The sequence below is a fragment of the Anolis carolinensis genome, chromosome 5, assembly GCF_035594765.1.
Source record: "Anolis carolinensis isolate JA03-04 chromosome 5, rAnoCar3.1.pri, whole genome shotgun sequence".
Lineage (NCBI taxonomy): Eukaryota > Metazoa > Chordata > Lepidosauria > Squamata > Dactyloidae > Anolis > Anolis carolinensis.
Genome location: NC_085845.1, coordinates 861,799 through 995,253, shown reverse-complemented (window position 1 = coordinate 995,253; position 133,455 = coordinate 861,799). Strand labels below are relative to the sequence as shown.

The window sequence follows — 133,455 nt, the reverse complement described above, 5'->3', positions numbered from 1 at the left end:
TTCACACAGGCCTCCAATATTTATTTATTTATTTATTTATTTATTTCCAATATTTCTACCCCGCCCTTCTCCCCGAGGGGACTCAGGGCGGCTTACACAACTGGTAGGATCACTACCAGTACATCATAATACAATAAAATAAGAATAAAACAGTTAAAATAATTAAACAACATAGTAAAATACAATATATAAAAATTTAAGACAATGCAACACCAAATATATATATAATAGACAAGAGTTCTTCCCTCCAGCCAGGAACTTCTACAGATATATAAACCTTCCTGATTTAATGTGTTGTCTTTCATGGCCAGGATCACAGGGTTGTTGTATGTTTTCCGGGCTGTATGGCCATGTTCCAGAAGTATTCTCTCCTGACTTTTCCTCTGAGGATGCCTCTGAGGATGCCTGCCATAGATGTAGCTAAAACATCAGGAGAGAATACTTCTGGAAAATGGCCATACAGCCTGGAAAACATACAACAACCCTTCCTGGTTTAGTTTCTCTATATACCTCACAACCTCTGAGGATGCCTGCCATAGATGTGGGTGAAACATCAGGAGAGAATCCTTCTGGAACATGGCCATACAGCCCAGAAAACATACAACAACCCTATTATTATTATTATTATTATTATTATTATTATTATTATTATTATTATTATTATTATTATTCCTCACAACCTCTGAGGATGCCTGCCATAGATGTGGGCGAAACGTCAGGAGAGAATGCTTCTGGAACGTGGAGATATATTCCTCACACCCTCTGAGGAGGCCTGCCATAGATGTGGGTGAAACGTCAGGAGAGAATCCTTCTGGAACATGGCCACACAGCCCAGAAAACATACAACAACCCTGTGATCCCGGCCATGAAAGCCTTCGACAACACACCTCACAACCTCTGAGGATGCCTGCCATAGATGTGGGTGAAACATCAGGAGAGAATCCTTCTGGAACATGGCCACACAGCCCAGAAAACATACAACAACCCTGTGATCCCGGCCATGAAAGCCTTCGACAACACACTTGTGCCATTGTTTAACCAAGGCGTCAAAAACCATTTTGGAAAAAATCAGGATCTTGCTTTCGTGTCACATGGCTTTCAAGCTGGTTTAATGTCATTCAAGTCATTGAATCTGAAACTACATAGGTTGCCTTTCAGAGGTCTAAACAGGTAAAAGTCAGAAGGGCCCAAATCATAAACATTCTTCAAGCGATGATGGGCTTCCTTAGGTGCAGAACTGTGTTTTGCCAGAAACTCAATGAGGACTCTTTTTTTTCAGCTTCAGGTTCATGGCTCTAGTCCAGGGGTCCCCAAACTTTTTAAGCCAAGGGCCGGTCCACAATCCTTCAGACTGTTGAGGGGCCGGATTATCCTTTGAAAAAACAAACAAACAAACAAATTCCGATGCACACTACACATGTCTTATTTGTAGTGCAAAAACAACAACAACAACAATGAAAGAACAATGCAATATTTAAAAATAAAAACAATTTTAACCAACATACATTTATCAGGATTTCAATGGGAAGTGTGCTCCTGCTTCTGGCCAATGAGATAGTCAAGTTAATTAGGGTTGTTGTTGTTGTTGTTGTTGTTGTTGTGTGCCTTCAAGTCATTTCAGATTTTGGGCGAGCCTAAGTCTAAAATTTATTTATTTATTATTTATTTATTTACTGCATGTATTTACTACATTTGTATCACACCCTTCTCACCCCAACGGGGACTCAGAGTGGCTTACAAATTATATGTACACACAATATATATTATTAGCATAGCACAATATTAGCATTATATATTACTATATTGAACTATACCACTATACTGTAATATTATTAGTAATATTATATGTAATATAGAATATATAAGTAATATTATTATTATATGGTATTATTATTAGTGTTATATTGTACTACATTATAATATTATTATCAATATTATATGTACATACAATATATTATATTATTAGCATAGCACAATATTAGCATTATATATTACTGTATTGAACTATACCACTATACTGTAATATTATTAGTAATATTATATGTAATATAGAATATATAATTAATATTATTATTATATGGTATTATTATTAGTGTTATATTGTACTACATTATAATATTATTATCAATATTATATGTACATACAATATATTATATTATTAGCATAGCACAATATTAGCATTATATATTACTGTATTGAACTATACCACTATACTGTAGTAATATTATTAGTAATATTATATGTAATATAGAATATATAATTAATATTATTATATGGTATTATTATTAGTGTTATATTGTATTACATTATAATATTATTATCAATATTATATGTATATACAATATATTATATTATAAAACTGAGGGCGGGGGCCAGGTAAATGACCTCGGAGGGCCGCATCCGGCCCCCGGGCCTTAGTTTGGGGACCCCTGATCTAGTCAGTCAGTCTGAAAAAGAAAAGACCAGGTCAGTAGAGCAAGGTTTCTTCTGTATATTGTGCATAGATAGTCCAGTAGCTGGGAAAGAAAAACAAGTTAAAAGAGATGGAGGCAGTACTTTTTGACCCACCCTCCTCTGTGTGTGTGTGAGTGTGTGTGTGTATACACGTATGTATATATGGTATAGGAGAGAGAGAGGTGACCCACGCCCTCCCTTTGGATTCCTTTGTAGGAATGTGTGAGATGCAGGAATGTGTCTTATCATTGGGATGTATTTTAACTATGCTTTTATGTATGTATTAATTTTAACCTAATTTTATCTCAAGTTTTTGTGTTTATGTTCGAGGCACTATATGGTAAGTGCTGTTTGTAAGCCGCCTTGAGTCCCCCTCAGGGTAGAGAAAGGAGGGATATAAATAAATAAGATAGATAAATAAATAAATAAATAAATAAATGCTCCCAGCAGACACAACAGGCATAAAGAAGGAAAGAAGGAGGGAGAGAAGGAGGCAGGCAGAAAGATTGACCCTATTTCCTTGAGTCTCATGCGCCATCGAATCTAAGGCACACCTCGATTTGCCAAACCTGGAAATCCAAAAAAAATATTGGCTGCCAAATATCACGCCCCAAAAAATACTGCAAAAAGAAGTGCCCTCTTTGTCGTTTGGCCCCAAAAGGTGCGCATTACAGTGGTGGCCTGCTTAGAATCATAGAATCATAGAATCATAGAATCATAGAATAGTAGAGTTGGAAGAGACCACATGGGCCATCTAGTCCAACCCCCTGCTAAGAAGCAGGAAATCGCATTCAAAGCACCCCCGACAGATGGCCATCCAGCCTCTGCTTAAAAGCCTCCAAAGAAGGAGCCTCCACCACAATCCAAGGCAGAGAGTTCCACTGGTGAACAGCCCTTCTCACAGTGAGGAAGTTCTTCCTGATGTTCAGGTGGAATCTCCTTTCCTGTAGTTTGAAGCCCTTGTTCCCTTGTGTCCTAGTCTGCAGGGCAGCAGAAAACAAGCTCCCTCCCTCCTCCCTATGACTTCCCTTCACGTATTTGTACATGGCTCTCATGTCTCCTCTCAGCCTTCTCTTCTGCAGGCTAAACATGCCCAGCTCTTTAAGCCGCTCCTCATAGGGCTTGTTCTCCAGACCTTTGATCATTTTAGTCGCCCTCCTCTGGACGCTTTCCAGCTTGTCAACATCTCCCTTCAACTGCGGTGCCCAGAATTGGACGCAGTATTCCAGGTGTGGTCTGACCAAGGCAGAATAGAAAGGGGGGGAGCAGAACTTCCCTGGATCTAGACGCTCTTCCCCTCTTGATGCAGGACAGAATCCCATTGGCTTTTTTAGCTGCTGCATCACATTCCTGGCTCATGTTCACCTTCCTCTCCACGAGGACTCCAAGGTCTTTTTCGCACACACTGCTGTCAAGCCAGGCATCGTCCCCCATTCTGTATCTTTGATTTCCATTTTTTCTGCCGAAGTGAAGTATCTTGCATTTGTCCCTGTTGAACTTCATTTTGTTAGTTTTGGCCAATCATCTCTCTAGTCTGTCAAGATCGTTTTGAATTCTGCTCCTGTCTAGAATTCCTAAAGCTTAGAATTCCTAAAGCTTCCATCCAATGGAAAAGAAAACCTTGGAGTCACGGGGATGTAGTTTTGCAAGGCCTTGAGCCTTCTCTGCAACAGGATGCAGATGCATCTCCAAACCACAAATCCCAGCACTGAGCCGTGGCCATTCAATGAGAAATGCTGCCCCTCAAAGAGGAGCTCCAGGTGCCGCTCCTGAACCAGCTTCCCCTTTGGCTTTGCATTACGGGAAAATCATTTTAGTGAGGCCATTTAGCCGAAAAAAGGATGAGCATTACATCTGAGTAAAAAGGGACTGCCTTTCCACTTGTTGATATGGTAGATATGAGCAGAAGGGGAAGCTAAGGTTCTGTGATCTCTAAAGGCGCATCTACATGGTCAAATGAATGCAGAGCGGCTCAGTGTCACAACTCAATGCTATGCAGCCATGGGAGTTGTCATTTGCACTCTTTCAAAGAAGGCCAAAGACCTTGTAGAACTACAACTCAAGGACTGCTTAGTGTTCAGCCATAACAATTAAAGTGGCGTCAAACTGCAGTCATTCTCGGGTGGAGATGCATCTTTGGCCTTAATTCAGGGCTCCTCCCAAGTTATGTGACCTTAAATGAATCTCTTGCACTTTATCTATTTCTGAATTTGCAACTCATTATGTGCACTTTGCTTATCCACTATTGCAACCTCATTGTTTTTAATTCGATGTTTTAATACTGCGTTTCTGTTTTTTCGGTTATTGTGTATATATTATTATTTGTTTTTGTTATTGTTCTTTGATGTTTCATATTTTTATCATTGTTTTATATCTGATTTTGCTGTAAGCCGCCCCGAGTCCCCTTTGGGGGAGATGGAGGCGGGATATAAATAAACAACTTCTTCTTCTTCTTCTTCTTCTTCTTCTTCTTCTTATTATTATTATTATTATTATTATTATTGGAAGGGGAGCACAGCCTGTCCTCCTCCAGGCAGGGAGGTTGAGGCATTTGTTGCTCCCTTCCTCCATTCTGCAAAATATCCAAAGTATTTCTTTTCTCAAGGTTACATGCTGACAATACCTCTCTGTAACATTTTATCTGAATTCTCAAGGGAGTTTGTTTTTGAAACCTGAGATGTCTTGGAACTAAAATGTATCCTTGTCTTTCCTCTCTCTTAGCGTTACAGGGAAATGGCAGTTTTGCACGACAGCATGCTGTTGATGAGCCTGCGGTGGCGCAGCACGTTAAAGCCCTAAGCTGCGGAACTTGTGGACTGAAAGGTTGGCGGTTCAAATCCGGGGAGTGGAGTGAGCTCCCGCTGTCAGCTCCAGCTTCTGCCAACCTAGCAGTTCGAAAACATGCAAATGTGAGTAGATCAATAGGTACTGCTCAGGCAGGACGGTAACACTGGCATTCTATGCAGTCATGCCTATGGCCACATGACCTTGGAGGTATCTACAGACAACGCCGGCTCTTCGGCTTAGAAATGGAGATGAGCACCGACCCCCAGAGTCTGGCATGACTGGACTTAACGTCAGGGGAAAACCTTAAGCTTTACTGATATTTCAAGGAGCCCCCAGTGGTGCAGCATGTTAAAATGCTGAGCTGCTGAACATGCGGATTGAAAGGTTGCAGGTTCAAATCCGGGAAGCAGAATGAGCGCCCGCTGTCAGCTCCAGCTTCTGCCAACCTAGCAGTTTGAAAACATGCAAATGTGAGTAGATCAATAGGTACTTCTCTGGCGAGAATGTAACAGCGCTCAATGCAGTCATGCCAGCCATGTGACCTTAGAGATGTCTACAGACAACACCGGCTCTTCGGCTTAGAAATGGAGATGAGCACCAATCCCCAGAGTTGGACATGACTGGACTTCATGTCAGGGGAAAACCTTCACCTTGACCTTTATGCTGTTGATGCTTTCTACCTTCAGCTTGACATTCAGATTACAGCATCATGGTGGCATCTACATGGCAGAATGCATGCAGTTAGACACCACTTTGCCTGCCATGGCTCAATGCTATGGAATCCTTGGAATTGATACTTTTGCTTTTAGCTTCTTCTGCCAAAGATTATTGGTGTCTTGCCAAACCACAACTCTCAGGAGTCCATCGCACATGAGCCAAGGCAGTTAAAGCAGTGCCAAACCGCATTCGTTCTGCTGTGTAGAAGGAATGCCTCGTTTGGTGAGACACCAGCCCTTGTAGAACTACAACTCCCAGGAGAGATAAAGTGGGGTCCAAGTGCATTTGATTATCTCATCTGGGATGTGAAAGAAAGAGAAAAAGTCACCTTTGGAAAGTCTTGATTCCTGGTGACGCATTCCCAAGTGTCCCCAAAGGAAGGGCTGCGACGGCCAAGCCATGGATTCAGGCTGAAAGACGAGAGACTCCACCTGAGCCCGAGAAGAACTTCCTGAGGGTCAGAGCTGTTCAACTGTAGGAGACACTGCTGCTCAAGAGTCCGGTGGAGTCTCCTTCCTTCCTGTTAAGCAAAGGCTGGATATGGCCATCTGTCGGGAGGGATTCGATTGTGTCATTTTTCCTGGAAGAAGGGGGTTGAATGGGATGACCTTTGGGGGTCCCTTCCAATTCTTGTGTAATATAGGTAGCCCTGGAGTCCAGTGGTGTCTCCTTCCTTCTCTGGAGGTTTTGAAGGCTGGATGGCCATCTGTCGGGAGGGCTTGGATGGTGTCCTCCTGCCTGGCAGAATGGGGATGGACTACGTAGCCCTGGGGGGGGGGGGGGAGGTCATTTTCAACTCTAGTGTAATATTGGTAGCCTTGGGGTCCAGTGGAATATCCCTTCTTCTCTGGAGGTTTGTAAGGCTGGATGGCCATCTGTTGGGAGGACTTGGATGGTGTCCTCCTGCCTGGCAGAATGGGGATGGACTACGTAGCCCTTTGGGGTGGGGGGTCACTTTCAACTTTAGTGTAATATTGGTAGCCTTTTATTTATTTATTTATTTATTTATTTATTTATTTATTACAACATTTATATCCTGCCCTTCTCACCCAACAGGGGACTCAGGGCGGCTTACAATAAAACACATATGTAAACATTGTACAATACACTATAAATCAGATTAAAAATTATTAGCTTACATCAACATTCATAAACACATTCTAAAATACAGATGGGCATGTTCAAGTTCAAAAGATTGGGTCTGTCGATTGAGTTCCGGCGTACATAATAATAATTAGCGCTGCTAATTGTTATTCGAAAGCCTGGCCCCACAACCAAGTTTTAACCTTGGGGTCCAGTGGAATATCCCTTCTTCTCTGGAGGTTTGTAAGGCTGCATGGCCATCTGTTGGGAGGACTTGGATGGTGCCATTTTTCCTGGAAAAAGGGGCTTGAGTGGATGACCTTTGTGGATCCCTTCCAATTCTTATGTACATAATATAGGCAGCCTTGGTGTCCAGTGGAGTCTCCTTCCTTCTCAGGAGGTTTTTAAGGCTGGATGGCCATCTGTCGGGAGGGCTTGGATGGTGTCATTCTGCCTGGCAGGATGGGGATGGACTAGATGAAGCATGAGGATCTCGGATGAAAGGAATTAATTATATATACGTTTTTAAGGTTTTTATAATGTGTTTTAACAATGTTATTAATAGATCTGTTTATATTGTTTTGTTTTTATGATTGCATTTTGGGCATTACATTTTGCCAATTTCTGCAAGCCGCCCTGAGTCCCCTCGGGTGAGAAAGGCGGGGTATAAATGTTGTAAATAAATAAATAAATAATGGATGGCCTTGTAGGGGTCACTTCCAACTCGAGTGCAATACAGATGGCCTTGGAGTCCAGTGGAGCCTCCTTCTTTCTCTGGAGGCCTTTAAGCAGAAGGGGTGGACTGGATGGCCTTTGGGGTTCCCTTCCACCTCTCGGATCCTATGACCCCTTTGGGAAACCATTGTGTCACGGCTTCCTGGAAACGGGCGTTGCATCCTGCAGGCAGGCCTCAAAGTGCCAGAGCGAAGCCTTGCTCCGGTGCCAGTGCCCAGGCGAGTGGATGGGCCGCCAAGACCGCCCTCCTTCTGGCGCCGTGGGGTGCCTGCCTTGGTCCAGATCTGCTCCCAAGGAGTGCGGTTCCTTTGCAAAGAGAGCTGTGCCCCCTTGCACCACCCCCCCCCCCCAGCTTTGGGCAGGGCCCCTCCGCTTCCTGCTTCACAATGGAGCCAATGTTTACCAACCGGACAGGGAGGGGCCCTTTCGCCCGGCGGGAGAATAAATAACCCGAGAGTCGGACAGACATTGTTTGGGTCAATGGCGGGTCAAAGGCGTGGCCCTTTTCTTGGCCCTCAGGTGGTGGCTTCCTGCGGATGGCCGGCCGTGGGTCAGGAGGGGACGGCAAAGGAGACGGGGAGGGCTGCCGCCTTCTGCCCCTGCTCCCTCCCAGGGAGAGACAAAAGGGCTGCTAGGCTTTGGGGCTGCAGACGGTTGCGAAGCTCTTTCCGTGAGTCATCTACACGAAGCCATGCTCGCCAATGCGCCCACAACCCTCCTTAAGGTCCAGCCAGCTGCAAATTGGTGGCATGCGGCATCAAATCATGAGGCATCCATGTGTTGTCGAAGGCTTTCATGGCCAGGATCACAGGGTTGTTGTATGTCTTTCGGGCTGTGTGGCCATGTTCCAGAAGCATTCTCTCCTGACGTTTCTGTTGAAGGAAAGGAAGAAACCATGAAAATGAACAAAATCTGGCTACCAGTATTAAAAAACTCCAAAATCAGAACAGTAAATAAAAAGCAATACTCTGAAAACAGAGGATTTCCAGACATGAATCAACCTAGGGCAGTTAACGACTCTAAACAAAGGATGCCCCAGAGGCAGGAAGAAGACAGCAGATAAGCTTTTCAATGCTAATTAAAGTGATTAACTACACAACATTCACACTGACCTCTCTCACCCTAGACTTTCCACAGATATATATTAACCTCTTTGCTTAGTTTTCTCCATACCTCACAACCTCTGAGGATGCCTGCCATAGATGTGGGCGAAACGTCAGGAGAGAATGCTTCTGGAACATGGCCACACAGCCCGAAAGACATACAACAACCCCATGAGGCATCAAATCTAATGCGCACTCAATTTTCAAAGCCCTGAAACCAAAGGAAAGAATTTCCTGCCGAATGTAATGCCCAGTGGGTTCAGGAACAAGGTTTCCCCCAAAGGGAAGGAATGGGGATCTTAGGAGCATAAAACATTAGGTGAACACAACATATAGGCCAAATAGGAACACATAGGAAAAAACACGGAGCGTTTAGGGCAATTTATATACATGAGAGACATAGCTTTCCAAAGTACCTCTAACAAGCCAGGCTTCCCAGAGGAAAAGGGGAAGGAAGGCAGGCAGAGTGGAAGAAAAGGAGGAAGGAAGAGAAAGGGAAGGAAAAGAGGGAGGAAAGGAGAAAGAAAGGAAGGGAAGGAGGAAGAAAGGAAGGAAAGGAGGGGGAAGGAGGAAGGACAAAACAGAAAAAAGGAGACTTCAGTGAGTGGGGACCTGGCCCAGGTAAACTAGACATCCCAAGGATCCGGGGCTGGTTTTCTCTTGCAACAATCAGAAGAGATGCCTTTTGGGATCCCTTCCAATTGGATGATCTTTGTGGCCACCAATGTTTCCAATGTGCCAAAAAGTAGACTGGACGTGCCCCGATTTCCCTTGGCTTGAGTGTCAACTCCTGCAAGGAAATCAGAGTTCTGCATTGTTAACGAAGGGCTCGGTTTCCTCCTCAAGTGCCTCCTGCCTGTCTCCTCCTTGTCTCCCTTGTTGTACCTCCGTCTCCTCAGCTATCATCCCTGCAATTACCGAGGCCGACAAGACGCGGAAAGGCTTTTAGCCGTGCGCTGCGTCTCAGTCCGCGGCCTTAATGGGGCCTTCATGTCGGACTGAAGGCCCAAGTCCCGCTCGCTCTTCAAGAACATCTTGCCCATCAGATTGAGCAGAAGAGCCCTGTCACTTCCCTCCCTCCCTTCTGCTTTCTGACTCCGCTCTCAAGGCTTCCCAACAAATGGAGAGCAGGAAAAGCAAAAAAACGAGGCCAAATGTGGGTCCCATCCTTGGAAGGAAGTTCCTTCACTCCTCCCAACTGGGCCTCATGAAAAGTTTCTCCATTCCAATGTGGAACAAGGGGTTAAAATGTGCGTTGTGTTATTATAAAGATGTTTTTTCTTTATTATATATATATATATATATATATATATATTTAAAAAGAGCTATATAACCAGTGATTTAATGAGTTAAGGATTGGAGTTTGAAGAGTCAGGGTGTGGAGTTTTGTAGAGGAAGGAAGGAAGGAAGAGTTTGGGAACTGTTAGTGAACAACCTCTTTGAGGGAAAAGTTAAATTAGCCTTTGAGGAGAAGTGCTAAGAATTGTAGTGAGCCTCTAAGGGTTAGCGTGCTTGTGTTAAGAGCCTCTGAAAGAGAGGACTCTAAGGTTTGAAATGCCTGTTTATATTCCTTTGTGAGGGAACATATTTTTAAGAACTCAAGTTAAAGAATCATCCTCTGTTAAAGCAAAGCCTGTTATTTTATTGAAACCAATACACAACCTTTCTGTTCAAGTACAAATAAACATCATATTTCTGTTTTTACTTCAAAAAAAGTGTGTTATGTTACAACTTGGAAGAGAACACTTATAAAACAATGTCTCAATGGGGTATGTCTCCTGAAAAGCTCTCTAAGATGTCTAAAGAGGCCTCCAACACTTGCTGGAAATGTCAACAGCAAGCGAGGTCCTTCTGCCATTTGTGGCGGGAATGTTAAGAAATCCTGGATTCAATGAGAACATCATGGAAGTCGCTCCTGGTGTGAGAGAATTGGCTGTCTACAAAGACGTTGCCCAGGGGACATTGCCTGGATGTGTTACCATCCTGCTGGGAGGGAGGCTTCTCTCATGTCCCCGCAAGATAGAGCTGACAGATGGGAGCTCACCTGACTTGAGAACATACTGCAAGTGGCTTCTGATGTAAGAGAATTGGCTGTCTAGAGAGACGTTGCCTAGGGGACATTGCCCAGATGTGTTGTCATCCTGGTGGGAGGGAGACTTCTCTCATGTCCCTGCAAGATAGAGCTGACAGATGGGAACTCACCCAATTTGAGAACATACTGCAAGTGGATTCTAGTGTGAGAGAATTGGCTGTCTACAGAGATGCTGCCCAGGGGACATTGCCTGGAGGTATTACCATCCTGCTGGGAGGGAGGCTTCTCTCATGTCCCCGCAAGCTAGAGCTGACACACAGGAGCTCACCCTGTCTCATGGATTTGAACCACCAACCTTCAGGTCAGTAGTTCACCCGGCACAAGGTCTAACCCATTGCGCCACTGCGGCTCCTGATTCAAATACTTAAGGTGATCCAGAAGGTTTTGGGGGGGAAATACCCATTTAAATCCTGTGACTTTTCTACTTGGCCTGACTGATACAAATGAGTATGATCAACTGTTGAAATATACGATCCCAGCAGCCATACTGGCCTATGCACAGAAATGGAAGAACTCAGCAGCACCAACCACGGAGGACTGGATGATAAAAAAGATGGACTTGGCTGAGATTAGTCTGTGATTCTATGACGTGGACACAGTCACCTGTTTACTAAAAGAAGGAGCATTGGGATTTTTGTCTTGAAAGAATGGAAACCCTTTGTTCACTTTTTCCACGAGGACGAGAAGGACGTGCCAATATGGGTTTGTTGTTTTCTCTTGTCCAGAGGAGGATAAGTCAGATGTCATCTACTTTTTCTTGTATTCTTTCTTTTTGTCTTTTTGCCGGGCTTAGCACAGCAGGCTAAACTGCAGGGCTGCAGAAAAATCCTGTTGATTGAAAGGTTGGCAGTTCGAGCCTGGGTTGGGGTGAGCACCCGCCCTTAGCCCAAGCTGACCTGCCCACCTCGTAGGTCGAAAGCAAAAATGTGAGTAGGTAAATAGGTACCGCTTTTAGCGGGGAGGTAATAAAGGCGACCTTAAGGATATCAATAGGAGGAAAGCTCTTTGGTATAGGAGGTGGAGTGACAGCCCCCCCCCCCTCAGTGGCTGGAGTCAATCATAGCCTCCAAGATGTTGGAAATGAGATGGGGAAAACTGCCTTTACCTCTGTCTGTGTTGTCTGTCCTTGTTAATTGTATAATCAGCATTGAATGTTTGCCGTATGTGTGGTGTGTGAGAAGGGTGGGGTATAAATACTTTCTTTTCTCTTAGCATTTTTGGTCTTTCTACTCTAATATATTTCTTTCCTTGATTCACCTTTTTGACTTTTAATGTAACTTTTAAAACTTTAATTTTTCTATATATATATATATATCTGCCTTCCTCTGTCTGCGTTTGGCAATGCTTCTCTTTGGCTTTCTAGATGTCGTCCTTTGAATTCTTCTTTATGTGCTCTGCTGGTTTTATCTCTGCTTTTTTGTATGCTGTCTCTGCTCATTGTTTATGGTTTGAACTTTATAGATTTCCTAAAAGGAAAGGACCACCAGGAGCCTTAAGAGGTAAACATCTGTCAAGCTTGAGCTGCTATAACATATTGTATGGTTTGAGGGTCTTCTGGGTTCAAGCATCTCCTTTGCAGAATGAATGCAGTCTGATCCCGCTTTAACCGCCATGGCTCAATGTTATGGAGTCCTGGGAGATGCAGTTGTGCAAGGCCTTTCCCCATCCCTGACAAAGAGGGCTGGTGTAGAGGGTAACTAGGAGCGCAGATAAAGGGATCCATGCCCGGCGAGTGCATACTAAACTGAAAGAGCCAGGACAAAAAAAGACAACTCACCAGGTTGAAGACAAGCCACAGAGATTGAACACAATTTGGCTCAAAGGGATGCAAGTAGAAGCAAGATGCTTCACAAGTATAAGCATAAACATACAGAGAAGGCAAGACATCGTATACATTTTGACAGCTATTCAAACCTCCCGCTCTCTCTTCTGATTGACTGAAAAAGAGACCAATCAGGATCCGTGTCCTGATTGGCTGCAGCTCTGCTGATGTTGCCACCTCCAGGTAGGGATTCCCTTCATGGGGAAAATGATGGTTGTGGATTGGTCAGCTGAGGGACCAATTAGCTGGTGTGATTCTCACCCCCCCCCCCTAAGAGGCGTATGCTGTAGCTCAACAAGCAGCTGAGGATTTTTCTCATTTCTCTGACATGTCAGAAGATGAGGGGTTTGATGGGTTTCAAAGTGAAGAATCTGTCAGTGTTAGGAAACAATTGCAGCAAGATGAGGCCAATGTTTTTGATTCCACAGGGGAAGGTGGAAGTTCCACGTCCTCTGGGAAACGTCCTTTGACTGATGGGGAGTTTTCACGAGAAGCTAGATTAGGCTTGAGAACGGAGGGAGTGAAAAATAGACTAGATGATCTGAGAGACTCCGTGAGAAGACCTTGAAGCCCAGGTGTGTTTGACATGATCTCATGGCTTCTTGGTTGGGCTTCGGGAAACAAAGGTGCAAGACTCCTGGAACAAAGGTGAGGATCCTGGGCCATCAGGGGCTGGGTTGTTTAACAAATGCACATGCTCTCAATCTCTGTTTATGCGGGCAGCAACCTCTCAGCCTTGGGTGAACCATTAAAAAGGTAAAGGTTTTCCCTGACGTTAAGTCCAGTCGTGTCCGACTCTGGGGGTTGGTGCTCATCTCCATTTCTAAGCCAAAGAGCCGGCGTTGTCCGTAGACACCTCCAAGGCCATGTGGCCACTGGCATGACTGCATGGAGCGCCCTTACCTTCCCGCCGGAGCGGTACCTATTGATCTACTCACATTTGCATGTTTTTGAACTGCTAGGTTGGCAGGAGCTGGGGCTAACAGCGGGCGCTCATTCCGCTCCTGGGATTTGAACCTGGGATCTTTTGGTCTGCAGGTTCAGCAGCTCAGCGCTTTAACACACTGTGCCACCAGTATGGGTGAACCATACAGGGTTACAAATAGTCTTGGGTTTATCTGGGCTGGCATGGGAAATCTTTGCATTCACATAACAATGGACCTGCTAAATTCCTGGCTTGGGAAACAGCCAGAGGGGTTTGTCCAGCTTTCTTGTTCCCAGGGGATTCTCTCTGCGGTGTCATGGAGGGTTGACTGTCTCTGGGCTACACATTTAATACATTTTATAAAGCAACTTCTATACATTTTATCTAAGAGATAGATACAGTCTGTTGTTGTTGTTGTTGTTGTTGTTGTTGTTGTTGTTATTATTTATACCCTGCTTTATCTTTCCCGAAGGAGACTCAAAGAGGATACACAAAAATGATGAAGGGTAAGATATGATAGCATTTTTTGGGGGAGGTGAAACTGCCGCTGGTCTACTCTCGGTCTCCTCATGCCTCAAAGTTGTGAAAGTTCAGAAAAGGTTTTTTAAATGGGGGGAAGTCATATATTTATTTCTCCACCTTGATGAACTATAAATCTTCGGGGGGGGGGGCAGTATCGTGGCTCAATAATACTGGGGCCTCACAAAACTACACACAGCATTCCTTCTACATCGTAGATGCTCCCTTCATTGTCCAGCTATCGCAAACAAACACAGAAATAGGAAATATGACAGGACCCTGGACGCGCTGGACTGGTATTTGCAGTTTCATTGTTCCGTGTCTCTAGCTACCGGTAGGCATTTCCTAGGTCCTCCAGCATAACTCTATGGCATTCTTAGGCCAGAAGCTCTTTGTTTCAATAGGGTGCGAAGTCTCAGAAAGTATCTCCACAGATGCTGTATCGACTGAAATGTTCTAAGAAACAAAGATAAACAAGATAAGAAAGCCCTCTAGTGGCAAAGGCCTGGGTTTCCCGGCGACGCTTGGCTCCAAAGGTCCCTAAACCCAAAGACTCTGTTCCCTTACAAAACGGAGCAAAGTTGGGAATGGCCACGTCTCCCAAAAACACAGGAGAGTAAAAGGATGCCGGGCCGTTCAAGGGCTTCCATTTGGGGTGGGGAAGGTGTGGCCCTTCAGTGGGGTTGGCGGCTGCCACGTCCATCATCCTTCGCCATCCCATATTGATAGGAGATGCTCCCCATCTGTTCCCGACACAAAGCATGAGGAGAGAAACATGCGGGTGAGATCCTGGGAGTTGTAGCTTTACAAGGCCTTCGGACTCCTCTGTGAAAGGGTGCTGCGATGTTGCACCAAACTACAATTCACAGGACCCCAAAGCAGTTCAAGTGGTGTTAAGGTAAAGATTTCCCCTGACGTTAAGTCCAGTCATGTCCCACTCTGGGGGTTGGTGCTCATCTCCATTTCTAGGCCGAAGAGCCGGCGTTGTCCATAGACACCTACAAAGTCATGTGGCCACTGGCATGACTGCATGGAGCACCGTTACCTTCCTGCAAAAGCGGTACTTATCAATCTACTCACGTTTGCATGTTTTCAAACTGCAAGGTTGTCAGAAGCTGGGGCTAACAGCAGGAACTCACCCCGTTCCCTGGATTCGAACCGCCAACCTTTCAGTCAGCAAGTTCAGCTGCTGTTCAAGTGGTGTTAAACTGCATTAAATATACCATGTGGAATGATGCACTTTTCAGGAGACACAGTGCGCTTGGTTTTACTGATATGGCAAGACTTAGGGAGACAACCTTCCGGCATTGCGAGATTGTCTGGAAAAGATATTTAAGATGAATCAATTTGTAATGATTTAGAGCTTATTATTTAGGAGGTCCATTTTATTGCATGCTATGTTTTATTTGCTTATTTTATTTTATTGTTGTATTATTGCTTTTTAACTCTAGATTTTCATTGTTACTGTTATATTTTTTTTCTGTTTTGGGCATCGCCCCATGTTCGCCACCCCAAGTCCCTTCGGGGAGATGGTGGCAGGATAGAAAAATAAAGTATGATGATGATGATGATGATGATTATTCTACAATGTAGATGCGTCTGTCTAGGAATTTGTCAGTCTGCTGGAAGTTGACCATCAAATTGCACTGGAGGACCTGGAAATTCTTGGAAAGTCTTACTGGAAAATCTGGAAATTCCTAGCATTGCAAATCTAATTTGGGAATGAGCAAATCCACCAAAGCAAAACCCACACACGTGGAAGGCTGACTCTACTGCACCCACAAACCTACAAGCCTAAAATTCAATGCTGATTTACCCTTTGCATCTTCTAACGTGCATGAGTCGGAGTGGTCTTGATGACCCAACAACAACAGTGCATTGCATGGTGTGGTTTTGTCTGTACGCATTATAAGCAGGCTGTTGTTTTCAGTCTTTTACAAATAGTTGCCAGTTTTGTCCAATTATATGGCATTTGGACTACAGCACTGCGGCCTGGACGGGGACAAGGCACCTCTCCCGGATCAAGGCTTGAGTGACCACGAGGAAGTGACAGTTGCGGCCTGAGTCCAAGCCACTGAGCTCTGCTTCAAAGTTTCTTGCAAAGTTTGTCCCTTTGCATCCCACGGCTGGTTGTTGCGCCTGATGGTTCTTTGCAAATGGAAACGAAACTACACGACACGCGAGGAAGGAGCAGCGAAGGCAGGCGAGAGATCCGTGAGGAGAGCCTTGATGGAACAAGACGTGCCCTAATAGCCAGACACCGGATCCATTTACCGACGCACCGTCTCACCGGCCCTTCAAGGCGTCGGCGCTTAAGCCTTTGTGACAGAGACAGGAGGTGCAATCCCCATCGTCCTCGGGAGCCTCGCCGCCGTCTCCATGTCGAGCGAGGGAAGGAAAGGGAGGAGATGTCCACGTTTAATGCAAACACGCTGTTTAAGTGGGAGGTCGGAGCAGCCCTGTCAGGAGGAATCTCTTGCAATTATCTAGCGAGGAAGAGGAGGAGGAGGAGGAGGAGGAGGAGGAGGAGGACTTCCTTTGGATGGAGGCCTCCTCAGACCCAAATATGGACCTGATCCACAGGAAAGGTCAAAGAACCTCTGATACAACCCCCTCATAGTGGCTTTCAGGGAGGGTGGTGAGTCCGCTTTGGCCTTTAGTCTGAACTTGAGCATTGCAAAGCTGCATCTACCTGGTTGAATTGATGCAGAACTTGTTGGAGACTAGCCTGGAGGGGAAGTAAAGGAGAGAATTCCAAGAGAGCTGATGATAAGGCAAAACAGCCATAGGCACCCACTCTAATGGGTCCGTACCATGCAAATGGCCGTCGCAACATGTGCCTAGCAAACAAAGATTATATACCTTTGGCTTATCTAAAATTGACCAATGGCTAAGAGTCTTCCTCACCTTCCACACCTACTTGGCATAAATGATATCAATGACCTCACTTGTTTACTCTGAGCTTTCTTCTCTCTTTGGAACTTCCTGGAGAAAGGCACCAGCTCAGAGGAAGGGAGGGGCATGTGCAGAGGCAAGGCCACATAGGCAAAAGTTTACTATTTTCTGGCTTATGGTCCCTTCAGACCCATCTACGTTTGGAGCTCTATTCTTTAGAACAATGACTCCCAACCTTTTTTTTATAACCAGGGACCACTTTGACCAGGGACCACTCTCCAACATTAGTACCAAAAGGGTTACAAATTGATTTTTGGTCAACTATAGATTTGGTTCAGTTATTTGGGGTGCTGATTCAGAAATTTGCGGGTGGGTTAGTCTTCTCTTGCTTCCTGGCATGTGCCCCTGTGTGAGTCTTCTCTGCCCTGGCCTGTCACGCCCTGGCCGCTGAGCACTAAGAACCAACACACGGAGGCCAATAACAATCTAATATCTTTATTAAGGAAATATTATAGTAGGTTAAAAACAAGTAGAGAGTGTAGATCAGTAACAGACCTTTCAGGGAAGGTCAAATATAGTCCAGAAATATATTGTCCAGTATATAATATTAGAGTCCAAAGTTGTAATCCCAAAAACCGAAACACACTCAACTTCCAAGCAGTTGAGTGGGGAAAAAGTCCAAGATTCTTCTAGAGTTCGAAGTAAGTCCAAAACAGGAAGATGGAGACAAAACTGATTACTTGGCACAAGGTACAAGGCTGGAAAACACGGTAAGTTAGATCATGAAACACGGCAAAGCAAGGCACAAGGAAACTGGAGTTTGCAGACTCAAACGTAGTCCACACTTGACTGGAACCGAAGTTATTCCCTAAGCTGATCTGTTGACTCCGCAATGAATCCACCAGTGTGGGGAACTTTTAAAGAACTTCAATCTTCCTGCAGAGCAGGTGTCCGGAGCTTCTTTTCCCAAGGGAAAAAGAAGCGAAACACAACTTCATCCAGATGCGTTCCTCCCTGAAAGCTCCCAGGGGAAAAACTAGCTAATTAGTGCCCTGTCTGGCAGCTAATCTCTCGCTCCTCCTTGTTTGTGCCCTCTGGAACCGGCTCGCCTGATAGAACTCCTTTCTCGCGAAGGGGGGAGAAGCGCTGGGAAGAACTTGTTCAAGGTCCGTTTTAATTAGCTCTTGGCAAGAATTATCAACAAGGGCATCTGGAATGGCTCCGGCTCCGTCTCTTGCTGAGACGGCAAAAATCCCATGTTTTCCTCATCATGATCCATGATGGCGCTGGGGTCAAAGCTCCGAGGCCCATGGGGCATCACATGGCCTGGGATGACTCCCAAGACTAAGAAAGCGCTGGCGAGGGTGAGGGCAACCTGTTGGCATCTCCTTCCTTCCTTCCTTCCTTCCTTCCTTCCTTCCTTCCTTCCTTCCTTCCTTCCTTCCTTCTCTCCCTCTCCTTCTCCCTCTCCTTCTCTCTCTCCCTCTCCTCCAATGGTGACATGCACCTCTGGGCGCCAATTTTCCCCGTATGTCTCGTGGCTCTTATTTTAGGTCTCATGGCCCACCAGTGGGCCGCGGCCCAAGGGTTGGGAACCACTGCTTTAGAATGAATGCAGCTTGACCCATTTTACTGCCTTGGCCCAAATGCAAATGGAAGCCTGACAGCTGTAGTTTGGGGAGGCACCAGCTGTTTTGACTCAGCTGGAACCTCAGATGGACTCTGATGAGGATGATGGGATTCAGGTTCAGAATCAGGTTCAAAATGTCCCTGTTGTGGAAGACGAGGAACAAAGAGTGCAAGTTCATTTTCCCACAGCAAGGAATGATGTTGCTGATACTGAAACTAGTCAGGTGCACACTGACTTGGAAAAGGAGGACAGTTCTCAGTCTGATAATGAGGCTCAGCACACTAACGAGCAGGCTGACCTTGATGAAACAGAATCTTTAGATCGAGCTGACTGTTTGGAATTCAGGGTTTGGAGGAGTGTGAGAACTGCTAACAAGAGGGAGGTTAGAGGCCAGAGAAATGCTTTCATGCTTTGCAAAGGGTATTAAAGCAATGTGTTTGGAGACAAACCTTTGTCAAAGCAACTTTTGTTCTACCAAGAAGCAAGCTCTCGTTTTTCCTGGATTATCTTGCAGCCTATGTGTTCAGGTTCTTGGGACTTTGTTTATTTCTTGTGATTTCTGGAACTATTCTCTAAGACTGTATTTTACAATGTTCTTTTGGAACTTTACTTTTGCTTTTAAAGAACTTTTTTTATCTTCTGTTTTCTAATAAACTAAAAAGACTTCAACCTGTGTGCGGTTTGGTGTATATGGCAAGGTGGAGCTAATCTGAGGTGCGACACCAGCCCTGTTTGGCAGGGAAATGCTAAAGGCCTTGCAAAATAATAATATAACAACAATAAATGCTTTGTTTGTATTCTACCCTATCTCCCTGAGGGGATTCAGGGTGGATTCCATCAACAAAAAGACAAGGGTCCAATGCCTGAAACAACTATAAATACAAACACAAAATAAAAATACAGCACTAAACCACCCAAAACCCAAAATAAAGCAACATATAACTGACATATACCAAATTAAACCCACATGTTAAACCAAATTATAGCATATAACCTAAAATTAATTTTTAATTGTGTTTAGCATTAAAACATGAACCTTAATTTGTATATTAAAAAAACAAGGCTCACTTGCAATTACGTTAAAATGAATTGTGTTGCAGTACTGGAACAGAGCCTACGTCTCCCAGGATGCTAATAGCACGGAGCCATTCCAGCCGTGTCCAATTACACTGAAGCTAAAATGTCAAAGTGAAATCAAGCTAGAATTTGGAGGTCCCTTCCCAATAGGAGAGAGAGACCTGAGACCCCCAAAAGGGTTCGTTACGTCTGGCGAGAAGGAGAGAGCCGTTTCCCAGAATTTCCCAGTTTCTAAATAAATCTCACCATAGGCTGAAGAAAGAACCACCGAGATGTTTAATGCGATCCAGCTGGAAAGGATGTCAACCACAATCATTCATAAAGAAGACATAAAATACAACAGAATACAACATACTTTATAGCCAAGAAATGCGGCGGTAAGGTTTGAATATATCAAGTAGGAATTTAGATACCGCTTATGCGGGGAGGCTAATATAACTAATTTATGGCACCATAAAAATGTCCAACAGCGTGCATTCAGAAGAATGAGGAAGTACTCCATCAAGGACTCGGTGTGACAGTGGATGATGAAGCAGCAGCTCCCCCTGTGGGCGGAATCAAGCATACCCTCATGAAAACGGAAGCTGGAATGTTAAATTGCCTCTATATCTGTCTATATGTGGTTGTTTATATATGTTGTTTGTCTAATGGCATTGAATGCTTGCCATGTGTATGTGCATTGTGATCCGCCTGAGTCCCCTTCGGGGTGAGAAAGAAGTGCGGAATATAATACTATAAATATAGCGTGACCCCTGAAGTACCCAATACTGGAATTAGAATTGCAAGACGTAGTATTAGAATTTGTATGAGCATTTGAATGTATGTCCACAATGAGATCTAGTCAAGATGGGAACCAAGCCTAAAAGTGCTTTTTGTTTCATATACACTTCATTATATACATACATAGGCAGAAGGTAGTTTTAGCCAATATTCTTTAATAATTTTGTGCATGGACCAAGTTAGTGCACAACGGAGCCTCCGAAGGCAAAGGAGGGGACCATTCTGGAGCATTTTGGTTCCGGATGAAGGATGCTCAACCTGTTTGGAGGCTTCTGTCTTTGGGGCTTTCCTTCCTTTATGCCAGTTCTCTGTCCATCCATCCGGAAAGAGGGAGTGTGTTTACTTGCCTGCGGAGAGAAGCGAAAAGTCCATTTGTGGGGCTGTTCTTCCTACAAGCGGCACTTCTTGCCCAGGGCAGCAGGACAAAGAGAGGCCTTAAAGCGATTCGGAAAGAATAAAGATGTATGTTTATGTTTACCCTAAGATAGCCCTGGCGCTTTTAAAGCTCTTGCTCCACTCACAATAACATTAGGTGAAGAGAATGAAAACAGCCCCAGAGGAACAGAGACGGGGCCAGTGCACGCTGCATTTCACTGCCCGACTATCGAGGCTCAAATGTAAACCCAAGGTATGTGGAATTGATGCAGTTTGGCACCGCTTTATTTACTATGATTCAATGCTATGGAATGCTGGGAGTTGTAGTTTTACCAGCTTTTTAGCCTCCCTGCCAAGAAGTCTTGGTAAAAGACTTCTGCTCTTGCCTTCGCTCCTATTTGTGTCTCATTCGACCTTCTGGCTTTGTGACATGCCAGTCACCCGGACCCACGGCTTAGCAGGACAGTAGTAGAGTCTTGATTGTCCAACATAAACTGGCAGGCAGAATGTTGGATAAGCGAGACTGTTGGATAATAGGGGGGGGGGTGGCAGAAGAAGGAGCCTCTTCCCCTGTTGCTGGGGAAGGGGCTCCTCCTCCTCCTCTTCCTTGGCAGGCTGGCCATCGTGGAAGAAGAGGAGGAAGCTTCTGTCGCTGCTGCTCCTTTGCTGCCCACACGCCCTCCCTCTGCCCTGTTTGGTCTTCCAAGAACAGCCTTAAAACAATGTGGTAAGTAAAGGAAAATTGCTTTACTTCAGCAAAACATAAAGAACAGCACACTCAGTGGCATAATGCAAAAGGAAGAAAGGAAGTCTTAGGGCAAGCACAGTTCTTAGTCTCTGATAAATTCCCAAATCAAGTAGCAATCTTACTTCAGACAAAGAAACAGCACTAAATCCTTAAGTGCAGTTTCCCAGAGGCAGGGTTGAAGCAGGCACAAGGGGAGCGAAGGCTTGGGCATTAGAGTCAGTTTGTAACCAGCAAGAGCTGGCTGCACCTGCTTCTGCTTTATAGCCCTGAATTCCCCCACAGCTGCTAGGGCGGTTCCTAATTACTCAGCTGCATTTCTGGCAGCTATTCTAGCTGAACGACGTCTCTGCTCTGTTTCCTTTCGCCTCTCCTGAAATGTGGGTACTTGCAAAGTCTTCTCCTCAGATTCATGAACACTTTCCTGTCTCTGTGTCTCTGTCTCTGTTTGTATGTCATATGGCATTGAATGTTTGCCATGTATATGTGTATTGTAATCCGGACTATAAATAGTGTAAATAAATAAATATGATTACATGAATGGTATTAGTCTTTAGTGTTAGGAGAAATCAATTGAAGAAACTACCATAAGTAAACATAGCAATAAACCAAGCAATAAACTGCCCACCACCTTCTTTAGATATGCAAAAGGGAATCAATTGAATATCAAGCCAGGAAGAAGGCTCACACAAGGCGACAGAAGGAAAATTTCGTAAACAATCAAAACACACCAAATGGAAGCGTAAGACATGAAAGGGAAGGAAGAAAGTTCAAACAGAACTCAAAGTCCAAACGCTGTTTGATGGATCGAATTACTGTAATCGGGAAATTGTGGAGAAATTTTCTTTCCTGAACTGTTTTGATAAGCATCTGATCAAAGTGCTACCCTGTTTCCCTGAAAATAAGACATCCCCAAAAAATAAGACCTAGTAGAGATTTTGCTGAATTGCTAAATATAAGGCCTCCCCTGAAAGTAAGACCTAGCAAAGTTTTTGTTTGGAATTATGCCCGCCAAACAGAACACCAGAGCATGCAGGATTGGTAAATACCATAGATTGCTGTACATGAAAATAATGGTAACAAGAAATTCTTGATAAGATTCACAGTTTGGTTATGCTGGTATGTGATGATATCTACTGTACAGTATATAATAAATGTTCATTTCTTTTGTTCAACAATAAAAGTGAATTCTTCTTCATGGAAAATTAAGACCTCCCCTGAAAATAAGACCTAGCACATCTTTGGGAGCAAAAATTAATATAAGACACTGTCTTATTTTTGGGGAAACACGGTATGAGAGGATGAAAGGGAATAGAGACAAGGTGAAAGGGCTAAAGGTGTGAATTGCCCTGTAAGAGGTTTGCATCTATACCAGGCATGGGCAAACTCGGGCCCTCCAGGTAAGCTGTTAGGAATGGTGGGAGTTGAAGTCCAAAACACCTGGAGGGCCTGAGTTTGCCCATGCCTGATCTACACTGTCAAATTAATGTAGTTTGGAATCACTTAAATTGCCGCTGTTGAGTCTCAGGTGCAATACTCCTTTTTAAAGAAGGCAAACCTTGCAGAACCACCTAGTGCCGGTTTTCCAATGAAAGAACTCGGAGGCAGAGGAGATAGAAATACTCAGATTTATTTGCAAATATTTCTGCGGGTGACCATCATGAAAAGGAGTGGCACACCGACTGAGGTTTCACATGGGGTATTTATAATATTCTTGTGGGTACGATTCACTTCACAAACATCCTTGTTCTCACGCTCCTTCCTTCTTTCATCTTGTTTCATCTTGGATGTGGCACCATTTGGGTGGAATCTCCCCCAGAGAGGGTTAAATTGAGTCTAACCGCTCAGAGATTGCCACAACAAATATTTCTGCGGGTGACCATCATGAAAAGGAGTGGCACACCGACTGAGGTTTCACATGGGGTATTTATAATATTCTTGTGGGTACGATTCACTTCACAAACATCCTTGTTCTCACGCTCCTTCCTTCTTTCATCTTGTTTCATCTTGGATGTGGCACCATTTGGGTGGAATCTCCCCCAGAGAGGGTTAAATTGAGTCTAACCGCTCAGAGATTGCCACAACAAATATTTCTGCGGGTGACCATCATGAAAAGGAGTGGCACACTGACTGAGGTTTCACATGGGATATTTATAATATTCTTCCAGGTGCAATTCATTTCACAAACATCCTTGTTCTCACGCCCCTCCTTCTTTCATCTTGTCTCATCCTGACATTTATCAAAACAACAAACAACAAATGTCCATCTATGGCGCAGGCTGGTAGCAGTCAGCTGCAGCCAGCTGCAACAAATCACTCTGACCAAGAGGTCATGAGTTCGAGGCCAGCTCGGAGCCTGTGTTTGTCTTTGTCTCTGTTCTATGTTAAGGCATTGAATGTTTGCCTTATATGTGTAATGTGATCCGCCCTGAGTCCCCTTCGGGGTGAGAAAGAAGGGCGGAATATAAATACTGTAAATAAATAAATAAATAAATAAACTGAAACAAAACACCATCTCTGATTCTCACATCTCGGACTGTTCCTAAGGTTTTATTGCCCTGCCTGCATGTGTGAGTTCCTGGCCAATGGATTTCCTTTGCATCCCCAGGAAGGCCATGGGCTTGTTTGGTTGCTGGCCATTTGGTGGTGTTTGTGGCAAATATTTCTTACGGACATCTTCTACCTATTAAGAAGACTATTTATTTAATCAAACCATTCTGAACACCATTGCTATTCATGAATCAGATTGAATCAAATTAAATCAGGCCCCTTGTGTCCCTTCACCACGGTTCAATGCTGTGGAATCCTGGGAGTTGCCGTTAGAAATATCTTGCACCTTTTTTGGCAAAGAATGCCAAACTACATCTCCTGGGATCCCGTAGCATCAAGATTTGGCAGTTTAAATCGTGTTGAACTGCATTGTTGTAAAACATGATGTTTTGGTGCTTAATTTGTAAAATCTTAATGTAATTTGACGTTTAATAGGCTTTTCCTTAATCCCTCCTTATTATCCAACATTTTTGCTTATCCAATGCTTTTATTTTTCAGTGATTGGTTTGGGCGGGGGGGGGGGCGCCAAAATTCTGTTTGCCTACACTTGAAAAATGCCTAGGGCTAGCTCTGATCAGAGTGGTCTCATCTGCAGACCTAAGGTTGTTAATGCTTCTTCCAGCAATTTTAGCTCCGGCCTTGCATGTCGCATGATGTGTTCTGCGTACAACTTGAATAGGGAGGGTGAGAGGATGCAGCCCTGGTGTCCGCACTCCTTTCCCAATCTTGAACCCGTCTCCTGTACTTGGTCTTTATACAGATTCCTCAGGAGACAGACAAGGGGACTTGGTCTCCTCAGACCACCAAGAACATGCCACAGTTTATTATGATCCACACAGTTGAAGGCTTGAGAATAGTCAATAAAGCAGAAGTAGATGTTTTTCTGGAACTCCCTGGCTTCCTCATAGAATCATAGAATCATAGAATCATAGAATAGTAGAGTTGGAAGAGACCACATGGGCCATCTAGTCGAACCCCCTGCTAAGAAGCAGGAAATCGCATTCAAAGCACCCCCGACAGATGGCCATCCAGCCTCTGCTTAAAAGCCTCCAAGGAAGGAGCCTCCACCACGGCCCCGGGGAGAGAGTTCCACTGTCGAACAGCTCTCACAGTGAGGAAGTTCTTCCTGATGTTCAGGTGGAATCTCCATTCCTGTAGCTTGAAGCCATTGTTCCGTGTCCTAGTCTGCAGGGCAGCAGAAAACAAGCTTGCTCCCTCTTCCCTATGACTTCCCTTCACATATTTGTACATGGCTATCATGTCTCCTCTCAGCCTTCTCTTCTGCAGGCTAAACATGCCCAGCTCTTTAAGCCGCTCCTCATAGGGCTTGTTCTCCAGACCCTTAATCATTTTAGTCGCCCTCCTCTGGACGCTTTCCAGCTTGTCAACATCTCCCTTCAACTGTGGTGCCCAAAATTGGACGCAGTGTGGTTCCAGGTGTGGTCTGACCAAGGCAGAATAGAATAAGGGGGAGCATGACTTCCCTGGATCTAGACGCTATTCCCCTCTTGATGCAGGCCAGAATCCCATTGGCTTTTTTAGCAGCTGCATCACATTGTTGGCTCATGTTTAACTTGTTGTCCACAAGGACTCCAAGGTCTTTTTCGCACACACTGTTTTCAAGCCAGGCATCGTCCCCCATTCTGTATCTTTGAGGGACGCCTGGCTTGAAAGCAGTGTGTCCTCCATTATCCAGCATTCGGATATTGGCCATTGGGTCTCTGGTTCCTCTGCCTTTTCTAAACCCAGCCTGGACATCTGGCAACTTTCGCTCCATGTATCATCAAGCATCAAGATTTGGCAGTTTAAACCGTGTTGAACTGCATTAACTGCATCACCATAAATCAGAATGGACTTGGGAGAATAAAACAACACAGGCACACGGATCAGGAGCCAGGCCATTTTGCTGCGGCCCTTCTGGAAGGAATTAAAGTACATGCTCAACACCAGAGAGAGGGGGGGGGAGGGCTCCTAACTCTGCATGTTCTTAGCCCCCCCCCCCTTTCCCTTTGCGCCCCATCCCCTCCACCCCTTTAATGCCTTTCTTATGTCTCCTTCCTTGCTGCAACAAGGCCCAGACGCGAAGAAGGAGAAGGTTTTCTTTCAGTCTGGAAGAGAGGAAGGAAATCTCTGCTTCAGCCCCCTTTTAGCATCTCTGGCCTCCGCTGGGACCCCCATCAGGTTTCCACATGTTTGAGCTGCGAAGGAGAGAGAGGCGCGTCCTCCCAGGAGCCCAGACTAGGCCGAGACACAGAAAAGCCATTTCAGGAACCTGCTCTGGGAGGAAGGCGGAGGGGAAATAGAAGCCACGCAAAAGAGAAACATAGAATCCAAGTCGGAAGGGAACCCCCAAGCACATCCAGTCCACACCCATCCAGCCAGGCAGGGGGGCACACAGTCCAAGCCATCCTCCTCCTCCTCCTCCTTCGATTCCTCGTAGGTCAAGGATGTCTTGAGGATGGGTTCTTAGGTGGCTGAAGAGACCGATTCTTGACCCGCATGTTCTCCCTTCCGCAGTGAGGACATCGGTTTCCAGGCAGAAGGCGGTCCCGGTCGGGGTTGGCTTGATGCTCCTTCCTCTTGGCACGTTTCTCCCTCAAGCCCTCCGTTCGTGCCTCTTCGAACTCCGCAGCACTGCTGGTCACAGCTGACCTCCAATTAGAGCGCTCAAGGGCCAGGGCTTCCCAGTTCTCAGTGTCTATGCCACAGTTTTTAAGGTTGGCTTTAAGCCCATCTTTAGATCTCTTTTCCTGCCCACCAACATTACCTTTCCCGTTCTTGAGTTCGGAGTAGAGCAACTGCTTTGGGAGACGGTGATCTTTGGGCATTCGGACAACGTGGCCTTCAGTCCAGCGGAGTTGATGGCGTAGGAGCATTGCTTCAATGGTGGTGGTCTTTGCTTCCTCAAGCATGCTGACATTTATCCACCTGACTTCCCAAGAGATTGGCAGGATTTTCCTGAGGCAACGCTGATGGAAACGCTCCAGGAGTTGGGTGTGACGTCTGTAGACGGTCCACATTTCGCAGGCGTAGAGCAGGGTTGGGAAGGGAATGGCTTTGTAAACAAGGACCTCGGTCTCTCTACGGATGTCCCGGTCATCAAACACTCTCTGCTTCATACAGAAAAATGCTGCACTCGCAGAGCTCAGGTGGTGTTGTAGTTCAGTGTCGATGTTGACTTTTGTGGAGAGGCGGCTGCCAAGGGAGCGGAAGATGTCCATCCAGCCTCTGTTGGAAACACCTCCAGGGAAGGAAGGAGATGCCACGGGACCCCCAGGAAGAAGGAAGGTCTTCCTGATGTGGAATCTCTCCCTGCCATTTGAATACATTTCTCCACTGTGTCCCTGTCTCTGGAGCAGCAAGCTGGCCCCCTTCTCTTCAACGCGACCCCCTTCCAAATGGGCCCCCAGGTCTCCTTCTCTCAGCCTCAACACCACCAACTCCTGAAGTTGTTCCTCGGAGGGAGTCATGCTTTCTAGGCCTTGGACCCTCTCAGTCGCCCTTCTCTGGACTCTTCCATCTTGTCCACCTCCTTCCTGAAGCGCTTTGCCCAGAATTGGATACAAGGGTATCGTTCCAGATCGGGTCTGACCAATGCAGAATCGAGGGGGACTAGGACTTCCCTAGATCTTGACCAACGCTTTTAAAACCCAAATGGGGTTGTGAAAGTGAGCGGTGGGGGTGGCGAAAAATTTGGCCAAAGAGTGTATGAAAGAAGAAGGAGAAGGAGAAGTTAGAAAAATTGAAGAATATCTGGACATTAGACCCCTTAGAATTGCATGTTTTGGCTTATTTATTTATTGTGTTAGAAGTGAATCAAGGATACAGTTATGACGTATTTAAAAATGCAAATAAAGTTAGAAACTTGGCATTAGACTAGATTTCCTTTGACTAGAAGCTGGCCACTTGGAGTGAGTGCCTCTGGGGTCGCTGTGAGGAAGTCCTCCCTTGTGCATGTGGCCAGGCTCAGACCACATTGAGGTCAGTGGTCTGTGGTTTGCTCTTCTCCCCACTCGCATGTCGTGGACTCCACTTTGTGGCCCCATTTCTGAAGGTTGGCTCTGTTGGGAATCACCCTGGACTACTCAAGTCTAGGTGTAGTTAGACAGATGATAGAGTTAGATTGAGGGAATCCTTTCCCTGTTTCCAAAGCATGCCTAGACAGGCTTTACTGTGTTTCACTCTATCCTGTTTACGTCACATCCTTTACTTTGAAATTAGTAGAAATGTGAATCTTTAGGGACACTAACTTCTCATTGGTCAGAATAATAAGTTTTTAATAAGTTTATGTCTTTTATGGCCCCAATAAACTGGACCATGAGGTTGGAACCATTTTGGTTCTCTCTTCTCCTTTTGTTCTTCTAGCTAACAAGACGCATCTTGCTGTCTCTCCTGGCAAGATGTAACTATTTAGATGTTTGTTATTTTTCCTTTCTTATTTTTCCTTAGAAACCAGTCTAGAGTAGAGTAGACTAGACAGCTCCCAAGCCTTTCTACCTACAATGGAGTTCTTTTTACCTGAATAAATACTTTTTGAACTTTTAACTGTTGCATTTGAAAGCTTTTGCTTTTGCTACTCTACTGCATTTTGGTGGAATCTCCCCCAGAGAGGGTTCAATTGAGTCTAACCGCTCAGAGATGACCACAACAGGCTCTGCATCTTGTGGACCCAGAGTGCAGCCTGTTCAGCGCCTTCCAAGTCGCCCAGTCTTCTGTGTGCCCAGGAGTCTCTCATCTAATAACAGCCATGGATTGAGGTTCTGGGTTTTAGCCTGCCACTTTTGGATTCTTGCTTGTTGAGGTATTCCTGCGAGTATCTCTGTAGATCTTAGGAAGCTATTTCTTGATTTAAGCCGTTGTTGTACTAGCTGATATTCAAACAGGAGATGGGCCTGAGATGTCAATGCCTTGGTCCTTTCATTATTGGCTGCTACTTCCTGACAGATGTCCGGTGGTGCAATGCCAGCTAAACAGTATAATTCCTCCAGCAGTGTAGGGCATAGACATCCTGTGATAATGCGACTGGTCTCATTAAGAGCCACATCCACTGTTTGAACATGGTGAGATGTATTCCAGGCCGGGCATGCGCACTCAGCAGCAGAGTGGCCAAGTGCAAGGGCGGATGTCTTCACTGTGCCTGGTTGTGATCCCCAGGTTGTGCCCGTCAGCAACGAGAGAAGCCTCCTCGCAGGATCGTGACACATCCGGGCGTCCCCTGGGCAACGTCTTTGAAGACGGCTGATTCTCTCACATCAGAAGCGACTTGCAGTCTGTTTTAGCTGCTGCTGCTGCTTCCTATTCCTGGCTCATGTCCAGCTCCTGGTCGACAAAGCCTGCTAGATCCCTTTCATATGGACTGTTCTCAAGAGAAGCCATGGCCGGCTCTCTTCTTCTGCATTGGCCAGACCTCCTCACCTGGGAGAATAGCCCTGTGTCCAGCTCTGGGCAAGGCAATGTCAGAAGGAGAAGGACAGGAGGGAAGAGGAGGGCTGAAAATTTGGAAAATTTGGAAAACTGCAAATCCCTCTGAGGAGCAGCTGAGGGAGATGGGTAGCTTGAGCTTGAAGGAGAGAAAGCTGGGAGAAGGGGACAGGAGAGGAGCCAGGCTCAAAGCTCTGAGAGGAGGTCCCATTGGGGAGGAAGGGGCTCGTTGCTGCTGCTTTGGAAACAAGGACACAATGGAAGCATGGGTTCACCTGGGAGGAAAGGAGATCCCACCTAAACATTAGGAAGGACTTCCCGATGGTCAGAGCTCTTTGGCAGTGGAAGATGCTCCTGCTGCTGCTGCTGCCTGGAAGTTCTATGGAGGCTTTCTCTGGCGGTTTGGACATCTATTAGGACGGCCTTGATTGTGTTTTCCTGCCTGGCAGAAGTGGGCTGTATTGGATGGCCCTTGGGGTCTGTTTCCCCCTTTATGGTTCCAAGGGCCAGGATGTGGCGCAGCTGGTTAGTGCCAGCTGCAATAAATCACTACTGACCCAGAGGTCATGAGTTTGAAGCCCGGGTCAGGTTAAGCTCCCGACCATTAAATAGCCCTGCTTACTGTTTACCTAAGCAGCCGAAAGACAGTTGCACCTGTCAACTAGGAAATTTAGGTATGCTTTATGCGGGACGCTAATTTAACTAATTTACAACACCATAAAACTGCCAGTAGCACAGGGAAAGGAATGAGAAAGTACAGCACTCGGTGTCACTCGTGGATGATGGAGCAACAGCTCCCCCTGTGGCCGGAATCGAGCATACCCTCATGAAGCTGGAAATGTTCAATTGCCTCTGTGCGTGTCTATACTGTATGTTGTTTGTCTGATGGCATTGCCATATATCTATCTATATATATAAAAGAGTGATGGCATCACGGCAATTCACAAAACAACAAAAGTACAGGCCCCCCAACCTCAAAATTTGACAACACAACCCATCATCCACGCCTCAAGGTTGATACAACAAAAAGAAAAGAAAAATAAAGTCCTAATTAGAGGGAGAGGAATAATTTTTTTTATCCAATTGCTGCCAGTTTAGAGGGCTAATCTCTGCCCACCTGGTTGCCTAGCAACCAAGGGACAGCCAGGTTTCAGTTAGGGGACAGGCAGATTTAGGCCTCACTTAGGCTTCTTCCACAGATTATCTAATTTGCACTGGATTATATGGCAGTGTAGACTCAAGGCCCTTCCACACAGCTATAGAACCCATTTATAATCTTATATTATCTGCTTTGCACTGGATTATCCTGACTCCCCACTACCATATAATCCACTTCAGTGTGCATTTTATACAGCTGTGAAGAAGGGGCCTCAGATAATCCAGTTCTGAGCAGATAATATAAGATTAGAAATATACAGTAGAGTCTCACTTATCCAACATAAACAGGCTGGCAGGATAAGTGAATATGTTGGATAATAAAAAGGGATTCAGGAAAAGCCAATTAAACATCAAATTAGGTAATCGTTATACAAATTAAGCACCAAAACATCATATTATACAACAAATTTGACAGAAAAAGTAGTTCCATGCGCAGTAATGCTATGTAGTATTTACAGTAGAGTCTCACTTATCCAACACTCGCTTATCCAACGTTCTGGATTATCCAACGCATTTTTGTAGTCAATGTTTTCAATATATTGTGATATTTTGGTGCTAAATTCATAAATACAGTAATTACTATATAGCATTACTGTGTATTGAACTACTTTTTCTGCCAAATTTGTTGTCTAAGATGATATTTTGGTGCTTAATTTGTAAAATCATAACCTAATTTGATGTTTAATAGGCTTATCCTTAATGCCTCCTTATTATCCAACATATTCGCTTATCCAATATTCTGCCAGCCTGTTTATGTTGGATAAGTGAGACTCTACTGTACTGTATTTACAAATTTACCACTACAATATCACAATGAATTTAAAACACTGACTACAAAAACATTGATTATGAAAAGGCAGACTGCGTTGGATAATCCAGAACATTGTATAAGCGAATGTTGGATAAGTGAGATTCTTCTTTAATATGAAATAATTACTGGGATAGAATAATGCAGAACAATATAATCTCTAAAACCAGGACAGTAAATAAACAGGGGAATTCCACACAGGAAACAATCAGGGCCAGCTAACACCTCCCAACAAAGTATTCCCATCATCAAAGTCTGGCAAATCCTGTTTTCTCAGGGCCACAGACAGTAGAAGCACATAAAATATCGCAAACAACATCACTCTGAAAACAAGGGTATTCCAGACAGGAAACAATCAGGGCCAGCTAACACCTCCCAACAAAGTATTCCCATCATCAAAGTCTGGAAAATCCTCTGTTTTCTCAGGGCCACAGACAGTAGAAGCACATAAAATATCGCAAACACCACTCTGAAAACAAGGGAATTCCAGACAGGAAACAATCAGGGCCAGCTAACACCTCCCAACAAAGTATTCCCATCATCAAAGTCTGGAAAATCCTCTGTTTTCTCAGGGCCACAGACAGTAGAAGCACATAAAATATTGCAAACAACACCACTCTGAAAACAAGGGAATTCCAGACAGGAAACAATCAGGGCCAGCTAACACCTCCCAACAAAGTATTCCCATCATCAAAGTCTGGAAAATCCTCTGTTTTCTCAGGGCCACAGACAGTAGAAGCACATAAAATATCGCAAACAACACCACTCTGAAAACAAGGGAATTCCAGACAGGAAACAATCAGGGCCAGCTAACACCTCCCAACAAAAAATTCACTCAGGGAGGAAACAGCCAGGCTTTAAAGCTGCAAGGCCATTACATCCTAATCATTTTTCCTAATTGCAGCATTCATACTTGCCTCCAACAACAACAAAAAAAACCCAATCAGAAATATTGTATATTCACAACCTTTAGGAAATAATATCCCCTGATGGCGCAGCGTGTTAAAGCGCTGAACTGCTGAACTTCTGGACCAAAAGGCCACAGGTTTGAATTGGGGGAGCGGAGAGAGCCCCCACTGTTAGCTCCAGCTTCTGCCAACCCAGAAGTTCGAAAACATGCAAATGTGAGTGCATCAATAGGTACTGCTCCGGCGGGAAGGTAACGCCGCTCCATGTAGTCATCCCACATGACCTTGGAGGAGTCTACGGACAACGCCGGCTCTTCGGCTTAGAAATGGAGATGAGCACCAACCCCCAGAGTAAGACACGACTGGACTTAATGTCTGGGGAAAACCTTTACCCTTGACCTTAACTACCACCATGTCAAAGACAGAACGCCACCAAATAGAGTACAACACAGTTTACTGAAGTACCGGAGCCAGAAGGCTCAACCATAACACACCAATTCCTCAATACTTTATTTCCCATACCACCAGACTTCGCCACAGCAACGCGTGGCCGGGCACAGCTAGTATATATAAAAGAGTGATGGCATCACGGCGACCCACAAAACAACAAAACTACAGGCCCCCCAACCTCGAAATTTGACAACACAACCCATCATCCATGCCTCTAGGTTGATACAACAAAAAGAAAAAAAAATAAAGTCCTAATTTGAGAGAGAGGAATAATTGCTTTTTTAATTGCTGCCAGTTAGAAGGCTAATGTCACAGACAGAACGCCAGCGAGTAAAACAAAACTCAGTTTATTGAGGTTACAGAACTAAAAACGCCCGTAGGAAACAAAGAACAGGGCAAACACTTGACTTCAGTGTGATAAGTAACAAAAAACAGCTCAGTTTGAGCTTAAACGGTTCAAAGGGATAAACCGGGTTAAACAGAAGTATAATCCGGATTAAATCAAAGTGCTTACTTCAGCCTGGCAAACAATGCAAACAAAGAGGATCAACAGGAGTCAGAATGTAAACAACAGACTGGTAGCAGATTCCTCTCTGCTACTCAAAAACAGCAGGAGAATAAACCAGGCTTGTTTATTCCTTCCTGCAGCGAACGAAAAGCGTGGTCGTAGTCAGGATTCAGTTTAAGGTTCAGCGGCCAACGATATCCAGGTCCAGGCACAGCAATCAGGGTAACGGCAGTCAGCAGGGTCCCAATCCGGTCCAGAGGTCAATAGCCAAGCGTAGTCGTCTAGAAATCCAAAGGTCTCACCGATAGCCAGCAGAAGGGATAATCCGGAATCGAAGTCAGTCAGTCCAGCGTCAATCCAGTGCGAGTAGATATTGCCCGTCAAAAAGACGACGGAGGTCCAAGCTATCGAGATTAAACACAAGTTGCACAGAGAAAAACCCCACACAGTTCCTCCCGCCGTCGATGCCCAGTGTCCTTGGTAAACTTACGTATCCAGTAACGAATCACACCCGTCTTCAGGAAGTTCCCCAACAAAAGCCCAAGCGTCCGTCCAGATTACCTTGCCCAACGCAATTAGACATTGGTCCCAAACCCCAATTTATCCCAGTTCAAGCTCATCATCGCTGTCAGCTGCCATCCCAATTCCAGACGCCCCAACATCATCATCCTCATCAGAGCTAAAGCACCTTTGACTACGCCCCACAGCATCCCCAGCTGTGGATCCCGCTCCATCCCTCCAGCCAGTCCATGGGTCTGATCCTGCAACCCGCCACTCACCTCCCATGCTTTCATTGCCTGTTTCCCCAACACCCAAATCCTCCCTCACACGAGTCCATTCCATGTTGTCCTCCTCCGAGCTGGCCATCTCTTCCTCCAAACCCTCAGAAAAACCTTCAAATGAGTCCTCATCTGTCGGGTCTGTAAACAAATCCCGGAGCCGTTTTCTTTCACTCTCCTCGAAAGAGTCTGACTCTCGAGGAGTCTTATGACCCCTTCTTCTATTACCGGAGCCCGAAGGCTCAACCATAACAGCTAAGCTCCTCCAACTTGGTCTCCTAGCAACCCAATAAAAAATAATAAAAAACACTAAAAATTAATACAATAAAATACTATAATAACAGAAAATAACTAAAAATAATACAAGAAAATAATAAAATATAATAAATAAAAATATAACTTACAATAAAATTAATTAAAAAATGCAAATAACGTCAAAAATTATACAACAATTTTTAACTAATACCACCACCACTTTGCCACAGCAACGCGTGGCCGGGCACAGCTAGTATGTGTGTGTGTGTATATATATATATATATATATATATATATATATATATACACAGTAGAATCTCACTTATCCAACATTTGCTTATCCAACGTTCTGGATTATCCAATGCATTTTTGTAGTCAATGTTTTCAATACATCATGATATTTTGGTGCTAAATTCGTTAATACAGTAATTACTACATGGCGTTATTGAGTACTGAACTACTTTTTCTGTCAAATTTGTTGTCTAACATGATGTTTTGGTGCTTAATTTGTAAAACCATAACCTAATTTGATGTTTAATAGGCTTTTCCTTAATCCCTCCTTATTATCCAACATATTCGCTTATCCAACATTCTGCCGGGCCGTTTATGTTGGATAAGTGAGACTCTACTGTATATATATATATATTTATATATATGCATTGTAATCCGTCCTGAGACAACTTCGGGGTGAGAAGGGCAGAATATAAATACTACAAATAAATAAATAAATAAGATTCGATAAAGAAGAGGAAAAGAAACATGAGAAATGTATGTATGTATTTATGGGAGGAGAAGCAGCAGCAAAAGGAGAAGAGGAGAAGCCCCCCCCCCCCCCAGCCTCTGTTTCCCTTCATGTCAACTGCTTTGTTTCAGCTTGTCAGCATGTCCAGCGTGCTTTAAGTCTCCTTAACTGCGTTTCCGCTCCTTGGTATTGCTCAATCCGGTTGAAGAAGGGCCTTCCCTGACTCGCTGCCCTGGGATCGGAAAGTGGAGGATGGGATGTCAATCACACTCAGGCCTGTGTGTCAAGGGGGAGGCCTGTCCGTGTGAAGGCAAACCAACCATCAAGGAAGTGAAAGCGGCTCATGGAGGAGAGGAAGCGCATGATGATGCGGAGGAGCCAAGAATCCCCGGTCAGCAGGAATTGGCTTGAGGAAGAAAAGATGGGGAAGAAAACTGCCTGGTTTGACAGCCGCATGTTTTGCTTTGGCATTCCTTTGGAAAGAGTTTCCTCCCTCACATTCCTCCCTGCTTTCTCTTGGCAGCATCCCCTTTGCAAGCCCTGGAAGGCCTTGGCTTTGTTACTGGGATTCCTTTCTGCATCCCTCCATCCCTCTGTGATCGAGGTGACCCCCCCCCCCCCCCAGGACTTTGTAAAAGATAGTTCAAAAATCAAGACTTTATGTTCTATATTCCATATATTTATAGTAGAAGGTGATTGAGACTTTTTACTGGAGTTTACTGTGGATTATCCCTGCACTCTGAGGCAAGAGATAACAACTTCATGAATTGTAAAATCATGCTGCTAAAACTCCACTTTTATGAATTTCCATATTGGGTTCCCCAGATGTTGTGAACTTCGTTCTTATCAAATATTTTCAATTGTTTATATCATTCATGATTCCCCCTTATGCAATGTAACTCACTTTTATGGATTCTCCCTTATTTCCATGAAATCTATCTATCTGCCTATATGTATTTGTACTCTTTGGGATCCCCGGAAAATATGTATTTTTCCCAGCATGGTTTATATTCCAACTTTATTTTATTTTTCATTTTATTTCATATAATTGTCAAATCATGAAATCAAATAGGAAATATTTTGACCCCAACATGAACCCCAGATCCTATGACCCAGGCTTCCCTTCCCAAAAACAAAAGGATAATCTGCCACCGCTTAACCCAATCAAATTCAGATTGCATGGACAATATAGGGCTTGAGTCGCCGAATTCGGAGTATTGACCTAAAGGTGAATCGCCCCAAGGCAAACATTGTCATATCTCATCCAAAGGAAATTCCAGGACACCTCAGGAAGGCGCCCTGCAGAGCCTGTCAATATGGCTCATCACCACCCATCACTACTTCCACCCCTGACACCCCAAAGCATATCTAAAATCTGTATACGTGACAGAAACCCGGACACCCTTGATTGCTGCCATTAATCCCTTTAGAAATCGGCCTAGCAGGAATTAATCCGATCTTTTCCTGCTCTGTCACTTCATTGTTTCAATAACTCCCGCCTTCTCCTCCCTGATTGGCTCGAGTAGAGACAAAAAGCAGCTCCCTATTGGGCCAACAGAGCAAGGCGGGAAACGAAAGCCCGCCTCGTTCAACCTTCTAGCCTACCAGCGATCAGATGGGTGGGGGAGTGGGGCGGGAAATTCAAAGGGCTGTCAGACTGAAATTTTGTATAAATATGGCTTTATTTTGATTATATGGTACCCTAGTAGACTGAATGATCACTATTAGAGTCCTTTTCAGCTGAATCGCTCAATAAAGACTCCTTGGCGGAATTTTCCTTCAACTTTGGCGGACCTTCTTCATTTCGGCTTCAGGTTGTATTGCAGCTCATATTTTCCTATTGGCTCCGCCAAGGTCCGTTCTCTCAGGACCGGATCGGCTCTCTCCTTAAGGGCCCGATCCCCTAAAACGCGGTCGACAACACCTCCATCCTTCTAGTTTGCTCCCTTCTTCTGCAAGGCATCTGGTCTGCATGGCATTTCTCCCTGCATCAGAGCAAATACATAAAAGTGCCACAACAGCTGGATTTCTATTCCAAATTTCCCAAACGATCCTCTTCTCCCCCTTTCCCTTTGCAACCCGACCTTTCCCCCCCATTATTTCTCAATGCCAAGACGTCACTCTGGAGCTGAGAGTTTCATCAAAAGGATGGCGGAGCAGAGTCCGGTTTCGGGGCTAAAGGGACCCCTGGGATCGCTCTCTGATTGTCTTCTGCTTAATGCACAGGCTTTGCACAAAGGCAGCCCTAGATTCAGACACAACTCGGATGGAAAAGTCGGTTTTGGGGGCTGGAGACTCTGCAGAGTTCTGGACCACAGAGGCTTCTCCTTCCTTCTCTGGAGCCATTTGGAGAGCTCTAATAATAATAATAATACAAATAATAATAATAATACTTTATTTTAATATCCCACCACCATCTCCAACTGATTACCATGGTCTATATAAGATGCTAGTTCTGACCTTTAAAACTCATTACGGCCAGGGCCCATCGTACCTTAGGGACCGTCTCTCCTTCTCCCATCATCGGAGGTCACAACGACCATCCCAACGAGACTTACTTTACGTACCGGGTCCTAGAGAAGTGCACTTGGAAAGGACCAGGCGCAGAGCTTTCTCTATTTCTGCCCCTGCCTTATGGGATGCCTTGCCGCCCTATATGAGAGCCATGCGTGAGTTGGGGCCTTTCACCCTCGCACTCAAGACATGGCTCTTTACTAGAGCTTTTAATCTATGTTAATTTCATCAATATTTGTATGTATGTATTTTTATCCTTTACAATTTTATCTTGTAAATCGCCTGGAGCATCGTGGATGGAGGGCGATTAATAAGTAATTAAATGATGATGATGATGATGATGATGATGATCGTGATCATGATGATGATCTCCCCGGAGGGCCTCGGGGCGGCTAACATAAGGGCACAGCCCAAAACAGAGACAAAGCATAAACAGTTTAAAACATATGGCAAAAATTAAGAACAAAGATACAACATGGACAGTGTCAGAGAGTCGGCTGGGATAGTGTGGGATAGGATAAATAGGAAGGGAAATAAAATGCTAAGAAGCAATGTGTCAGGGATAAGGGTCTATCATGTTGGTGGCTATTCACACTCACACTGAAAGAGCCATGTCTTCAGCTGCTGGATGAAGGCAGACAGGGTTGGGGCCAATCTAATCTCCCTGGGGAGGGAATCCCAAAGCCGGGGCCTCCAATGAGAAGGCCGAGCCTGCGATAGAGAAGGGAGCGAGAGGAGGGTTTGAGCAGGCTCATAGAGGGAAAGGCGGTTGCAAAGGTAGACGGGTCCCAAGCCCTTCAGGGCTTTGGAGGTGAGTACCTGCACCTTGAATCGGGACCGGAAAGTGACCGGCAGCCAATGGAGCTCCTTGAACAGGGGGGGCTGACCGCTCCCTGTAAGTTGCCCCGGTTAGCAGTCTGTCTGCCGATCGTTGGACTAATTGAAGTTTCCGGGCCATCTTCAAGGGCAGCCCCACGTCTAGAGGTGACTAAGGCATGGACCATCATGGCCAAGTCAGACTTCACAAGGTACAGTCGCAGCTGGCGCACAAGTTTTAGTTGTGCAAAGGCCCTCCCGGCCACGGCCGACACCTGAGCATCAAGCGTCAGCGCTGAGTCCAGGAGGACCCCCAAGCTGCAATGGACCTGCGCCTTCAGGGGGAGTGCGACCCCGTCAAGCACAGGTGGCCACCCTATGCTCTGATCGGCCTTATGACTGACCTGGAGGACCTCTGTCTTGTCAGGATTAAGCCTCAGCTTGTTCACCCTCATCCAGCCCATCACAGCTGCCAAGCACTGGTTCAGTATCTGGGGGGCTTCCTTGGAGTTTGGTGGAAAAGAGTAGTAGAGTTGGGTGTCATCTGCATAGAGATGGCACCGAACTCCAAAACTCCGGGTGACCTCTTCCAGAGGTTTCATGTAGATATTGAAAAGCATGGGGACAGAATGGAACCTTGTGGGACCCCACAGGTCAATGGCCAGGGGTCCGAGCAGGTGTCCCCCAGCTTCACCAACTGGGAACGGCCCTCCAGGAAGGAGCGGAGCCACTGCAGAGCAGAACCCCCAAGGCCCATCCCGGAGAGCCGTCCCAGAAGGAGACCATGGTCGATGGTATCGAAAGCCGCTGAGATGTCCAAGAGAACCAGCAGGGTCACCCTCCCCCGGTCCAGCTCCCTGCGGAGGTCATCCACCAAGGCCACCCAAGCCGTCTCGGTACTGTGCCCAGGTCTAAAGCCGGACTGCGATGGATCCAGAAAATCAGTGTCATCCAGGAAACCCCGAAGCTGCGAGGCAACCACCTACTCCAAGACCTTGCCCCAAAAAGGGAGGTTAGAGATTGGTCTGTAGTTACCCAAGACCAAAGAGTCAAGGGAGGTCTTTTTCAATATCGGTCTCACAATAACCTGTTTAAGGCTTATTGGGAATTTCCCTTGGACCAAAGAGGTGTTTATGATAGCCACAAACCAATCAACCAACCCGGCACTGGCCAGTTTAACTAGCCAGGAGAGGCAAGGGTCCAGAGCACAAGGGGTCGCCCTCACAGCCCCAAGGATCCCGTCCACGTCTTCAGGACAAACAAGCTGAAGCGAATCCCACAAAATCTGACAGACAGGTGCCTCAGTTACCTCACCTGGCATTGCATTTAAACTGGTCAAAGTGTGTCAACTCTTGAGGGTTTGGTTCCCAGAAAAGGAACCTTTTCACACTCCAGGAGGAACCTTGGACTGTCTGAATGCAAAGTATATGCCGAACACAGGAGTAAAACAGAAGAAAAAGTAACTTCTCAGAGCTTGGAGATGCCATCGCAGGGGAGAGTTGAGTTATTAGAGAAGGATAGAGTGTTGCTCCTCCTCTTTTCTGCCCTGGTCAGACCACTTTACCTGGAATCACCCTGTGTCCCATTCTGGGCACCACCGTTGAAGGGAGACTTTGGCTCTAAGCTGGAGTGTGTCCAGAGGAGGGAGACTCACAGGATCAAGGGTCTGGAGAACAAGAATCCCTATGAGGAGCGGCTGAAAGAGCTGCTGGGCATGTTTAGCCTGCAGAAGAGAAGGCCGAGAAAGAGGAGACATGGGGAGGGACATGGATCAAGAGGGGAGGGGAAGGAAGTCAGAGGAAGGAGGGTTTCAAACTCCAGGAAAGAAAGGAGATTCCACCTGAACATGAGGAAGAACTTCCTAATTGTGAGAGCTATTCAGCAGTGGAACTCTCTGCTGCGGAGTCCGGTGGAAGCTCCTTTCTTGGAAGCTGTTAAGCAGAGGCTGGGTGGCCATCTGTCGGTGGTGCTTTGAATGCAATTTTACTGCTTCTTGGCAGAATGGGGATGGTCCATTCGGTCTCTTCGAACTCTAGGATTCTATTATTGAAAAAGACTCAAGACTCAGGAAAAGGCCTCCCTCCTTGAGGGATTTGGGAAAGATCTGGTCCAGAAAATGAACTTCTTCATGCTTGGAGAGGCCTCTTTTGGAGAGGTCCAAAAAGTAACTTTCCGGGTTATGGAGAAACATCTCTTTCCTTTTCAGAAGGTAGTCTTCCAAAATATGTGCACACCCAAAGCCTGAAACCCTTCATGTCCTCAGAATTTCAGATAAGGGAGACTCAACCTTCTTCTGCAATGATTGTAAATGAAGACCATCCAAACAGTGTGGAATGGTTGTTGTGGAACCTGGCAGCCAGGAATGCAGGCAACCGTCCTTTATCACTGAGCTAAATGTTTTATTTTTAAATAAGAAAGGTGGCAAAGGTCACCAATTCCTCCTTGCTGCTGAGAGCAAGCCAGTGCTTCCCATTGGGCCCGAAGCCTCTCTCGTCCGCTTGGCAAGAGCAAGGAGTGAGTAAGCAAGCCAAGGAAAGGAGCCTCCGAGGAATCCCTGGGCCTGGCCTGGCATTGTGGGCTTGGGCTGGGTCTGCAAACCAAATGCCTCTGATAAGAAGGAGCCAAAGAGAGAAACTATGAGCAGAGAGAAGGTCTGTGCCAAGCACGGAAATGGCAGAGAGGTGCGCAAGAATCCATGGGCTGCTTCCATCCTCAAGGAGAGTTTTGCAAATTCCAGAGATGCTTCTGCAGAAGAAGGCGCTCCTCCTTTCATCAGAGAGGAATGCGCCCCGTGCTCCGACCGGGGAGGGTTGTGCATCCCTAGGTGCGCTGCGCACACATACATGCTTGCACACTGCCCTTTGGAGAGAGAGCCCGTTCCCAGCCTGGCCGCCAGAAAAGACAGCACTCGTGCCATTTCATCAACATCAGCAAATGTATTTCTGTGCTGGGACTCAAGGCAGTTTATGGTTTCAAACAATAAGCCTACATCAGCATCAAAGCAGAAACCAGCCACTCGGAATATTAACATAATTTAAAAACATACTGCTAAAAATAATTTGGTTTGGTCTGCAATAGATGGAGCCATCCATGAGTGCATGAGTGTATCTTATAGACGGAGGCATGTTTTACTGTGTAGCTTTTACAGAGGTACGGTTTAATACAATTCAGTTGTTGAGGCTAGGCTCCCTTATTTGAGCCTCAGAAACCTGTTTCCCCAATAAAGGATTCTGAGGAGAGGAGAGGAGCACCAACAGACGTTTATTTTGCAAAACCAAGGTACTGCCGGGCAACATAGAGAGAGAATGCCACACGGGATGCAACCTCCATTAGGTTTTTATACATTTTCCAGAGAAATTTCACACCTCTGTGTTTTGCTGTTCTCAGCCCTGTGTCCTTTCATCTGGTCTTTTCTCATGCATGGTGCTTTTGATGAAATGTTTACCAAAACAGTTCAAGACAAATGTCCGGTTATAACTGATATTATCAATATACCATCTGGGCCCTTTGAAACCTCAATGTGGCCCAATCGATCAAAATCAAACTATATCAAAATGACATTTCCAACCCTTACATCTAAGGCAATTGTTGGCTGGGGCTTTATTGCTCCTTGATATTCCCAGATATTCCCTCCAATGGATTCCTTTTGCACCTCTAAGGAAGTGATGGTCTGTTTATTGCTGTCATTTGGTGTTTGCGGCAAACCCTTCTTTCAACTGCCATTTGTGATACATATTTTCAAAGACACTAAAGCTATCTCCAGTTGATTTCTAAGGCTAAAGCTGTTTTCCTGATCAATCTATTGCTGTGTTGTCAAAGGCTTTCATGGCGGGATCACAGGATTGTTGTATGTTTTCCGGGCTGTATGGCCATGTTCCAGAAGTATTCTCTCCTGACGTTTTGCCCACATCTATGGCAGGCATCCTCAGAGGTTGTGAGGCATGGAGAAACTCAAAAATCAGAACAATAGATGGGAAGCAACACCCTGAGGGCAGAGGAGCTCCAGGGACGGCTAACAAAGGATGCCCTCCAGGCAAGAGACAAACCTTTCCAATGCTAACTAAGGTGATTGACTGACTTTCAACTGACAAAGAACTCTTCTCACACCCTTTGACTTTACAAAAACTGTTCAGACCCTCCTGGAAAACCGCAGCTTCTATGTGGAGTTTCAGGGCCGGAAAAGCAGATGGAGGAGGCAAAAGAATGGTTTACCCCAAGGCAGCGTTCTTGCACCGACCTTGCTTAACATCTTCACGAACGATCAGCCACAACCACCACTCACAAAGAGCTTTATGTATGCTGATGATCTTGGCCTTACAACACAAGCGAAAGATTTTGAAACAGTTGAAAAGCAACTCACCAATGCCTTAAAAGACCTCTCCAGCTACTACAAAGAGAACCACCTGAAGCCTAACCCTTCCAAGACACAAGTGTGTGCTTTCCACCTACGTAACCGCGAAGCCAACAGGAAACTGAGAGTTACTTGGGAAGCCAAGAGCTCGAACACTGTTTCCATCCTAAATACCTTGGTGTCACCTTAGACCGAACACTAACATATAGGAAACACGGCATGAACACCAAGCACAAAGTAGCTGCACGCAACAACATCCTGCGGAAACTGACTGGCAGCGCATGGGGTGCAGACCCACAAGTAGTAAGAACCTCAGCCCTGGCCTTGTCTTTCTCAACTGCAGAGTCTGCCTGTCCTGTTTGGCACAAGTCTGCCCATGCAAAGCAGGTGGACATAGCACTGAACGAAACATGCAGAATCATCACGGGATGCCTTAAACCTACACCTGATGATAAACTCTACAAGTTAGCTGGCATTGCCCCTCCTGGAATCACACTGTGTCCAGTTCTGGGCACCGCAGTTGAAGGGAGATGTTGACAAGCTGGAAAGCGTCCAGAGGAGGGCGACTAAAATGATCAAAGGTCTAGAGAACAAGCCCTATGAGGAGCGGCTTAAAGAGCTGGGCATGTTTCCCCTGCAGAAGAGAAGGCGGAGAGAGAGGAGACAGGATGAGGGCCAGGGATCAAGAGGTGAGGGGAAGGAAGTGACAGGCAGGAGGGTGCCAGCTTGTTTTCTGCTGCCCTGGAGACTAGGACGCAATGGAACAATGGCTTCAAACTATAGGAAAGAAAAGAGATTTCACCTGAACAGTGGGAAGAACTTCCTCACTGTGAGAGAGAGCTGTTCAGCAGTGGAACTCTCTGCCTCGGAAGGAGTGCGGTGGAGGCTCCTTCTTTGGAGGCTTTGAAGCAGAGGCTGGATGGCCATCTGTCAGGGATACTTTGAATGCGATTTTCCCGCTTCTTGGCAGAATGGGGATGGACTGGATGACCCATGAGGTCTCTTCCAACTCTAGGATTCTAGGATTTTAATATAAGTCTTTGTAGTATTTTTGCAGTGTTTACTATATGTGTTTGAATTGTTCTGTAACCTGCCTTGAGCCCTGAGGAGAGGTGGATAAGAAATAAAATTATTATTTTTATCATCATCATCATCATCATAATCTACACTGTAGAATGTATGCAGTTTGATCCCACCTTTAACTGCCATGGCGCAATACTATGGAACCCTGGGAGCTGTAGTTTGGCACTCTTGGGCAGGGAGGGCAGAAAGGCCTTGTGGGTGGGAAGACCACCAAGGCACCCTTTTTGAAACTGTTGTCGACCGCGTTTCTAGGGGATCGGGCCCCTTAAGGAGAGAGCCGATCCGGTCCTGAGAGAACGGACCTTGGCGGAGCCAATAGGAGAATATGAGCCGCAATACAACCTGAAGCCGAAATGAAGAAGGTCCGCCAAAGTTGAAGGAAAATCCGCCAAGGAGTCTTTATTGAGCGATTCAGCTGAAAAGGACACTAGTAGCGATCATTCAGTCTACTAGCGTATCATATGTTTCAAATAAAGCCATATTTATACAATGTTTCGGTCTGACAGCCCTTTGAATTTCCCGCCCCACTCCCCCGCCTATCTGATCGCGGATAGGCTAGAAGGTTGAACGAGGCGGGCTTTCGTTTCCCGCCTTGCTCTGTTGGCCCAATAGGGAGCTGCTTTTTGTCCCCACTCGAGCCAATCAGGAAGGAGAAGGCGGGAGTTATTGAAACAATGAAGTGACAGGGCAGGAAATATCAGATTAGTCCTTGCCCGGCCGATTTCTAAAGGGATTAATGACAGTCATCAGGGGTCCCTGTCATGTACACTGATTTCAGATATGCCTTAAGGTGTCAGGGGGAAGTAAGGATGGGTGGCAATGGGCGCAGCAGGGCGTCTTCCTGAGACGTCCTGGTTTTCCCTTTGGAGGAGATATGACAATGTTTGCCTTGGGGGCGAATCACCTTTTGTTTTGGGGAAGGTAAACCTGGGTCATAGGAGCTGGGGTTCATGTTGGGGTCAAAATATTTCCCATTTGATTTCATGATTTGACAATTATATGAAATAAAATGAAAAATAAAATAAAGTTGGAACATAAACCCAGCTGGGAAAAACACATATTTTCTGGGGATCCCAAAGAGTACAAATACATATAGGCAGATAGATAGATTTCAAGGAAATAAGGGAGAATCCATAAAGGTGGGTTACATTGCATAAAGGGGAATCATGAATGATATAAACAATTGAAAACATTTGATAAGAACGAAGTTCACAACATCTGGGGAACCCAAATATGGAAATTCATAAAAGTGGAGTTTTAGCAGCATGATTTCACAATTCATGGAGTTGTTATCTCTTGCCTCAGAGTGCAGGGATAATCCACAGTAAACTCCAGTAAAAAGTCTCAATCACCTTCTACTATAAATATATGGAATATAGAACATAAAGTCTTGGTTTTTGAACTATCTTTTACAAAGTCCTGGGGGGGGGGGTGGTCACCTCGATCACATTTTCCCTCCTTCGGGGCTTGGAAATGGCTATGAACATTTCCCAAAGCCCCGACATTTCACTGCATGCAGGGCCTCTGCCTTGGTAGATCAGATTGTGCCTTTTTGTTGGAGGGCAGGAGCTTGAAGAGGTGAAAGCTGAGGTTCAGTCAGTGGTGGGTGATCCCATGGTGTTGAAACAGATGTCCCTTGGTCTGGAGTCATGGGAACTGGAGCATGAAGGTGGAGGTGGTGAGGGCTGGGGATGATGGAGGCTGTGATGCAGTACTCCCATTTGGCTGCCTTTTCTTGGCTGCAGCTTGGGCCCCCCTTTGTAGTTGGCAGCTGGGGGCAACTGGGCACAGCTTCTGCGCCTCACAGCACGGCGCCTCCTGGTGACTGCAGGCAGGTCCAGCACTCCAACAGAGGAGACGGAAAGGAGAGAGTGCCTAGGGAAACTAAGGACAGATTATAAGCCCCCCTCCCTCCCCTGGTGGGGTTAGTCAGGGAAGTCACTCATACCTTGTGAGGGCTCCAGCAGTCCTGGGGTCCTTCTTTGGCACAGCTCTGGTGAAAGTGGAACATCCTTCCCTCATGGTGGTCACTGGTAGAATCCTGTTCATTTCTTCTGGGACATCTTCTGCCATGGCGGCCAATTCTGTCCCCTGGTGATGTCATGAGGGCCTCCTTGGCAGCGTCAAAGGCAGACCTGCACTCAGTAGCCCTTTGCCAGGGCAGAACCAGGCCAGCTGGAGGGCACCATACGGTGGTCTGGCCATAAAAGCCTGCCATGTGCAAGAATCCGTTCAGCAGTGTCTTAGTCTCTAGCCCCTGAGCCAGGCAGATGGGGCTGCTTCCCCCGTAGGGGTCTCAGATCAGCCACAGGTGGGGCTGTCTCTTCTGGGTGACTGGGGGTCCGGGCTTACCCTCACAGGACCATCTCCAATGGCCTCTGGGTTCTAGCTGCTGCATGAAATCCACAGCGCACTCCGAGAGCCCCTACCCAGGTCTTAGAACTGTTCATGGTGGCAGGTATGGATTATGGGTCTTGCAGTCTGGTCTGATGTCCTCAGTCAGGTGGTTGGGTCCGGTCCTCTGGATCTCTTCAGCTGTGCCTGGAAGGTCCCCTGGACTCTGTACTGCCCCCCTCATATTTAAAGGCAGTTAGAGGGATTTTTAAAACATTCACACGCATGCACTCAGGGAAAGGGAGGGAGAAGGACCCGAAAGGAAGAAAGGAGATTGTTGGGGAACTGTGGAGAGTGAAAGAGTGCCTTTACTATAAAAGTAAACCAGGATTTTGACTGTATGTTTATAAGGAGAAATGGGGATGCTGGGAGTTCCCTTCACAGGGGAAGGAAGGGGGGAGAGAAAGCTTTGAAAAAGGAGAATGTTGAAGCGCATTTTGGCCTAGGAAAACATGAAGTGGAAGGGAGAGAGAGAGAGAAAAAAACTCACATATAGAAAAATACATGCATTCTTCCACCCCCCTTTGTCCCTAAGATAAGGGAGGTTTGAGAAGAGAGAGACAAGAAAAAGTTAAAACCACAGAAGCAGCAGGATTTCTCTGGGGGGGGGTCACAAAATATTAGGGCTTGAACCTTTGAAAATAGGGAGGTGAGATGGCACAGAAGAAAAGGGAGAGAGAGAGAGAGCATAGCACTAAGCTAGTCCATTCCAGCCCTCCTTCCCAGAAAACTATATATCACTGGTGGCTTTTAAGGCAAAGGGATGAGTAGAGAAGAGTTTACAGCCCACACATTACATAAACACACAAAATTTAACCAACACTTTTCTGGGAGTCCCCCTCCCCCACCCAAATCCTTTGCCATGCTTCCCAGATGGGAGAGAAAGAAAAGGGGAAATTAAGAAACAGAAGCGGCTAAAGGAATGGCCCCCCTCCCCCCTTTTGTAAGGACCAAAGGAAATATAAGACAACACTGAGGTAAAATCTTAGGGATAGTGTCTAGAAAATGGGAACAAAGGGAAATAAGGGATTTTAAAAGGTGAGAAGAGAGGAAGGAGAGGAGAAACGGATTTGAGATTTGAGAGAGAGAGAGAGATTTTCACTCAGGCCGGGGAAGAGAGAGAGAGAGAAAAGAAAAAAAAGGGTGCAATTTGAGGGTAGGCAAGGCAGAATATCAAGTTGGAGAAGATTTGATTTGAAAGAAGGAAGCGATCCTTGGAGAACTATAGATCTTGGTGGCAGGCTTCAGGACTGAATCTTCTCCCCCCTTTGCCCCTCCAAAAACAGGAAGAGAAAAAAAGTGTCCTCTTTGCACAATCTCCCCGCGGCCCCTCCTTCTCCTCTCTCTCCAAGAGAGGAATGAGCGCAGAGAGAGAGAGAGAGAGAGAGAGAGAGAGCCTGGTGGGGGCAAGAGAAGGAGGGGGGATGGTGGGGTGATTCTTCCCATCTGAGGAAAACTCAGAATGTGGCAGGAGTTGAGTGGCAGGGGCAGATACAATTGGGGGGGGGCATCAGGCTTCAAAGGAACGGCTGGGATGGGGGCTGAGAGAGTGTGACTTGAGAAGAGGAGCAGTGTTTTGGATCAGGTGTGTTTTGGGGTGAGAGGGGAGGGGGCTGGGAGCCCTCCTCCACGTTAGACTGGGCTGAACTCTCTGGAGGGGAATTTCTTGGGGGGGGGGATCCCTGAAGCAAGGGTTCCCTTGGAAGGCCAATTTGGGAGTCCTAGATCAGTGTAGGACTCAGGGTGAGGAGAAAAAGTAGGGATAGGGATGGGGCAGAGGGCCTGGGCTGATGGGGTGGGGGGAGAAGGCAAGCAAATGTGTCCAGAAAATCCTCTGGAGGAGGGGATAAGGGGAAAGGGTCTAGAGAGGAATCTTTGGGGGGGTTGTTTTTGGAGCCCAAATCTCTGCATGGGAAGACGTGGACCCCCTCCCCCCTCCAATTCTCTCCCTGGCTTTAGGGCCATGAACATCGCGGCATAAGCAAGCTGGAACCACCTGCCCTCCCCATGGTGAGTCACCTTAGGTCAACACTCCGAATTCGGCGACTCAAGCGGGGGGGGGCAAGCTGTTCCCCCTTCAAGGGCCACGAGGGGCCACTTATGCGCGCTGAGTTAGCCCAACCTGGCCTGCACCATGCTTTTCGATGCAAGCCCACCCCAATTGGCCAGGATCTTGCCCAATGGAGAATCCCTGGGGATGTCTGCTGGGGTGGGACACCCTAGACGTGCTGAACAAACACCCATCCTTGGCTCAGCCCCTGCCTACACTGACAGTTAATGGTGTAACGACTCACCCAACCGGCCAGATGCAGCTCGTCCTTCCAAGAGTTCCTTCCACCAAGGCTGAATGGCTGGCGTTCGTGGAATCCGCAGGTGCCCCGGGAACACAACCGTTCCCCTACCCCACGATCCTTGAACCTGTAATCTGCAAGCCAGACTGTTCTCACACGCCTCCAGGTGCCAGATGTTCCCGCGTTTCACCAGGAATTTGTTACCGAGCCCTGATCCGAAGTGCAATACCTCCAGAGCTCCGCCCACCTGGGTCTCAACAACGGAGCCGGTTCCCTTTTTTTCAGGGCATCCCCTGTTTCACGTTGGCGCCTTTCCTTCGAGGAGCTAAAAATCTGCTTCCTCCTATCTGGATCCTTTGTTCAGTACCCTGAATCAGATCTAGAGAGAGAAAGGGACTGCCAGAGAAATTTGGATGTGAAATGAGGTCAAATTGTTGGTCGGAGGGCCCTCCTTGCAGCCGTTTCTCTCCCCAACCTGTTCCAGAATATCTGGACCAAGGTCGCCGCTTGGAATTTTAGCCTAGAAATTGATTTTTGGAACTTCCAAGCAAGTCCCTTCGTGGTAAAGCCAAATTATGTTGTCGACCGCGTTTCTAGGGGATCGGGCCCCTTAAGGAGAGAGCCGATCCGGTCCTGAGAGAATGGACCTTGGCGGAGCCAATAGGAGAATATGAGCCGCAATACAACCTGAAGCCGAAATGAAGAAGGTCCGCCAAAGTTGAAGGAAAATCCGCCAAGGAGTCTTTATTGAGCGATTCAGCTGAAAAGGACACTAGTAGCGATCATTCAATCTACTAGCGTATCATATGTTTCAAATAAAGCCATATTTATACAATGTTTCGGTCTGACAGCCCTTTGAATTTCCCGCCCCGCTCCCCCGCCTATCTGATCGCGGATAGGCTAGAAGGTTGAACGAGGCGGGCTTTCGTTTCCCGCCTTGCTCTGTTGGCCCAATAGGGAGCTGCTTTTTGTCCCCACTCGAGCCAATCAGGAAGGAGAAGGCGGGAGTTATTGAAACAATGAAGTGACAGGGCAGGAAATATCAGATTAGTCCTTGCCCGGCCGATTTCTAAAGGGATTAATGACAGTCATCAGGGGTCCCTGTCATGTACACTGATTTCAGATATGCCTTAAGGTGTCAGGGGGAAGTAAGGATGGGTGGCAATGGGCGCAGCAGGGCGTCTTCCTGAGACGTCCTGGTTTTCCCTTTGGAGGAGATATGACAATGTTTGCCTTGGGGGCGAATCACCTTTTGTTTTGGGGAAGGTAAACCTGGGTCATAGGAGCTGGGGTTCATGTTGGGGTCAAAATATTTCCCATTTGATTTCATGATTTGACAATTATATGAAATAAAATGAAAAATAAAATAAAGTTGGAACATAAACCCAGCTGGGAAAAACACATATTTTCCGGGGATCCCAAAGAGTACAAATACATATAGGCAGATAGATAGATTTCAAGGAAATAAGGGAGAATCCATAAAGGTGGGTTACATTGCATAAAGGGGAATCATGAATGATATAAACAATTGAAAACATTTGATAAGAACGAAGTTCACAACATCTGGGGAACCCAAATATGGAAATTCATAAAAGTGGAGTTTTAGCAGCATGATTTCACAATTCATGGAGTTGTTATCTCTTGCCTCAGAGTGCAGGGATAATCCACAGTAAACTCCAGTAAAAAGTCTCAATCACCTTCTACTATAAATATATGGAATATAGAACATAAAGTCTTGATTTTTGAACTATCTTTTACAAAGTCCTGGGGGGGGGGGGGTGGTCACCTCGATCACAAAACCTCATCGGGAAGGACTTTAGGTTTCGTTTCTTTATCCGTTTTTAAATACATTTTTGGGAAACCGAAACTGCCCATTGCCACTCGTGTTTGCTGAGTGAGTACATCCTGCATACAAGGTCAAAATATGTGCACAAAGGAGAAGTTAGAACTTCTGTTGCAGAAGATCCAGTGGCCGTTGGAGTGTGACTCTGAGGTTCAAAGCTGACTTGTGCGTCTTGTATTGAGCTTTGGGTGACGACGAACCACAGGATCTGGGCCCGGTTCTGTTCAACATCTTTATTAACGACTTAGACGAAGGGTTAGAAGGCACGATCATCAAGTTTGCAGACGACACAAAACTGGGAGGGAGAGCTAACACTCCAGAAGACAGGAGCAGAATTCAAAACGATCTTGACAGACTAGAGAGATGGGCCGAAACTAACACAATGAAGTTCAACAGGGACAAATGCAAGATACTTCACTTCGGCAGAAAAAATGGAAATCAAAGATACAGAATGGGGGACGATGCCTGGCTTGACAGCAGTGTGTGCGAAAACGACCTTGGAGTCCTCGTGGGGAGGAAGGTGAACATGAGCCAGGAATGTGATGCGGCTGCTAAAAAAGCCAACGGGATTCTGTCCTGCATCAATAGGGGAATAGCGTCTAGATCCAGGGAAGTCCTGCTCCCCCTTATTCTATTCTGCCTTGGTCAGACCACACCTGGAATCACACTGTGTCCAATTCTGGGCACTGCAGTTGAAGGGAGATGTTGACAAGCTGGAAAGCGTCCAGAGGAGAGCGACTAAAATGATGAAGGGTCTGGAGAACAAGCCCTATGAGGAGCGGCTTAAAGAGCTGGGCATGTTTAGCCTGCAGAAGAGAAGGCTGAGAGGAGACATGATGAGGGCCATGTACAAATACGTGAAGGGAAGTCATAGGGAGGAGGGAGGGATCTTGTTTTCTGCTGCCCTGCAGACTAGGACACAAGGGAACAATGGCTTCAAACTACAGGAAAGGAGATTCCACCTGAACATCAGGAAGAACTTCCTCACTGTGAGGGCTGTTCACCAGTGGAACTCTCTCCCCCGGGCCGTGGTGGAGGCTCCTTCTTTGGAGGCTTTTAAGCAGAGGCTGGATGGCCATCTGTCGGGGGTGCTTTGAATGCGATTTCCTGCTTCTTGGCAGGGGGTTGGACTAGATGGCCCATGTGGTCTCTTCCAACTCTCCTGTTCTATGATTCTATGATTCTGGGGTGGATCTATGCTGCAGAATGAATGCAAACTGGGAGCGTAAAGTGATACAATGCTTGTGAAATGGATAAGCAAGGACTGTGGGTAAAAGGATCCGTGCCTGGCGAGTATAAGCCAAACCGAATGGGCCAGGATAGAGAAAAGTTCACCAGGCTGAAGACAAGACGCAGAATCACAGAATCCTAGAGTTGGAAGAGACCCCATGGGCCATCCAGTCCAACCCCATTCTGCCAAGAAGCAGGAAAAACAAGGATTGGAGATGAAGCCTCAGTGGAGACCTCCTTCCCGCATGACCATAACTTCCCTCCTGAGAGACAGATTTCTCTCCCTTCCTGTGGCCTCGGCCCCATCCTTCATTAGTAGCCTTTTCTAAGCTGGATGTTTGAAGCCTCAAGGCTGTGGCATGCTGGGAGCTGTAGTTTCTGCCAAAGAGGACCGGTGTCTCACCAAAATACAGCACCCATGGCTCCACTTCATTAAGCCATGGCAGTTAAAGAGGTGTCAAACTGCATTAACTCTATAGTGTAGACACAGCCTGGGTCATGTAAGTAACTTCTCGCGACAGTGCTCTGTTCCGCTGAGCATCCAGCACTTGCACCAAGGGAAGGAGCTTCCAGGGGAAGCTCACCATAGAACTGCCTGGAAATCCTAATAAATTCCTAGCATTTTCCTAGGGCACTGCTACTGTGGGTCCCATGGTTGTGGGGATCTTTCTGTACAGTCATGCCTTCACAGGAGCCCCCGGTGGTGCAGTGGGTTAAACCCTTGTGCTGTCAGGACTGCTGACTTGAAGGTTGGGTTGCTGACCTGAAGGTTGCCGGTTCGAATCCAAGCCGGGGAGAGTGCAGGTGAGCTCCCTCTGTCAGCTGCAGCTTCCCATGCGGGGACATGAGAGACACCTCCCGCAAAGATGGTAAGAACAATCAAAACACCTGGGCAATGTCCCTTGGGCAACAACCTTGCAGACAGCCAATTCTCTCACACCAGGAGCAAATTGCAGTTTCTCTAGTTGTTCCTGACACACACACACACACACACACACACACAAAAGGCTCACCAAGGTCTCTTCTTGTCTTCACAACAACCTGAGGAAGTAGGCTAGAGTAAGCATGGGCCAACTTCGGCCCTCCCTCCAGGTGTTTTGGACTTCAACTCTCACAATTCCTAACAGCCTATCGGCTGTTAGGAATTGTGAGAGTTGAAGTCCAAAACACCTGGAGGGAGGGCCGAAGTTGGCCCATGCCTTGGCTAAAGTATATATAGAGAAGGACTTGAATGCCTTGGCTATGGCGACCCATCGGAGAATAGCACAACTTTCCTCTATCTATGGCCTCCCTGAGCCTTTCACCTTTGAGACAGAAAAGTGGGATAGAAATAAATACGAGAACAATAATAATAACCGGGCAGCGTTCCCTGGGAAACATCCTTGCAGGCAGCCAATTCTCTCACACCAAAAGCAACTTGCAGTTTGTCAAGTCGCTTCTCATACGGGAAAAAATCCCCCAAAAACAAAACTCCTCCACATTTGTAGGTCTGGCTTTTGTGGATTTGCCTAGAGATCCTTGCAAATCCCTAGACCAGGGGTCCCCAAACTAAGGCCCGGGGGCCGAATGCGGCCCATCGAAGCCATTTATCCGGCCCCCATGGCACAAGGGCAGAAGGGGGTTGGGCTAAATGACCCAATGGCATCATCATCATCATCATTATTATTATTATTATTATTATTATTAGAAACACAACAAGATGAGTCCACAGCAGACACTCTGCTGGCTGTTGTACTGGATCATATTCCGGACACTTCCCAAGTGTCTAGGACTGTGTGATGTATCAGCGAATAATACATGCAGGTCCCAGTAAGGTGGCCTTCTGCAGCTGGCAGGTGGGGATTTTGTCAGCGCCGATTGTGTTTAAGTGCAGGCCAAGGTCTTTAGGCACTGCACCCAGTGTGCCGATCACCACTGGGACCACCTTGACTGGCTTGTGCCAGAGTCTTTGTAATTCGATCTTTAAATCCTCATATCGTGTCAGCTTTTCCAGTTGTTTCTCCTCAATCTTGCTGTCACCTGGTATTGCAACATTAGCAATCATTACTTTGTTTTTTAACACGATTGTGAGGTCAGGAGTATTGTGTTCCAAAACCCTGTATTATTATTATCATTATTATTATTATTATTATTATTATTATTATTATTATTATTATTAACATTGAGTCTGGTTGGCCATCTGTCAGGGGTGCTTTGCTTGTGCTTTCAATGCACAAAGGCAGAAGGGCATTGGACTCAATGGCCCAAAGGGTCTCTTCCAACCCTCTTTTTTATTATTGTTGTTGTTGTTGTTGTTATTATTAATATTAATTATTATTATTATTATTGCTTGGTGGCCAACTATAGTCCGGCCCTCCAACGGTCCGAAGGATCGTGAACCGGCCCCCTGTTTAAAAAGTTTGGGGACCCCTGCCCTAGACAGACCATATTCCCCAGGTGTCGGTAAATGGGTTCTGCCGCCACAGGTGCCTTGCTGTGTTATTGATGCTCATTGTATTTATTTCTCCTCCTGCAGCCCATCCTTACCGGCCTCTTGAATCAGAAAGATCTTTGTCTGTTTATGTAAGAAAGGGGACTTCTCTAGGGAGGTGGCCACCGGGAAGACCTTGTTGCCCTCAGACGCACCTCCAAATGGGATACTCCTGCTGATTACACTATGTAACATTATTTTTAAAAAATGTTCTATGTGTTGTCGAAGGCTTTCATGGCCAGAATCACTGGGTTGTTGTGCATTTTCTGGGCTGTGTGGCCATGTTCCAGAAGCATTCTCTCCTGACGTTTCGCCCACATCTATGGCAGGCATCCTCAGAGGTTGTTGAGGTCTGTTGGAAACAAGGCATGTGGTGTTTATATATCTGTGGAATGTCCAGGTGGGAGAAAGAACTCTTGTCTGTTGGAGACCAGTGTGAATGTTGCAATTAGAATCATAGAATCATAGAATCATGGAATAGTAGAGTTGGAAGAGACCTCACGGGCCATCCAGTCCAACCCCATTCTGCCAAGAAGCAGGAAATCGCATTCAAAGCACCCCCGACAGATGGCCATCCAGCCTCTGCTTAAAAGCCTCCAAGGAAGGAGCCTCCACCACACTCCACATGGGGCAGAGAGTTCCACTGGTGAACAGCCCTTCTCACAGTGAGGAAGTCCTTCCTGATGTTCAGGTGGAATCTCCTTCCTTTCCTGTAGTTTGAAGCCATTGTTCCCTTGTGTCCTAGTCTGCAGGGCCGCAGAAAACAAGCTCCCTCCCTCCTCCCTATCACTTCCCTTCACGTATTTGTACATGTCCCTCCTCATGTCTCCTCTCAGCCTTCTCTTCTGCAGGCTAAACATGCCCAGCTCTTTAAGCCGCTCCTCATAGGGATTCTTGTTCTCCAGACCCTTAATCATTTTAGTCGCCCTCCTCTGGACGCTTTCCAGCTTGTCAACATCTCCCTTCAACTGTGGTGCCCAGAATTGGACCCAGTGTGATTCCAGGTGTGGTCTGACCAAGGCAGAATAGAATAGAGGGGAGCATAACTTCCCTGGATCTAGACGCTATTCCCCTCTTGATGCAGGACAGAATCCCATTGGCTTTTTTAGCAGCCGCATCACATTGTTGGCTCATGTTTAACTTGTTGTCCACGACAACTCCAAGGTCTTTTTCGCACACACTGCTGTCAAGCCAGGCATTGTCCCCCATTCTGTACCTTTGATTTCCATTTTTTCTGCCGAAATGAAGTATCTTGCATTTGTCCCTGTTGAACTTCATTTTGTGAGTTTTGGCCCATCTCTCTAGTCTGTCAAGATCGTTTTGAATTCTGCTCCTGTCTTCTGGAGTGTTAGCTATCCCTCCGAGTTTGGTCCCGTCTGCAAACTTGATGATCGTGCCTTCTAACCCTTCGTCTAAGTCGTTAATAAAGATGTTGAACAGAACCGGGCCCAGGACGGAGCCCTGCGGCACTCCACTTGTCACTTCTTTCCATGATGAAGACGACGCATTGGTGAGAATCACCCTTTGGGTTCGTTCGCTTAGCCAATTACAGATCCACCTAACCGTAGTTTTGTCTAGCCCACATTTTACTAGTTTGTTTGCCAGAAGGTCGTGGGGGACTTTGTCGAAGGCCTTACTGACCACCTTGATTAGCATTAATGGCCTTGCCAGCTTCAAGGCCTGGCTTCTTCCTGCCGGAGGGGGGGGATCCTCTGTTCCAAGGTGTTAGCTGCCCCTGATGGATTCTTGTCTGTAATTCCTCTGTTCAGAGTGGGAGTCCTTTCTCACACTCTGAACCTTTCACAGATATGTAAACCTCCCTTGCTTAGTTTTCCAACAGACCTCACAACCTCTGAGGATGCCTGCCATAGATGTGGGCAAAACATCAGGAGAGAATGCTTCTGGAACATGGCCAGGCAGCCCGGAAAATGCACAACAACTCAATTCTGTTCCTAGCTTGAAAGCATTATTTCCTGTTTGATTGTGCAGTGCTTACTCTAAAAGTAGTTGTTACATTCCAGAAACTTTGTTTTTGTGGTAGAAACTATGTTAAATCAGTGAGACTCTGTGAGATGTTCATTAGAAAGCTAGAGCAAAATGTGCTACGAGATTATGTATCTTCTGCAAAAACGAAGTTTTGGCAGTTTAATAAGCTTTTTCCACGTGTTTATGATAGAACCAGTTAGGAAATGTCATTGATAACCCAGGAACAAAAATCGTAGTGTTACAGACAGTGTCACAGTCAGGTTCTCCTTGGAAGAGCCCTGCCTTGGCGACTGTGAACTGTGTGCGCCTGAACATGAATCCACGGCCAGAGAAGCTCAACAGCATCCGGAAGGGCACTGAACGGAAGGGCAGCGAAGGCGTGCATGGAACACTAACAAACGGCCGTTGCTGTGATTTATGGTCTTGGCCCCACTGGGGATTTGGGGAGGGGTGGGTGGCATTGCTTCCCTTGACAGGAGGGACTCCGGGGACGGCTTCTGTTTGGGAAACAGGATGCTGGGCCGGACCATCCCTCGGCCCCATCCAGCGCCTCTCCTTATCTTATCAGTCCTCCTCATGTTGCCAGAAACAGACCCACGTTGAAGCCCAAATAAAGCCTCTTTCTCTGGACATTTCCATACAGAGGCTGGATGGCCATCGGCTGGGAAGGCTTGGGTTTTCCCTGCCAGGGCCTGGCCACTGGTCATTTCTACTGAGGGCGCAATGGGGAGCCCACAGGACCTTCTGGGGTTGACCTCAGGAAACGTGCCCATGATGGCTGAGATGGTGTCGCCTGCGGTGCTGACAGATTGAGCCGAAACAGACCCAGGCCTACTGTCCAGATGTAGATGCGCCGGCCTGACCTTTCCTGCACCTCCCTCTTTGCTGGAAGAGAGCCAAGGGCTGGGAAGCTACTCCAGATACTGACCAAAGTCGCTTTCCAAACATTTCATGTTGGTGACGCCCTTTGGAGACAGGCATCATTTTGTGGCACGGTCATTCAGTTTTGCTAACAAAGCAGAGGTTAATCCAGGGATGGGCAAACTTTGGCCCTCCCTCCCCACAATTCCTAACAGCCGGTAGAGGGTTGGAGTCCAAAACACCCAGAGAGAGGGCCGAAGTTGGCCCATGCCTGGGTTAAACCAAATCCTTATTTATTTATTTATCTGCAGTATTTATATTCCGCCCTTCTCACCCCGAAGATAAACTGCTTACTTCACATAGCCATTAGTTTGGGTGGCGCACCTATGCATTGCAGCCAACCCACAAACATGTCATAACACAGAGTTTGGAAAGTTTTACATAAAGCACTAGATCCACAATGAGGACAGGTTATGAATAGATATTGCAACACCTGATATCCGTCTGGAAGTGGCAGCCAGCAATGAAAGGGCCATGGCATTGACATCTCCAGCCCATCTTCTGTTCAGATATCAGCCAGCATGCCAATGCCTTAAATCAAGAAACATCTCCCTAAGATCTACAGCAGTGGTTCCCAACCTTTGGGCCTCCAGGTATTCTGGACTTCAACTCCCACAATTCCTAACAGCCGGTAGGTTAGGCTGTTAGGGATTGTGGCAGTTGAAGTCCAAAACACCTGGAGGCCCAAAGGTTGGGAACCACTAATCTATAGAGACATTTGCAGGAACACCTCAGCAAGCGAGAGTCCAAAAGTGGCAGGCTAAAACCTGGAACCTCAATCAGTGGCTGGGACTGGATGAGAGACTCCGCCCTGGGCACACAGAAGGCTGGGTGACTTGGAAGGCGCTGAACAGACTGCGCTCTGGCACCACGAGAGGCAGAGCCAACCTTAAGAGATTTATTTATTTCATGTCAAAAGCACTGCATAATAAATGTTTAAAAGTGATAAAGGAATCACAAGCAGCTAAATAGTTTTAGATCAAAAGCGGGCAACAGCGACCGCATTGTCAGTAGCTTTAAACAACTTCTCTATACATGAGGCAGGACATTGTGGACAATGTCCACGCCTTAGCCACCTCTAGACTGGATTATTGCAATGCGCTCTACGTGGGGTTGCCCCTGAAGACAGCCCGGAAACTTCCGTTAGTCTAACGTGCGGCTGCCAGGTTGTTAACTGGAGCAAACTACAGGGAGAGATCTACTCCCCTGTTCAAGGAGCTCCACTGGCTACCGATTATTTTCCGGTCCCAATTCAAGGTGCAGGTTCTTACCTATAAAACCCTAAACGGTTTGGGACCCGCCTACCTTTGTGACTGCATCTCCCGCTATGAACCCACTCGTCCTCTTCGTTCCTCCGGTAGGGCACTTCTTTCGCTCCCGCCACCATCCCAGGCTCGGTTGGCGGGGACGAGGGAGCGGGCCTTTTCTATTGTTGCTCCCCGGATCTGGAATTCCCTTCCGGAGGAGATCCGGCAAGCACCCACCCTGGCTTCCTTCAAAAGGCTGCTTAAAACCTGGCTCTTCCGCTGCGCCTTTGGATAACCGAGCCCATAGCTATAGCAGTTGCACAGGCCACCTCTTTGACTTGAAACATTGCACTATATTCCTCTGCCCGAAATCATCTTAGAATATAACATTGTATTTTAGTTCTAGTGGTCCCTCCAGGCCATCCTCTCCTCCATCCCAGTGGTCCTTTTTTCCTCTTTCTTTGCAGATTCATGTTATTTGAGTGATTATATTCCTTCTGTTTATGTGATTGTTTTAGTCAATTGTTATGTTTTGTTTTTGTTTTTAATTCTTATAGCGTTTTATAGTGTTTTCAGTGTTTTATTGTACAATGTTTTATGCTGATTTTATATTGGAAACCGCCCTGAGTCCCTTTCGGGAGAGAGGGCGGTATACAAATAAACTTTTACTTACTTACTTACTTACTTACTTACTTACTTACAAACATACATATGTGATCGAGGTGACCCCCCCCCCCCAGGACTTTGTAAAAGATAGTTGAAAAATCAAGACTTTATGTTCTATATTCCATATATTTATAGTAGAAGGTGATTGAGACTTTTTACTGGAGTTTACTGTGACTCTCTGCACAAAAGGTGTTTGACCTTTTAGCCTGAGGCAAGAGATAACAACTTCATGAATTGTAAAATCATGCTGCTAAAACTCCACTTTTATGAATTTCCATGCTGGGTTCTCCAGATGTTATGAACTTCGTTCTTATCAAATATTTTCAATTGTTTATATCATTCATGATTCCCCCTTATGCAATGTAACTCACTTTTATGGATTCTCCCTTATTTCCATGAAATCTATCTATCTGCCTATATGTATTTGTACTCTTTGGGATCCCCGGAAAATATGTATTTTTCCCAGCATGGTTTATATTCCAACTTTATTTTATTTTTCATTTTATTTCATATAATTGTCAAATCATGAAATCAAATAGGAAATATTTTGAACTCAACCTGAACCCCAGAACTTATCCCATTTCCTATGACCCAGGCTTCCTTTCCCAAAAACAAAAGGATAATCTGCCACCGCTAAATCCAATCAAATTCAAATTGCATGGACAATATAGGGCTTGAGTCGCCGAATTCGGAGTGTTGACCTAAAGGTGATTCGCCCCAAGGCAAACATTGTCATATCTCACCCAAAGGAAAATCCAGGACACCTCAGGAAGGCGCCCTGCAGAGCCTGTCAATATGGCTCATTACCACCCATCTTTTACTTCCACCTCTGACACCCCAAGGCATATCTAAATTCTGTGTACGTGACAGAAACCCGGACATCCTTGATTGCTGCCATTAATCCCTTTAGAAATCGGTCTAGCAGGAATTAATCCGATATTTCCTGCCCTGTCACTTCATTGTTTCAATAACTCCCGCCTTCTCCTTCCTGATTGGCTCGAGTGGGGACAAAAAGCAGCTTCCTACTGGGCCAACGGAGCAAGGCGGGAAACGAAAGCCCGCCTCGTTCAACCTTCTAGCCTATCAACGATCAGATGGGCGGGGGAGCGGGGCGGTAAATTCAAAGGGCTGTCAGACTGAAATTTTATATAAATATGGCTTTATTTTGATTGTATGGTACCCTAGTAGACCGAATGATCGCTACTAGAGTCCTCTTCAGCTGAATTGCTCAATAAAGACTCCTTGGCGGATTTTCCTTCAACTTTGGCGGACCTTCTTCATTTCGGCTTCAGGTTGTATTGCGGCTCATAATTCTCCTTTTGGCTCCGCCAAGGTCCGTTCTCTCAGGACCGGATCGGGTCTCTCCTTAAGGGCCCGATCCCCTAAAACGCGGTCGACAACACTGACACCCCCCCCCCCAAGACCCCACAACTGGAAGACCATCATCCTCGAACTACGAGGGATCGCCTAAGTAAGCAAGCAACCCAGAGAGCCTTGGGCTGCCTTCTCCCCAGGGATCCTCCCTAGGAAACGGCTGATCCCTGGGATGCCTCTCTCCTCCTGGGCCATGTGGCCCCAGCCTGTGTCCATCCATCTGGAAGTCTTCTGCCCAGAAGTGACCCCCTTCCCCTCCGTCCCTCCCTCCTCCTTCAAGGAGCCTCATCAGCACTTATGGAGCCCTGCAGGCCTCTGTGTTTGGAAGGGGAACAGCTGACATGACAGCAGGGACTTCCCAAAACCAGAGGCAATAAAGCTGCCCTAAAAAGGAAGACCAGAAGCCTTTGGACCTCCTCGCATTCGCTGGGAGCCTTGGGAGGGAGAAGCCACCTCCACGGCCCCACACTGACCACCGGAAGGAACCCAAAGCAGCTCAAGACAAGGTAGGAGGACGCCAGGTCACACTAGGAGATTTCTTCCTGGGGTGTAAATGTCATTTCCAAATGGGTTCTACTATAAAAACATGGGAGAAGTTTATTCAGTTGCAAACAATGATGGACATCCTACAGCAGGCGAGGGAAAACCTTGGCCCTCCAGGTGTTTTGGACTCCAAGTCCCACCATTCCTGACGGCCTCGGGCCCTTTCCTTTCCCCCTCAGCTGCTTAAGCCATACATCCCCTGATACATCCAAATTTGAATACTGGTGATGTGATGTGTGTGTGTGTGTGTGTGTGGGGGGGGGTGTTATTTTGTCATTTGGGAGTTACAGTTCACCTACAATCAAAGAGCATTCTGAACTCCACCAACGATGGAATTGAACCAAACTTGGCATACAGAACTCCCACGATCAACATGAAATACTGGAAGGGTTTGGTGGGCATTGACCTTGAGTTTGGGAGTTGTAGTTCACTTATGTCCAGAGAGCCCTGTGGACTCAAGCAATAAAGGATCGGGACCAAACTTGGTGCAAATACCCAATATGCCCAAATGTGAACACTGGTGGAGTGTGGGGAAAATAGACCTTGACATTTGGGAGTTGTGGTTGCTGGGATTTATAGTTCACCTACAATCAAAAATCCCCTTAAACCTCACCAATGATAGAATTTGGCCAAACTTCCCACACAGAACCCCCATGACCAACAGAAAACATTGGTCTTTGGCGACCCCTCTGACACCCCCCTCATGACCCCCCCCCCCCCAGGGGTCCCAACCCCCATGTTGAGAAACACTGGGTTACAAGATCCCAAGATGGCGATGGTGACGACTACATAGAATCATAGACTCACAGAGTTGGAAGGGGCACCCAAAGGCCATCCATTCCAACCCCCTTCTTTCTGCCAGGCGGGAAAAGCACAATCAAAACATGCCTAACAGATGGTCCTCCAGGCTTTGCTTAAAAATCTCCAGAGAAGGAAAGAGTTTAATGAACTCCCAGGCAGTCTCTCTTTTTCTATAGAATTGAGAGGGGCACCCAAAGGCCATCTAGTCCAACCCGATTGTGCCAGGCAGGAGAAGCACAATCAAAGCACCCTTGACAGATGGCCATTCAGCCTCTGCTTAAACAGTCCCAGTCCCCAGGACGGGAGAGAACAAGTCCTGCTTCCTTTTCCTTAGGAAGTCCTTTCACTTTGTTTTGATCCCACTTTTCTTTCTCCTGATATAGGGACTCAAGGCAGTGAACAGCAAACATGACACAGTGCAATTAAAACAGAGCAAATAATTTAAATATGAATATAAAAATTAAATAAAATATAAGATCCAATAATAATAATAATAATAATAATAATAATAATAATAATTTGTTGCCCATTTGTTGCATTGGTAAGACGTACAACCATTAAAGTACGGTATATACTCGAGTATAAGCCTAGTTTTTCAGCCCTTTTTTAGGACTGAAAAAAACCCTCCTCGGTTTATATTCGGGTGAGGGTCCTGGTGGGCTTATATTCAGGTCGGCTTATATACAAGTATATATAGTATATTTATTATTTTTCTCTATTATTATTGGTATTGTTACATTTATTATTTTACTCTATTAATTATTACATTTATTATTTTACTCTATTATTGTTGTTACTTTTACATTTATTTTACTCTATTATTATTATTATTATTATTAATACATTTATTATTTTATTCTATTTATTATTACATTTATTATTTTACTGAATTTATTATTATTATTACATTAATTTTTTCACTCTATTATTATTAAAAGGATACATAAGCACATTTACATTGAAGAAGATGAAAATAATGATTTAATCAGAGTTGAACAGTCATATCTTAAATTACAGTTTGATGTATAGATTCAAAAACATTTAAACTACTGATGCCTCAACTAATGTAATGTTATTGGTATCTCGGCTTATACTGGAGTCAATGTTTTCCCATTTTTTGAGGTCAAATTAGGTGCCTTGGCTTATATTCGGGTCGGCTTATACTCGAGTATATACGGTACATAGATTAAAAGACATAGGCATAAGATTGAATACATTAGAATCAGTGTGCCAATGAAATGGAAGCTACAATTTGTAGGTTAGAATTGGCTGGCTTGGCTGGCCAGAAGAGAGAAGTCTTCAATTTGAAGTTCCGTGTTAAATGATGCATCCTCTGCAGTGGCCCCGGGGTTGCCTTTCGAGTGGAAAACACCAAGATCCGCCCATAAAGACCATGCATTGGCTAGGACTTTTCAAGGGGAAGCGATTGTCTTATTATTCACTCCTTGTCATACAGATATTTCCACCCCTTCTCCCTTCCCTTGGTGTTGATGATACTGAAGTTCGCCAGGTGCAAACTGACTCAAGAAGGGAGGACAGCTCCCAGTCTGATAGCATGCAGACAGACGCTAATGCTAACGAGCTGTCTGGCCTTGACGAAACGGAATCTTTAGATGAGCAGGCCGTTTGGAATTCAGGATTCGCAGGAGTGCTAGACTAGCAAACAAGAGGGAGGTCAGAGGCCAAAGAAATGCTTTCATGCTATGCAAAGGGTATTAAAACAGTGTGCTGAGAGAGAAACCTTTGTCAAAGCAACTTCTCGCTCAAGTCAAGAAGCAAGCTCTCGCTTTCCTGGATTATCAAAGCCTTGTGTGTTCATGTTCATGGGACTTTGTCATGCATTAATGGAACCTTGTTTTATGCTTTATGTTTTCTTGGATTATTCTTTTAAGCTTCGTTTTGCAACAATCTTTTGGAACTTTACTTTTGCTTTTTAAGATCTATTTATTTCCTATTTCCTAATAAACTACAAAAGACTTCAACCTGTGTACAGCCTGGTGTATTTAGCAACGTGAAGCTAACCTGAGATGCGACATGCAGCATATTTCTTGCTGATGTTGTTCCAAAAATGTTGTAAATGACCCGCAAGTTATTTTCCAGCTAAAACCTGCTGATTCCATCAGTTCCAGACAGATGTTGGCTTTCCTTCTGAAAGGATGTTGGTTTGCCTTCTCAAGACAAAGGAACCACTCTGTTGACTTCCTTAACTTAAAAGCATCATTGTTTCTGGTAATGTGAACATGTTGTTTTCCACCACAGAGTTAATAATTGTCATGAATGACAGCAACTTTTAATTATAGTTCACGCATTCTTCACCTCCTTTTGTAGTTTTCCAGGCCTCATTTCTTAGGATGGCATCTTTAGGATCTACAGGTCCCATCCATATATCTTTCATACGATTTCATTCAAACCACACAAAATATTTTATCACAGAGATGCCCCTTGTGATGTCACAACAAAGTCCAGCCCCCATGATGTCATGAAAGAAGACACCTGGCGCATCACCTGCACTGGCACGGAGGAGCCCGTTCAAGTAAATGGGGGGGAAAGTGTGAGCAAACCATTTTCAAGGCAGTGCTCTCGCCCTGAGATTCCTTCCCCTTGAACGAGACCCTTCTATGAGCCAACGGTTCCTGGCCTCCTGCACCACAGCATCCTATGCGCCCAACTCATAAGTCGCACACACCTCCTACCTTGCTATGACCTTTGCTTTGCTCTTCCTTCTCCGATTTAGGACTTGGCCCCCGGATTAATCCATGAGGACTGCGATGCCTGCGATCCTCTTCATTTTGGGATTATCTCAGTATGTCCTCCAAGGTATGTTCTTCTCACTGCGTGTCTTTGGTTCCTTTCGACCCCATCATGGTAATATTTCATAGAATCATAGAGTTATAGAGTTAGAGGAGACTCCAGAGGCCATCCAGTCCAACCCCAGTCTGCCTTTATGCAGGGAAAACACAACCAGAACTCACCCGAGAGATGGCCACCCAGCCTCTGTTTAAAAGCACCCAAAGAGGGATCTCCTCCTTGTTTTGGTAATCTCTAAGCGGTTAGACTCAATTTAACCCTCTCTGGGGGAGATTCCACCAAAATCAGCAGAGTAGCAAAAGCAAAAGCTTTCAAATGCAACAGTTACTTACACGGGGCGAGCAAAGAGAAGCCTTTGACCATTTAGGATGGCAATGGACTGCAGTGTCTCAGTAAAAGTTCAAAAATTATTTATTCAGGTAAAAAGAATCCCATTGTAGATAGAAAGGCTTGGGAGCTGTCTAGTCTACTCTAGACTGGTTTCTAAGGAGAAAATAAGAAAGGAAAAATAACAAACATCTAAATAGTCACATCTTGCCAGGAGAGACAGCAAGATGCTGCTTGTTAGCTAGAAGAACAAAGGGAGAAGAGACTGAACCAAAATGGTTCCAACCTCATGGTCCAGTTTATTGGGGCCATAAACCATTCTGACCAATGAGAAGTTAGTTTTCCCTGGAGATTCACATTTCTACTAACTTCAAAGTAAGGGATGTGACGTAAACAAGATAGAGTGAAAACACAGTAAAGCCTGTCTAGGCATGCTTTGGAAACGGGGAAAGGATTCCCTCAGTCTAACTCTATCATCTATCTGACTACATCTAGACTTGAGTAGTCCAGGGTGATTCCCAACACTCCTGACCAAGGCCAATCCTTTTGGGATCACCCACAATGTCAAAAATGCACGTTCTTGCTTATTCTCCATTGCCATTCTCTGCAAGCTGTATCCATCTCAACTCTATACTGGACGGGCAGGTGGACTCTTACCCCTCTCGCTCCTTGACCCCTCACCCCGAGCCCTTTCTCCTTGCAGTGCGGGCCTCGTGGGGCGCCTCGTACCCGGAGAGACTGCAGGGCGTGCGGGGCTCCTGCGTGGTCATCCCCTGCACCTTCTCCTTCCCGGACAACGTGGCCGTCCCCCGCGAGGGCATCACCGCCATCTGGTACAAGGACCAGGCCGGGCAGAAGGTGGTGGCCTTCCACTCCTCCAGCCCCGCCACAGCCGAGGCCCAGTTCCGGGACCGCATACAGCTGCTGGGAGACCCTCTCCGGCGCAACTGCACCCTGCTCCTCAGGGGCCTCACCAGGCAGGACGCCGGCGGCTACAACTTCCGCTTCGAGATCAGCGAAGGCAACCGCTGGACTCAGCAGAAGGCCGTTCAGCTGACCGTGGCTGGTAAGTAGGAGGAGGAGGAGGAGGAGGAGAAGCCTAGAATCACAGAGTTGGGAGAGGTCCCTAAAGGGTATCCAGCCCGGCCGTCTTTTGCCAGGTAGGAAGGCACCGCCCAAGCCCTCCCATGTTGGGTGTTTATCCACCTTATCATATTGAGAAAGCCCTGTTGAAGGACGCTTCGGCCTCTTTCCAAGCGCGGAGAGGCATGGAGCTCATCACATGAGTTAAAATCCTTCTATCCGTCATACATTGCCCTCCGTGGTTGGAACGAGGCAGAAGTGTCCTGAAAGCAAGGAATTCCACAATTGACCTCATCACATTGAGGAATTTCCCCCTAGTAGGACACTTCAGCCTCTTTTCAAGCACGGAGCTCATCACACGAGTTAAACTACTTCTGGCCGTCATGCATCGCCCTCCGTGGCTGGAACGAGGCAGAAGTGTCCTGAAAGGAGGGAACTCTACCATCCACCTCATCGCATGGAGACATTTCCCCCTCAAAGGACACTTCAGGCTCTTTCCAAACATGGAGAGGCATGGAGCTCATCACATGAGTTAAACTACTTCTGGCCGTCATGCATAGCCCTCCGTGGCTGGAATGAGGCAGAAGTGTCCTGAAAGGAGGGAACTCTACCATCCACCTCATCGCATGGAGACATTTCCCCCTCAAAGGACACTTCAGGCTCTTTCCAAGCATGGAGAGGCATGGAGCTCATCACACGAGTTAAACTACTTCTGGCCGTCATGCATCGCCCTCCGTGGCTGGAATGAGGCAGAAGTGTCCTGAAAGGAGGGAACTCTACCATCCACCTCATCGCATGGAGACATTTCCACCTCAAAGGACACTTCAGGCTCTTTCCAAGCATGGAGAGGCATGGAACTCATCACATGAGCTAAGCTACTTCCAACTCTAACGCAGTGTTGTTAAAATAAACAACTTGTTGTTTGATAGACACTCATGAAAGCATTACATGTTCCATGAATTTTCTTCCCAGATTTCTCAGGTAATCTCTCGGCCTGCATACTTTACTTTTGGCTCTGATTTGTAAACAGAGACTTTTGTTGCTCTCCATGGATACAGGTGGTTTCTCCTGGGAACCCTCTTTATCACTCAGCTCTTCACTCGATTCTTTATCTTCTATTTCTACCTCTGACTCCTCGGCCTGGCCTTGAGACCCTGCACTTTCGGGACCAGTTTTCTCACAGAGAGAAACATCATTTCCCAGACCTGAATTTCCCAGACTTGAGAGCCCATCACTTTCTGCCACAGGAAATCCCACAATCCTCTTTAAATCCTCAGTTAAACCTTCGGCCTCTGGCTGATCTACCACCGTACATGACATTTGCAAGCAAATGCTTAAGAAAACATTTCAGGGTTTTGAAAAGGGATGTGCGCATTAGATTCAATGGTGCATGAGACTGGAGGCAACGCAGGCGATTCCTCTGCTGTTTCCCTTAGACGCCCCTGAGAGGCCCAGCGTCTCCTCCCCAGATGAGCTCCGCGAGGGGCTTCCGGCGGAATTCAGGTGCTCCAGCCCCTACGTTTGTCCCTTCGACGAAAGCAGCACCCTGAGGTGGGTTGGCTACGTCTCGGAGGCCGCACAGGTAACTGAGGAGGTCCAGCTGGACACCAGCGGAGCGGTCAAGCGCCAGACCCTCCGGATGTCTCCCTCCTGGAAGGACCACGGGCAGAAGCTCAGCTGCGAGGTCTCCGTCGGGGGACAGACGGCGGCAGGGAGGCTCACCCTCAGCGTCAAACGTACGTGCATCCACTCCGTTGCATTAATTCGGTAACTCCCATGGCTCAATGCTATGGGATCCTGGAAGCTGCAGTTTTGCATGGTTTTCAGCCTTCTCTACCCAAGAGTGACAAACTACATCTCCCAGGACTCCATAGCATTGAGCCACAGCAGTTAAGGCAGGATCAAAATACATTCATTCTGCAGCGCAGATGCAGATGTGGATGGTTCATTAGGGTGGAGAATGAATTCAGTTTGTGTGGGAAAACGGTAGGATGGGTGTGTGATTTATAGTTTTCTCCCTCCTTAATCACACCCTCCTTCACACTGCGCACCTGACTGATTGTTTCAGAGGCAAAGCTGTAGAAATCAATGCAAACATAGCAGAGTCCTTTACCAGTTGGCAGCAGAGTTTTACTGCACAGTCTGACCTTGTGCCACTGACTGTTTTAGAAAACACTTTCACTCAGTTTTTTCCCAAAGCTCACAGTGGAGGCTTTTAATCTTGACATGTTGCTTTATGTACAGCTATATACACACACATCAGGATCCCCTGATTTCCTATCGGTATATACAGAGATATACTCACGATGGTAACAGATATCAGCAATGGGTGTACAGTGAGAAGCAAGAGAATCATGGCGAGAGAGAGAGAGAGGGAGAGAGAGAGAGAGAGAGAGAGACCATGCTTGCTGCCCACTTTTATACCCATAGCTTCTTGTTATCAAACAGGGACAAGAGTGAATGATGTGCCCCCATCATGCCTGTCACATGGTCATGACTCCGCTTCTTCAGCATGCCTCTTCCGTTACACATCACCACCCACTTAACCCTTCAGCAGGTGTGCGACCACATGTCCATTAGAACTGTATTTCCACCAGTTTTACACAGTAGGGTTACAGCCAATGCATTCCTGTCTAACGGTGCATTATCTATCTAACACTGAAGTGATGCCAAACTGCCTGTCACGCTTACTTCAAACGACCAGCATGAACACAGACCAAAGGTAGCTGTTATCAAAACCAATCTTTATTGAAGAACACACGACTTGGGAAAAGTCGAGAATGACATAATGTTTACACACAATCAATTTTATCACCTTTGCTACAACGTCACACCACACGTAAATATCATCACCAAACCCCACCCCACATATCACATTTCTACTACTACAACGCCAACTATTCATCTAAGCTGTTTTGATTCTCACTCCAAAAGTTCCCATGCTCCGCAGCCAGGTGTCTGCATGAGCTATCGGGGAGTGTTTGTTGTTATGGCTCCAATTCCAGAGCTTGCAGACTCAGCTCTGGGAATTGGCTCCATGACACTGCCTTTACTCCGCATTGTAGCCGCAGCCTCAGCTTGTGCTTCTTTTGCCCCCAGATGTCCCCAAAGGGGTGACGGTGTCGCTGAGCCCCTCCGCGAAGAACATCCGGGTGGGAGACGAGGCCTCGCTCACCTGTGGGGTCAACAGCAGCTTCCCGGGAGTCAGTGCTTACAAGTGGTTCAGGGACGGCCTCCTCCTCCCTGGAAGCGCGCAGGTGAAGACTTTCCGGAGCGTGGCCCGCGGGGATTATGGGCTCTACCGCTGTGAGGCCGAGAACCCCGTGGGCAGCGGAGCGGCAGAGGGCGTCACGCTCTACGTTTTCTGTGAGTATGAAAGAGGAAGGCCAAGTGCATGTTTTCAGCTCAAAAGATTTGTAGAGTCTTTAAAAACGGCAGTTTTCATTTGCAAGCCTTGATGTGCAGCCTGATTTCTCTTTATCTTAAGAGCAGCTTGAAACATCTTCTGCAGCGTCCACTGTAAATAAATACAGTAGAGTCTCACTTATCCAACACTCGCTTATCCAACGTTCTGGATTATCCAACGCATTTTGTAGTCAATGTTTTCAATATAACATGATATTTTTGTGCTAAATTCGTAAATACAGTAATTACTACATAGCATTACTGCCTATTGAACTACTTCTTCTGTCAAATTTGTTGTAAAACATGATGTTTTGGTGCTTAATTTGTAAAATCATAACCTATTTTGATGTTTAATAGGCTTTTTCTTAATCTCTCCTTATTATCCAACATATTCGCTTATCCAACGTTCTGCCGCCCGTTTATGTTGGATAAGTGAGACTCAACTGTACTTCACATTACAGATTGGTGTAAATGTCAAAAACAGCCACTAGGTGGCGATCATAAACTTTTTACTGTTGTGACCCTGACCTTGAGGAAAGGGAATCCCATACAGTTTAGGAATGACCTCTGGGGTCCCTTCCAACTCTATAATCCTATGATTGGGTCCCCAGGTGTTTTGGCCTACAAGTCCCAGAAATCCCAGCCAGTTTACCAGCTTTTAGGATTTCTGAGAGTTAAAGGCAAAAACATCTGAGAACCGCTTTACTAGAAGAAGGCCTTGTTTGTAAGTTTTGGGATGTTAGGTAATATCACTGAAGTGTGGCCATGTTGGATCTTTGTGCCATGTTTGGTCAAGATCAGACATCAGCTTGGTTCAGAGCTTTCTGGATGTAGGTGAACTCTAACCTCCAAAATAATAATAATAATAATAATAATAATAATAATAATAATAATAATAATAATAATAATAATAATAACTTTATTTATATACCACCCTATCTCCCGGATGGGGCTCAGGGCGGTTTACAGTCATAAAAGCAAACACAAACATTACATAACAACATAATACACATTATTAAAAAAGTAAAACAATACAATTATAACAATAAATCACACATACATGACCAGATCAAGGGGACGGGAACTATAAAATCACGGTCCCTTCCCACTACCCCCTGCGATATGTTTAGTGGTCATGGGTCTTCTCTATGCCAAGTTTGGTCCTGATCCCTTGTCAATGGGGGTCACAGTTTCTCTGTATGGAAGTGAACTATAGCTCCCAAAATCAAGGTCCATTCCCACTACCCCCTGCAGTATGTTCAATTGGTGATGGGGCCTCTCTGTGCCAGGTTTGGTCCTAGTCCATTATCAGTGGGGGTCACAGTATCAGTGAAGGTACTGCAAGTCCCATCATCCATGGCCAGTGTAGTCCAGATGTATTGTAGGTTGGGTTAACAGTACTCTCTGGGTGTAGGTAAAGTACAATTCTTGTAAACCATGGTGTAAATTCTCCCCAAACTTCTCTAGTATGTTCAGTTACTGATCAATTCCTCTATGAACTGGAAAGGGGAGGAAAAAGTTAAGGGAGAGACAGTGGGCGGGGTCATGCAAATTAAGGAATCCTGGGATGTCCATTCTGGAGGAAAAACAGAACATTTAGGGTGAAATGGTTCCCGCATGAAAGCCTTCACTTGGGTGGGGGGCTGGATGGTGTCTGTGGAGGACACGGGCAGGGTTTGGGTTGCATGTTCGTGGCACTCGCTATAACCTGCAAAGTCAGGTGAGGAAGTGACCTGGTGGCTCCACAGCATTGGGAACTATGGTCTGTTTGTGGAGGCCAGAGGCTGTCTGTGTGAGCGGACACTTGTGCCACATACACATACAAATTTTCACTTTTATTATCTGGATAGATAGATAGATAGATAGATAGATAGATAGATAGATAGATAGATGATAGATATCCTTTCTCTCTTGTTTTTCCAGCTGCGGTGTTGTCGGTGAGCCCTTCCTCTGACATCCAGGAAGGGGAAGCGGTCACCTTGACCTGCGATGTCCCCGGGGAAGAGGGGCAAGGCATCCATTACAGCTGGTACAAGAACAACCTCTGGATCAAGGAGGGCATGGCGCGGAGCCTCGTCTTCCAGGAGGCCGCGGTCGGAGACACTGGCTACTACTCCTGCAAAGTGCAGAACGACAAGGGGAGCGAGGCCTCCCAGGCCCTCCCGCTGAACATCCTCTGTGAGTCCCCCCTTTCCCAAGAAGCACAGGGATGCGCCTTCTGGGCAGGTTGGGCTGCGGTGCTGAGCCTCCGTCGCCTCGTAGCCTGGCCCAGTGTAGCCCCTTCTGGAGACGTTGGAATGCAATGCCCACCACAAGCCCCCGTTAGCACAGCCTCCTGGAAAGCTACAAACCCCATCACTCCACAGCCAGTAGAGTTCCCATAATGGTCACTCCCACCAGAGCTGATGCTTCTGTCATCCCACAGCCAGTGTCAACACAGTCCCATTTGGACTGCAACTCTATCATTCACAAACTACATCTCCCACCATTCCACAGCCAGCATAGCTCCCATCGCCATCATAATCTACTTCCACAACTGCAAAAGTCTCCATCATTCTGCAGCCAGCTCCAATGGAGCCCCTTCCAGAAATATTGGACTACAACTCCCATCACCTACCACTTGCCTTAGGTCCCATTGTCATAGCTGCAGATCCTGTCACTCCATAGGTCCCATCATCATCATCATCATCATCATCATCATCATCATCATCAATCTCGCCATAGCTAATGTCTCCATCACCCTGAATCCACTCCCAATGCAGCCCCTTCCAGACGGGTTAGGCTACAACTCCCATCTCGGAGGGTGCTCATGCGAGGACTCCTTTTGCCTCCGCAGACCCTCCCAGGACCCCTTCGCTGGCCTTGTTCCAGGAGGCGCAGGAGGGCCGCTCGGCCATCATCCACTGCACGGTGGACAGCAACCCTGCCTCCTCCTTGAGCCTCTTCCGAGCCCAGCGCCTCTTGGCCTCCACCAGTTCGCACTCGGCACCCAGCCAGAGGGTCAGCGTCTCCTCCACCCGCAACTCCTTGAAGCTGGAGATCCGGGAGGTGGTTCCAGAGGACGAGGGCGAATACCGCTGCCTGGCCACCAACCCCCTCGGAAACACCACCGCCGAGCGATTCTTTGGCGCCCAAAGTGAGTTGGCTGCCCTGCAGCGCATGACACTCCTTTGAGGGAGGAAGAACTGCACAATCCCTGTGGATGGTAATAATGGCGGTTAGAGTAAAGCTCGGGAAGGTGAAGGAGGTGACAAGGGTCCCCAAAAGGCACTTGGGATTCAAGGTGACCCCCAGAATTTGCAGTCACAGATACGAGTGTTATTTGTAACATGCACACGGCACTGCATCTTATCTGCTCTTCCCCTGCCTCTGTGGACTCTGTATTTCTGTATTTCTGTAACTCTGTATCTCTGCCAAGATCCTTGGTGGCAAATGCTTTATTTCTAGTTCCAACTATTTACAGTTACTTACAGAGAGATGGTCACGACAGAAGAGAAGAGTTCAAGCACATGTTCTGGCTTTATAAACCATTTGCCCTCCTTGCTTATTTCTGTTGACATGACATTTGGGCTGGTCACTGTTGCCTGGCCTGATATGATATTTCTGGTCCAGTCTCTCCACACTCGGAGCAGTTTAACCCCTCTGTTGCCAATCCTACCGAGGACATGTCTTGGGAATGATTTTTCCTGGCCTACAACTCCACCAATCACACTAATTGGCCAGGTCTCAGGAGCTTTCCTGGGTCTCCAGATTTGAGTATCCTCTTGACAACCATCTATGGATTTTATCTCATTGGGATAGACTCCATTTATGAGACTCTTTGAATGTGATTCTCCAAATAGGTCCTTTCACACATCATTGACCTGTTGGAATCTGTTTGCAAAATATTTCAGAAATGGAACAATTGAATTCGGGATACTAATCGTGGTTTTTGAAAATTTAATGTGGTTTTGAGTTACTGCTTTTACATGATAGTAAAATCAGTATGCATTCTGTCAGCTAAAATTTTGGAAGAACAATAGTTTGAGATTTCCAGGCTATGTTACTGCTAAATATTAAAGGGGACGGGGGGAATCAAAACGTGATGACCCAGGGAAGCATTCAAACGGATTGGGAGGAGCCAGCCTTCCATAGTGTGATGAGTCTAATTGGAGTTTTTTCAAATATTAGGAATCGAGTGTGATGGATCCAGTCCTAACAAAATATGGGCTGCATACTGATATAAACAGAATATATCCCAATGTGATAAGATCCTATGTGATAGGGATCTAGGAGTCTTAGCAGACCACAAGCTGAGCATGAACCAGGAGTGTGATGCAGCAGCTAAGAAGGCCAATTCGATTCGAGAGCAGCACAGTATCTAGATCGAGGGAAGCCATGGTCTGACTCTCTTCTGCTTTAGTCAAACGTCATGTCATCTTTCTTCACTGTCTGGCTTTCACCACTATAGAAACTGGAAAAACCATAGCATGGGCAAGCCTAATTTTAGTTATAAATGATGTATAAACTGGTTGGGACCATTGGAAAACATAGCACATGCACAGCCTGGGCAAAGCCAATGAAGCTTGGAGGCTGTAATAAAAGACCAACTATTTGATTTGGTGCCGAAATGGTCTCAACGTTGGCACCAAGGGGAGGAACTCCCATAACCACGGAGAAGACTCTCTTATGTGTTGTGTCATTTTGCATTTTCCCTGTTTCTGAGACATGCACAAGCCCTCCCACACTCCGACAGATCTCCATTCTCAGGCTGGCATAAACTACATTGAGAGGCAGCCAGAGTGGTTCCTCCAGAGTTGGTGTGTTGTTATATGGACCTTTCCCAGTTGCCTTCTTCTCTTCCAGCGGCCAGGGTGGTGGTCCAACCCTCCAAGGAGCTTCCGGAAGGTGCGCGGGTCTCTCTCACCTGTGTGGCCACCATGACCCCTGGAGAGGAGCCCAGCTTCACCTGGTACAAGAACGGCAAGTGGCTCCAAGAAGGCAAGGAGGACACCCTCGTCTTCCCGGCAGCCAAGGGCAGCGATTCTGGCACTTTCCATTGTGCGGCCCAGAGCACGGGAGGCCTGCGCACATCCCCACCCGTCGCACTGCGTGTCTTCTGTGAGTGGAGCTCCATTTGGGACAGTTGGCTATTCCATAGGTCATTCTTTGCTCTCCAAGGTGCTCTAGGAAGCATGTTTGCCAATGTATTGCCTTCTTTGGCCCATGTATGTCCTAGTGGGCATTTGGAGACCAAACATCTCCAGAAGCCACTTTGAGTCTTCTTGTGGAGAGAAAAAGCAGGGTACAAATAAATATAAACAACATAAACATAGACATAAACATAATAATAATGTGGGCTGGCTTCGAACTCATGACCTTTCTTTCGGTCAGGAGTGATTTATTGCAGCTGGCTACTAACCAACTGCGCCACAGCCCAGAGTAATTTTCTAAAAGACGATTTAGATCCCAAGTTACCATTTAATGGCTAAAGTGGCATCTAGGGCTTCAGATTAGTCATTTCCAAAAACCTGTTGAAACCACCAAGTTTTCAAGTCCCTATGAAAAGATATTATGGATGGAGCTAGTCTCATCTCTTTGGGGAGGGCATTCCAGAGGCCACCACCTCTCTCTCGTCTCACCAGAAGATCCCAGGGTCCGCGCTGGGGCATCGGGGAGATGCGATCGCGAAGTTAGGTGGGGCCCAAACCATTTAGGGCTTTATTGGTCATGACCTGCACCTTGAATTGGGCCTGGCAGCTGATCGGCAGTCAGTAGAGCTGTTTTAGGAAGGGAGTTGTTCAGTCATCCCCGTCCTGACACCCTCTCCTTGGCTTTCTGTCCTTCCGGCCCACAGACGCTCCCCGCCAACCGGTGTTGACCTCCTTCCTGGAGACGCAGGGGGGCCGCCTGGGGGTCATCCAGTGCGCGGTGGACAGCGACCCCCCCTCCGAGGTGGCCTTGTTCAAGGGCGACGCCCTCCTGGGCTCCAGCACCGGAAGCCCCGCCTCCTCTGACCCCCGAGTGACCGTGTCCGCCACCCACAACACCCTGAAGGCCACCATCAAGGACCTGGGCCTGGAGGACGAAGGGCAATACGTCTGCAGTGCGCAGAACCGCTACGGAGAGGCCAGCACTTCCATCGACTTTGTGGCAGAAAGTAAGGCCACCTTCAGTGGCATTTGGGGACATGGTTCATCCGCTCCTGGTTTTAGTCTGAACTTAACATGACTGATCCAACATTAGCCCAAGAATAGGATCGAGCCTTTACGTGAATCACTCAGTCCAATTCTCTTCTGTCATGCAGGAAAACCCAACCCAAGCCCCCCTGACAGATGGCCATCCAGCCTCTGCTTAGAAACCTCCAGAGATGGAGACCCTGCCAGATCTCCAGATTGTCTTTATTCCACCAGAGGTGGAAGGGACCCCAAGGGCCATCCGGTCCAACCCCCTTCTGCCATGCAGGAATATATGTGCAATCTGATCCCTCCCAATAGATGGCCACCTAGCCTCTGTATATAAACCTACAGAGAAGGAGACTCCCAGGCAACAGGCAATTCCAACATCCAATCGCTCTCACTAGTTGTTGTTGCCCTAGCAGTTGTGAGGGAACTCAGGGCTATAAAGCAGAAGCAGGTGCAGCCAGCTCTTGCTGGAAACAAACTGCCTCTTTGCTCCCCTTGTGCCTGCTTCAAGCCTGCCTCTGGGAAACTGCTCCTAAGGATTTATTGCTGTTTCTTTGTCTGAAGTAAGACTGCTATTTGATTTGGGAATTTATCAGTGACTAAGAACTGTTTTTGCCCTAAGACTTCCTTTCTTCCTTTTGCATTATTTCACTGAGTGTGCTGTTCTTTATGTTTTACTGAAGTAAAACAGTTTTCCTTTACTTACCACATTGTTCTTGGAAGACAAAACATTACAATTCCACAGCAGAGATGCACCCCAAGGTTTCCTTTTCCGTTGCTGGAAGCTTTGGTGTTCCAACAACTTTGTGTTTTAAAGAAGGAGTTCTCTTCTTCTTCTTCATTCACACAGTCGTTTCTGAGTCTTTGTGACCTCATGGACCAGTCCACACCAGAGCTCCCTGTCGGCCGTCGCCGCCCCCAGTTCCTTCAAGGAGTTCTAAGCAGGCGATAACTGTAATGTCCAAATTACAAAGAGGGCACTTTTTGTTATTAGTGGCAAAAAAAATTGGTTTTGGGGTTTTGAAAATTGAGGTGCGCATTAGATTTGATGGCGCATGAGACTCGACTTAATACGGCAGTTTACCATATTGCCTCTTTCCTGGTGACTACTAGTGATTGCACATTATAAATCTGGCATTTTCAGGGCTATTATTCATCTTCAGGGAAGGCCTTTTTCCACAGGAAGGTTTTTAACTCAATTCCTGGACGATTCCTGACGTTTTTAGGAAGGGAGTTCCAGAGCTGTGGGGCCACCACCAAAAGGCCCTCCTTCTCGTTCCCACCAATCACACTTGAGACGGTGGTGGGATCAAGAGAAGGGCCTCTCCAAGAGCTATGGGTCACAGCTATGTCATGCTGGAATTTGTAGTTTGGAGAGAGAGGCATTGTCATTCTTTGGCAGGGAAAGCTCAAGACCTCATAAAACTACAGTCCCCAGGATTCCATTGCATTTATCCAAGGCAGATAAAGTGGATTCATTTTGTAGCAAAGATCCACCCCAAGGTTTCCCTTTCTGTTGCTGGGATTCTAACATTTTTGTGTTTTAAAGAAGAGGTTCTAACCAGGCAGCAACTGTAATGGACAAATTGCAAAGGGGGCACTTTTCCCATTGGCGGCAAGTATGAGGGTTGAATGAAGAGTAATGCCTCCACCTTCGTAACTCCTCAGCAGATGGCAGAAGTAATATGCGGCAGGTCCTGGCTTGTTCAGTAGACTCTCCTCTATGGTTCCATTTGGCGGGAAGCCTTAGCATTGAACGGTTGTGTTGTTAAAGTGCAGAGTATGGAACCCTGCGCAGACGGTCGGTCAATGTGACTTAAGCAACCTGCAGTCACTGAATTCTGGACAGCAGAAGGTGTCACCCCAAAGAAGATTCCTCAGAGAATGCAAACTGGTTATGGGGATTGTGTTAATGTGAGTCCTGTGTGTCATTGGGCGAATAAGTTTAAAGATGTTGAGGTGGGAACATCTGACTTGGGTGACAAACCAAGAGTTGGACGTCCTGTGACAGCAACCACTGAGTTTCACAAGCAAAAGGTCGACAGACTGATTCAGGATGACCGTTGTATCACTCAAAGAGAAATTTCAATCATCATCGGCATCTCACAGGAACGTGTGGGTCGCATTATTGCTTTGATGCCTGAAATGAAAGCGCACAGACTTGAAATTTGCCAGGAATTCCTCTTGCATTACGAGAATGAAATGACCCCTTTCTCCTTTGGGGTGATGCCTTCTGCTGTCAATAATTCAGTGACTGCACGTTGCTTAAGTTGCATTCACCGACAGTCGGTGCAGGGTTCCATACTTCGCCCTTTAACAACACAACCGTTCAATGCTAAGGCTTCCCCGTCTGCGCAGGGTTCCATACTTGGCACTTTAACAACACAACCGTTCAATGCTAAGGCTTCCCCGTCTGCGCAGGGTTCCATACTTCGCACTTTAACAACACAACCGTTCAATGCTAAGGCTTCCCCGTCTGTGCAGGGTTCCATACTTCGCACTTTAACAACACAACTGTTCAATGCTAAGGCTTCCCCGTCTGCGCAGGGTTCCATACTTCGCCCTTTAACAACACAACCGTTCAATGCTAAGGCTTCCCCGTCTGCGCAGGGTTCCATACTTGGCACTTTAACAACACAACTGTTCAATGCTAAGGCTTCCCCGTCTGTGCAGGGTTCCATACTTCGCCCTTTAACAACACAACCGTTCAATGCTAAGGCTTCCCCGTCTGCGCAGGGTTCCATACTTGGCACTTTAACAACACAACCGTTCAATGCTAAGGCTTCCCCGTCTGCGCAGGGTTCCATACTTCGCCCTTTAACAACACAACCGTTCAATGCTAAGGCTTCCTCGTCTGCGCAGGGTTCCATACTTCGCCCTTTAACAACACAACCGTTCAATGCTAAGGCTTCCCCGTCTTCGCAGGTTTCCATATTTCACACTTTAATAACACAACCGTTCAATGCTAAGGCTTCCCCGTCTGCGCAGGATTCCATACTTCGCCCTTTAACAACACAACCGTTCAATGCTAAGGCTTCCTCGTCTGCGCAGGGTTCCATACTTCGCCCTTTAACAACACAACCGTTCAATGCTAAGGCTTCCCCGTCTTCGCAGGGTTCCATATTTCACACTTTAATAACACAACCGTTCAATGCTAAGGCTTCCCCGTCTTCGCAGGGTTCCATATTTCACACTTTAATAACACAACCGTTCAATGCTAAGGCTTCCCCGTCTGCGCAGGATTCCATACTTCGCCCTTTAACAACACAACCGTTCAATGCTAAGGCTTCCCCGTCTGCGCAGGGTTCCATACTTCGCCCTTTAACAACACAACCATTCAATGCTAAGGCTTCCTCGTCTGTGCAGGGTTCCATACTTCGCCCTTTAACAACACAACCGTTCAATGCTAAGGCTTCCCCGTCTTCGCAGGGTTCCATATTTCACACTTTAATAACACAACCGTTCAATGCTAAGGCTTCCCCGTCTGCGCAGGATTCCATACTTCGCCCTTTAACAACACAACCGTTCAATGCTAAGGCTTCCTCATCTGCGCAGGGTTCCATACTTCGCCCTTTAACAACACAACCGTTCAATGCTAAGGCTTCCCCGTCTGCGCAGGATTCCATACTTCGCCCTTTAACAACACAACCGTTCAATGCTAAGGCTTCCTCGTCTGCGCAGGGTTCCATACTTCGCCCTTTAACAACACAACCGTTCAATGCTAAGGCTTCCCCGTCTGCGCAGGGTTCCATACTTCGCACTTTAAAAACAAACCGTTCAATGCGAAGGTTCCCCGCCAAATGCAACTCACCGTAGAGGAGCGTCTACTGAACAAGCCAGGACTTGCAGCAGAAGTTACGAAGGTGGAGGCATTACTTTTCGTTCAACCCTTGTACTTTTTTTGGTTTCAGGGTTTTGAAAATGGGGGTGCGCATTAGATTTGATGGCATATGAGACTCAAGTTGATATGGCAGTCTACCGTCTTGTCTCTCTCCTGGTGAGTACTGTCTGGATAGTGATGTTGCTGTCTTGCTGCTTGATCTCTTTAGCGGCCCGGATCCTGGCCTCGCCGTCCTCCTCGGTGCGCGAAGGGGAGGCCGCCCGCCTGTCCTGCCTCCTCACGGGTGGTGGCAACACTTCCGCCTCTTCCGCCAACTTCACCTGGTTCAAGGACGCTCTCCCTCTTTCGGAGGCCTCGGGGGATTCCCTGGAGTTCCTCCCTGTCTCCCGGAAGGATGCTGGGACATATCGCTGCCGCGTGGAGACTCCAACGGCCAGCAAGAGCTCTGATCCCATCGCTCTCTCCGTTCACTGTAAGAGAGCAGGTTTCCCAGTTTCTTCTTCATTGTGGGAGTCCAAAATGTGGATGGTTGTAGATAGAAGTTTATAAAAGTTTATACAAATATATAGAAGTCTTACTACAGTTTCTGAATCAAGATAAACCTTGCAGTATAATAATATGTCACTCAGGCTTGTGCAACAGGTAACAGTATCTTTACCTCAGTTTAAAAGTTCAAACAGGGCAACAATATATACAGTAGAGTCTCACTTATTCTACATTCACTTATCCAACGTTCTGGATTTTCCAACACAGTCTGCCTCCCGCTCAGATCCACAGCTCGTTTTCTAGGCAGCAAGGACTGAAGTTTTTACGGATTTAATTTCCGACAATGTTGTTACGGAACGTTCTCTTTATGAATTTCTGTCTTTATTTGTAGTCAGTTTTCAGTGGCCAATGTTTTTGTAGTCAATGTTTTCAGCACATTCCGATGTTTTGGTGCTAAATTCGTAAATACAGTAAATTACTACATAATGTTACTGTGTATTGTATTGAACTGCTTTTTCTGTCTATTTGTTGTAAAACATGATGTTTTGGTGCTTAATTTGTAAAATCATAACGTAATTTGACATTTAATAGGCTTTTCCTTAATCCCTCCTTATTATCCAACATTTTCGCTTATCCAACGTTCTGCCGGCCCATTTATGTTGGATAAGTGAGACTCTACTGTATAACAGTCTTTCTGAATTCACACAGAGAACAATAGGAATAAACAGTCTCTTTAAATATGCCCCATTTGCCTTATAAATAACCAGGCTTCGGAGAGTATGGCGGCCATTTCGTTCCTGACTATTTCCAGTCAGCGCTCTCCTCCCTCTCCCAGATGAAAGTGGCAGTTAAAACCGTTTGCCGCAGCATTGAAATTCTGGCTCCTGACTGGCTCAGCCAATCAGCTGTCTCCACATGCCTTTTCCAGTCCACTCTCCACATCATGGTGCCTCTTTTACAAACCCTCACACAAAACACCTGTAGGGAGGGCCGAAGTTGGCCCAGGCCTGGTTTAGGGGCACAGGGCCCAACACTAGTGTCCGTTGCTGGTCCTAATGCGGTGGCATTTGTGGCTGTTCTCCCTTCCAGACCCTCCTGGGGAACCCGAAGTGGCCGTCTTCGTGGAGACCAAGAGGGGACGGGTGGCCGTCTTCCAGGTCTCTGTGGACAGCAAGCCCCCGGCCCAGTTTGCCCTGTACAAAGGGAGCGACCTCGTGGCCTCTGGCGGCGCAAGGGCCCGCGGGCAACCCGAGCGCATCGGCATCACGTCCCAAGGCCCCAACGCCATTCGGGTGGAGATGCGAGACGTGGTCCCGGGGGACGAAGGCGGCTACAACGTCACGGCCACCAACCCCTACGGCTCCTCCTCACGGCCTTTCTACTTCCACGTCCAGAGTGAGTCCATGCTTATCAGCAACCTTCAGTCTTGGTACCGCCATTGTTACTGTCTATTAGGGACGTGCGATCCATTAAAAATGGTCCAAAAGTTGGAGGTGCTGGTGCTTTGTTTCTAAAGTGTTTCTAAAGTATAGTTTGCGAAAAATTCATTACTATTTCATTATAGTAATTGCGCATAATTACTATAATTGGGGAGAATTCGGGGGCTCCTTTCTCCCTCATTTTTAAAGCCATTGTGAAGGGGCAAAGATGTAAAAGATGTAAAAAAATACTCCTCTTAATCCAAAGTCAAAAGCAGGAGGCCCCACAAAACACCACAAAAGTTGGATCTTCAAACTGCAAAAGAACTATTTATTGCGTGGCCATAGCAATGTGACAAATACATGCATACATGCAATCAAAGGATTTGTCCGAATTTCCAAAATGGTTGCAAGGGTTTTTATCACTTCCACAGAAATTAGCAAGCGTGTCCTTATTGGCTTACAAAGATCATTTACCCCATTTGTCTAATGTTGTCTACGTCACAAGCATCTTAACCACCATGCAATCCCATTGGTTTTCTATGCTGTAACAACCTGTAATTCTTTAGACAATGGTGCTTTGCTTTCATGTTACTGACCCTGACTTGTTGCAAGTATATGCTCGAAATCGTATGGGAACCGGTTCTGACTTGATGTATTGTTATTATTTGAAAGTAACTTCTTTTCTCTGGAACAACTCTTTTCCCAAACATCAGCATTTTCTCTCAAGCGCAGGCCTTCCTCAAACATAGGCCTTTTGCAACTTAGGTCAATCAAAACATATGGGACTTGTCATGCCACAAGGAGGCAAAACATTCCCTGCTGCCCTGTCCCTTTAAGATTCTGAAGGGGCGGAGCTTAGCCTGAAATGGCAGTTATTTTTTGTCAGTTAGATTTTGGCAGTTGGTGAAGCACTGGAAGGAAGTGTAGGAAGCAAAAGGAGCACAGAAATTCACGTCACGTCGGAACTGTACCCAGAGTAGATTAAAAAGCCATACATTACAGCAATAGAGAAAGTCATGTCAACATTGTATTAGTCACCTCAAAGCTACAAATAATCCAGTCATGACAAGACTTTATACTCTGTGGCAATATCTATCCAGAACATAAAGATCTCTTTCCTCACAAGAGACTTCATAGTGGCAACAAGAGGAAAAGAGATCCTTTTTGAAAGTAGTTGTTCTACTCCAGAAACTTCGTTTTTGTGGCTGCCACAAACTAGGCTGAATTGGTGGAGACTCTATGAAAAACTAGATTATTATTATTATTATTATTATTATTATTATTATTATTATTATTATATTTCTTACCCACCTCTCCTCATGGCTCGAGGTTTTGGGAAATGGAAGTCTCCATAACCTTTTGGGAAAGTGGCATTCAAGCAAAGCAACCAGGTTTCTCAGCTGTTGAACTGATGTACCCAGATATGTCTTTGAACTGTTGGGGACAAAGATATGCCAGTGCACAAAACACACACACACACATATATTGCAGAGTTTCAGAAGTGTTCTTTCAGTTGCCCAAAAACATCTACTTGTCCTTAAAATATATTTGCTTTTAAATCATGGTCTCAAGAGACAAAAATTAAGTAGACTTCTTTAAAGGTAACATAGTTGGTTTACTCACAAACTTCATGTATTCAGCATACAGGCACTTTGAATATCGGTCCAGTTACAGATAAGATTTGAAGTAGTTTCTCTGTGCGAGTAACATAGGACATCATTTCTTGAAAGTCTAATGGCTTCTGTACAGCATTCTGTTCCTACAACTTCTAAAAGCACACCTCTCTGTTTTGACCAAAGTCTCTAAGCATACAGTTCCTATGAAGTCTAAAGCATACAGTTTCTAAAATGGAGTCTGAGTCCTGAACGAGCCCAGATCTGATCACAAGGTCTGCAGTTCCTCCCACAACAAAAAAGTTAGGAAAACTGCATAGCAATACAGACATATACAATACAGCAATCTGAATTATATATATAGCAAATAACTAGTGGAGGTTTGAAGAAGGTTGCTATTCCCAACAGAGTCGGTTGTAAGTCAGATGTTTGCATCCTTATCCCATGACCCTCTTCTGCCTTTCTCCTGGGACCAGCGGCCCGGGTCCTGGTCTCCCCGTCTCCGGAGGTGCGGGAAGGAGGCTCCCTCAGCCTCACCTGCGACGTGATGGGAAGCGCCCCGGAGGAGTCCACCTTCTCCTGGTTCCGGAACGGGAAGCGGGTTCAAGGGGGAAGCAGCAGCAGAAGCCGCAGCAGTGACAACACACTGGCCTTCCAAAGCATCACCAGCAAAGAGACCGGATCCTACTACTGCAAGGTCCAAGCGCCTGATGGCACTGGGATCAACGTCTCCCCGTCGGTCGGCATCACCGTCATGTGTAAGTGGCCCTTTTATGGCACTTTGTAACAAACTTTGAAATATGTTCTGTTGTTCCTGGTTTGAAAGTGTTAGGCTGTTAGGAATTGTGGGAGTTGAAGTCCAAAACACCTGGAGGGAGGGCCAAAGTTTGCCCACGCTTGGGCTAGAGTCAGCTCCAAGGACCATAACTGTGAAGTTTTTAATACTGGTTATATTTAATTCTGTTTTAATGTTTGCATATTTGTATATTTTAAAACATATCCTAATGCTTTTATCTTAAGCCTCTTCGAGTCTCCTTTGGGAGAGAGAAAGCAGGGTGTAAATAATAATAATAATAATAATAATAATAATAATAATAATAATAATAATAATAATTCATCACACAGTCCTAGACACTTGGGAAATGTTCGACTTGTGATTTTGTAATATGAAATCCAGCATGTCTATCTTGTTTGCTGTGTCATACAATAAAATAATAATAATAATAATAATAAGAAGAAGAAGAAGAAGTAGAAGATATACTTGTTTGCTGTGTCATAATAATAATAATAATAATAATAATAATAATTCATCACACAGTCCTAGACACTTGGGAAATGTTCGACTTGTGATTTTGTAATATGAAATCCAGCATGTCTATCTTGTTTGCTGTGTCATACAATAAAATAATAATAATAATAATAATAATAATAATAATAATAAGAAGAAGATATACTTGTTTGCTGTGTCATAATAATAATAATAATAATAATAATAATAATAATAATAATAATAATAATAATAAATTGGCACACTGGGTGCCATGCCAAAAGATCTCAGCCGGCATTTGGAAACAATAGACATTGACAAAATTACGATCTGCCAACTGCAAAAGGCCACCCTACTGGGATCTGTGCGCATCATCCGAAAATACATCACACAGTCCTAGACACTTGGGAAGGGTTCGACTTGTGGTTTTGTGATATGAAATCCAGCATGTCTATCTTGTTTGCTGTGTCATACAATAAAATAATAATAATAATAATAATAATAATAATAATAATAATAATAATAATAATAATAAAAAAATTGACACACTGGGTGCCGTGCCAAGAGATCTCAGCCGGCATTTGGAAACAATAGACATTGACAAAATTACGATCTGCCAACTGCAAAAGGCCACCCTACTGGGATCTGTGCGCATCATCCGAAAATACATCACACACTCCTAGATTTTGTGATACGAAATCCAGCATATCTTTCTTGTTTGTTGTGTCAATAATAATAATAATAATAAACAATGAAGATGTCTCTCATTTGGGGAGGCAATACGGGCCCCTCACTCCCTGTCTGTCCATCCGCAGACCCTCCCCGGAAGCCCCAGGTGACCTCTTTCCTCGGGACGGAGGGCCGGCCAATGGCGGTCCTGCAGTGCGTGGTCGAGAGCGAGCCCCAGGCCCTCCTGGAAATCTCCAAAGGGAAGCAAGTCCTGGCCTCCAGCGCCAGCCCCACTCACAGCCCCCGAATCAAGGCCTCTGCCGCCTATAACAGCCTGCGCATGGAGATCTGGGACGTGGTGATGGAGGACGAAGGGGAGTACAACTGCGCCGCCAGCAACGCCTTGGGAAAGGCCAGCTCCAGCACCACCTTCACTGCAAACGGTGCGCACCCCAGAGGCAGCCCAGCCTTTGGCAGCTTCTTCCCCTACATTGCAGCAGAAACGGACCTTTTGCTATATTCAGGGAATGATAGCAACAGACCACTATTATTGCCTCGACTCTAATGCGCCATTGAATCTAATGCATACCCCAATTTTCAGAACCCTTAAACCAATATTGTTGAATGTAATGTGCAGCCGTAAAAAGTGCACTCGTTGTCATTTGTCCAAAAAAGGTGTGCACTGCACATTTAGAATGGCTTCTTGAAAAGCAGAGGTGTTTGAGCACCAAAGCTTCCAGAAATGAGAAAGAAAAGCTTGGGGTGCATTTCTGCTGTAGAATGGATGGACTTGTTGCCTTAGTTCAATGCTATGGAATCATGCAGGGAGGGAGTGGTTTTACAAGGTCTGCCAAAGAAAGGAAGTGCTTCACCAAACTACAAATCCCAGCACTGCATTGCATTGAGCCCTGGCCATTAAAGAAGAGGAGGGACAGGTCCTTCAAACAGGAGCCCAGACGCAGCTCCTGAAGCAGCTTCCCCTTTGGCTTCGGTTCAGCACTATTTATTTATTCCCCTCATTTCTATCCTGCCCTTCTCACCCGAAGGGACTCAGGGCGGCTAAGATTACCGTATTATGCAATTCTAATGCGCACCCTAATTTTGGCGAGTCAATTTAGCAAAAAAGGTGAGCATTAGATGTGAGTAAATAGGGCAATTCTCAGGCATTTACACATGTATTGTTTTTGTAACAATCTCAGTAGACTATGGTCCTATAATAGACATCATCCAGCCTTCTAGATGTGGACTGCAATTCCCAACATCCCCTAGGAGTCGCCAGTGGACGGCTTGCTACTGCAGTCTATCATCATCCTCATTGTAGCTACCGCATGAGCAGCCATATGGTTCTGTAAACCACACATAGAAATAGTTCATCCATCTAGATGTTAATGGGCTGTAATTTGCAACATTCCCTAAATGGACTGTTGGCCATTGCATCCTATCATCATCGTCGTCGTCGTCATCACCACCACCACCTTCACCATCATCATGACTGTGACCATGGGCAGGAAACTATGGTTCTATAAGCCAGAGATGGGAGTAATCCAGCCTTCCAGATGCTGTTGGACTGCAATGTCTAGCAATGTGCCATGGCTCAATGCTATGAAATCATCTGAGCTGTTGTTGGGTGAAGCACCATTATTCTTTGACAGAGAAGGCTGAAGACCTTGTAAAACTAGAGCTCTTGGGATTCCATGGCATTGATCCGTGGCAGTTAAAGTGGTGCCAGGTTGCATTAATTTTACCGTGTGGATGGATGCACCCAAGGGCACAAACCAAGGGATTCAAACTCCAAGAAGAGAGATTCCACCTGAACATTAGGAGGAACCTTTTCACTCTAAGAGCTGTTTGACTTCCTTGGAGGGCAGTGGCATTTCCTCTTGTACCATTCCATTTTAATGTTTGCCTTTAATTCCATTCCTTTTTAAGCGAGAAGCTTAAAAATCCTTAATTCTGAGACAGGAAATATGGGATAAATAAATACAATAAGAATAGCATTGACTGAAACATTTCCAAACCACCCTTTGTCCATCACAGACCTCTCTCCTTCTGTCTTTATTGCAGTGGCAAAGGTCTGGATCTCTCCTCCGGACGTCCTGGAAGGGAACGCGGTGAACTTGACCTGCGCAGTGGACAGCAGCGCGGAAAGCGGGTTGCATTACACTTGGTATAAGGACGGCCGACGGTGCGCGGAGGGCCCTTCCAAGACCCTGGTGCTGCCCCAGGCCACAGTGGCCGATGCTGGGACCTATTACTGCTCCGTGAAGACGCAGGGAACGCTTCGGAACTCCACCTTGGGCACCCTGGCCGTCCTCTGTAAGTCCCTGGGTTTGGGACTTAAAATTGACTATGTCGCACCTCAGGATAGTTTTACCTTGCTATATATACCAGGCTGCACACAGGTTGAAGTCTTTTGTAGTTTATTAGGAAATAGAAAATAAATAGTTCTTTAAAAGCAAAAGTAAAGTTCCAAAAGATTGTAACAAAACAAGGCTATAGAGAATAATCCAAGAAATAATAAATAATAAACAAAGTCCCATTAGAGCATGACAAAATCCCATGAACATGAACACACAAGGGCTGCCAGATAATCCAAGAAAATGAGAGCTTGCCTCTTGGCTTGAGCGAAAAGTTGCTTTGACAAAGATTTGTTTCCCAACACACTGTTTTAATACCCTTTGCAAAGCATGAAAGCATTTCTTTGGCCTCTGACCTCCTTCTTGTTTGCTATTCTCACACTCCTTTGAACCCTGAATTCCAAATGGTCAGCTCTATCTAGAGATTCCGTTCCATCAAGGTCAACCTGCTCATTAGCGTCAGCCTGCTTGCTATCAGACTGAGAACTGTCCTCCTTTTCTGAGTCAATTTGCACCTGGCTAGTTTCAGTATCATCAACACCATTCCCTACTGTGGGAAAAACTCCCTGTTCCTCATCTTCTACCACAGGGACACTCTGAACCTGAATCCCATAATCCTCATCAGAGCCATTTTGAACTTGAATCCCATAACCCCATCAGAGCCATTTTGAACCTGAATCCCATAATCCCCATCACTCTGAGGTTCCAGCTGAGTCACAACAGACTATGCTTTCTGTTGTTTATGTGCATTGAGTTGCACATTTGCAACCTTGATTCAATTGCATGACACTGTCACTCCCCATGATAGTTGCAGGAGAGAGTGTTGTTGTTGCTGTTGCTGCTGCTGCTGCTGTTGTTGTTATATTTCATACCCACCTTGCCCCAAGACGCAATGCATGGTCAAGGAAACAGAAACACATAGTTAAAAGATAGCAATATGTGTCTTGTTGGGTGAAGGAGGAAGTTCTTCAGTGGGTCATTGTGTCGAGGTCAAAAAGGAATAACATTGGGTCCAGTTACTCATAAAGTAGCAAATAAATAGGTCCACTTATTATGTATGTCTGTCGAACGCAAATCCAGTTACATACAAAGAGTTCTAAGGTCCATAGAATAATTCTGGAAGAGCTAGAAAAGTGTGCTCTGCAGGCCTGGAGAGCAATTCTATGGTCAACTGCTTCCAGAAGTTCCCTCAGGAAGTGACCATAGAACGGTACTAAAGATCTTGTGGTTTGCTATAGACCAGGCATGGGCAAACTTGGGCCCTCCAGGTGGCTTGGACTACAACTTCCACAATTCCTAACAGCCTACCGGCTGTTAGGAATTGTGGAAGTTGTAGTCCAAGCCACCTGGAGGGCCCAAGTTTGCCCACGCCTGGTCTAGACCAATAGTTAACTTTAATGTGTTACCTTCAAGTTCTGGTCAAAAGAAGTGTGTGTCTTGTGCATGTTTCGTTGCAAAGCTCTGCTTCAAGGGAGCTGTGGACTCACTCTGCTTCCCTTCTCTGCCTCCTTTTCCTGGAAGATCCTCCCAGGAACGTTCGTGTGCAGTCCTTCGTGGAGACCCAGAAGGGGAGGCTGGCGGCCATCGAGTGCTCCGTGGAGAGCAGCCCACCCTCAACGCTGTCACTCCGCCGAGGGGAGACTGTCCTGGCCTCCAGCGCCTTCCAAGGGAATCCGGCCCCGGAGCAGAGGATACAGAGAGCGGCCTCCACCCCAAACACCTTGCGGGTGGAGATCTCAGGGGTCGGCCCAGAGGACCAAGGGGACTACGAGTGCCGGGCCAGCAATGCCTTTGGACAGGCCAGCGCCTCTCTGGACTTCACCGTGGAGAGTGAGTGATGGGAGGATCAAGACTTAAAAGGTTCTTTGATCCATTTTCGGTGGGACAAAGTACATCAGGCACTTTAAGAGAAAGACTTCGGACCTCATCACACTACAGCTTTGATCCACTTTAAACCCACTTTAGGGAGGGGGCTTTAAACAGCTCAGCCAGACAGGTCCTGGCCTTCACCATACTGCAAACCCCAGAATTCTGCAGGAGGCGGAAACCGGATTCATGCTGTAGTGTGATGAGACATGCAGACTGAGACATGCAGACGCAGAGCTGGTTTCATAATAGCTATGTTGGTTACGCAGACAAAGGGGAAACATCACATATACTCAGCATTCACTCACATACATTCCCTTGTACTCCATACATACTCACCATCCCTTTCCCGCGGGGCCTGCTGCTGGGAGGAGAGAGGAAGGAGGACAGAATGCTGCATCCCTCACGGATCTGGCACACCATCGAAAAGGAAAAGGCTCTCCTTAAGCAGCGGCAACATGACTTGGTTGTTGAGATAACCTCTGTCATTCAGCTCAGACCTGCCCGAGCCTCATCAATTCTGGGACAGAAAGGTGGTTTCACTTCCTTCTTAAAGTAACATTGTGTTTGACTCTGTAACAGGTTCTCAGTTCTCATGTCAGTCCTCTGGATTTCTCATTAGCACTTTTCAGGCCCAAGTTAATCACATTCTTCCCCTCCTTTGTTCTCCATAATGCAGTTTTCCAGGTTCCGGTTTTTCTTTGGGATGGTGCCTTCAGTCTTGCCAGACCTCCATAGGCCCCGGCCGGACCCCAACCATACCATTTCACTCAATCCACTCATCACACCTCACTTCCTTAAGCTCAAGAATTCTTTACAGCCAGGCTGGACTGCTTCCGCTGGCTATGAGCGGAATGCTCTCTACATGAGAAGTATTCTTCTTGTGTTGTCGAAAGCTTTCATGGCCGGGATCACAGGGTTGTTGTATGTTTTCTGGGCTGTATGGCCATGTTCCAGAAGGATTCTCTCCTGACGTTTTGCCCACATCTATGGCAGGCATCCTCAGAGGTTGTGAGGTTCTGAGGATGCCTGCCATAGATGTGGGCGAAATGTCAGGAGAGAATACTTCTGGAATATGGCCATACAGCCTGAAAAACATACAACAATCCTATTCTTCTTGTACTTTTAAATACTCTGCAGTTTTTGGGGAATTTCCCTCACGCTGCCATCTGGGCTCAAGCAGCCCTTTGGGGGTACAGAGGGACCCCCATTTCATCCCCGCCTCTCCTCTTCCCGGCAGCCACCCGGGTGGTGATCCGTCCCGGTCCGGAGGTGCGCGAAGGAAGCCCGGCCTCGCTCACCTGCGACGACGAAGGCTCCTCCTCCTCCTCCTCCTCCTCCTCCTCCTCCTCGGGGACCCTGTTCACCTGGTACAAGGACGCCAGGTGGGTCTCCCAGGGTCCCGCCCCCTCCCTCCTGATCCAGGCCGCCTCCACCGCAGACATCGGCGCCTATTCCTGCCAAGTCCAGAGCCAAGAAGGCCGCCGGGCCTCTCCGCCCGTCACCCTGCACGTGCTCTGTAAGTACCTGGGCATTTGGGTGGATAAAGCCTGGCCGGGGGGGGGGGGGGGGGGAGGGGGGAGCACATCCCACAAAGCACGTCCTGGGAGAGAGCTGCCCCGCCCTCCAGATGCTGCTGAACCTCCTCACTGTGCAACACGATTCTGGTTCCTGGGTTAGAGATATCATTTTCTATTTGGTTCTATCATAAAATCATGGAAAAAGTTTATTAAACTGCAAAAACTGTCCTGTTCCAGTAATTGGGCGGAGGCCAAAAGGGGGCGCCAGACAAAGGATAGTCCATTTGGGGGGGGGGGGGAGGGGTTGAAGAAGGAAAACCCTTCCCCCCTGTTTTCCTGTTATTCCCGCACCCACGTTACCATCGTGGAAACAACGCTTGTTTATGAAATGCAAAGTGGGGAGGGGGAATAACCGGCAAAAACAGGGCAAATGGTTTTCCTCCTTCAGCTCCTCCCCCCCCCCATTAAAAGGGTCTATCCTTCTCTGTCTAGCGCCCCCTTTTGGACTCCACCCAGATAATGGAACAATATCACAAAAACTACTGTATATACTCGAGTATAAGCTGGGCTTTTCAGCCCTTTTTTAGAACTGAAAAAGCCCCCCTCAGCTTATACTCGGGTGAGGGTCCTGGTTGGCTTATATTTGGGTCAGCTTATACTCAAGTATATATGGTACATTTATTATTTTCCTCTATTATTATTGGCATTGTTACATGTATTATTTTACTCTACTTATTATTATTAGTAGTAGTAATTTATCATTTTACTCTTGTAATTATTGCTACTATTCCATTTATTTTAATATATTATTATTATTATTATTATTATTATTATTATTATTATTAATACATTTCTTATTTCATTCTGATATTATTTTTATTGCATTGATTATTTTACTCTATTTATTATTGGTGATACATTTATTAATTTACTTTATTATTACATTTATTATTTTACTGTATTTATTATTATTATTACTACATTGATTATTTTACTCTATTATTATTATTAAAAGGATACATAAGCACATTTATATATAAGAAGTTGAGAATAAGGATTTAATCAGAGTTGGATGGTGTTATCTTAAATTACAGTTTTATGTAAATATGCAAAAATGTAATTTTATTATTACAGTAGAGTCTCACTTATCCAAGCCTCGCTTATCCAAGTTTCTGGATTATCCAAGCCATTTTCGTAGTCAATGTCTTCAATATATCATGATATTTTGGTGCTAAATTCGTAAATACAGTAATTTCTACATAGCATTACTGTGTATTGAACTCCTTTTTCTGTCAAATTTGTTGTCTAACATGATGTTTTGGTGCTTAATTTGTAAAATCATAACCTAATTTGATGTTTAATAGGCTTTTCCTTAATCCCTCCTTAGCGAGGGTGGAGTGGCCTGGCTGGCCCAGGAGTGGCCTTCTCCGGGGTGGGGCCTCCCCTCCTCCTCCAGGTCTCTGACTTTTCCTCTTCCCTTGCAGATGCTCCCAAGAGGCCCTCCGTGACCTCCTTCCTGGAGACGCAGGCCGGGAACCGGGCGGTCATCCAGTGCCAAGTGGAGAGCTACCCGCCTTCGGAGTTGACCTTGTCCAGAGAAGGCAAGGCGGTGGCTTCCAGCCGTGGTCCCGAGGCCCGGCCAGACCGGCGCCTGAGGGCCCACTGGGCCCAGAACTCCCTGCAACTGGAGATCCAGGAGGTCCTCTTGCAGGACGAGGGGCACTACCGCTGCCTGGCCAACAACACTTACGGGAGATCCGAGGCCTCCATACACTTCAGTGTGGAAAGTAAGCGGTTCTCTTCCCTCCACTTCCCCTTCTTTGCGCCTAGAAACACTGCTCTCTTTTGGGAACCACAACTCCCAGGATGCCGGTGGGGGGATTTTGGGAATTGTTGCCCAAAAAAGGAACAGTTTCCAGATCTGCCCCAGCCACACAACTGGACAGGGTCCTGTTGAGTTCTTTTGCATGCATTAAAGCAGGCCTGGGTCAACTTCAGCCCCTCCGGTGTTAGGAATTGTGGGAGATGAAGTCCAAAACACCAGGAGGGCTGAAGTTGACCCACGCCTGCATTAAAGGGTTCTATGGATGTGTTTTTACAATGTAGAATGACCTCATTCTGATTATTATTATTATTATTATTATTATTAATTTTATTTATATGCCACCTTTTTCCTCGTGGGGTCTCAAGGCAGTTAACAATCCACACTAGACAAGTTTTAAAAGTGCAATACAAAAGTTTATAAAAACAATTAAATAATAGCAGTGTGGTAAAAACAGAATAAAAATACAATAAATACACTAAAATAGCCTTTAAAACACATATTTATCCCCCCGTCCCACTCATTTATTTATTTATTTACAGTATTTATATTCTGCTCTTCTCACCCCAAAGGGGACTCAGGGTGGATCACAGAACAAACATATGTTGTCAGGACTCAGCCTCCTCTTAAAGGGCCACACACAATAAGTAGAGTTAACAAATGTTTATTTATTTATTTATTTATTAAACTTATATACCTCTACTCCCAGTTTGGCTCGGAGCGGTTTACAAAAATAGATTAAAACAATACACTTGGCTTTAAAATAACAATAAAAACAATAAAAACAACAATAAAAGCAACAATAAAAACTGACATAGCCCCGAGTTTTTCACCCATTGAAAGCTTGTCGGAAGAGCAAGGTTTTGCAGGCTTTCCGAAAGGCAAGTAAGTCTCGGGTGGTTCGAGTTTCAACTGGCAAGGCATTCCATAATTGAGGGGCTACAATCGAGAAGGCTCTCTGCCTAGCAGTATTAAATATTATTTTGAACTTAGAAACACCTAAATTCAGTGTTCCCAACAAAAGTAAATGTCCTTTTTGCAAAAAAAAAGGCAAAAAGCCGAAACAGAAAATAATCCGGATTATCTGGCCTGATAATCCAGCTTAACTTCAACCAAACGTTCACTGGAGCCAGAGTCACACCCCGCTAATGCACAAAGGTCCAAAGGAGAGTCAAAACGCTCACCAGTAGTGAGTGCAAGCGAAGCCATTGTCTAAAAGCCAAGCCAAATCCATAAACCCAAAAGAAATCCAACTGGGAGTAGCAATGCCGTCATCAAAAGCCAAGCCGAATTCAGGAACTAACAGGGAAGTAAACCAGGAGTAACGATGATGCCGTCGTCAGGAGCCAAGCCAAATTCAGGAACCAACAGGAAGCCAACAAACGCCAAGTCAGGAGCGAGCAACGCCGTCGTCAGGAGCCAAGCCGAATCCAGAAACCAAAAAGGAAGCCAGCGAACGCCAAACCAGGAACGAGCGTGGTCGTTGTCAGGAGCCAAAACCGAACTCAGGAGCCAAAGGGAAGCTAAGAATGAGCGTGATCATCATCAGGAGCCAACACCAAACTCAGGAGCCATGGAGAAGCCAGGAACGAGCGTTGTCATCGTCAGGAGCCAAAACCGAATTCAGGAGCCAAAGGGAAGCCAGGAACGCCAAACCAGGAATGAACGTTGTCGTCGTCAGGAGCCAAACCGGATTCAGGAACACGAAGCTGTACAGCCAGGACCCAAGGAGAACAGGCAGTGACAAAGCAATGTCCCAAAAACGACACCTTGCCTTCTGCAAGGGACCTTCACTTCCAACTCCACTTTTAACTTACACCTCGGAGTCCAATGATGATGAGGCCTCCGCCCTGTCATCATTTCCCACCAGCCCTCCAGTCCCTCCTTCTTCGTTCAAGACTTAGATCTCCCCATGTCTCTGGTGTACCAGTAGCATGCCAGTCTCCCGATGCACCCTCAGAAACTGGTGCCGCACACACATTTACTTGAGTCCAATCTGCAGCATCTTCCATCCCACTCCCAGACCCATCACCCCCAGAAAAACCCTCAAACGTTTCATCTTCCGTGGGAGCAGTAAGTATATCCCGGATCTTCTTCCTTTCCCTTTCCTCATCTGACTCTTGCTCCTGAGTTGACCTCTTAGTTCCTCTACTTTCTGTTAACCCATCATCTTCCAGCATTGACTCCTCTTCACTAGAGAACCCTTCAAACGTTTCATCCTCAGAAGGAGCCATAAGTATTTCCCGAATCCGCTTTATTTGCTGTTCCTCATCAGACACCTGCTCACCATTATCCCTTTTCCTCCTACTAGGAGTTTTACCAGTAGTACCAGAACTGCCCCTTGGCCCAACTACAACATTTGTGGCAAACATTCAATGCTGTTTTTATACACTGACAAGAAAGACGATTACATATAAATAGAGGTATATAGGCTTTTCCCATCTTCGTCTTCTTGGAGGCTTGTGCTTGGTTCTGGCCAGGGTGCGATGCCATCACTCCATCTCCTTGCTGAAGAGCTTTGTCCATAAATTCCTCATTTTGATTGAATTGCTGGAATTGCCTTAATACCTTCCCGCTTTTAAGTGGTCCCTATTTATCTACTCACATTTTGCTTTCGAACTGCTACTGTGTTTCCCCGAAAATAAGACAGTGTCTTATCTTAATTTTTGCTCCCAAAGATGCACTAGGTCTTATTTTCAGGGGATGTCTTATTTTTCTATGAAGAAGAATTCACATTAATTGTTGAACCAAAAAATGAACATTTATTATATGCTGTACAGTAGTTGTCATCACAAACCAGCATAACCAGACGAACTGTGAATACTATCAAGAATTTCTTTTTACTACCAATATTTCCATGTATAACACTCTATGGTATGTACATTTACCAATCCTGCATGCTCTGGTGTTCTGTTTGGAGGGGATGCTTACAAACAAAAACTTTGCTAGGTCTTACTTTCGGGGGAGGCCTTATATTTAGCCATTCAGCAAAGCCTCTACTGGGTCTTATTTTCAGGGGATGTCTTATTTTAGGGGAAACAGGGTAGGTAGGCAGAAGCTGGGCTAAAGATCAGGAACTCACCCTGACCTGGGCTTCGAACTTTCAACCTCTCGACTGATAAGATTTATTGCAGCTGATGGGTTAACCCATGTGCTAAAGCCCATCTGTGCTATATTCCCCCCAATCCCACCCATTCTGCATACAATGCAGAACAGCCTCAATGTTATTTACACAACGGTTGTGTACATAGCTCTGAGCATGTACTGGATTGTGCACACACGGCCATTGCTGGCAGAAATGATCCTGCACATCAGTTGGAATCTTTTAACTGCAGAGCAACCCGTGAATATAAAATTTACGGATGTAATTGTTCCCTAAGTTGCATCTGGAAGGAAGCAACAGCCAATAGAAGCATTTTCTTCCCATTGCAAGGAAACCTTTGCAAAACCAGACAGTTTTGTGGGCTTTTCACAATTTGGGACTTACAAAAATGAGTGCATGATGGTTTGGCATTGAAATCAGCATTTGTTTACACAGGAGCCAATATTTCCAATGGAATAAATGTCTATGTTGGAATATTATTTTCTGAACCAAAATTGCAGTTTTCTGTCCCAATGTGTGGTTTTGCACAGAATTAATCTCTAATCACAGATATTTTCTGCAGAGAAAACCGCGAATCAACCCAAAGCGATGTTTTTTGTACGGAGTAAGTCGCAAATTGTGAAGATTCCAGTTCGCCCAGAATTCTTCTTGTTAAGGCTCAATGCTCTGGGATCCTGGGAGATGTAGTTTTATAAGGTCTTGAGCCTTCTCTGCCAAAGAGAGCTTGGGCCTCACCAAACTCCCAGGATTCCAGAGCATTAAAGTAGTGCCAGATGGCATTAATTCTGCCATGTAGAAGCAGCCTGTATTTCATGCAACATCCCTTCCTGAATTTGAAGTCAAAAGTCAATGCAAACAGGGGTGCAAGGTTATATACCATTTACTTTATGTGGTACTTTTATATTCTTGATTTCCTTTTATGATTTTTTTCGTAGGTAAATGTCTCCAAACAGACCTGCCATCCTGACTTTTGGTCTTCACTCGAGAATTAATGCAGTTTGATGCTACGTTAAGTGCTGCGGTTTAGTGCTATGGAATCCTGGGAGTTGTAGTTTTCCAAGGTCTTTAGCTCTGTTTCCCAAGAAGCCCTGGTGCCTCACCAAACTGCAACTCCTAGGACTCCATAGCATTGAGCCACAGCAGGTTAAAGTGGTGTTTTTTTTTTTTTAAATTTTTTATTGAGTTTCCAGATAATATATTCGGTGAGTCATTGAAAGTACAAGTGCAGTGGGTAAACAGAAGGGGGTAAGGGAAAGAAAGGAGAAAGAGGTAGTCCAAAACCACAGTGGAAAAAAAAAATTATAAAATGAAATAAAAGGAACAAAAAGTAAAAGGAACAAAAAGGAACAAAAGGTAAAATTTGTCACTTCCATCTTTTACACAGATACCTGAAGTAATTACAGTCCTTTGTCCATTTCTTTAACCTCTATTCACATTGTCTAAGTCAATATCAGCCTATTCTCTATCTTTCCTCATTGACGATTTCATTTCTTTAAAGGTTAAATTAACACCCTCATTTGTCTCTCCCTCAAATACTTTTTTATCGCATCCCAGTTTGTTTGTTTTTTCGGAATGCCGTAGTTATTTTTTAGTAAATATGTCAATTTGTCCATATTCATTATTTCCAAGACCTTATTTAGCCAACAGCTCAATTTCGGGGTTTCTTTCTTTTTCCAGTAGCTGGCATATACTATTCTTGCCGCCGTAGTGAGATAACTGAAAAGGATTTCTTTATTTTTGTCACTTTTTATGTCTAGCATCCCCAAGAGAAAAAATTTGGGATTCAGTTCTATATTAATTTGCAACATCTTTTGTATTTCTTGCTGAATTTTCTTCCAATAGCTTTTCGCTTCCTTGCAAGTCCACCAACAGTGGAAAAAGGTTCCCACTTGGTCCTTGCATTTCCAACACTTATTTGAATTTTTATTATTAAAATTTGCTATTCTTTGGGGAGTCAAATACCAACGATGAAACATTTTAATCCAGTTTTCTTTCAATTCTATTGCATAGGTGAGTTTTAATCTGGAGTTCCAGGCCTTTTCCCATTCCCCTAAGTATATTGTTTCCCCTAGGTTTTGGGCCCACTTAATCATGTTTTCTTTTATTGGTACCGTTTCAGTTTCCCATTCAAGTAGCTTTGTGTAAATTATGGATATTTGTTTTTTTTCCAATTTCATTATCTTGTCCCAAAATGTCTCTTTTTCTTCGAATCCTAGTATTTTATCTTTATTGTAATATTCTTTAAGTTGTATGTATTGGAACCATCCCACCTTACCGAATTTGTTATTAATCTCTTCTTGACTTTTCAGGGTGTATCTCCCATTTTCCTTAATTAAGATATCGTTATATCTGGGCCAAATTTCTCCACCTGTTTCCCTCCTTTGGCATGCCTCCAAAGGTGAGATCCATCTTGGAGTTTTCTGGTATAGTTTATTTTTATATTTTTCCCAAATTTTTAGAAGTGAGGATCGAATGAAATGATTGCCAAAAATTTTTTCCGTCAATTTTTTCCCATACCACAAATATGCGTGCCATCCTGCCCTCAGACCTATTCCTTCTAATGTTATAATTCTATTATTTCCCAGTGTCGACCAATCTTTCACCCATACCAAGCCACATGCATCATGGTACAGTTGCAGGTCTGGGAGGCCTAATCCTCCTCTTTTCTTATCATCTATCATATAAATTCTTTTAATTCTGGGTTTTTTCCCTCCCCAGATAAATTTGGCAATTTCCTTGTTCCAATTTCTAAATCTCTGTGTACTTCTGATAATAGGGATGTTTTGAAAGAGGAATATTAATTTGGGCAAGATAGTCATTTTTATTACCGATATTCTGCCTAGTAGTGATAAATTCGCATATTTCCATCTTTCCAAGTCCTTTTTTATTTCTTTCCATTTATAATCGTAGTTGTTCTCTAGTAGCTGGGAGTTCCTTGCCGTTAAGATTATACCTAAGTATTTTATTTTTTTCCTAACCTGTATCCCTGATACCTTTACCAGTTCTTCCTGTCTTGATTTTGTCAGGTTTTTTGGTAATAGCATAGTCTTTTCCGAATTTATCCTTAGTCCTGAGACTTCCCCAAATTCTTTTATTTTAGTTAACCAAAATTGTACTGTATTAATTGGGTCGTCTATTATGCAAATAAGGTCGTCAGCGAAGGCCCTGAATTTATAATTGTACTTTCTTATTTTTGCTCCTTTCAACCTGGGATCCTCTCTGATATTTCTTAAGAGGATTTCCAATGAAAAGATGAACAACAGAGGAGATAAGGGGCATCCCTGTCTAGTTCCTTTACATATTTTAAAATTCTGTGAATCCAGTGAATTTATTTTTATGTTTGCTTCTTGTTTGTCATAAATTTGGTTAATCGCATTCTTAAATTTGTAGCCCATATCCAATTCACTAATTAACAGTTTGAAAAAGTCCCAATTCAAATTATCAAAGGCTTTTTCCATATCTATGGTGAGTAGAGCCAATTCATCTTTTTTTGTAAACTCATAGTATTCAAGTATGTTTATTATTTCTCTTACATTATCTTTCATTTGTCTTTTTGCCAGGAAGCCCGTTTGCTCCTCTCCTATCCAATCATTGAGAAATTCTTTCATTCGCTCCGCTAATATGGTTGTAAAAATTTTATAGTCCGAATTCAGTAGAGATATTGGCCTATAATTCTTAACATTTTTGGGATCCTGTCCTTCCTTCGGAATCATCATTATTGTTGCTTTGCGCCACGAGTCTGGGACTTCTTGGTCTTCTAAAATTTTGTTCATGACTTTTTTAAGATATGGTGTCAATTCCTCAGCAAATACTTTATAGTAAATACCATTTAGGCCATCAGGCCCTGGGGCCTTATTCCCATTCAACTTACTTATAGCTGTCTTAATTTCCTTGTCTGTTATCTCTTTGTTTAATATCTCTCTTTGTTTTTCAGAAATCTTCCCAAGCCTTTGGTTACTAATAAATTGGGATACCTTGTCTATTCCGATTTGATCCTTTGAGTACAAGTTGCCGTAAAAGATTTTAAATTGGGACATTATACTTTGTTCAGTCGTGTAGCTTACACCATCTGCGATGATTTCTGTAATTGTATGGGCTTGCTTCTTCTTTCTTATTTTCCAGGCTAGCCATTTTCCTGGTTTATTAGCGTTCTGGAATTGTTGTTGTTTTATAAACTTTAATCTTTTTGCTGTTTCTTCTAGTTCCATATGGATTTTTTGTGCTTTCAAATTTCCCAATTCTTGCTTAATTTTTTTATTGTTTGGTTCAGATTTTAATTTTTTTTCGTTCGAACTAATTTCTTCATTAATTTCAGTTATCAATCTGTTTTTCGTTCTATGTTTTTGGGCACTTTGCTGAATGAAATGGCCTCGCATGACCGCCTTACTTGCATCCCAGATTGTTTGTATAGTGGTCTCTCCATTATCGTTCAGATTAAAATATTCCCTCAAAATTTCTTTATTTTTTTGTATATCCTCTTCTGATTTTATTAGGTTCCCATTTAATCTCCAATTGGTGTTTCTTTGTGTTTTATTTAATGTAAATTCCAATGGGCAATGGTCCGAGATATACCTAGGGGAGATTTCAATTTTGGTCACTTTTAGGATTAGTGAGGGGGTCATCCAGGCCATATCTATTCTTGACCATGAATTGTGCCTATTTGAAAAGTATGTATAATCTTTTTCTCTCACATGTTGCATTCTCCAAGCGTCCCTCAGCTCCCAATCTTGTAAAAATTTGATGAAGCCTACTGGTAATTTACCCAAGTTACCATTTCTTTTTTCCTTAGATCTATTCCCTTTCTTATCCCACTCTGGGTCTGGAACTCCGTTAAAATCACCTAGGATTATTAGTTCATCAAATTCTTGTTCCGCTATTTTACCTTTTAGTTTTCTTAGAAAAGCTGTTTTAGGCCCATTTGGCGCATAAATGTTGCAAATTAATAATGTTTGGTTGCCCACCTTTATTTTTGCTCCCACCATTCTTCCCTCCTCATCCTTGAATGCAAGTTCTGGGTTTAATTTTGGATTTATATATAAAACCACGCCCTTTTTTTTCTCCGCTGCAGACGCTATAAACTCTTTCCCTAACTTCCCTTGAATTAAATATGAGGTGTGTTTGTGACAAATGTGCGTTTCCTGGAGTGCTATTAAATCAAATTTCAATTTTTGCAAATGGTTAAATAAATTTTTCCTTTTATTTGGTGCATTCAATCCGTTGACATTGTTGGAGTGACATTTTACTTGCATCTTTTAGTGTTGTGAGGGACCTCCTCCTCCTTCTTCTTCTTCTTCTTCTAAGTTTATTAGATTTGGAGCTTGTGGGGCGATTACTTTGTAGCTTTTTTCCGGGGAGATGGTTCTGGCTCTCTTTCTTTCTCTTTCCGAAGCTAGGTCTGGTGGGATTGGTTCGTTTTCCTTCTTCATTAAGTTCTTATAAAATTCCTTAGCTTTCTCTTCCGATGTTAGCCATACTCTTTCTTGCTTATAGGTTACCATAATTCCTTCTTTCCTTTCCCATCGGAAGCGGATTTGTCGTCTTTTTAGTTCTTCTGTAAGAAATTGGTACTTTTTACGTTTTTGCATCGTACTAGCCGGTTGCTCTTTCAATATCGTTACTTTTTGCCCTTTGAAGCGAATCGTATTTTTCTTACTTATTTTCAATATTTCTTCTCTTGTTCTCCTTTTTTCCAGCTGTACAACCACATCCCTTGCTACTTTGTTTTTTTTGGAAAAGTTCGTAGTTACCCTGTAAACCCTCTCAATACTATCCTCCATCTCCTCATCTTGAACCTGTAAGAGGTCCGCCAGAATCTGGGTTGTAATTTGCTTCAGGTTTTCCTTGGGTTCTTCTATGATATTTCTCATTCTTATTTAATATTCTAGTTCTTTTCTCTCCAACATCTCTTGTCTTTCCTCCAGTCTGGTGTTCCTTACTTCCAATTTTTCCAGTCTGGTTTGGAGTTTATCTTGGTTCTTCTCCATCTTTTGTTTATCTTCTTTGACTTCTTTCATCTCCTTTTGCAGGTCTTTTATTTCTTTCTTTACCTCTATAAATTCATCCGATAGTTCTTTTCTCATATCTATCATCTGCTCTTGGAGAGTTTTTTGGCTCTCAGAGATTTTTTGGAGTTCCCTCATCACATCTTTCAGATTTATTTCCTCCGATATAGACCCTCTTCTCGTGGTAGATTTTTTTTCCTCCATCTTCAATTTTAGCGTTGACATCTTCTTTAATTATGCTGGAGTAAAGATTTATTGATATACTGGGTTATATTAATTCCCTTAACAATTTCTACGTTCAGGCCTATTCCTACTTCCTTACTGGGCCCTACCTAGTTGTTTGAGTACGGTCTCTTAGATTGATTTTAGAGAATTAAATATTGTTTTGAGATGCCAATAAAATTTGGTAATTTGTTTTGTGTTATGTCCAATAGGAATATTTTGGGTACTTGGGTGAAAGGATAGCTTCTAAATGTTGACTGTCACTGGCATGGGCTCTTTTTTTATTTTATTTCATTTATCTATTTATTTATTTAATTTGGGGCTCACTATAATAACCTCTGAAATACGTAATTTCCCTTAGCGTTGGGAGGGTAGACACTAGTCCTTGGTTCCCCTTAATTCCTTGTATTTTCCTCTTAAGTATCTTTTACAGGATATATCTGATTACCTCTTTAGCACTCCCCTTCCTGTGGTTCTTCCTTTAAATCATAGTATTCCTTATTGTGCCAGTTCAAAAAGGGGTCCCACAGGTGAACAGGTCTCGTTCTTTTACTTCCTTCCCTCTCAAACCCCTCTCTTGATCCTCTCCCTCGATCCCCTGTCTTTCCAATGTCCTTCCTTGACGCTGCCTCCTACTCACATAAATATCCCCCCTACCCGACTTTCTTCCTTTCTGTCTTTTTCCTGATGGGTTCTTTCTCTCACCCCCACATTTGTCCGCTTCTCTCTTGTTTGGAGTCCTCTTTAATGGCTCTCCTCTCCTCTTCCTTCTGCTTCTCGTCCTCCCGTCTGCTTCTCGTCCTCGTCTGTACTTGCTTCGTCCGGGGCTCCTCGTCTCCTCCTCGTCTCCCTGCCTCCTCGTCTGCTTCTCGTCCTCGCACCGCGCGCCGCCTCGACCCTCTGTATCGCGCTCCCTCTCACCGTCTGCTTCTCGTCCTCGTCCTCGTGAACCCTGCTTTGTTATGGGTATGCTATGCTTTGCTTTTTGTTTCCCCTTCTCTTTCCAGTCCTCCACCCTCTTGCATCTGTTGTACCCGGTAGTGCCTTCTTGTTTTCTCTTTGATACGCCTTCCGCTTATGCGCTTCCTCTATCTCACATCCGGTTCTTCTGGTCTGTATCGACGTCAGAGCCAGTAGACTAAACAAGGCCGTCAAGGTCGTGGCTTCCCCTCCTCCGCGTTGGGCATTAACCCGTTCGGACCGGGCATTAACCCGTTCTGACCGGACTCATATGATTACTCACAACGGATTATCGGCAATTCATTAATTCATAAATAAAGGTTGGTCTCATTTAGTCCGCTTCTCCACCGGGATTTTAATTTTAGATTTGATTTGTTTAGGGTTACCTCGATCGTTGTCGTCCCTTCTTTCTTCTTCCTTTTTTCTTCTTTCTTTCTTCTTTCTGTTCTCTTCTTTCCCCCTTTTGGCTGACACTGTCTCTGGGTATCTGTGTAACGATCCCCTCTTTTAGCCTTCCTTATATGTTTATTATATCCTCATGAGTTTTGGAAGTATGGCTCGGCGTCCCTCTGGGCTTCCTAGCCCTCCAGCCTCTTCAGACACGCTGCCACCATCCCAGTTCAGATCCTTCTGCCAACTCCCCTTGAGGGGGAATCAGCTACAGGACCCGTAATGGGGTTATCGGTGGTTTGCTATCTCCCAGGACTCAATCCACCTAGGAGAGGGGGCGAAAAAAACTGCCCTACCCAGTCTATGAAGAGGTCGGTGACCGCGAGCTCCGCGATCACTCACCCGGTCGCCATGCTGCCATACCCGGAAGCCACAGCAGGTTAAAGTGGTGTTGAACTACATTCATTCCACAGTGTAGATCAGGCATTAGCAAACTTTGGCCCTCCAGGTGTTTTGGATTTCAACTCCCACAATTCCTAACAGCCAGTAGGCTGTTAGGAATTGTGGGAGTTGAAGTCCAAAACACCTGGAGGGCCAAAGTTTGCCCATGCCTGCTTTAAATTGTATCAAAATATTTTAAATATAAACTGCTTTGAGTCCTCTTGGGGTATAAATAAACATAATAATAATAATCATCATCATCATCATCATCATCTATTCTGTTCTATGAAAAAGACACCTGGATCATGTTGCTCTCTCTTTCTGTCGCTCCTCAGGCGCAAGGGTCGCCCTCGATCCAGGGCCGGACGCACAGGAAGGCACCTCGGCCACCTTGACCTGCGCGGTGTCCAGACGGGCCTCTGGTGCCATGAACTACACCTGGTTCAGGAATGGGAGACACGTCCACGAGGGCCCCGACCCACAGCTCCTCCTGGGCAGTGTGGCCAGAGCAGATGCTGGCTCCTACCAGTGCCGGGCGGACGGCGCTGCTGGACAAGTGACCTCTCCCTTGGTCAGCCTGAACGTGCTCTGTGAGTGCAGCGCCTTTTGAGGGCCAGTTGGGTCAAAGGGGTTTGCATGAATGGCATCTGCATCACACAGGCATCCTCATACTGTGTTGCAATCTGGCACTGAAACACCTTTTCATCCAGCACCACACACAAGACCAATTGTTCTATTTATTTATTTATTTATTTATTTACAGTATTTTTATTCTGCCCTTCGTTCTCACCCCGAAAGGGACTCAGGGAGGGTTACAATGAACATATATATGACAAACATTCAATGCCATCAGACAAACAACATACAGTATAGACACACAGAGAGGCAATTTTAACATTTTCCAGCTTCATGAGGGTATGCTCAATTCCGGCCACAGGGGGAGTTGTTGCTTCATCATCCAAGTGACACCGAATGATGTACTTCCTCATTCCTTTCCACGTGTTGCTGGCAGTTTTATGGTGTTGTAACTTAGTTAAATTAGCCTCCCGTATAAAGTGTATCTAAACAATATATATTGAAGTAAGCAGGCAAAAAGGGGAAAAGGCAATTCCCAAAGGGTCAGAATCCAAAAATCCAAAAAGGACAAAGTACATAAAATCAAGAGCACCAAAATCCTCAGAGTTACTGCAAGTATAAATCCATAAACAAAGCAACAGGAACTTTTCCAAGGTAAACCTTTCAAGGAAACATAGGCATGAACTTGAACAAGAAGCTTGAGGATACTGGAAACAGGAACTTGAGAGCTCAGACAGCCATCCCTTGGCAATGTTGTCTCCTCTGAGAAGCATAAGGCCAACAACACTTAATTTAAGCCCAAGTAGCCATGAGATCATGCCAAATACACCTGGGCTTCAAGGTCTTCTCACGGATACTCTCAGAACGTCTAATTATTCTATTTTTTACTCCCTCTGTTCTCAAACCTAATCTGGCTTCTCAGGAAAACTCCCCATTAGCCAAAGGCCATTTCCCAAGAGAACTAGTTTTACTATCTCTGGTTGTTTGGGAATGATCACAGGAATGCAAAACATCATCTCTTCTAGCACTGACAGACTCATCACTTTGAAACCCATCAGGCTCCTCATCCTCTGACATGTCAGAAAAGTCAGAGAAATCCTCAGCCGCTTGCTGAGCTACAACACTGTGGCCCTCCAGCTCTTTGGGCCTCCAACTCCCAGGATTCCTGGCCATTGAACAGGCTGGCAACAGGGGCTTCTGGGGGTTGGGGGCCAAAACTCCAAGAAGTAAGCCACTTTGAGTCTCCTTGTATAATAGAAATAATAATAATTATTATTATAATTGTAATTTTATTTCTTATCTTCCTCTCCTTGTGGTTCAAGGTGAGTTACAAAATGGCTAAAACACATAATCATTTAAAAACACTCTTTAGAATATACATATTAAAACATATTTCCACAACATACATATTAAAATACACAAAACAAAAGTTAGACATAGAATGGAAGTTTAAGAGTCATCATTAAAACTTTCTGAGTAGGCCTGCCGGAAGAGATAAACATCATAAACATCATAATAATAAAACAACTGGAGGGCTGCAGTTTGGGGATGCCTGGCTCAGTGGGTTTAGTTCTAGCAAAGATTTGCCGTTATATAATGCTGTGACCTGCCTTAAGCCATGGCTAGAGGCGGGTAAGAAATACAATAATAATAAATGATAATAAATAAATTATTAATAATAATAATATTGGGTCATGGAGTGGGAGTTGGGTAGAATCATAGAATCATAGAATAGTAGAGTTGGAAGAGACCTCATGGGCCGTCTAGTCCAGCCCCCCGCTAAGAAGCAGGTAGCCTGGATGTTCTTGGAACCTCGGTTCCCAGCATTCCTCCCCATTAACTAAGCTGTCAAAGGATGCTAGGAGCTGCAGTCCATTTCAGGACCAACCAGCCTGCCAGGCCAGAGAGCAGTGCTAGTCATTTGCAGGGGTGAATGCATCTACCAAACTAACGCTTTGCCCCAATTCTGCCCTTTGATCCCCAGATCCACCCGACAGGCCCTCCCTGGGCGCCTACCTGGACAACCAAGAGGGGAAGGTGGGCATCATTTCCTGCCAAGTGGACAGCCACCCCCGCTCCTGGCTGGCCATCTACAAAGGAGGCCGGCTGCTGGCCAGCACCAATGGCTCCCAGTCTCTGGCCGGACACCGCTTTGTGGCCTTCCCATCCTATAATAACTTGAGAGTGGAGATTCGGGACGTTGTGGCGGGAGATTCGGGGCCTTACGTCTGCCAGGCTGGCAACCGATTTGGAGAAGCAACAGGCACCATTGACTTCAGTGCAAAGAGTGAGTATGACTCAGAGGAAAGAAAGAGGTGAGGGAGGGGGTCTCCTGATAGAATCCCCACAAGAGGGAGGGGCTTTTGTGGGGCAAACCCCCACTTCCAAGGAGCACCTTCTCCACGGTAGCCCCCAAATGGCAGAAGGGTATCCCCCAGGGAGGCCAGTTCTAAACATGGTCAAAACGTGACATTTGGGGCTTGGTGATGGTACGGATTCCATCCCGCTGCTGGTGTTTATCTATCTAAATTGGTTGAGACAGCATCCATTGAAGGCTGAAATCATATGGTTTTGAGAGGTATGTGCTTTAACATATTTTAGTCTGATATAATTATTATTACAGCCAGGCACCCTGGTGTTAAGGGTGTAGGGCCCCCACAAAAGTGAATAAAAAGCCCCCCATTGTTTTGTTTACCTGTCTTCAAAAACAGAACAATCACTTAACTGGGTCAAATGCCCTTAGCCCTCCAACAACAACAAGAAACAATTGTCAATCAACTACTGGCTGAAGTATCTAGCTTTGCCTTCAAAACAAACACTCACATAGCTTTTTGGTGCCCTTGTGTAAAGCACACACTCAGCTTTCTAGTGCAATCTAGGTCCAGGCTTACCTGAAGCAAGGGAGCAAGGGTGGCTTCTTGGTTCCTCAACTTCTGTGGGAACCCAACAGAGAAAACGCCTCCCTGGGAAATCTTAGTCCTCCTGTGTGGTTCTATGCTCTATGGAAGTCAAAGTGATGTCAAACTGCACTTGTTCTCCAGTGTAGAGGCCCCCTCTGCCAAAGAGGGATGATGCAAACTACAACTCCCAGGTTTCTATGTCATTCCATGGGACTGAGTCCACTTTAACTTCCAGGACTCGACATGATGGAAGCCTGGGAGTTGCAGTTTTGCAAGGTCTTCAGACTTCTCTGCCCAAGAGTGCAGGTGCCTCTCCAAACCATAACTCCTAGGAGTCCATAGCATTGAGCCTTGTCACGAATTGAGGTCAAAGGGCCTTCCTTCCACAGTGTAAACAGATCCCAAGCCTTCTCTACAGATTAAGCATTGTGATCAAAGCACTGCTATGGCTTTTTGTATAGTACGTATCTGTGGGTTTTTTCCTTATTCTGTTGTTGTCTCTCTGGTTGTTGTTGGAGGCTGCTGATCTGCTCCAGCTTTCAGTCCAGACCTGCCGAACAATATTCCCCAATATCATTGACACTTTAGGGAGCTCCTTTAGATGAAGGAAGGGCTAAGTCTCTCTAAGTGTGGCACTCCAGGGCAGGAAGCACCTTTGTACTTAACCACTGCAAAGCAGTTTACTGAAGATTATATAAAAAGCTGTTCAGCAAAAATAGCAAAAACATCAAAGTCCAAATGTATGAAATAGTCCACAAGATTCAAGGTATAAAAGTAGGATAAAAAACCAGGAATACAAAAGAATCAGGATATATAAGGCAGCATAAAACCCAGGACAAAAAACCCCCAGGAATAATCACTCAAACTTGAAAGCATGAAACAGGAACGAACAAAGACATGGAACTAGAATTCCCTTAGCAGGCTTAACTAGAACTTGGCAAAAGATGTTGCTTCAAACTCCACCGTTGACCAGATTGTTTCAAAATATCTCTGGTCTCTCTAATATAGACATGAAATCATGCCTTCTTCCCTGACAACCTGATAACAGCTTTTCTCTAACAAGCGCTGTAACCTTTGCAAATTCTGCTGGGCAGCTCTGAATTTATGAAAACTCTGTCTCCTGTCTAACAGCTCATTATCCTCTCCACCTGGAATTTCATCCTCTGAACTCATCTCAGCTTCTGACCTTGCTTCCATAGCTAAAGGCTTCTCAGCAACATCTGGGCCCCTTTCTGAAATGTGGCCTTCACTAGCTACTGGAGACAGGGATGGCTCAGTTTTAGGACTTAAAATCTCATGCTGGCTTGCAGGCCAGAAATCCCATGATCCACTCCCTCAGTAACATTAGGTGCAGGCACAATCATGGGCTGTCTGAGTCCCTCCGGGGGGAGAGAGAGAGAGCGGGATAGAAATCAACTTGCATTATTAATTATTATCTATCAGTAATCTGGAAGTTCCTGATGAGGACAGCACACAAGCCAACAACAGTTTTTGTTCCAAATCAGGAAGACTTTTATCTTAAAGTTTCAGTAGCAAAAATACACACAGATCTATACAAATATAATAGTTTCTCCTTATCCTACTCTCAACTAATTCTCCAGTGTAGTACCATGTAGATCTCTCCCTCTCTCTCTCAAAGTCCATCAACGATCAACAACACACCAACACATAACATATTGGCTGTTAAACATTTATACAAAACCCAGCCAATCGCTTATTGTGTTGCATCATCCCTGATGCTTAGACAGACACTAACTCATGGCCTTGCATCATACATGCAAACTCGCTGTGTCATCCTGACCTAGCAATTAGCTATCAGGATCACGCTGTTACTGCGAATGAATGGAGACTCAAGCACAATGCCAACCAAAGGCGCCTTCCTCCTGCTGCAATTGTGCTTTTGCAGCTGCTGTGATGAAGCCCAGGGCGCCTATTCTCCGATGGCTGGGGGTGCTGGGGGTTGCAATCCTGGAGATCCTGACTTGATTTCATGGCTCTGGCCTCAGTCTTTCCTCCCATGGAAGTCACTGTGTTTTTTGCTTCGCCTTTAGCACTTTCCCAGCTCCGCTTGTTCAAGATCCTGGCTGGACTCTTCGTTGCCTTGGTTTGCCTGGCTCTTCTTTCCGGTCTGGTCTTTGGGATGATAAAGAACTGGCGCTGGTAAGTTTCCACTGAAGATTCATTTTTGCCCTCGCAGTGGGATGGACTAGATTGCTCCTTGGGGGCCCTTCCAAGCCAACGTGATTGCACCTATACTCCAAAAGCACATCTACACAGTGAAATTGATGCAGTTTGATGCCATGTGAACTGTTCAATGCTATGGAATCCTGGGAAGTTAAGGTCTTGAGTCTACTGTAGCAAAGAGTGAGACTGCCTCATTAACTCCCAGGATCCCATAGCACTGAGTTGTGGCAGTTCAAGTAAGGTGGAACTGTATTAAATATAATAATAATAATAATAATAATAATAATAATAATAATAATAATAATAATAATAAACTTTATTTATACCCCGCCACCATCTCCCCAACGGGGACTCGGGGCGGCTTACATGGGGCCATGCCCAGAACAATACAATATAACAAAATATAATAGAACAACAAATCATAGCACATTAAACAACACAATAAAAGAAAATATACACTACATTAAACAAGATCAAAGAACAATAAAACCAATACAGTATAGATGTGCCCTGAGAAAGGATCTCTCTTCCTCACCGAATGGTCCTGTTTGAGTCTGCTCCATTCCCTTGATGGGGTCTCATTACTATCCCTTGAGGAGCCAAACCCTTCTGAGATATCCATAAGTTCTGATAGTCCCAAACACAGAGAAGACCTACTGGGTCACTGAGGCTGTTGTGGCCAAAGGCAGTATCTTCACACCCAGGAGACATAAGCAAGGCAATGAGGCCTTCCTTGGGCCAACTCAAAAGCGCAAAGGCATTGTTCCTGTCTGCACTGAGATCCCTATGAGTCTTGCTCCCCAAACTTTGGCCCTTTCCTTCAGGGGTCCTCAAGCTTTTGGAGCAGAAGGATAGTTTGCGTTCGCTCAGGCTATTGGGGAGCCAGACTATAAGTTGTTGTTGTTGTTGTTGTTGTTGTTGTCGTCGTCATCGTCCTTCATGTCATTTCCGACTTAGGGCAGCCCTCAGGCGACCCTCTCACACAGTTTTCGTGTCAAGATTTATTCAAAGTGAATTGATCTTTCCTCCTTCCCACTCTTTTTCTTCCTTCCCTTTCTTTCTCTTGTTTTTCTCCCTGGTTGGTTGCTATTCATTTTATGCCCATAATTATCATGGCATTTTATTGATGTTTATTTTAGGGTGGATTGATTTTATTGTGTTACTGTCTTATGCATTGATGATGTAAATTATGTCACTTTTGGGAGATGGTGGTGGGGTAGAAATAAAGTTTATTATTATTTTCCCCCTTCCTTCCCTCTTTTTCTAGCTACTTTTCTTTCTCCTTGTCTTCTCTCCCTTCCCTCGGTTTTTTACCTGCCTTTTTTCCTTTTTCTCCTTCTCTTTCTTTCTTTCTTTCTCTTTCTTTCTTTCTTTCTTTCTTTCTTTTTTTCTTTCTTTCTTTCTTTCTTTCTTTTTTCACGTCCTTCCCTCTCAGTTTCCTACCTACCTTCCTTTCTTGCCTCCTTCCCTCTTTTTCTTCTGCTTCCCTTTCTTTCTCCTTTTTCCTTCCCTCTCTTTTTTCCTACCTACCTACCAACTAACTTCCTTCCTTTTCTTTCTCCCCTCCCCCTTCCATTTCGGAGGTAGCAAGAATGGGATGGAAATAATTTCCTCCATTTTTGGAGAAAATAAAGAAAGGAATGGGAAGGAAATGAGAGTTGAAAACCAAAGGGAGATAGAGAGGATTATCTCCATTTTCAAGGGAAGGGAAGAAGAGTTAAGGAGCAAGAAGAGGGTGGCCTTCATGTGGGGACCCCTCCTCACCTGAGCGATGCTGGTTTGGAGCACCTGGGAGCTGGAGTCTCAAACACCTGGAGGACCGCAGCTTGGGCATCACTGCTCTCGACCACCTTAAATGTCAATATCTAAGACAAAATGCCACTCCCGGTCTCTCCTACTAATTGTATCCACACTGCAGAATTGTACCACTTTGACACCACATTACCTGCTGTGGCTGAATTTTGTGGAGTTTTCTAAGATATTTGCCCTTCTCTGTCAGAGAGCAATAGTGCCGCCACCAACTTGTATACATTCCATAGGACAGAGCCATAATTGTGAAAGTAGTGTCAAACTGTTATAAGTCTGCAGTGTGGATGGCCTTGCTGTCACTTTGCTTCTCTTGCACAATTTTAGCATCTTGGCCTGAGCCGGTCAATTCCTGCCCTAGTCCAAAAATGTAGCCAGTTGTCAAAGTTCCATTCAAGAGTTCACCAACAGAGATTCAATCTATAGCAGTCCCACAACGTTGCTTCCAGCAACTGCCACCTCCAGCTATTTATGCCCCTTTCCCCAAGTGCTCTCCCCTGTTGTCCCTCCGCTGAGCCAACCGATTAGATTTCCTTCATTGGATGGCATCAGTCCTTAATTGTAGCCTTAATAACTCCTGGTCCGCTTCCCGGAGCTACTGATCCTGCCTTAACTCTGCGTCCCTCCTTCCCTTAGGCTCCTCGTTCTGCTCTACAGAGGTAGATTCCTCAGTGTCAGGCTGTTCAGGCCTCTGCTGTCTGTCTGCTTGATCCTGACTCAGAGGATGGGTGAAGACCCCCTTCATCTTCATCCTCATCACAAGCCTGGACAGGGGCCAATGCCCTCATGCTGCCCCTCCGATGGCTGCCTTCCTGTCCAAAGATGGGGTTTGGCCAATGCCTCTTGTGTTTTGCAGGATGACCAAGGGCTTCCTGGGATGGAAGGAGCGGCAGCGCAAGAGCCCCAAAGTGGTGGAGATGGAGGAGAAGGAGGAGGAGGAGGAGGAGGAGACTGTCCAGGTGCAAAGGGCCCCTGCTCCCCACGGCTGGAAGCCCTCTTTCTTACAAGAGTCCTTGGTTGCATCCACACTGCATACATTTAATGCAGTTGGGTGCCAGTTTATCCGCCATGGTTCAGTGCTATGGGTTCATAGGGTTTGTAGTTTGTTGAATTTAGAACAAAGCAGGGGGTGTTGTGCTTTCATTTTAACAGTTTTTAATGGTTTTATTTATTTATTTATTTATATTCCACCCTTCCTTCTCACCCCAAAGGGGACTCAGGGCGGATCACAATGCACATATACAGTACAGTCTCACTTATCCAAGCTAAGCAGGCCGGCAGAAGCTTGGATAAGCGAATATCTTGGATAATAAGGAGGGATTAAGGAAAAGCCTATTAAACATCAAATTAGGTTATGATTTTACAAATTAAGCACCAAAACATCATGTTATACAACAAATTTGACAGAAGAAGTAGTTCAATACGCAGTAATGTTATGTTGCAATTACTGTATTTACGAATTTAGCATCAAAATATCACGATATATTGAAAACATTGACTACAAAAATGGCTTGGATTATCCAGAGGCTTGGATAAGTGAGGCTTGGATAAGTGAGACTCTACTGTACATGGCAAACGTTCAATCCCATTACACATACAACTTATATAGACAGACACAGAGGGAATTGTAACATTTTCCAGCTTCTGGCTTCATGAGGGTATGCTTGATTCCGGCCACAGGGGGAACTGCTGCTTCATTGTCCACTTGTGACACCGAATCCTTGATGGTAGTACTTCCTCATTCTTCCACATGCTGCTGGAAATTTTTATGGTGTAATTTAGTTAAATTAGCCTCCCTGTATAAAGTGGTACCTAAATTTCCTACTCGACAGATGCAACTGTCTTTCGGGCTGCATAGGTCAACAGCAAGTTAGACTATTAATGGTTGGAAGCGCACTTTGACCCGGGCTGGCTTTGAACTCATGACTTCTCAGTCAGTCGTGATTTATTGCAGCTGGCTACTAACCAGCTGTGCCACAGCCCAGTACTCAGCCGGTTAAGTGGCTGAGGGGAAAAAGGAAAGGGCCTGAGGCTGTTAGGAATGGTGGGAGTTGCAGTCCAAAACATCTGGAGGACCAAAATTTGCCCATGCCTGCTGTAGAATGACTCCACTTTAACTGCCTTGGTTCAATGTTATGGGGTCTTGGGGGACTGTAGTTTGAGCCTCCACTGCCAAAAGAGGCTGATGCCTCACCAAACTACAAATCCCGGCATTGCACAGCCTTGAGCCATGGCAATTAAATGAGAGATGACGTTCCTCAAAAAGGAGCTTCTGAATCAGCTTCCCCTTTGGCTTCGGCTCAACACTAAGCTTACCATAAAGTCAAGGTTTTCTCTTAATATGAAGTCCAGTCTTGTCTGACTCTGGGGGCCGGTGCTTATCTCCATTTCTAAGCCAAAGAGCTGGCGTTGCCCGTAGACACCTCCAAGGTCATGTGGCCACTGGCATGACTGCATGGAGAGCTGTTACCTTCCCGCCGGAACAGTACCTATTGATCTATTCACATTTGCATGTTTTTTGAACTGTTAGGTTGGCAGAAGCTGGGGCTAACAGCAGGAGCTCACCCCACTCCCTGTATTCAAACTGCCAACCTTTGGGTTAGCAAGTTCAGCAGCTCAGCAGTTTAACCCACTGCGACACTGGGGCTCCTAAAATTACCATATTATATAAGATTACCATATTATACGCAAATCTAATGCACATTCCAATTTTAGTGAGGCAAATTTGAGCATTAGATTTGAGTAAATACGGTAATTCTCAGGACTTTACATATGTATTGTTTTCATAGCTGTATCAGCAGGCTATGGTCCCATGAAGGACATCATCCAGCCTCCTGGATGCAAATGGACTGCAATTCCCAGCATCTCCTAGGACTGGGTAGTGGACTAGCCATTGCAGTCCATCATCATCATCATTGTAGCTATGGGCACCCAAGTATGGTGCTATACATCAGGAGAACTATCGATTGGTCAATTTGTGCTTCACATTGAGCAAAACGACACGTATCCATACACAAATTTTATGTAGTTTGACTCTAAAGTGGAGTCAATTAAGACAATTAAGTAAGACAATTAAAGATTTTGTATCTATGTACACCCAAGTATGGTGCTATACACCCTAATTTTGTCAAAGGCATTGAACCAAAAAAGGTGAGCATTAGATTTGAATAAATAGAGTGTGCCTCACTGTCTCGCTTGGGTCTTTCCACAGCTGAGTGACCAAACAGCAGTGAGTGACCAAATGGCAGAGACTCCTCCGTCTTCGGGACGCTTCTGCTTGTCTTATCGGCGGCTGCTGCAGGTAAAGGCAGATAAGACCACCCCCAAAGAAGGGGACCCCGAGCAGAATTTCACCAGCACCGTGTGAGGAATTGGAGCCAGAACCCATTGGAGGAGGACTTTGCCAACTGTGGAAGGACATCTGTTTGGACGTGAGCCATGGACCCCGGAACAAGGTGGCCAGAGTCCCACTCAAACAAAGCCAGGCTATTTTTTTTTGGGGGGGGGCAAAATTTGGACCCCCCAATGGACGGAGCTGGGCCTCTGCATGCATTATTACCCAACAGAAGTGCCGGAAATGGTCAAGCACTGGCAAGGATGAAAGGGGTGTTGACACAGTAGGATGAATGCAGATTGATGCTACTTGAACTGTCCTGGCCCAAGGCTATGGAATACAGGGAAGTGCGGTTTAGCAAGGCGCCAGAGAAGACTAAAGCCCTTGTGGAACTACAACATCGTCTTTTCGCATTCCGTCGGGGCAGATGAAGTGGGACCAAACCACGTTAATCCTGCAGTCTAGGTGCACCGTAAGACAATGTTTTGTAAAGGAGTTTCTCCCCAAAATATCAAAGGTCGCCTTCCTATCACCCATCCATCCTAGGCACGCTTCCTCAAGAGGAGCGCATGGAGAGGACGATGCTCCCTGTGGAGTCTTCATGTTTCAGGGCGCTTCAGTAATGATAACGGGTGAGAACGGTCCTGCCTCCAAGGAAGCCACATCTTGGGGTTGAGCAGCCACCTTGCAAACGCTTCCATGTTCCCCACGTGTTTTGATTCTGCTTTTCCTGCATGGCAGGGGGTTGGACTAGATGGTCCATGGGGTCCCTTCTGTCAGGGGTTAATCGCCACCCTGACTTATTTATGAGTCAGGTCTCTCACCTTCTTCTCACCAGTCAGGCCACTTAGGCATCCGGCAAAAAGTGGCACCGACAAAACGACACCTCATTTGTAAATTATCTGCTGATCCCAGTGGTTCAATACTTTTATTTACAAGCTATATACAACTCTAAACACCATCACTGTCAGGACACATGTTCCCCAGCAAGGGCAAAGCATGGCACTTCCTCTCAGTTCGCCGAGTCTGCTATCAGTGCTAGCAAGGCACTCCCAACATTCCACAGTTCATGAGGAATGTTCCGTCCACCCAGTTGAAGGAAGTCTTGACCCATTGGCCCTGCAGGCAATCAATCAGGGCTGGCTTGTAATTAACTCCTGTGCTGCTGGAAAATTTGTCGGAACACATAGAAACAATCCAACAGCAACAACTGAATTTAACATTTCACACTCTAACATACAAAACACTGACACCTTCCCACTCTGCCAATTATTCTATGACTCTAAGAGCCCACATCCTTTCCTTTCCATGCGTCCTGTTTTCCACTGGTATGAGAATGTCATAGGTCATCTTTAAATTCCAGATATCAAAGGTCACCTTTCTGTCATCCATCCATCCTAGGCACACTTCATCAAGAAGAGCGCATGGAGAGGATGGTGCTCTTGTGGAGTATTCATGTTTCATGTGCCAACATGGCAGTCCCCCTTGAGCCATCATTAGGGCACCCATGAGGCCATGCTCAGGCCAACGTCCAGTGTTCTGGCTATGGCCATCTGGGCCAAGACCAGCACCATCCTTGCTGACCCATCAAGAACATGAGCTCAACAAAGAATCAGAAATGACTTGTGTGGTTCAAATTCCCACCTTGTGGAGTTAACACTAAATTGTGCCATTTCACAAAACTGATGTGCAAGCAAAGATTTCTGCAATTTCTGCAAGGACAGGTGGATGCGCATTGGCTGAAAGTGCACAAATTACCTGTAAATTGTATTAGCGCACCAGTGGCGCCATGCTGGACATTGCGCAACTGAATGCGCCAGCAAAGGAGCACAACTGCCCATTACAGTAATGGCAGCACTGGCTGGGATTGCGCATCTTGCCTGCGCATCTCTGGGCAAACGTATCCAGCGCCTTCCACCGCATAACTCACTCGTGTTTAAGAACCCAACTTCTTGCATCAATGTACAGTTCATCCCATTTTGAACCAGAGGCGACCTTGTGTCAACACATTCATCACAAATAAAGAACGCAGTCAAAGAACGGGGCTTTGCAAATGGTCCAGTCTCCGGAACGATGTCCATCAACGTTGTCACGACTTCCAGTGTAGATGTTCTCCATCACTGAGCTTGCGACGTTTATGGCAACGTTTATGGCAAGGGGTCAACAACAAGCTTTGCAAAGTGATGGGATGGATGGTAACGTCATCCCATGTTGGTTGCATGGCATAACATTCACTAACTTTGGCCCTCCAGGTGTTTTGGACTCCAACTCCCACCATTCCTAACAGCCTACCGGCTGTTAGGAATGGTGGGAGTTGGAGTCCAAAACACCTGGAGGGAGGGCCCAAGTTTGCCCATGCCTGCTTTAGAGGCTTTTAAACAGAGGCTGGATGGCCACCTGTTGGGGGTGCTTTGGTTGTGCTTTTCCCACATGACAGAAGGAGAATGGACTGGATGGCCTTTAGAAGTCCCTTCCAATCTGATTCTATGATAAGTGTGTGAGTGGTGCGTTGCTGTATGGCCATGTTCCAGAAGCTTTTTCTCCTGATGTTTTACCCACATCTGTGGCAGGCATCCTCAGAGGTTGTGGGGATGCCTGTCACAGATGTGGGTGAAACCTCAGGAGAGAATGCTTCTGGAACATGGCCATACAGCCCGAAAGACTCACACTAACCTAGTGATTCCAGCCATGAAAGCCTTCGACAGTACATTGTGTGAGTGGTATTTCAAAGGGGATGGATTAGCATCATAACTGCATTTGGGGTAATAATAAAATAATAATAATAATAATAATAATAATAATAATAATAATAATAATAATAATAATATATTTATATTCTGCCCTCTATCTCTCCCTGGAGGGATTCAGGGCGGATACCAAACATGAAAGGCAAATATTCAATGCCCAAACACAACAATATACCCAGATGGCGTAGTGGACTAAGTGACTTGAAGGTTGGGTTGCTGACCTGAAAGCTGCCAGGTTTGAATCCCACCTGGGGAGAGTGTGGATGAGCTCCCTCTATCAGCTCCAGCTCCATGCAGGGACATGAGAGAAGCCTCCCACAAGGATGGTAAAAACATCAGAACATCCGGGCGTCCCCTGGGCAACGTCCTTGCAGACGGCCAATTCTCTCACTTCAGAAGCAACTCCGGTTGCTCCTGACATGAAAAAACAAACAAACCATAATAACGAAAATTGACAACCCAAGGTCCTGCCATGTTCCTCCTGAAAAATTATTATTATTAGTATTAGTATTAGTATTAGTATTATCATTCATAAGCAATGGCTTTTCTGTGGAAAAATGTGGGATTTTCTTGCATGGATTTTGTGAGGTCCGTGTGGGCGACACCAAGTGGCCAAATAGATATCAAAGCAAACAGGCGTAAACACAAACACAAACTTTCCTCAAAACTAATCTTGCAGGAGAGTTAAGCAGACCTGGAGCCGGGTTTGCAGGACAAAGTCATTCAGTTGGAAGAGATCCCAAAGATCATAGAATGATATAGAGGGAAGAGACCAGGGCTCTAGCCAAGGGTTGGGGGGGGGGGGGGGGGTAGGGGTTCAACTCCCCCCTCCCCGCCAAAAAATTCAGATTTTTTAAAATAAAAAACCTGGTTTATTCATGAATTTTAACTGGTTAACCAAATCCACTGAGTGTCCACTGAAGTTTATCTTTCTTGAGTGAAACCTCTGGAGAAGGAGAATCCAATGGACTGAACATCAGCATATTCTGTTCTCAAACAGCTTTTACCATCAGAAAAATATTTTCCTAATGTTTACGTGGACTTTCTTTTCCTGCCATTGGAATCCATGCCTCCATGGGGTCCTAGTCTCTGGAGCAGCAGAAAACTTGCTCCCTCCTCCTCAGTAGGAACGCATTTCAGATACATCACCATGGCTCTCCTGATGTTCCCCTCTCACAACCTTCTCTTCTGCAGGCTAAGCGTCCCTTCCAGCCACCCCTCAAAGGGAGTTCTAGTTTCCAGGCCTTGGACCACCTTGGTGGCCCTTCTCTGGAGCCCATCCTTCTTCTCCATCTCCTTGCATTGCTTTGTCCAGAAGTGTACATTCTTCCAGGGGAGGAGGTCTGGCCAAAGCAGAAGACAATGGGACTAGGACTTCCCTCCATTTAGAACAGACCTGGGCCAACTTTGGCCCTCCCTCCAGGTGTTTTGGACTGCGACTCCCACAATTCCTAACAGCCAATTGTGGGAGTTAGGGTCCAACAGTCCAACACACCTGGAGGGCCGAAGTTCGCCCATGCATGCTTTAGTCTTCCAGGTGCAGCTTCCATTTCTGCCTCCTGGTTGCTACTGCAGTACCCAAGCTGGCCTGTAGGTGGCAGCGTTGGCGCAGAGATGTAGGTTCTCGCAGACCTTCCAAAACAAGGATCCTCCAACTCTATCCTTCCAGCTGTTTGGACCTCCAACTCCCAGAAGCCCCCATTGTCAGCTTGTTCAATGGTCAGGAATTCTGGGAGTTGGAGGCCCAAGTAGCTGGAGGCATCAGGGCACCCTTCTCTCTCTTTGGGGATCCCCTGCCATCTCCATTCTGAGGACAGAGGCTTGGAGAGGTGGCTTCCCCATCTGCACCCTCCTGAATCCAGTCTAGGTTTGAGTCTTTGAAAGTGCCCAACCCTTTTGGGAAGCAGGACTCAGGACATTTCATTATTATGTATTTCACAATACCTAGCCTTTCCACAAGGACATACAATCACAGAAAATTTTGTATGAAATAATGCCATGTACTCACAGCCATGGCCCCACGCCACTCTCATAAATGAATCTTCCCCAAATATAGAGTCAAAGGCCCCTTCTACGTTGCCCTATATTCCTGGATCTGATCCCAAATTATCTGTTTATCCCAGATTATCTGCCCGTGGAGACTCGGCCCTTCCACATAGCAGTATAACCCAGGATATCAAGGCACAATCTCTGCTTTGATCTGGGTTATCCAAGTCCACACTGCCACATATTCCAGTTCAAAGCAGAACATGTGGGATTTTATTCAACTGTGTGGAAGGGGATGATCTAATCCAGTTCAAAGCAGATAATCTGGGGTCAGCTTCTGGGATACAGAGGCAGTGTGGAAGGGGCCAAAGAAACATAGAGTTGGAAGAGACCCCAAGGAGAATCTAGTCCAGCTCCTTTCTTTCTACTGAAAAGGAAGGCACCATCTAAGCCCTCCCGACAGATGGCCATCCGGCCTCTGAGGAAAACCCTGCAGACAAGGAGACACCCCCAGACTGATCTGGAGAAAGGGGACACCAGAGACGTCTTTTGATAAGATCTCCCTGACATTTTCGCAAAGAAGCTCATACAATGCAGACTGGACAAGGCTCCCGTGGGCTGGACGGAGAATGGGTTGAGTGGCCGGACCCCAAGGGGTCTTCTGTCCTCTCCAATGGCCCCTCTTCCTTCTTCCTCCTGGAGAGAAGATGGGACCAGTGGGAGGGGGCCTTAAAGAGCATCCCATCCTGGGCTTTTCAGGGCTACTCGGCACCTTTATCCATGACTTTGGCCACAGAATAGAAAGAAAGGCTTACGTCACACTTGCAGGTGGGACCAGATTGGGAGGAAGAGCTAGTTCCACAAAGAACGGGATCAGGGTCCAAACGGACCTTCACAGGTGAGAGAGCTGGTTGGCCAAAACTAACAATCAGTTTCAACAGGGACAAATGTAGAGTACGAAACTTTGGCCATAAAAATGAAACACACAGATTTAGGATGAGGGACATGCAGCGGTCAAAAAGGCCAATACGCTTCTAGGCTTGAATGTACAAGCAGAGGGAAGTCCTGCACATTCTGCTTGGGTGAGATCTCCTCCCCTGAAACTTGGAGAAAAGGAGGTCAAAGAAATGGACATAAGAGCCATGTTTAAATATGGAAGGGGGGGGGACACTTGTTACCTGCTGCCCTGGAGACTAGCACACAATGGAGCCATGGAGATCCCACCTCAACATTAGGAAGAACTTCCTGATGGCCAGAATTGTCCAACAGTGGAATATGGACTGCCTTGGATTTATTTTATTTATTTATTTACAGTATTTATATTCCGCCCTTCTTTCTCACCCCGAAGGGGACTCAGGGCGGATTACAATGAACACATATATGGCAAACATTCAATGCCAATAGACAAACAACATTCAGTTTTTAGACAGACACAGAGGCATTTTTTAAACATCTTCCAGCTTCACAATTTCCGGCCACAGGGGGAGCTGTTGCTTCACCGTCCATTGGTGGCTGTTCTTCCTCTTCTTTTCCTCGTGAGCAGTTTTATGGTGTTGTAGATTAGTTAAATTAGCCTCCCGCATAAAGCGTCCCTAAATTTCCCTAATTGACAGATTCAACGGTCTTTCGGGGCTGCTAGGTCAACAGCAAGCCGGGGCTATTTTTATTTATTTATTTATTTTTATGGTCGGAGGCTTAACCCGACCCAGGCTTCGAACTCATGACCTCTCGGTCAGTGGTGATTTATAGCAGCTGGTTACTAGCTAGCTGCGCCACAGCCCGGTTACTAGCTAGCTGCGCCACTAGCTAGCTGCGCCAACCTTCTCTGGAGGTTTCCAAACAGAGGCTGGATGACCATCTGTTGGAAAGTCTTGGATGGTGTCTTCCCACATGGCAGAAGGAAGGGGGTTGGACTTAATGGCCTTTGGGTGCCCCTTCTAACTCTGGGATTCTATAAGGTGGAAGGAGGCATCTACTCCAAGGCTATTCTGCAGGAATGCAGAGCTAAAGCCTTCTTGAGAAAGGACATCTAAAGATCTCCAGGGAAATAAGAGCCCGCCGTCCTCCCAAGTAGTTTGCTCCACTGTCAAAGAAGTCTCACAGTCAAGAAGCTCTCCACAATATTGATGTGGAATCTCCTTACAGTAGAACATGGGGAAAAGATCTGGGAGTCTTGGTGGAGAACAAGCTGAACACGAGCCAAGAGCGTGATGCAGCAGCTGAAAAGGCCCATGGGATTTTGGCCTGCATCAGAATGAGTCTAATGTCCAGATTGAGGGACATCATGGTGCCTCTCTCTTCTGCTTTGGTCAGACCTCTTCACCTGGAATATTTATTTATGTATTTATTTGCAGTATTTATATTCATTCCGCCCTTCTTTCTCACCCCGAGGGGACTCAGGGAGGATTACAATGCACATAGACATGGCAAGGATTCAATGCCATTAGACATACGACATATAGACACACACAGAGGCCATTTAACATTTTCCAGTTTCTAGCTTCATGAGGGTATGCTCGATTCCGGCCACAGGGGGAGCTGCCGCTTCACCATCCACTTGTGACACCGAGTCCGTGATCGTATTACTTCCTCATTCCTTTCTGCACGCTGCTGGAAGTTTTTTTTTATGGAGTCATAAATTAGTTAAATTAGTCTATCTGCATAAAGCGGTACCTAGAATTTTCTACTCAACAGGTGCAACTGTCTTTCGAGCTGCTTAGGTGGGCAGTGAGCTAGGCTATTAATGGTCGGGAGCTCAATCTGACCCGGGCTTTGATCCCATGGCCTCTTGGTCGGTAGTGATTTATTGCAGCTGGCTACTAACCAGCTGCGCCACAACCCCGACCCGGAATGATATCACTGTGTCCAATTCTAGGCAAAGCAGTTCAAGAGGTATATTGACTCTAAGCTGGAAGATGTCCAGAGGAAGAGGGTGAACCAGTGTTTGGGAAGGGCAAGGAAGCATCACAGGGTTGGAAGGGGGTTGGACTGGATGGCCTTTGGGTGTCCCTTCAACCCTGTGATCCCAGGATCCTTCCTTGTCCTTCGCAACCACTGGTACACGTTCTCCAAGCTCCTCTCATCCTCAACATGTCACCTGCATTGCAATTCCTTCCTGTCAGTCATGCGCTGCCTTCTTTGTGGCCAATATGATTGGACTTCAGCCTCAGGTGTTGTTTCATGCGCCCATTTCAGGCCGTGTTTGACACCTGCAAGGCCATAATTGAGGATTGTCACCTAACCGTTTTGGGGACCTGACAGACGATGACATTTGCAGTTTAGGAATTAACCAAAGTGACAACCGAATAAAATATCTAAGCTCTTAGGCTAGCCTGTCTAATGCATCGAGATTCATGCAAAAGGGGGATTTTCACGGCCAAAGCATTGCCAATTTTCTGCAAACATTAATTTAATTCCAGCTTTAACGGATCTTGCATGGATACAGAGCTTTGTCTCTGCTCATTATAACTGATTCTGAGCCATTCCAACATCAATTAAGGACTTATCACTTTACCCAGCCATTTCCCTGATTATTTCCTTGCTCATTAGCATTACCAATTGCCCCTGGTTTTTTAATTACCGGATTTTGATGTATCTGTCGGATATGGTCTGTAATTATGAAGTTATTTTTTCAGAGCAAATCTCAGTTGAAAAGCAGGGCCCAAATCTGGAAGAAAATCAATATTTGTGAATAACAAAGCAAGGCCTGCCTGGTGGCTTCGATATTGCTAATGTTGCTTTCTTCCCGGGGATGTGCAACTGACACATGTGTTATTTGAGCAAAGCGCACAGGCAGGGGAGGACATCTATTTCATAGGAATTAGCAGTCTTCTTGTCTTTGAGCAAAATTAAAATTTTAATTTTTCACAAATTAGGCCACACCATTATTGCCTTTGCACAAATCCTTGGAGCTGTAGTTTTGCAAGGCCTTGACTGCAAAACAAGACTGCTGCCACCTCACCAAACTACAAATCCCACGATGCCATAGCATTGCACCTTTAAATCCCAGTCTGGAAGAAATGTGGATTATAAATCCAACAAATAAAGGTAAAAATTGAGTTATTGGATATGTTTTTTGCCATGCTAAATCATTCCTTGATTTTTGCCTGGAATTGTTTAGATGCATTTAAAAATAAACTGTGGCACCACTTGAACGGCCATGGCTCAATGCTATGGAATCCTGGGAATTGTAGTTCTGCAAGGCCTTGATCCATCTCTGATGGTGCCTCAACACTCCCAGGACCCCATAGCATTGAACCAAGGCAGTTAAAGTGGAGTCAAACTGCATTCACTCCACAATGTAGAGCCAGCACATGATTATGCAGTGCAGACCCTCTTCTGGGTTTTAGCATGCGTCTACACTGCAGCATGAATGCAGTGTGACACAGCTATAGCTGCCATGACTCAATGTGATGATTCCTGGGATTTGTGGTCCAGTGAGGCTCCAGCATCCTTTGGTGGACAAGGCCACACACCTCGTGCAACTACAGCTCCCAGGGTCCCATAGCTGTGAGCCATGGCAGTAAAAGCGGCATCAAGCTGCGTTATTTGTACAATGTAGATCAGGCATGGGCCAACTTGGGCCCTCCCTCTGGGTGTTTTGACCTGGAGGGCCAAAGTTGGCCCATGCCTGTGCCATGAGTATATCGTCCACGTACTGAAGGATGTTGTCCACGTACTGAAGGAATTGTGGAGGGCCAAAATTTGTCCATGCCTGATGTAAATGCACCTTCAGTGGGGATTTTGGAAGAGCTTTCCAAGGTGAGGATTTTGGAAGTGAATCAGGAGCATGGAAGGACCACTACTTCATGCTTCTTGGCAACTTCATTCCAGTCCCTTTTCCCAGTGAGAACAAGAGTCCTTGGGTACATCTACACTGCAGGATTAAAACAGTTGGCCACTGCCTGGCTCAATGCTCTGGGATCCCAGGAGCTGTCGTGTGATGAGGCACCAGCACCCTTCTTTGGCAGCAGAGAAGGCCACAGACCTTGCACAACTGCAGATCCCAGGATCCCATTTTAGGGAGCCATGGCACGTCCAGTTACGTTCGTTCTGCAGTGTAAATGCTCCCCTTGGATCCGTTTCACTTGCCTCTCTGGCCCCTTCCACACAGCTGAATGAAACCCTACATGATCTGCTTTGAACTGGGCTATATGGCAGTGTGGACTCAGATAACCCAGCTGTGGGATTTTCCGCCTTGATTTTCTGGGATATAGGGCTGTGTGGAAGGCAGGGCCCTCTATGGACTTTCCCTTTAACGAGGGGTCTACTTAAAGGGTGAAAGTCAGGTTGCATCGTTGCCCTGTGCATGCAGAGGCGGTTCAATCACCAGGCCAACTAGGCAGTTGCCTGTGGCGCCATCTTGTTGGGGGCGCCATCGAGGCCACTCCTGTCTCCTGCGGCCTGCCTCCGCAAGGTATTGAACTGCTTTTTCTGTTGATTTGTTGTAAAACATGATGTTTTAGTGCTTAATTTGTAAAATCTTAATGTAATTAGATGTTTTCCTTAATCCCTCCTTATTATCAAACATTTTCGCTTATCCAACGCTTTTATTTTTCAGTGATGGGTTTGGGGGGTGGTACCAAAATTCTGTTCGCCTACACTTGAAAAATACCTAGGGCCGGCTCTGTGTGCATGGACACATGATGGGCCATGCATTCAGTCTTGGCTGTGTCCACACTGCAGAAAGAATGCGGTTTGACCACACTGTAACTGTGGTGGCTCCACACTATGAAATCCTGGGAGCGGAGTCTTGATGAGGCACCAGCACTCTTTGCAGAGAAGGAGAAAGGCCTTGTGGAACTGCCATTGGCATTCACCACGGTGCACAATGAGACTTGCGCATCCACAGATTGTGCTCTCTATGGGAATCCTAGAATCAAGCACCAAGGGCTCTTAATAAGCTGTATTCTACTATATTATTATTATTATTATTATTATTATTATTATTATTATTATTATTTTATTATGACACAGCAAACAAGATAGATATGCTGGATTTCATATCACAAAATCACAAGTCGAACACTTTCCAAGTGTCTAGGACTGTGTGATGTATTTTCGGATGATGCTGCAGATCCCAGTCGGGTGGCCTTTTGCAGCTGGCAGATCGTAATTTTGTCAATGTCTATTGTTTCCAAATGCCGGCTGAGATCTTTTGGCACGGCACCCAATGTGCCCATCACCACTGGGACCACCTGCACTGGTTTCTGCCAGAGTCTTTGAAGTTCAATCTTATTATTGATTATTATTATTATTATTATTATTATTATTATTATAATTATTATTATTATTGGTATTGATTTGCATTAATTCATCCATGTGTTTCTCTGAAAATTAACATATCATCCATAATGAATGGCTAAACCCTGAAATACCAGATATTTGGACATCTTGTTCAGTCCACATAGGCAAGAAGGAGCTTTCTAACTCTTACATAGGATTTCAGGTTGCATGCCTTCGTGTCATTGGTGTCATTTATTTATTTACAGCATTTATATTCCGCCCTTCTCACCCCGAAGGGGACTCAGGGTGGATCACATTAAACATATAGGCAAACATTCAATGCCTTTTTAACATAGGACAAAGACAAACAACAAACATAGCTCCGAGCGGGCCTCGAACTTATGACCTCCTGGTCAGTGATTCATTGCAGTTAATTAGACTGGCTTGCTCTCCCGTCTGCGCCACAGCCCCGGGCCATGGTTTGCAAAGATACTATATGTGTGTCAACAGGAAAATCAAATGCATGAAGCTGATTGGCTGAGTTTGCAAGGACCTAAGGAATTGATTTGCAACTGTTCCTGTCCTGCTGCTGGAGAACCGGTTTGAACAATTTCTCTCTGTGTGTGTGTGTGTACGAGTCTATTTATTGGCTGGAAAGAAGATGGCTCTGTACTGAGAGAGGCCTGACTATTTCTGAGGCCTTGTTTGCTTGTTTGCTGATCTTCACTGAGGCAGATTTATAGACTAAGGAAGGACTGCTTATGACCGCCGATTTCTGTAAGCAATCAGAGAAACTATTGTAAATACCATTGTTCTGTTGATCTCTTGGGCTTAGTCAAGGTTCCTTGTTATTTGTTCTGCAAAGCTGAGTGGTGCATCATTCTGCAGGGTGACTTTGGGCTCACGGGCACACGTAAGAGCTTCTATCATCCACAATACGCAACAATTAGGACCTTACAGCAACCCTATCAGAGGGGCTTATTGACCAAATATCTTCAGAAGGGGGTTGCTCTGGCCTTCATCCGAGGCTGAGAGAGTGTAGCTCCTTGCCCAATGTTGGAAACAGCAACCTTCTAAAGCCACCTATACTAGGTATTTGTTAGGGATATTATATAATTGAGATTGCTGACTGTATTGTGTGTATATATTGGTGTATATTTCCCCTTAACTCTATGTTGTTAGAGGTTGTGGGAGGGAATACAGACCTTGTGACCCTGATCGGAGAATATTCAGAATCCGTTTGGAGTTGGTTAAGTCAGTTAGAAGTCAGTTGAGGTTTGAGTCAGTTTGAGTTAGAAGCCAATTGAGTCGGCTGATGTCAGTTAGAGCAGGAGAAGAGTCAGGATGCTGCCGTGAGATGTCAGTTAAGATATGAGTCTGTTTGCAGGACAGGTATAGTACAGTCAGTTGAAGTATAGTACAGCTTAAGTATAATTCAGTTAACATGAAACCAATAAGCAATGTACCTGTGTGCTGAATACATGAAGTTTATAAGTAAATCAACTATGTTCACTTTTAATGAAGACTACTCATTTTTGGGCTCTTGAGATCGTGATTTAAAAGCAGCATACTGTATTTTATGGGACAGTAGATATATATTTTTGGGCAACTGAAATAGCACTTCTGAAGATCTGCTATATATATTTTATGCATTGGCATATCTTTGTTCCTAACAGTTCAAAGAGAGAACCAGGTAGATCAGTCTAACAACTGGGAAACCTGAATGGTCTTGCATGAATCCTAGTGGATATTTACCACTAAGGAGAAGGTTGACCAAAGTGAGTTTTTAACCTTTCTCAGGAAGATCATACTTTACAAAAAGGTTACGATCTCTAACAAGGTCGTGCCTTTCCAAAGGTTATGATTATTTCAAATAATGTGAATGCCACCAATGTGCCTTGTCCTGATGTAAACTGTTTGTATGGTTTTCTTTTGACATTGAATGGTTGACATATTGTTGGAAACCGCCCTAAGTCCCTTTGGGGAGATAGGACAGTCTATAAATAAAGTTTATTGTTTATTATTGATGCCAATTACCATATATACTCGAATATAAGCCGAGGCTTACCACAAAAAAACTGGGAACAAATTGACTCAAGCATAAGCCGAGAGTGGTAAATTTCAGAAATAAAAATAGATACCGATAAAATTACATTAATTGAGGCATTAGTAGGTTAAATGTTTTTGAATATTTACATAAAGCTCTAATTTAAGATAAGACTGCCCAACTCTGATTAAATCATTATTCTCATCTTCTTCAATGTAAATGTGCTTATGTATCCTTTTAATAAGAGTAAAATAATACATGTAATAATAATAATAAATACAGGAAAACAATACATGTAATAATAATAGAGTAAAATAATAAATGCAATAATAATAATAAGGTCAGAGTGAAATAATAAATGTATTAATAATAATAAAAATAGAGTAAAATAAATGTAATAGTAGCAACAATAATAGAGAAAAATAATAAATGTAATAATACCAATAATAATAGAGAAAAATAATAAATGTACCATATATTCTCGAATATAAGCTGACCCAAATATAAGCCAACCAGGACCCTCACCCGAGTATAAGCTGAGGGGGGGGGGGGACTTTGTCAGTCTTAAAAAAAGGGTTGAAAAACTAGGCTTATACTCGAGTATATACAGTAATCTTCAAAAGGGTCAAACTTGTTTCCAAAAGTCTGTGGGGCTTCCTGCTTTCCTGTGGGGCTGAGGCAGGATTGGGACCCTGATCTCTAGATAACTATGTAACACGATATTTGTTCCTGGGTTGTAGATGTCATTTCCCGATTGGTTTTATCATAAAGACATGGGGAAGGTTTACTCAACTGCAAAAACGTTGCTTTTGGCAGGAGGGACATCCTGTTATAGCACCCCTTGCTCTAATATTACAATGAGGATCTCATTACAGAGCCTCAGCCAATTCAACATATACCTCCCAACCTCTGAGGATGCCTGCCATAGATGTGGGTGAAACGTCAGGAGAGAGTGCTTCTGGAACATGGACAGACAGCCTGGAAAAAGCACAACAACTTCCAGGATCCCACAATGGGCCTGTCTGTGTTTGTGTCAATGCTTTAGGACAGGCCTGGGCCAACTTGGGCCCTCCCGTCAAGCGTTTTGGACTTCAACTCCCACAATTTATAACAACCTACTGGCCTGGGACCCCCTGCCTCGTCTCCCTGTTGGGGGCTTCGTGGGCCAAGGCGGAGGGAGGGTTTTATCCTCATGTGAATAAACATATTTACAGTTAAGTGGGGGCTTTCTACTACTGATATACTGGTATGCAAGTGTCTGCACAAATGGACATTCTTAGAAAGCCATAAAAATTAAGCAGGGAAATAATAATTTCTTGATGTGACTGATCATTTTCCCGGGGGCCAGACTGTGGCGCAGGCTGGTTAGCAGCCAGCTGCAATAAATCACTCTGACCAAGAGGTCATGAGTTCGAGGCCAGCCCGTGTCGGGGTGAGCACCCAACAATTAAAAATAAAGTATAGCCCCTGCTCGTTGCTGACCTAAGCAACCCGAAAGATAGTTGCATCTATAAAGTAGGAAATTTAGGTACCACTTATATGTGGGGAGGCTAATTTACGACACCATTAAAAAAAAATCACCCAGCCGCCGTTGGAATGAGGAAGTTGCCGTCGCAGTGGATGATGAAGCAGCTGCTCTCCCTGTGGCCGGAATCAAGCAGACCCTCAGGAAACTGGAAGCTGGAGAAGGTTTAAATTGCCTCTGTGTCTGTCTCTGTCTCTGTTCTATGTTATATGGCATTGACTATTTGCCTTATATGTGTACAATGTGATCCGACCTGAGTCCACTTCTGGGTGAGAAGGAAGGGAGGAATATAAATACGGTAAATAGATAAATAAATAAATAAAATTAGCAGTTCTTCCCACCACTGATTCCACAGCAAGGCCATGTTGCATACCAAAAAGAAAAAAGAAGGAAAAGAAAGAAGGAGGGAAGGAGGGAGGGAGGGAGGGAGGGAGGGAGGGAGGGAGGGAGGGAGGAAGGAAGGAAGGAAGGAAGGAAGGAAGGAAGGAAGGAAGGAAGGAAGGAAAAGAGTTGGAAAGGGATAGAAATAAGAAGGAAAGGAAGACAAAAAGAAAACAAAGGAGGGAGAGATGGAATAACGAAGGGAAGGAAGGAAGGAGGGAGGGAGGGAAGGAATAAGGGCAAGAAAAAAGGGAAAGAAAGGGAAAAGGGAAGAAGGAAGAAGGAAATGAGGGGGGAGGGAGGAAAAGAATGGAAGGAGGGAGAAAGAAAAAGAAGGAAAAGAAAGAAGGAAGAAAAGAATTGAAAAGAGAGATAAATAAGAAGGGAAAGGACAAAAAGAAAGAAAGGCGGGAGAAAGAAAAAAAGAAAGAAGCAAGGGGAATGAGGGAGGGGGAGAAAGAAAAAAGGAGGAAGAAAAGAGAAAGAAAAAGGAGGGAGAAAGAAAAAAGAAGGGAAAGCAAGGAGGAAGGAAAAGAATGGAAAAGGGAGAGAAATAAGATGGAAAAAAGAGGGGAAGGAAAAGAATGAAAGCAAGAAAGAAGGAGAGAAAAATAAGGACAGAAGGAGAGAAAGAGGCAGGGAGAGAGAGAGAAAAAGAAGGGAAGGAGAAAGTTAAGAAAAAGGAAGAAAGGAAGGGAGGGAGGAAGGAGGAAAAGGAAACAAGGAAGAGAAAAAGAGGAAAAGAAGGAATGAAGAGAAAGATGGGAAGCAAAACAGGAAGGAAAGAAGAAAGGAAGGAGAAAAAGAAGGAAAAGTGTGAAGGAAGGAGTGGGAGAAAGAAGGAAAGAAGGAAGGTCCAGCCCAGGCCTCGACCAGACTCTTTCCAAACGCTTTCCTGGGTGTCATTCCCTGGGTGGAGGGGCGCTCTTGAAGGGTTTCCCCTGGCCCACTCACTTCCCGTGGCCGGAGAGCAAGGACACGTGGCCCAGCGTGGGGTCCCTTTCCCCTCCTGGGTGGGTGGGTGAGTGGGTGGGTGGGTGCCACCTCGGGACACACACTCCTCTTGTGACTTCCGAAATCAGAGCCTCATCCCTGTCCTTCAAAAATGACTTCATGGTTGGAAAGAGTAAGTAAGTAAGTCCCTTGGTGCAGAGCAAGGCCCCTTCTCTCGTGCTTCTGCAGCAGGGAAGCACACGAGGCCCACGGCTGTAGGGGGGGGGGGGGGGGGTCAACCCCTCCCCTCTGAAAATTTTCAGGTTTAAAAAATACCTGGTTTACTCGTGAATTTTAAGTGATGAACCAAACTCCCATGAGTGTCCACTTAAGTTTATCTCTCTTGAGTGTCCACTGAAGTTTATCCCTCTTGAGTGTCCACTGAAGTTTATCCCTCTTGAGTGTCCACTGAAGTTTAACTATCTTGAGTGTCCACTGAAGTTTATCCCTCTTGAGTGTCCACTGAAGTTTATCTATCTTCAGTGTCCACTGAAGTTTATCCCTCTTGAGTGTCCACTGAAGTTTATCTATCTTCAGTGTCCACTGAAGTTTATCTATCTTGAGTGTCCACTTAAGTTTATCTCTCTTGAGTGTCCACTGAAGTTTATCCCTCTTGAGTGTCCACTGAAGTTTATCCCTCTTGAGTGTCCACTGAAGTTTATCTATCTTCAGTGTCAACTGAAGTTTATCCCTCTTGAGTGTCCACTGAAGTTTATGTCTTGAGTGTCCACTGAAATTTATCTATCTTGAGTGTCCACTGAAGTGTATCGATGGAGCCTGATTTCTAAATTATTTTGCATTATGGAACTACACTTCATGATTCACCCAAAAAAAAAAAAAAAGGTTTCTTCACCCCCCCCCCCCCCAATCTCAATTTTTTTTTTTCTGGCTATGGCCCTTTGCTAGGAAATCCATCCATCCTACTCCATGCTGGTCCCAAAATACTGTATGACTTTGCCTGTGAGCATGTGTTGGGTTATCTAGCAATCATGCATGCATTTTCAATATCGGATGGTTTATGGAGACAGGCCCTGCATGATCCTGGCCTACTATATATTTTGTATCCTGAACTATATTCTTTGGAAATAAGATGTTTTACCTGTATGACCATCATCATACAAGATTGTGAACATACTTTTACTATTTTATTTTGGTGTCTCTGATGTTTATTTTTATGCGCATGACTCTTTAAATGCAAAGGGAGGCTGGCTCTTTTGTTTTTCTTACCTCCAATATCTAACCATATTCATATCATAATCCTAACAGGTTATGATCCTATTTTCTAATATTTCATATTTTCTTGCCTGCTGAGAGTTTGGCAGGTGCCTTCTTTGGGAGGTGGTGGGCTAGCTAGGTGGCCAGGCCACTTCTTGGCTGCCCCATCAACCTCTCATCAACCTCGTCCGGTCAGCCTCACATCGATACCAGGCAAGATTCTGGAAAAGATCATTAAGGAAGTGGTCTGCAAACACTTAGAAACAAATGCGGTCATTGCTAATAGTCAACACGGATTTACCAAAAACAAGTCATGCCAGACTCATCTGATCTCTTTTTTCGATAGAGTTACGAGTTGGGTCGATACAGGGAATGCTGTGGATGTCGCGTACCTGGATTTCAGTAAGGCCTTCGGCAAAGTCCCCCACGACCTTCTGGCAAACAAACTAGTAAAATGTGGGCTAGACAAAACTACGGTTAGGTGGATCTGTAAGTGGCTAAGCGAACGAACCCAAAGGGCGCTCACCAATGCGTCGTCTTCATCATGGAAAGAAGTGACAAGTGGAGTGCCATCAGCAGGGCTCCGTCCTGGGCCCGGTTCTGTTCAACATCTTTATTAACGACTTAGACGAAGGGTTAGAAGGCACGATCATCAAGTTTGCAGACGGGACCAAACTGGGAGGGATAGCTAACACTCCAGAAGACAGGAGCAGAATTCAAAACGATCTTGACAGACTAGAGAGATGATTGGCCGAAACTAACACAATGAAGTTCAACAGGGACAAATGCAAGAGACTTCACTTTGGCAGAAAAAATGGAAATCAAAGATACAGAATGGGGGACGATGCCTGGCTTGACAGCAGTGAGTGCGAAAAAGACCTTGGAGTCCTCGTGGACAACAAGTTAAACATGAGCCAACAATGTGATGCGGCTGCTAAAAAAGCCAATGGGATTCTGTCCTGCATCAAGAGGGGAATAGCGTCTAGATCCAGGGAAGTCCTGCTCCCCCTTATTCTATTCTGCCTTGGTCAGACCACACCTGGAACCACACTGCGTCCAATTCTGGGCACCACAGTTGAAGGGAGATGTTGACAAGCTGGAAAGCGTCCAGAGGAGGGCGACTAAAATGATGAAGGGTCTGGAGAACAAGCCCTATGAGGAGCGGCTTAAAGAGCTGGGCATGTTTAGCCTGCAGAAGAGAAGGCTGAGAGGAGACATGATGAGGGCCATGTACAAATACGTGAAGGGAAGTCATAGGGAGGAGGGAGCAAGCTTGTTTTCTGCTGCCCTGGAGACTAGGACGCAAGGGAACAAGGGCTTCAAACTACAGGAAAGGAAGGAGATTCCACCTGAACATCAGGAAGAACTTCCTCACTGTGAGAAGGGCTGTTCACCAGTGGAACTCTCTGCCCCGGGCTGTGGTGGAGGCTCCTTCTTTGGAGGCTTTTAAGCAGAGGCTGGATGGCCATCTGTCGGGGGTGCTTTGAATGCGATTTCCTGCTTCTTGGCAGAATGGGGTTGGACTGGAGGGCCCATGTGGTCTCTTCCAACTCTACTATTCTATGATTCTATGATTCTATGAAAGAAAGTCTCCTTTGGGGTGTCTCCTTTCAAGTCAAGGAACTTGAGGGCTGCTCTGGATTCCATCTACTGGGTCCATGATCAAACCTCACACCACTTGAGCCCATCTACAATCAAGACCCTGATCAGTTCGGAGTTGTCAATTGGCCGGTCACCCATAGAGGCTTATATCATGACACATGCGCAGTTTCGGCCTCCTGTGATCCATAGAAGTGGGTCAGGGGAAACCTTTCCTGAACCCACCCCTTCCTGCTTGAATCTCCTCCTGTGTTCCTGGGCCCTTCTGCAACACAAAACAATCCTTCATTGCAGGAAAAGGTGAATGAAGGGAACATTATGG

The 133,455-nt window shown here is 45.5% G+C and overlaps 1 protein-coding gene and 1 long non-coding RNA gene across 4 annotated transcripts; one reads left to right on the top strand and one right to left on the bottom strand.

Annotated features, from left to right (window-relative positions):
* Window positions 1-44,455: 44,455 nt before the first annotated feature.
* LOC134299324 (uncharacterized) lies at window positions 44,456-49,549 on the bottom strand. The gene is made up of 2 exons (XR_010006507.1): window positions 46,435-49,549; window positions 44,456-46,293 (listed from the first exon to the last, which is right to left on the bottom strand). It is a non-coding gene; the product is annotated as an uncharacterized LOC134299324 (long non-coding RNA).
* Window positions 49,550-60,683: 11,134 nt separating this feature from the next.
* siglec1 (sialic acid binding Ig like lectin 1) lies at window positions 60,684-116,455 on the top strand. 3 transcript variants are annotated; one of them, XM_062981368.1, is made up of 21 exons: window positions 60,684-61,010; window positions 64,583-64,665; window positions 65,687-66,049; window positions 67,503-67,802; window positions 69,166-69,432; window positions 71,395-71,649; window positions 72,308-72,607; window positions 74,317-74,571; window positions 75,308-75,610; window positions 79,685-79,948; window positions 81,052-81,357; window positions 83,473-83,754; window positions 85,079-85,375; window positions 86,997-87,248; window positions 88,811-89,119; window positions 90,396-90,674; window positions 92,160-92,462; window positions 103,951-104,205; window positions 106,176-106,478; window positions 109,143-109,251; window positions 111,938-114,368. In XM_062981368.1, the coding sequence occupies exons 2-21, from the start codon at window positions 64,605-64,607 to the stop codon at window positions 112,389-112,391; spliced, it is 5,517 nt and encodes a 1,838-aa protein (XP_062837438.1). In that variant the 5' UTR covers window positions 60,684-61,010; window positions 64,583-64,604; the 3' UTR covers window positions 112,392-114,368. The 3 variants fall into 3 exon arrangements, with proteins under 3 accessions (XP_062837438.1, XP_062837439.1, XP_062837440.1); XM_062981369.1 differs by lacking the exon at window positions 60,684-61,010 and having other exon boundaries at window positions 62,887-64,665; window positions 111,938-112,040; window positions 114,293-116,455; XM_062981370.1 differs by lacking the exons at window positions 60,684-61,010; window positions 103,951-104,205; window positions 106,176-106,478 and having other exon boundaries at window positions 62,887-64,665.
* The last annotated feature ends 17,000 nt before the right edge of the window (window positions 116,456-133,455 follow it).

Bases quoted from the DNA above. Each gene is read 5' to 3' on its own strand.
- siglec1 (XM_062981368.1), top strand. From the start codon at position 64,605: ATGAGGACTGCGATGCCTGCGATCCTCTTCATTTTGGGATTATCTCAG. The intron at 72,608-74,316 runs GTGAGTTGGCTG...CTTCTCTTCCAG, and splicing joins GCGATTCTTTGGCGCCCAAA to CGGCCAGGGTGGTGGTCCAA. The intron at 81,358-83,472 runs GTGAGTCCATGC...TCCTGGGACCAG, and splicing joins TTTCTACTTCCACGTCCAGA to CGGCCCGGGTCCTGGTCTCC.